This window comes from Phacochoerus africanus, chromosome 2, assembly GCF_016906955.1.
Source record: "Phacochoerus africanus isolate WHEZ1 chromosome 2, ROS_Pafr_v1, whole genome shotgun sequence".
Taxonomy (NCBI): domain Eukaryota; kingdom Metazoa; phylum Chordata; class Mammalia; order Artiodactyla; family Suidae; genus Phacochoerus; species Phacochoerus africanus.
Window position 1 is genome coordinate 63,884,901 of NC_062545.1, and position 121,896 is coordinate 64,006,796.

At 38.1% G+C, this 121,896-nt stretch overlaps 1 protein-coding gene across 1 annotated transcript; it reads right to left on the reverse strand.

Moving 5' to 3' along the window:
- Positions 1-41,695: 41,695 nt before the first annotated feature.
- Positions 41,696-100,098, reverse strand: GPR63 (G protein-coupled receptor 63). Its single transcript, XM_047769356.1, has 2 exons — positions 99,848-100,098; positions 41,696-43,623 (listed from the first exon to the last, which is right to left on the reverse strand). Exon 2 carries the CDS (start codon positions 43,471-43,473, stop codon positions 42,214-42,216), a length of 1,260 nt encoding a protein of 419 aa, XP_047625312.1. The 5' UTR covers positions 43,474-43,623; positions 99,848-100,098; the 3' UTR covers positions 41,696-42,213.
- Positions 100,099-121,896: the final 21,798 nt, after the last annotated feature.

Consider the following 121,896-nt stretch of genomic DNA (forward strand, 5'->3'; position numbering starts at 1 on the left):
GCCAACCCCAACTCTGGATTGTCTTGAGGCAGTTGTAACTACCTCCTATTAGATTTTATTTATGAAAACAATCTAATCTCATGTGAGAATACAGCCTAATTAATGCTTAAAAAGTTTGCAGATAGCTAGCCAGTGGAAAGAAAGAGGTCATAAGAAGGAAAAGCAGAAGGCTCAAACTGAGAAAAAAATAAGAGAAGATGGTTTCACCAGTCTCTGGTCCTAAGGAGAAATTACATAAACATGAGTAGGAGTTGACTACTGAGACCAAGGCTAAGGGCCCCTTGGTTTACCTGCCCAAGAATACTTTTATGTTGGACGAGTTGAAATGCAAACCATCCAATAAGAACACCCTTTCTACAGTGCTATATATTTTAGAAGGCATGTCAGCCAGGATGACTAGTTCTTGCTGTGTGGGGAATATAGAGCCCTTGGCGCTCACTCAGACTTCATGAGTTGCAACCTAATCACTAGGATGATGGACAGTGGCTGGACAAAGAGAAAGAGGCCTTGCCAGTGAAATTAGTTCTATATTTGGACTCTGAGCTAGAAGCCTGCCTTCCCACGGAGGCCAGACTGACAGGTGGACTATGAGTACTTGGCATGGTGGAAACTGGATCCTAGAAATGAAGGGAACTTGTCAACGGTGTAAATGTGCCTTCTAGATTGTGGGCAAAGCCTTTACTCAGGGGAAAGATCCTAGACTTCTTGGAAATAAATCAAATGTTGAATTTCTCCAGAATTTGACTTCTCGTCTTGCCACAGCTGCCCCCTAGGTCATCCCACCCTCTTCTCCATCTCCACTAACATTCTTATCTTCCTACATTCACGTTTGCCTTCTGTCATTGCTACTTCACATGGAAGCCAAAGTCATTCTTTTAAAATATGAAACAGATGATGTTACTCTTCTGCTGAAAGCACTCCAAAAGCATTCTATCACATCCAGATAAAATCCAAACTTCCAAAATAATCAGATTTTAAGCAAAATCCTGAGAATGGATTGAGGCCTTTCTTGTTCTTCACTGTCTCCCAGGTGATAAATCCTCCACTTTCTTATATAGGAAACAAAGTGAAACAACACTGGTCATATGAGGATCATTTCCTCTCTTCTTCTCAGTTGTTGTCCCCTACAAATGACCTCATTACTCTCCTTCATTTGGCAAATACAGTGGCCTCTGGAGTGTAGTCTTTTCCACCCCAAGCCTTAGCATCATCCTGAGGGACTTCAGTGTTCATTTGGTTTTTTGGCCACACCTGCAGCATGTGGAAATTCCCAGGCCAGGGTTCAAACCCATGCCACAGCAGTGACCTGAGCCACAGCAGTGACAACACTGGATATTTAACCCACTGAGACACCATGAAACTCCATTCATTTTAAACCCTGCTCTCTGAGGTTCTAGTCCAATTATGCTCTAGAAACTTTCTCTAATTCCACTAGGTCCAAAATTAATTATTCAAATATCTCGCAAACTTCTTTCCTTCCAGCCGGCTGGCTGAAGTATTTCTACTTCAACCTCTCTGAGATCTCTATTTAATTAACCAATCTTCTTGCTTTCAATCTAAGGCTCCTTTCTTTCTTATTTATCTTTGATTTCGTGATCCATAATTTGAATTATAACCTTATAATACTCAGATTTTCTTATCCTCTTGTACTTTTTTGCTGCTGTCAGAAGAAATCTCCAACTTGGTTGACTATAACTAGTATATTCTTTGTGTTGGCTGAAGGAAATCATAGAATAAGGTGGAGTGTCCTTTAAACTCATGTCCACCAACCCAGATAGGCTCCCAACCCTACCTGCCATTCCAGTTATGATGCACTATTCAACTCATCCTCTCTGCCTCACAGTGGATTAAATTTTATTCCAGTCTCCTTGCAAGTCTAATGGTCTTCTTCCCACCTTAATATCACCAGATGACTCCTACTTACTGAGAAAATTAAATATTCTAATTAAATGTTAAAATGTAAATGTTAATGGAATGTTAAAAATATAAAGTTCACAATTAAAAAAATAGGAATTAAGTTATTAATCACAAACCAGTAGAGAAAAAAAATAAATAGTAAGGAATCTAGTTAAACCTGATAGAAGGGAAAAATGCAAAGAAAATGCATAGTAAATAGAAAGTACTATATGATATGGCATCATAAATAAATCCAAAGGTACTAGCAACTATAGGAATAAAATGGAAAAAAATTCCATTTAAATGGAAGATTCTTCAAATTGGATTTTAAACACTATATGTAGTTTATAAGGAATATACTTAAACCATAATTATATATAAATATTGAAATTAAAATGGTAAAAAAACGGCATCAGACAAATAATAACCAAAAAAGGTGGCAGACTTATTTTAAGGTCATTTGAAACTGAGTTTAAAGCAAAAACCATCATGAGGAATAAAGAATCCAGTATACGATAAAAAAACAACTCACCAGAATCACACAATAGTTCTAAGCTTGTAAAAACCTAACTTCAAGAATATTTTTGAAAATATGCAGTTATAGTGAGGATACTTCTCTTGTAATAACAACAATAATAATAATTAACACATAATAGCATTTAGCAGCATTAATATTTTGGACATTATTCTGTAAATGTATTTTTCTGCAATGTATATTATTTCATCTGTTACACCTCAGCATGTTCACTTAGATGACTAATAGACTAGATCTTCTTCTTTTTTTTTTTTTTTTTTTGTCTTTTTAGGACTGTGGCATATGGAAGTTCCCAGGCTAGGGATCAAATCAGAGCTGCAGCTGCCGGCCTATACCACAGCAACAGCAACGTGGGGTCTGAGCTGCATCTGCAAACTATACCACAGCTCATGGCATCACCAGATCCTCAATCCACTGAGTAAGACCAGGGATTCAACCCACATCCTCATGGTTACTAGTCAAGTACGGTATTGCTGAGCCACAATGGGAACTCCGATATTTTTTGTTTTAACAAATTTTATTGGAGTATAGGTGACTTACAATGTGTTAGTTTCCGGTATATGCCAAAATGAATCAGCCATTTTCATTCATTCTTTCAGATCCTTTCTCCATATAGCTTATCACAGAGTATCGAATAGATTTCCCAGAGCTATATAGTAGGTCCTTGTTACCAGTTGACTTTGGGTAATAGACTTCATCTTAACACACTCAAAACTGAACTCCTAATTTTTACCCCAAAATGTGCCCCACCCATATCTTCCCCATTGTAATATTGATGCTCCATTGTTCCAATCCCCCAGCCCCAAACCTTGGAGTGATTTTTTATTCTTCACTTTCTATTACACCACATATTCAAAAGGTCAGGAAGTCCTGTTGATTCTGCCTTCAGAATATATCCAACCACCTCTCACCCCCTTGTCTACTACTCTCTAGTATAGTAGCCTTGTAACTGGTCTTCCTGATTCCATACTTTCCCCCATACCATACTGTTATCAACACAGTAGCTAGGGTCATTCATTTAAAATATATGTCAGGTCATGTTACTTCTCTGCTCAAAATCTTCTGACTTTTCATTTTACTTACAGTGAATATCAAAAGCCGCTTATAATGGTTTACAAGACTGCACAAATGTGGCCACTTTTACCTTCCAGACCATTAATTCTACCATGCTCTTCTTTGCTCACAACTCTGCACAAAACCATGGAATCCCACACCATGCCAAGCATACTCTGGTCCTGGGCCTTTTACACTTTCTTCTTCCTGGGACACTTTTGCCCAGGTATCAGCATGGCAAACCTTCTCACATCTTCCAAGTCTCTGTTCAGATGCCAACAACTTGATGAGGCTTAGCCTGCTCTCCCTATTTAAAATAGAAATCTACCTCCCACTAAACTCTCCTCCGCTCCATTATTTCCTTGGCACTTATCTTCTAAGATACTATATCACTTACTTATTATATTTATTTTCTGTTTCTTCCTCAAGGGACTATAAACTATAGTGCAGGGGAAGGGATTTTTGTATATTTTATTCACTTGTATATTACATATGATAAGAGCATAGCTAGCATGTAATGGAGTCAATAACTATTTGCTGAATGAATAAATGAATGAGTGCTCAAACAAATTACTAGAAGTAGATGGCATTATTTATCACTCCAATATTACAGAGGAAAAAAACCAAAGTATAAATAAGTAATTTAGTCATGTTCTCACAGCTAGAGAATGACAGAATAAGGATTTGCTTCTGTTTTTCGCTACATGTTTTTTAAACTTCTATGCTATAGGACATCCAACCATTACTCCTGGGCAATTGAGAAGTCAAACCACAACAACAACAAAACATGAGTGAGTCTGAAAAATTTGAATCACAAAGTAAACAAACTTGACATGTATACAATTTCATTCCCAACAGAGAAATCATTTCTTTTTCAAGCATGTTAATATATTTACAAAAACAAACCATGTTAAACAGCAAAATAAAATACAACATAAAAGATTTAATATAATACAGATGCTATTTTACTTCAAATGCAATAAAACTAGAAATAAATAAACTAAAATAGCTTTTCAAAAGATAATGTATAGATGGAACCTAAAAACTGTAATTCATGGATTAAAAATCAGAATAGGAATTTATATTGGAATGAAATGTAAAAAGCATTACATAACTGAATTTCTGAAGTAGTTGCATTTGCTCTTTTTAATGCATATATTTAAATGTATGTTGGAAAACAAGAAAGGCCACAAATATGCATGCTAACAATTTGTTTTCAAGAAGATAGAAACAGAATTTACAACAAATACACACCCAAAAAAACTATAAAATATGAATTAAAGATTAGATAGAAAGTAATAAGAAAATAAAGAAAATGTGATTCACAAAAACTGGAGCTAATTCTTTGAAAAGACGGTAAAATAGACAAGTTGCTGGTAAGACTGACAAAATTAAAATGATAAAAAACAAACAGTATCAGGAATAAAGCAGGGGGAATAAAAGAATATAGATTCTAATAATTCTATAAGTTTTAACATATGGGCAGAGTTGATAAAATTTATGGGGAAATACAAATTATCAAAACTAACACAAGAAGAAATAGAAAACTTAAATAGATTTATAAACATTAACAAATTGAGGTTGGTGGTTTAAAATCTACTTAGAAAATCAAAAGGGGGAAAAAACTTGCTGTGGCAAAAAAAAATATTATATGTATATACTTCAAAACTATCAATAATCATATTATCTCTAATATCTACAATTCCAAAGAACAGAAAATGAGGAAAATTTCTCTAACTCATTCTACGAGGCTGGTATGATCCTGATGTCAAGATTGGGCGAGAATAGTACAAAAAAAAAAAAACTAGTAGCCAATCTTACTTAACAAAAATACAAATATTCTAAATAAAATATTAGCAATCAAAAGCAAGGATTATGTATATGAAATATATGAATAATCTATGTAGGGATTTTGCAGAGGTCATGGAGGTTTGCCATTAGAAGATGGATTGGGAGGATATTCTGACAAGATGGTGAAGTTGGAAGAACCAAGAATCTGTCCTTATGCTTAGACAAAAATTGCAATGGCAGAATCTGATGCAACTATTTTGGAACCCTGTGGTCTACTGAAGACTTGCAACTTCCAGGGGAAGGTTTGGATGGAAAATTGCAGTTAATTTTTGGTTAACTTCAGCTCTCAGAATAGTAACAGCTACCTATATCCCACCCCTAAGCTACATGGCAGGAAGCTATACATGAACTCCTGGAACAGCTTGTAGCCACTTATGGAAGCCAAAGTGAGCAAAAATGATCCTACCCTCCAACTATCAGAAATCTTTTCACTTATTCCTGATTGTTGCTTCTGATCACAGAGGTGCAGATGAGAGGTGGATAGCCACTGTTGTAAAACCACTCTCCCTTTGTGCAAGCCCCTCTCCCCTAGCTGAAGTGCCTTCCAAGAGGTTTAAAGAGCCAGTGTCCTCACCTCTTTAATTTTTTCTTTTTCCTTTTTGAGAGCCAAAGACATTAAAGATTAGGATATTCAAAACAACAGTATATATAGGAAATATTAAAAGGTGAACAGGCATGTCCAGGGATAAGCTAAGAAAAGACCCAAGAAGACCTTAGGTTTACACCTTAGGATGACCCTCAGCAGAAAGATAGCTTAAAAAAACAAGAAAATCCCTTGGGAAATCCCTTGAAAACCAATATGATCATTTTCTCTATCACAACCCCTTCTTCTCATAAACCATGGTGGGGTGGGGGGATGGTGCCTTCACATAAACTTCTTCTAACCCTGCAGAGAGAATGGCCATCAGCACACTACTTTCAGAAACTTCCTATCCAGCTTGCCCAACTAATAATTTGGCCTATTCCCAACCTACCCTAGATTCATAGGCTTACAAATTCCTTTGTGCACAGACTGTTGACACAAAAATTCATGTAAGGTGAAAAGCCCACACTGTAAAAGAGAGTGTGCCCTTTGACTTTCTCATACTACACCAGGTCTACAGAATATAAACATACATAATACATTCATTTAATAATGCATTTTCATTAAAAATGCTTATTTTTGTGGCCTACTCCATACCCCTAAGTAAATTAATAACCTAATCATCCATATAAGTGTTTATAGCCTTTTTGACCTCCTCAGGAATGTGTTCTCTGGAGTTTCCACTGTGGCTGAGCAGGTTAAGAACCGACACAATGCCCATGAGGATGCAGGTTTGATTCTTGGCATTACTCAGTGGGTTAAGGATCAGGTGTTGCTGCAAATGCAAAGTAGGTCACAGTTGCAGATCAGATCCAGTGTTGCTATGGCTGTGGCATAAGCTGGCAGCTGCAGCTCCAGTTCAACCTAACGCAGGAACTTCCACGTGCCATAGGTATGGCCCTAAAAAAAAGAAAGTGTTTTCCTCCAAACAAATGAATCTTAGAATAAAAAGGCAGTATACTTTCTATCTAGATAGCACCAAAGGTAGTGATTTTATTTTATTTAAAAGAAGTCTTTATTTTGGTCAAGGCCACAGCTATTATTTAAAGGCCACTGGGGGGGAAGGGCAGTGGGAATAAATAAATGGATATTTTTACAATTGTGTTTTTAGAAACATACCAAAGCACAACTATGTTTAGTTTATTCGGTTTTTTTTCCACTTTTAAATTTAAGATTATTAAAATTAAATTATGCTTACTGAAGAAAAGTAGTTATTCTACATATACAAGAAGATATTCATCTCCATTACGATTTAAGTCAGCAGAAGATTTCACTTAACAACAAAAATTATCACGGTATTTGTTCTTTCAAAAATACTTGCCGGGAGTTCCCATTGTGGCTCAACGGTAACAAATCTGACTAGTATCCATGAGGATGCAGGTTCAATTCCTGGCCTCGCTCAGTAGGTTAAGCATCCAGCATTGCCGTGAGCTGTGGTATAGGTCACAGGCACGGCTCAGATCCCACATTGCTGTGGCTGTGGCATAGCCGGCATCTACTGCTCTGATTCACCCCTAGCCTAGGAACTTCCACATGCTGCAGGTGCGGTCCAAAAAAGACTATATATATATATATATATATATATATATATATATATATATATGAAAATGAATTATTTCTGTTATACTTCAGTAATTAAGAAAAGCTGTCCTGATGAGCACCATTTCGACAGTAACTAGCGATAGTAACTAATTGCCATTTGCCCACAATAAGAACTCAAGTCTATTAACTACGTAAATGATCTTTTGTGATAAACAAATAATATTAAACAAATTTGTGAACAATTCCTCTGATAATTAGTATTGTTTTCTACATATTCAAAGGTCTTTGAAGTGGTGATGGCCACATTAATCCTAGGTTAGAAAATCCTCTCTACAGAGAGCAAGAACTTTAAAATGCTTATTGTCAAGGGATGCTGCTTTGGATTTAGAAAGGCTTCAGAAAGAGTAAATTTTGACTATGTTAACTTCAGATTTCCACCCTAACTATAGAACACTATCTTTTATAACTCATAGCTTCTCTTAGAAGAGAAAAAGGAGTTTTCAAGGGTAGGCTCTAAGTCTTAAGTTAATTTCCTTCTGTACTTTTCTATCAATAATTTAAGCTAACCATCTTCTTGTCCTCCCCCATTATCACTACAAATCTTTACCAAGTGCTACTACTCCTGAGAAAGATATTTCAAAAGCATGCTAAACCTGTAGCTGCAAGGATCCCTCAACATAGTAAAGAAAGGTTACACCTATATAGTTCCTCTGCATGAAATCAGCAACTCCCAATATAAAAGTGCTTGTTTCCTATTGTTTGTGGTCATTTTTTATCCTGTTTGTTTTAATGAAAAATGCTAAAATTTCTTTTGTAGAATTTAGGGAGCTGGGAAAGTAAGAGCTCAATTTAATTCTTAACCTGACTCTCCAGCTTTGAAATTGCAGCAGACCAAAACTGAGCCTTCCCATACCCACACACAAACCCCACCATAATATCTCGCTACCCTAAACTCTACCTAGGGAACAAACTTAGGAATTAGTAAAAACTGGATAGGTTTTCCTTTAAGCCAATTAACATCAATCACAGTGTTAGACAGGACAAAGTCCAAGTATAAGAATATCAAAGTTTATTCCTCTTCAAGAAATAATTTTTGCGAGTGGTAGGAGCTATGTGAATCCCTCAAGCAACCCAAAGCTCTCCTAAGAAAGACATTAAACCTGAAAAATTAGGGAAAATATTTAATTCTATATACTTTAGAAGGATTCCAACTACCTGAGGAGGTAACTCCAATTCCACTCCCCCCCCAAACACACACACACACACTCCATTTCCACTCTCCATGCCATTAGATTTGAATGTAATCCCCTTCTCTTTAAAGATGCAGGACCCTAGCGGAAGAAAAAAAAAGTTACTTACATTCAGAATATCTTTGAATTTCTTTAACATTAAGAAGACCTGGGATGTTATAATATCTATAGAGAAACATAAAATACAGAAAAATAGAGAATTAGAACAGAGGGAATAAATGATAAAGAGAGATGATAAGAAAGAGGGAGCAGTTCTGGCCCTTCTGGGGAGGCCAAGGTATTTATTCTCATCCCTTGTAAAGGACCAGGGAATGAAGTTGTTACCCTAAAACCACAATGTCCCATCTGTCCCTGCATGCCCTCTCACCAACACCTTGGGCACACTGACCTATGATTGCAATAAGAAACTATATACACTTTTCATTGGTCCTTTGTGTACTGAGTTCCAAAGTCCTTCATATGTGTCTTCAATATAATGGCTTCCTTCATTGTGCACCATCAGACAGCAAGAAGTACTTCCCAATAAAAACATTAAAAATGGAAGGTAATGATTTTTGTCAGTTTTGTTCTTGCCATATAACAGGTCCTGGAACATACTGACACTCAATAAACTTTGTTGGGTAAAGGTTGAAGTACTCCATCCACAGACAATCCACTAAGATAATCAGCTCCTCGGCATCAGATTCCAGATTAAAAACTCAGTCTCTTAGTGTTCAAGTCAATTTTTTTTTTTTTTGCCCAATATCAAGTAGTATCCTGGTTTGAAAATAATGGAAATTAGGAGTTCCCATCGTGGCTCAGTGGTTAACGAATCTGACTAGGAACCATGATGTTCGATCCCTGGCCTTGCTTGGTGGATTAAGGATCCGGTGTTGCCGTGAGCTGTGGTGTAGGTCACAGATGCAGCTCAGATCTGGCACTGCTGTGGCTCCAGCATAGGCTGGAGGCTACAGCTCTGATTAGACCCCTAGCCTGGGAACCTCCATATGCCATGGGTGCAGCCCTGGAAAAGACAGAAAGACAAAAAAAAAAAGAGAGAGAGAGAGAAAGAAAGAAAGAAGAAAATAATGGAAACTTAGGAGATTTTGTTTGTAATTAAGTAAACATTTAGTCCCTTAAAACTTCAAATGCCAAGGAACAAGCAAGCAACCTGGGAACACAAACAAGGAGAAGGATAAAAATTTTACTTTTATTTTTAAAAAAAGTATTTAAATTTTTGTTTAATTTATATAAATCCTAATTGAATTGTTCCAAAGTCAAGGCCGGTTATAAAAAAAAGTAAAATCTAGACATAGGAAGATATGTGGCACCTCTTGTTTTTACAGAATATTCATTTTAAGCCAAGTTTTCCTGGAGAAAAAGACATAAACTTACATGGCAGAGGGCTTGCTACTTTACAGCTAATATTTATACATAATATTTTATAAATATGTAATGGTTTTACAAGTTTCAAAAATCAAAACGATATTTTCAAAGTAATGAAAACCAGTACCAACTAATGACTAAAAACTCTCAGTAAACAGGGAATAGAATTTCAACTTGATGAAGAATACCTACCAAAAAAAAAAAATTAGAGCTAACATCATGCTTAATAGTGAGAATCTAGAAACTTTCCCACTAAGGTGAGAAACAAGAATAGGATGTCCCCTTGACCACTGATTTTCAATATTACACTGAACAAAATCCTAGCTAATAAAATAACACAAGAAAAGGATATTAAAAATATATGTGGTGAGAAGACATAAAACTGTCTTTAATCACAGATGATATGACCATCTATGTAGAAATCTAAAAGAATTGACCAAAAAATTTATGAACCTAATAACCAGGTATAACAAGGTTGCAGAATAACTAAATTAATAGAGATATTCCATGTTTTATAGATAGGAAGACTCAAAAAAGATATACAGGTGGCAAAGAAGCATATGAAAATATGCTTCACTTCATATATCAACAGGGAAATGCAAACTGAAACAACAGTGAGATACAATTACACACCCTCTAGAATGGCCAAAATCCATAATACTGACAAAATCAAATACCATCAGATAAGTGGAGCAATAGGAACTCTCATTCATCACTGGAGGCGGGTGAGGGAGATACAAAATGGTACAGCAAAAGATTTGGTAATTTCTTACAAAACAAAATATGCAATTTTGATACAACTCGGTAATCTTACTCCTCGATATCTCTTAGTCCAAAAAGCTAGAAATTTATGTCCACATAAAAAGCTTCACACAGGAGTTCCCGTCGTGGTGCAGTGGTTAACGAATCCGACTAGGAACCATGAGGTTGAGGGTTCGATCCCTGCCTTGCTCAGTGGGTTAATGATCCGGGCCGTGACCTGTGGTGTAGGTCGCAGACGCGGCTCGGATCCTGCGTTGCTGTGGCTCAGGCGTAGGCTGGCAGCTACAGCTCCGATTCGACCCCTAGCCTGGGAACCTCCATATGCCGTGGGAGCGGCCCAAGAAATGGCAAAAAAAAAAAAAAGATTCACACAGATGTTTGTAGCAGCTTTATTCATAATTGCCAAAACTTGAAAGCAATCAAGAAGTCCTTTAGTAGGTAAGTGTTTAATACACTATGGTACATTAAGACAATGGAGTGTTATTCAGTGGTAAAGAGAAATGAGCTATCAAGCCATGAAAATACATGGAGGAACCTTAAATGTATATTACTAAGTGAAAGAAACAATCTAAAAGGGCTACATACTCTATGGCTCTAACTAGGTAACATTTTTTTGAAAAGATGAAATTATGGAGATAGTAAACATATCAATGGTTTCCAGCAGTTAGGGGGAAGGAAGGAATAGGTAGCACATAGAGAATTTTTGAGGCAGTAAAAGTATTCTGTTCTAAAATGGTGAATATAGGTCATGATGGATTTGCCCAAACCCATAGAATGTACAATATAAAGAGTAAACCATAATGTAAGCTATGGACTCTAGGTGATAATGATGTGTCAATGTAAGTACATCAATTATAACAAGTGTATCATTCTGTTGGGGAATGTTGGTAATGAGGGAGACAGTGCATGTGTGGGGACGGTTAGTATATGGGAAATTGTGCCCTCCACTCCATTTTGCTATGAAACAGAAATGGTACTAAAAAGTAAGGCATTAAATTTTTTAAAATTTATTGAGAAATAATTCCATCCCCATTCCTGTCCACCTTGTCCCCTCATCCATTGCAAATAGCCATTTATATTAGTTTCTTGATTAGCATTCTGAAATATTTTCATTCAGGTATAAACAAATACAAACATATATTCTTCTTTCATCTTTGTTAGATAAATGGTAACTCACACGCACAAGGTTGCTCCTTGCTTTTTCAGTAAACGGAAGGTAAATTGGAGATCTCACATCAGCACAATATGGATGTCATCATTCTTTTCACAACTGCATAATGAGTCATCGTGTGATGAATAAGTCACAACTGCATAATAAGTCCCCATTGTTAGGCACGTGTGATATTTCTGATTTTTGCTACTGAAGACCAAGCCATAATGACTAGGTTTATAGTGCCATTTTGTGTGGTGCATATATAATTATAGAACAGATTCTCAGAAGTGAGATTCCTGGGGCAAAGAGTAAAATGCATCTATAATTTTGGTAGCTATTCCTTGATAATATTTCACAGGTGTTGTACCACTTTGCTACATTTGCCACCAGCCATGTAGTGTATGAGTGCGTTGTCAAACTTTTGCCATTCTGATAGGTGAGAAATGGTATTTCACAGATTTCATTTTTCTTTCTTATATTTGGAATGGAAAAATTAAGCATTTTTTATATGCTTATGGGCATTCCTATTCTTTTTATGTAATCTACCGGTTCCTGCCTTTTAATAGTTTTTCTATGGGGTTTCTGATCTTTACAATTTTAGGAACTCTTTTCATATTAGATAAGTTAATATGAAATGTGTTTAGCATATGATCATATCATCCTTTCCAAACTTCACGCAACCCCAGATGGCAGCACAATTTCCCCATTTTTAAAGAAGAGGACACTAAGCTATAGGAATATTAAGTAAATTATCGAAGAACACACAAGACCCACCATGTATCTGACTTAGAAGATGCTGTTATATACATTATACCACACTGCTGTCTTGCCACAAAGATAAAAAAATAAGGAAAGCAATAATTTTTAACACTTTACATTAACTATCCTCACAACTCTATGAAGTTGATATTATTGTTATTATTATTATTATTGCCATTTACTGATTAAAAAAATCAAGATTTTGAAAGGGTAAATAAGTTTCCCAGGGAGCATGAAGCCTTTCATCAAGGATTGAGTTTCCAGAGTCTGAGTCCAAAGTGGAGTGCATCATCTCCAAGCTCTACTGTCCTTGTCCTCAAGGAACTTACACAGTCCAGTAGCAGAGAGAGAAAAGCAACCAGCTACAATAACAGAGATAAGCTATAATACACCACATTAACAAAAGAAACCACACGATCATCTCAATAGATACAGAGAAAGCATCTGACAAAATCCAACATCCATTCATGATAAAAACTCTTATCAAAGTGGATACACAGAGAATATATATCCACATAATAAAATTCATTTATGACAAACCCACAGCAATATAATACTCAACAAAGAAAAGCTGAAAGCCTTCCCACTAAGATGTGGAACAAGACAAGGATGCCCACTCCTACCACTTTTTTTCAACATAGTATTGGAAGTCCTAGCCACAGCAATCAGACAAACAAAAGAGATAAAATGTATCCAAACTAGAAAAGGAGAGGTAAAATTGTCAGCATATGCAGATGACATAATTTTATAGTTTCTTTATATAGAAAGAACTTATAAATACTCCACACAAAACTACTCAAACTGATCAATGAATCCAGCAAAGTAGCAGGATATAAGATTAAAATTCAGAAATCAGTTGTATTTATGTATGCTAAAAATTAAATATTAGAAAATGAATATAAGGAAGTTTCTGTTGTAGTTCCACACATTAAGAACATGACATAGTGTCCCTGAGGATGCAGGTTTGTTCCCTGACCTTGTTTAGTGGATCCATCATTGCCGCAAGCTGCAACACAGGTTGCAGATGCAGCTTGGATCATGTTGCCATGGTCATGGCATAGGCCTGCAGCTGCAGCTCTGATTTGACCCTTAATCTGGGAACTTCCATATACCACAGGTGTGGCCATAAAATTTTTTTAAAAAAGAGTAATATAAGAAAACAATGCCTTTTAAAATCACAACCCCAAAAATTAAGTAGCTAGGAATAAACCCGACCAAAGAGGTGAACGACTTATACACTGAAAACTATAACATATCAATCAAGGAAATTTAAATAGATCTAAATTTAAAGGAGATTTAAATAGAAAGATATTCCATGCTCCTAGATTGGAAGAATTAATATTGTTAAAATGGCCATACTACCCAAAGCAATCTAAACATTTAACGTAATCCCTATCAAATTACCCATGACATTCTTCACAGAACTAGAATAAATAATCCAAAAATTTGTATGGAACCATCAAAGACCCAGAATTGTCAAAGCAATACTAGGCAAAAAAAAAAAAAAAAAAAAAAAACAGGAGGCATAACTCTCCCAAACTTTGGGCAATATTACAAAGCTACCATAATTAAGATAGGGTGGTACTTGTACAAAAACAGACATACAGACTAATGGAACAGAATAGAGAACCCAGAAATAAACCCAGACAAATATGGTCAGTTAATCTTCGACAAAAAGGAAAGAATATAAAAAGTCTCTTCAGCAAGTAGTACTGGAAAAACTGGACAGCTGCACATAAATCAGTGAAATTAGAACACAACTTCACACCATGCACAAAAATAAACTCAAAATGGCTTAAGACTTAAATATAAGACATGGCACCATAAAACTCCTAGAAAAGAACATTAACGCAAAACATTCTCTGACATAAACCATCCAAATGTTTCCTTAGGTCAGTTTCCCAAGGCAATAGAAATAAAAATAAATAAATAAACAAATAGGACCTAATTAAACTTACAAGTTTTTTCATGACAAAGGAAACCTTAAGAAAAAACAAAAAGACAATGTATGGAATGGGAGAAAAATAGTTGCAAACGAGCAACTGACAAGAGTTGCTTGTCATACAAATATACAATAATCTCATACTACTCAACAACAACAAAAAACAAAGAACCCAATCAAGAAAAATGGGCAGAAGACCTAAATAAATATTTCTCCAAAGAAGACAAACGGATCACCAGCAGGCACATGAAAAAAATCAACATCAACATCACTAATTATCAGAGAAAAGCAAATCAAAACTACAATGAGATACCAACTCACACCAGTCAGAATGGTCATCATTAATCAGTCTACAAATGACAAATGCTGAAGAGGGTGTAGGGAAAAAAGAACCCTCCCTCACTGTTGGAGGGAATGTAAATTGGTACAACCACTATAGAAAGCAGTATGGAGGTTCCTCAGAAAACTAAATATAGAATAACCATATACCCAGCAATCCCACACCTGGGCATATATCTGCACAAAACTATAACTCAAAAGATACATACCCCTATGTTCATAGCAGCACTATTCACAATAGCAAATACATGGAAGCAAACTAAATGTGCACTGACAGATAAATGGATTAAGAATATATGGTACATTTATTCACAAAGGAATACTAATCAGCCATTAAAAAGAACAAAATAACGCCATTTGCAGCAACATGGATGGAATTAGAGAGCCTCTTACTAAGTGAAGTAAGTCAGAAAGAGAAAGACAAATACAATATATGACTTATATATGGCACAAATGGAGTTCCTGTTATGGCTCTGCAGGTTAAGAACCTGACATAGTCTCTGTGAGGATTGGGGTTCAATCCCTGGCCTCATTCAGTGGGTTAAGGATTCGGCATTGCTGCAAGTTGCAGGTATAGGTCACATATGTGGCTCAGAGCCGGCACTGGTGTGGCTGTGGCAAAGACCAGCAGCTGCAGCTCCAATTTTACCCACAGCCCAGGAACTTCCATGTGCTGCAGTTGTAGCCCTAAAAAAATTAAAAAATAAAAATAAATAAAAATACGGCACAAATGAACCTATTTACAAAACAGAAACAGACATAGAGAAGAGATTTGTGGTTGTCAAGGGGAAGGGGGGAGGGAGTGGGATGGACTGGAAGTTTGGGGTTAGTATATGCAAACTACATTTGGAATGGATGGGCAATGAGGTCCTACTGTATAGGACAGGGAACTGTGTCCAGTCTCTTGGGATGGACCATGATGGAAGATAATATAAGAAAGGGTATGTATGTATATGTATGATGGGGTCACTTTGCTGTACAGCAGAATTTGGCACAACACTGTGAATCAACTACAATTTTTAAAAATACAAAAAAAAAAAAAGAATAGACCCACACATATGGTCAGTTGATTTTCAACAAAGGTGCAAAAGACAAATGATCAGGAAAGAAGAGTTTTTTCCAAATGGTACTCAAACAAATAAATAACCACTTGCCAAAAAAAAAAATAGAAGTAAGCTAAAAAATAAAATAGAGCTGCATACAAGGACAGTTGCTATCATTCCATTTGCTGGAACTCTTAAGCTTAGTCTCATTTGTGTTAGAGATAATGATAAATTGTCAGGCCAGTGTTCAAGCAGCCTGGCAGTTTCACCAGATGTTGTCACTACACCGAGCAACAGTCACAACCATGGCTCCTAGCTGTGCATTTAATGAAACACAAATTGCCACAGTCCAGCTTCTTGTCAGGGACTATCACCTCAAATTCACAATGTTCAGAAGCTCATTGCAGAGGAGGAGTCTTTATGAAGGACTTTCTACAGGGTCAGTACTCTATCAATTCCCCTCAACAAGATCTAGCTCCAGTATAAGCCAGGCTGACAGAGAGGAAAGCACCTGTCCTGATTTGTAGTTCTCTCTCCTGGGCAACTGTTCTTACTGAAATCTGATCTTAAGTGATGCTCTCAATCTATAGTGAGAAAGTTTTAGAAATGTCTAGAAAACTATGTTTTCTGGCTAAGGTGATTTTCAGGATGCTATGCAACATGATCCTCAGTGTCTTCTCTTTGAAAAAAAAACTGAAAGTGGTTTCTGGTCTTAGTGTCAGGAATAGTTTTATTCCTACTGAGTCTGAGTTTTGTTTACCTTGTGGATGCAGAGACTCTTCTAAATGATATTTCCCTCTTTGAATTGGCTATAGGGAAGCTCAGATTAGAATCTGTGCTACACACATGCACTTTGTGTGGTCACTTAAGTGCAAATTCTATCTTACAACCTTACCCTTCTTGTCTTTGTACTTCTTTAAATTAATGTATCTTATGAATTGTGTGGATCATATTGTCACCTAAATTAATTTTAAAGAAGATAAACATATGTTCAAGCTAAATGTTTTAATCTCAATTTCCATTCTTTAGAACACTGCAAAAACACCATGATTAGGACTCTACTGAATCTAAACCATGACCCAAAATAAATGACTAAGTAATGAAAGATTACTCCAGGAGTTCCCGTTGTGGTGCAGTGGGTTAAGAACCCAACATAGTGTCTATGAGGATATGAGTGTGATCCCTGGCTTTTCTCATTGGGTTAAGGATCTGGTGCTGCCATAATCAGCGGCACAGGTCACAGATGAGGCTAGGATCCCACATTACTGTTGCATAGGCTGGCAGCTGAAACTCAGATTCAACCTCTAGCCTGGGAACTTCCATATGCTGCATATATGGCCATTAAAAAGAAAATAAAAGATTACTCCATCTAAACCAGAATTTCACTAAATTATTCTCACCTTGTGCTGGCTATGAAACTTGCCTAGAAACTCTTGATAATTTGTATGTCTGGTGAGAGAAGAGTCAAGGAATGCCAGAATTCTTTTAAGATTGCGCCAATTGCCTGACATGCTATTTGCTACCTGGTTAAATCAAGCTTAAATCATTAAAGAAAAGTTTTCTGCTGCTAACTGCTTTGAAGCAAACAAACATGAAGCCTTGAAATTCAAGTAGAAATTGGTGCTCAAAATGTAATCTTCTTAGAAATAGGCCCCTGTATGTTACAATGGAATCACTCAAAGAGCAAACTAAAATTACCTGGAATATCATTTTAAAATATTATTTGCTGCAGAATAGAAATCTATGATTATGTCAGAAAGGATCCAAATGTACCCTAGAGTACTTATTTAGTAACTTGTTTCCATTAATCTTCAGTAAATTACAAATTCCAGACTATTAGTTCAATTGAGAGAATTTCCCTGTTTTCAAGCTTCTCTCTGTATCACTCTACCCACAGAAGTCTACTGACGCATTCAACCCAGGCAAAAATGTATTTCACAAAATAAAACCATAGCTCATTGTGATAAAAAAATCAAAACTAAGAAAATCAAATATCTTTATATCTAACCAAAGAATGAAAGCAAAAGGATTTTTGGTTTTTGCTTTGCTCATCTATCTGTTCATTTGTTTTGTTTCTGTTTTCATTTTCAATGACTTCATGAACCTCTTAGGATTTATTCTCCTTAAGCCTTGGCTCATTTTATACTTGGACAAGCTGAGTCCAGTTATCTCTGGAAAAATCATGCTTTTAGACTTTTGCAATATTTCTAACCTCAGAAAATTACGTGTGTTCCTGGAGTCTAAAATGACTATACCCAGAGGAGCTAATTTTCATCTGTGCTTTGAACTTATACAGAAGACACAGCTGCCTTTGTCTATCTGGCTTATAGGTTAATTTACCACAGGGTGTTCTATTTGGCTCTCCTTGGTGTTTAGCCGATAAAAATTGCTTGGAAATATTGTGACTCCCTGTGTCTCAACCTTATTATATTGTCCAATTTAGTTCATATCATCCTACCTCTCTCTCCCTTCTCTCTCTTTCACTTTTTTTCTCCCTCTGAAATTAGGTTGTGCTGTTGTCAAGAATGAATTTTTCCTTAGGGAAACCAGGAAAAATCTTGATTATATGTCACCTTGCACATAACCGCTGGGTAATTTAAGTTTTCCTTCAGTTTAAAATCACCGTTTTCTCTTCTTCCATATCTTCTAAGGGAGGTGGGGAGAACTGACATATAATTGACATCATAAAGTCATTTACACTCACACTTTCAACTACAGCATATCTACTAACAAGGAATTAAACTACCAATTTAATTAAATACAGCAAGAATTACTAATAAAATTTATGTCTCCCAATGGTGATAAATAAATTAATATATAGGAGAGTTAAATCTTCAATTCAAAAGAACCTAGTCCTTATTTGCTGGGCTTGGGGTAAAATCTTAGATCTTTCTGGTTTTCTTCTAATTTCTAGATTCCTTGTGAAACCATTGCCTTATTAGTGGCAGTTTTTTGAGGCTATTCTTCAGGTGTGTTTTTGTTTTTGTTTTTTGCTTTTTAGGTCCACACCCATGACATATGGAGGTTCCCAGACTAGGGGTCTAATTGGAGCTACAGCTGCCAGCCTATACCACAGCCATAGCAACATCACATCTGAGCCACATCTGCGACCTACACCACAAACCATGGCAACGCCAGATCCTTAACCCACTGAGCAAGGCCAGGGATCAAACCCGCAACCTCATGTTTCCTAGTTGGATTCGTTTCTGCCGCTCCATGACGGGAACTCCAACAATCTGCTTTTTTAAGATAGATAGATAGATAGATAGATAGATAGATAGATAGATAGACAGACAGACGATAGACAGATAAAATTTCAAAATGGTAAGCAATATGCCTAATGCTTATGAAGTTTACATACACTTCCCAATATCTAAGTGACTCCATCAGCCACTGTTTTCTTCCAATCGTCCACATTTGGAGACATAAAGCAGAATAAAAGAGGAAACAGTTAAAGGCTCAGGCTTATGGTTAAAGAAAATAATCTGAATAAATCTCTATGAGATACATTTAAGCAGAGCAAAGATGCAAAGAGATATAGCTGTGGTGCGCAGTTATGAAGAGGATTGAGTTATACGTATGTAGACTGAGCTGTAAAAGCAACTATGATCTATTTTTTAAAAAGATATTATACAATAATGTATGCAGTATGACCACATTTTTATAAAATGAATCAACACAACTAAACACAATAGACTGAGCATAATCTTTTTATGCTTATAACTTTCTATAAGCATAGAGGAAAATAGGTAAACACATATAACCAGTGGTTAACATTGGTACTTCAGATATAATTAGAAAACGTTTTTTTTTTTTTCCCACATGTCTATATTGCTTTGACTATCGAAAATGAATATTTATTATAAGCAAACAAAACAAAAAACATATGGAGAAAAAAAAGACAAACTATATACCAAGGAAGACACATATATATGGGAGAGAGTTTTCTATTCAATTCAGCATTCGTTGAGCACTAGGAATTGGTCATATAGCTTAGATATGGTGCATTTGGCTATAACTAGTAGAAAACCCAACTCAAACTGGCTTAAGTAAAGGCATTTATTGACACACAAGTCCAAAATCTAGCAGTGATATGTGTTTCAGGAGTGATATAATCTATGGACACTAGCTCCATTTCTCTGAGATTCTCTTGGCTTTCCCTTCCTCTGTGCATTGACTTTGTCCTCCGTCTGATAGGAAGGATCTGATTTCCACGTATCACTTGTCCAGAAGAGAAAACTGCATTTTGGAAGCTTCCCCAAAAGACAAAGTAAATATTTCCATCAAATCTCTCCTGGTGCTTCACTCGCCTAAATAGTGACAAATTTCCAATCTTGAAAATTTTTATTGGCAAGGGAGATGGCCATTAGATCAATCAGAGTTACTCTTACAGTGGGGTGTGATCATGGTCCACTAAGGAAGATAGGCTGAGTTTGGGGGACAGAATAGATACCAGAATAAGTTTCCATTAGCAAAGAGAGCAGAGAAATGATGACTCTGGTCAAACAGCAATGGGCAACGTTGACACAGTCCTTACCCTAATGGAGTTTACATTGTTGCAGAAGATAAATAATAAACAAGCAATTATGACTGTGAACAGCATTAGGAAAAGGAAGTATACAGTGTCATGGCTTGGGAACAGATAGCAAAGGATTTATCACTGACAAATGAAGTTGGAGAAGTTTACCGAAGACTACCCTAAGGAATGCTCATGACCTGAAGAAAGGGGAGAGAAGACAGAACATGGAAAGATAGGAAGGTCAGCAAGTGGTTTAAACAACCAAAAGCAGATGGCCAGGGCCAAGAGAAATCGATGCAAAGGCTATGTCTTCTGAATGTGAGAAAAAACTCTTATAAGTTGCCAAGGCAAAGATGAATGCCCAGAACGGAAAAAAATAGGCAAAGTAGATCCTACATAATTGGAATAGGCAAATGAAGATACGAAATATTTGATCCACTAAAAATCAAAGAAATACACTTTGAAAAAATATATTCCATTTTTCATTTAGCAAAATACAAACTGAAATTAATTCTAGAGTCAAATCTTAGGTTAGGACATAGGTTCTCACTAGAATAAATATAAAATCATACAACTTTTCTAGAAGGCAACTTAACAAGAAATGGCCCCCTCAAAAATTTAAAGGAAACTTGCCTTCTGAAACTTGCAATTCCACTTCTTAGAATTTATCTAAAACAAACAAAACCCATGAAAGTGAGTAGATACATTTGGGGATATTCATCACAGCATTATATGTAAGAGCAAAAAAAGTTAAAAGCAAATTAAGTGTCCAACACACGTTAAATAAATGATGGCCTGTCTCACTGGTAGATTATTATAAAGTCACTTTAAAGCATATCTTAAGTATTGAATGACATTTTATTAAATGAAAAAAATTATAACAGCATCACTATCTGATTTCTGCTTTATATAGCAATAATGTACATGCACAAAAGAGACAAGAAATATCTATGTGTGTTGTCAGTTGATACTTCTTAATTTAGGGGGATTTTGTAGCATCTTTCAAATTTTCTATAATAAACATGTTTTTATTTTATAATAAAAGGATGTATTTTTAAAAGTCATATATGTATGTGTGTATATATTTATATATACAGATTATATATTAATATATATAGAAATATATGTATTTCTGGCCTAAATCTCAGTCCTGAGCACTGAAACAATCTGATACTTTACTGTACCTTCATCTGAATAACTCAAAACTACTTAGAAAAAAAAGAACTCATCCTTACCTCACATGCCCAGCTCCTACCCCAACTCACACCTGCTCTTTCCCTTTATCCCCCCTTTCTTTGTATGACATAATCACTCAACCAGTTTAACAAGCCAGAAAGCTGTGTTTCATCCTTGATATTTTGTCATTTCTCTGCCATCCAGTTGGTCCCCAAGTTTTGTTAATTCTTTTTTTCATTTCTTAAGTTCATCCATTTCTTTCCATTCTCATCCACGCTAGACCAGTCACTCATTCTCTTGTCACTCTGAATAGGCTTCAGGCTTGTCTCCTGTAAATCCACCCTCCACACTTAGCTTAAGTGATCAACTTTAAAAAGAAATTTAATCTGATAAATATATGTACACATATATGTACACATACATATATATATATACACATACACACATATTTGGGCATTATCAGCATACTGGTGAGAGTTGAACCAAAAAGACTAGATGAGATTTTAAAATGAGAATGTAGGAGTTCCCACTGTGGCTTGGTGGTAACAAGCCTGGCTAGTATCTACGAGGATGTGGGTTAGATCACTGGCCCCACTCAGTGGGTTAAGGATCCAGTGTTGTTATGAGCTGTGGTGTAGGTTGGAGATGTAACTTGGATCTGGCATTGCTGTGGCTGTGACATAGGCCAGAATCTGCAGCTCTAATTCAACCCTATAGCCTGGGAAATTCAGTATGTCATGGGCATGGCCCAAAAATAAATAAATAAATAAATAAGAGCATGTATAGCAAAAGAAGATGTCTTGGTCCATTTGGGCTGCTGTAACAAATACCACAGATTAAGAGGCTTATAAGCAACAGAAATGTATTTATCACAGTCTGAAGGATAGAAGTTCAAGATCATGGTGCCAGCATAGTTGGGCAATGACTCTCCTCCAGCTTGAAGGCTTTTCATTGTATCCTCATGTGGTATACAATGAGCTTAGAGCTCACTGGGCTTAGAGCTTGCATTGTGCTTAGAGCTCACTGGGCTTAGAGCTTGCATTGTACTTAGAGCTCTGTGGGCTTTCTTTTATAAGGCACTAATTGCATTCATAAGGGCTCTACCTTCATGACCTAATAACTTCCCAATGTCCACCATCCCACCACAACCTATACCATCACCAATGCAAGTTAGGATTTCAACCTATGAATTTGTGGGGGGTGCAAACATTCAGACCATAGCAGAAGAAAACCAAAGAAGTAACAATGGACATAGCAAGCAGAATAATGAACCCCTTAAATATGGCCTAATTTACAGAACATGTATATACACTACCTTAAAAGGAACTTTTAGAAGTAATGAAGTTAAGAATCATGTGTTAGAGAGATTATCCTGGACTATTTCAGGTGGACCCTATGTAAGCACCTTTAAAAGTAAAAAAGGAAGGCAAAAGGGTCAGAGAAAGATGTAAAGACACTTGACTGCTGGCTTTGAAGGTGGAAGAAGGAGCCACAAGCCAAGGTGGCCTCTAGAAGCTAGAAAGGCAAGGAAATTCTCCTTAGACCCTCAGACAAAATGTCCCCTACTGATACCTTGATGTTAGGACAATGAGATTCATTTCAGTCTTCCGACCTCCAGAACTCTAAGATAATAAATTTGGGTTATTTAAAGCCACTAAATAAAGGGGTAATTTCTTACACTAAAGGGCAATTTGTTATGATAGTTATCTCTATTACTATACAATGAAGTAATCAAGATTTAAGATCTAAACCAAAGACTGGACAAGATGAGAAGTAGCCAGCGAGGTTGAAAGAAAATGAAGAGAAAGTGATGTCCCAGAAAGCAAGGAAAGAAGTAAACTTTGAGGAGGGAAAATAGTGAACCATGTCAAATGCTGAAGGTGATCAAGTTTTAAAAGGACTAAACAGTGTCCTGTATATTTAGCAACAAAGGAAATACTAATTTTAGTTTTGCACGTCTCAGTGAGGTGACCGCTGTGGAAGCTAGATACAGATAAGTTGAGAAACGATTGGAAAGTAAGAAAGCATTACAGAAAGTTCAAACCAATCTTTCCAGAAACTAGGCCATGATTGGGAGAATGAATGGCTTGTACTTAGCAAGCAAACACACAAGCACATGTGCACATTCACACTGAGAGAAGCCAAGAATCCAGGTTCTATGAGAACCTGAAGCTTGTATGATCGAGTGGGTAATAGACCTTTATTAAAAATAATATTAAGAATTCAAAATAATATATAAAATGAGTATCATGAGAAATCACTCATTTTCAGATCTGGCACACACCATCACAAAATCAAAAAAAATATGTTTATTAACTTTATCATCATACATTTTTCTCCATCTTTCAGATGTGTACTCTCTCTTTGTATGACAAAAATTGTCTAATATAACTTTCTATAACAGTAACATGATGATTTGGTCATGTTGATATCATTGCCCAAAACTTATTTTTTAATAGTCACATTTGGAATGCATGAAACATAAAATTTCAACACTTACACTTAAACTTTGTAATACTTCCAAAGGTTTCTACTTTGCAAGCATAGGAATTCTGATAAATTTTACTTTGCATTATTCCCATTGCAAAAGAACCTTATATTTAAGCAGAATTTTTATGATATTATTTTATATGATCCCAACAGAAAGAGAACTTTTGTTTTTAGTGAGCTTCAGTGAGGTGAATTCTCTACTTGTAATTTTACATATTTTTGTGAAGAGTGGAAGACCTTTCCACAGATGAGTTTCTGGCTCCAAATGCTTCAAATGCTGTTTCTCCTCCACTATCCTCATGCTTCCCGTGCCAGGCACCAAAAGATGCATCCGTGTAGCACCTCCACGTCACAGGCAGTGTGAGTCAGCACAGTGAGGAGTGGGAGTATTTCTGGAAGACATTCCTATCCTGGGTTTGCAGGCAACAACTTAACTGTATATGAGTTCCACTAAATCTAAGTTAAAATGTGTCCCCAGTTCAATTTGGATCCCAAAATGCCTACTTACTTCCCAGACACAAAGGAAATGTGACAGAAGGTAAGTCAAAGTGGAGACAGTGGTCCTCGAGTGAGTCAGAAAGCATAGTCAGAAATATACCATTAGTATATATTACTCTTGCAGATTGTACAAATACATATTATCACATGAATATACCATTAAATTCCCACCCAGAGCCTTGAAAGTCTCAGGCAAGTGAGAAGCCCTGAAGATTATTTAAGCCTCATTGGCTTTCTGGTAGATTCACCTCTGGCCGTGAGAGAGATGCATGTAGAGAAGTCTTTGCAAATATAGGACAGAGGGCACGATAGTAACTGGGGGCTTCTTTTATAAGCCAGGAGGCTAAAGTATAGGGCACAGGCACAGGAAAGGAGGTGAAAGTGGTTTCAATACAAACAAATTTGTAAATGTAGAAACAGGGAGTTGAGAGAAATCTCACCTTTTATCCACAATTTTCTGTAAAAAGTAAAAGGCTGAAGGTGAATGGAGAGTTGGGTCTAAGGAATAATGATGAGGTTAGGAATAATTATATTTGGAAACTATAAAGGCATGGCCAGGGCAATGTGAAGTTTGCTGAGTGGGATGGAAGTCAAAATAAAGTTGAAGAACCTGAACTTGAAATGTTACCAGTCTTTAGGGTTGTGTGATAGTCTCCAGCAGCATTCAGCTGCCCAGCTAAGAAAACAAGTATAATGGGAAATTTGTTGATTTTGACCACTCACAATGCATAGACCATCATTTTATTTATTGTACCCCACTGCTTCCTCAGTTTTAGCCTATACACTTCTGGGTTCCAGATTATACATGTTCCCTAGGCCCAAACCAGACTCTTTGGGTTTCTGCCACTTACAATGTAAAGAGTCCTCACTGAATCTGTTTAAAAATGGAAGTGTGGGGGTTCCTATTGTGCCCCAGAAAGTTAAGTATCCATGAGGATGTGAGTTTGATCCCTGGCCTTACTCAGTGGGTTAAGGATCAGGCATTGCTACAAGCTGTAGCATAAGTCTCAGATGCGGCTTGGATCTGGCATTGCTGTAGCTGAGGCGTAGGCCAGCAGCTGCATCTCTGATTCGATCCCTAGCCTGGGAAACTCCATATACTGCATGTGCAGCCCTGTAAAGGAAAAAAGAAAAATCGAAGTGGAAGTAGGACTGTGGAAGTGATGGAAAAGAAAAGATGGAATAGGCAAAGGTAGGTCAGAAAGAAACCTTTCTATTTTGGGCAGGGAAGTTGATAATCCCTGACGTGGAGTAATAAAATATTTAAACTTGTATTTTGGGATTGACACCACATGCCTCTTGAAGTTTCCCAATAAAAGACTTGATAAGAAAAGAGTTAAAGATTGTTACTTATTGTGGCCTTCTGTAAGGTCCTATAATGAAAAGATTCATGTAGGCTGAGCTGAAGTTGGCCCATCTGAAAGCAGAAAAGAATAAAAATCATGACTATGCTGATGGAAATCATTTCTGCCTGTGGCCTGCAGTCTGAGTTTGCTAAAAACCCAATGAAATGAAACCAGGGGTTGGAAGAGATAGAATCCTTTCAGTTAAGGTTCCTGCCAGAAAAGTCAGGAAGGAGTCATTTCAGAAGACAATATAGGGATGTGTTCCCACTCAACTATCAGCTGTCCTGTGTTCTAGGAGTGACTGACAAAGGGGAAAACTAACTTAACTGCAAAGAAGCTGGGATGGAGCCTAGGATCAAAAGACAAACTACTGGTGACTCATACCACAGCTATTGCTTAATGTTATCCTTGGGCAGAGAGAAAATGAAAGCCATTCAGTTGAGAGTCAAGTACATAGCCGATGTCTGAGACTAAGACAACACCAGCTGCTGAGATTGAAATTCCCATGCCCACTTTCATATTTCAAAAACTATGCCTTGATATGATGTCTGACTTTGCGTTGCTAGCTTATAGAATCCAGGGAATGAAAGGGAGGTGGTGGGAAACCTCATAAGTTGTTGAGGAGGTTGCTTTGCTTCACCTCTAAATCAACTAATTCCTAGGACCCTGAAATTTTACTAGCCCAAAGTAGAATGCTCCAAGCTGATACTAATAGATAGCTTATTCTCCCCAATAACCATCTAAAATGTAGCCGTGGAAAGCAATGGGCAAGAGAGTACCTCCTAGAAAACAGAAAACTATTTGTTAAACATTCTGCTTCAGTAGGTCTTGGGGCTCTGTACTTTTAATAAGCTAAAAGGGCTTATCCCGCATACACACAAATATTTGGTATATAGTAATTTAGGGGCAAAAGTATCTGAGATACTGGCAACGCAGGGCATTGACTTTCATTAAGGACTTGTCCTATCTGTTCAAATGGTCTCTTCTACCCATCTCCAGTTCCTGAGGCCCAGAAAGCCCCAACAGGAGAGCTGTGGATTAAGGCTTAGGTGATCTATAGGAATCTGCAACTAGGTGAAACGTCTTCCCAAGGAAGCATACAGCCATGATTCCAGGGGCACAATATGAATCATAATCAAGGAAAAACAACAGGAATTTATAGCCAAGCATCTGATCCTAAAAGTACAATGAATTCATAAATGGGAGAATCAAGAAATATGCTCAGAAGGTAAGAGAATCTCATTCATGAGTTTTCATAAATGCTAGAGTCATAGGCACAGGAGGATGTTTAAGGTCCACTTTTATGTGTTATACCTGTGTGTCACATGGCGGAAGTCCAGCACCAGGGATTACACATGATCTTCCACCCAGACATTCATGGGTCCTGAGCCCTCCCCCATTGTCCATCCATTAGTGGGAACCAGTGGTATTTACTCAGACTTGCACAAAGCTGGGGCAGCTCAGCAGCTGGGCCTATGCATTGGGGTCCAGAAAACAGATTGTCTGCAATGACCACTCTATGGATTTATGCCCAGCCCATCTCAGTTCCACGGGACCCAGTGTCCATCAGCTTATTAAATAAGAAGAGAGAAGAGAACAATCTGGAGGAAGAGAAAGAAAAAACAGCAGCTGTACTTACTAGAGCAGACTGCACATTTCCCATCATTGAGTAAAGGGCACTTTGAATAGAGGGAGGGGAATATTTACAGAAGTAGCTGGTTTCTCTAGGATGTAACTATAAACACACCCACTGATTGCACTTTCATCAGCACCAACATGCTTCCTCCACTCACACAGCTTATCTCCAGTTCTCAGCCAATGAGATCATACAGCTGGCTTGCCCCCTGACTTTTCATGCATGAACAACTGACTTTGTGGCCTAGACTAATAAGTCATGTAAGTGTCCAGAAAGCCTTTCTGAGACACTCAGGTTCTCCTTGCTCTTAAATAAAACCTTTACCAGCAACCAGAACTCCTTCCTATACATAGCTACACATTGTCTGATGCCCCTGTAAAGGTGACAGATAATGGAGACACTTGTTGCCAGGTCAGATGACTTGACATGGCCTGAGATACTTCCAGAAATCCTGCATGGTGCTCCAAGAGTCTGGCTGGTCATGAGTGTGGGATCATTCATCTGTTTGTCTCTCTTCTTGACCAGGATATCAAGATTGTCACTCATTCTGGCTCACGCATAAATTTTTGCTGAGAGTCAATGGGAAGTTGGGCCTGTAGGTGGGGTAACTGTTCTGGGCCACTGCCATTGAGGGAAGCCCATGGTCTCAGATAGTTTCTTCTCTTTGGGATACTCCAGTCAGAAACAAAGAGGTCACTCCCGGTTCTACTATGGCAGAAAACATTGTTTCTTCTGCATTGGGGCTGCATAGCTAGACCACATATCTCAATCTCAAAAATTGCAAGTTGTACCCATGTGGCTAAATTCTATCCTACAGAATAGGGGGGAGAAGTGATGAATGCCATCTCCAGGCTTGGCGCATAAAAGTCTCCAGGTATCTGGGCTAGATATTGGCACACTGGAATCCACATGCTAAAGGTAGTAGAGCTTCTATCATCCTGGATTCCTGAATGATTACTAGGAGCCAACCACAAACATGTAAATTGAATTGTTACATGAAAAAGAAATAAATTACTATTGTGTTAAGCTACTGACTTGAGAAGTTTGTTGTGAAAAAGAGCTGGCACTACTTTAATGAAAGCACACACAGACTGATGTTCAAGTCACATTTAGGGGCCAGGGTAAAAACACCCAGAGTTATAGTTGGCCCAGGGGAGATGATTACCTAGGGTGGCTTGAGGAAGCATAGCTCAATAATTTTAATTGTAGTATAAGGAAGCAAAACTAACTGCTAGGAACATATTCACAAAAGCCATTCACAACACAGTAAGTAATAAAGGCCTGCAAATAAATTGGGTTGACAGAGCATGTGGTGTAGGATTTGGGCAGAGATACAAAAGCAGCAAAGGTACAGCTTCTTCAAATGCCAATAGAGGCAGACCTAAAGATGTAAAAGAACTATGCAAATTCAGACAATTTCAGGCCCCATCTTTTATAACCAGCTCTTTATCCTTTAGCTTACTAAAGCCTCTACTCACTTGTCTCATTCCTACAAACCCCATTTCTCAGGGTTCAGTCATTTCCCAAATTCTTATTTTTTTAATTTTTTTGAAATTTTTTTTTCTTTTAGTTGATTTACAATGTTCTGTCAATTTCTGCTGTACAGCGAAGTGACCCAGTCATACATATATATGTACATTCTCTCACATTATCCTCCATCATGTTCCATCACAAGTGATTAGATATATTTCCCTGTGCAAATCCTCCACGAAGCATTAGTAAATTAAATCCAGAGATATAAAATAAAATAATGCACATAATGAAGTGGAGTTTGTCCCAAATGTAACATTTCCCAAATTCTTTTATTTAGCTCTGGACTGCACCTGCCACACACTGTCAGAGTCCACGCTCTACTTTCTCACCATATCCACGTAAGCTAGTGATTGATTGATGAGTAGGTTACTGGGGGTAACTGGCCCCTTTCTGGAAGAGAAAGGAACCGCTCTTTGCACTCTCATGTTGTTATTCCTAGCCCTTTAACTACATAAGTATGACTATGTGTCAGCCCCAATCTGGGATTAAGTCAAAAGCACCCCGATGAGCACTCAGGCTGCAGAAGCAGGTAAATGCTCATGAAACTCTGCTTCTGACATCAGGACCTCATGCCTCTTAGGCATTCCATGATCTTGGCTAACCTAAACTTTCTGAGGAAGGAGATATCTGGATTTGGGTTAAGGGTCTGAGTTGGAACTTAAAAAGCCTGAGTCCCTCCCCACTACTAAAATCTCGCCTGCCTTTCTAGCAGTCGCCACGTCTGAATCTTTTCCCAAGAAGAACCCCAACACAAGGAATCATTGTTTGTTTATTGTTTTGATTATTTAGATCTCAAAAGACTCCTGCTGGTCCTGGCCTCCAGGAGCTGTGTGCCTGCCTAGATTTCTGTTCTATATCGGGAAGTTATCTGACAATATAAGGGTCAATAATGCTTAATAAGGGTTTTTGGTTTTCTGTGCTTATTGTTTATGAAAAAGAAAGACATGACTTCAGGCCTTAATAATATATTCATTTTTTGGGGTGGCATCTGTGAAAACTGTCAGCACAATGGAGTTTTTAGCCTTAGAAACAATGAACCTAGTATATACCAAAATGAAGATGTGATGAATAATGTAGACAGATGACCAAAGCTTAGGGCCAGGAGATCATAGCAGAGTTGAGGAAAAGCTGAGAGCTGGTCCAGAGGCAACAGGATGAATCAGGACGTCCAAGCTAGGTTAAGTGGAAAAATCCTTCGTAAGTGAAGGAAAAATAAGGTGAAGGAAACAAGAATGCATAGGCAAGAGGGATAATACGATGAGAAAAAAAAAAGCCTGAATTTTGGTGTTGACACAGATGTGGGGTTGAATTCTTATATTTCTACCTTAAAAGTCCTATAGACAGCTGCATGCAAAGCAATGAAATTAGAACACACCCTCACACCATGCACAAAAATACACTAAATGGCTGAAAGACTTAAATATACGACAGGACACCATCAAACTCCTAGAAGAAAACATAGGCAAAACACTCTCTGACATCAACATCATGAATATTTTCTCAGGTCAGTCTCCCAAAGCAATAGAAATTAGAGCAAAAATAAACCCATGGGACCTCATCAAACTGAAAAGCTTTTGCACAGCAAAGGAAACCAAAAAGAAAACAAAAAGACAACTGACAGAATGGGAGAAAATAGTTTCAAATGATGCAACTGACAAGGGCTTAATCTCTAGAATATATAAACAACTTATACAACCCAACAGCAAAAAAACCAATCAAGCAATGGAAAAATGGGCAAAAGACCTGAATAGACATTTCTTCAAGGAAGATATACAGATGGCCAGCAAACACATGAAAAAATGCTCAGCATCGTTGATTATAAGAGAAATGCAAATCAAAACTACCATGAGATACCACCTCACACCAGTCAGAATGGCCATCATTAATAAGTCCACAAATAACAAGTGCTGGAGGGGGTGTGGAGAAAAGGGAACCCTCCTGCACTGTTGGTGGGAATGTAAACTGGTACAGCCACTATGGAGAACAGTTTGGAGATACCTTAGAAATCTGTCCATAGAACTTCCATATGACCCCACAATCCCACTCTTGGGCATATATCCGGACAAAACTCTACTTAAAAGAGACACATGCACCCATATGTTCATCGCAGCACTATTCACAATAGCCAGGACATGGAAACAACCCAAATGTCCATCAACAGGTAATTGGATTAGGAAGATGTGGTGTATATACACAATAGAATACTACTCAGCCATAAAAAAGAACGACATAATGCCATTTGCAGCAACATGGATGGAACTAGAAACTCTCATACTGAGTGAAATGAGTCAGAAAGACAAAGACAAAAACCATATGATATCACCTATAACTGGAATCTAATATACAGCACAAATGAACATCTCCACAGAAAAGAAAATCATGGACTTGGAGAATAGACCTATGGCCGCCCAACGGGAGAGGGAGGGAGTGGGAGGGATTGGGAGCTTGGGGTTATCAGAAACAATTTAGAATAGATTTACAAGGAGATCCTGCTGAGTAGCATTGAGAACTATGTCTAGATACTCATATTGCAACAGAACAAAGGGTGGGGAAAAAAATGTATACATGTAAGAGTAACTTGATCCCCATGCTCTACAGTGGGGAATAAAATAAAGTAAAAAAAATAAATAAAAAGTCCTATAGCCTCTTAAAATTCACTTAACTGCTTAGAACCTTGAAGGATTTGTAAAATAGAATGATAACATCTACCTCCTAGAATTATTATAAGAATTAGATTATTTATATAGATACAGTACTTGCCTCATTTAGCAGGAATCAAACAAATGATGGATGTCAATATGATTACTTGGTTGTGTACTTTCTATAGGCTTTAAACAGCAGTAACAGTCTTAGCCAGAAGCCAATGACTGAAATCATTATCTATAACGCTCACCTTGCTTCAGCCAAAAATGAATCTTTAGTACTTAAATCTTTTAGTATTTACTCACTGAACAGATTAAGCAAATTCCTTTTATATATAAAAGGGCAAGCCAGCTGCCAAAAACAGTATTACCCATGCATATATCATACTGTTACCTGTTTTTATGTGGCTATGCATCTCTGTTTTAAATTCTCAGTATTTTAAAGGTATGTTACTAAATATAAGTTTCTTTAACTTCTATATAACACTGCACTGAACTGGCTGCCTTTTTGTTCCCTTAAATTTTCCTTTTTATTGAATCCACCCTTTGTTCTGGCACCACGTTAATATACCTTTTGGTCTATTTATATACATCACATCTTGAATTGACTTTTTATTCCAAGTTTCTTCCTGGAAAAGACAATGAGCACAGTGAGCATACTTAATAAATGTTACATAATAATAACTATTAAATGTTCCTTTGAAATCTCAAGCAGCTTTTTATCTTTAGCTTCTACTTCGAGATAATTATATACTTCCCCAAAGCTATTTATAACTCTATCAGGAAGAACAGCTGAAAAAAAAAATGTGTTCCCAGTCCTGCCAAAATTATGGTGAAAGTGATTTAAACTCCGAATTTCTGTTGCAAGTGCTCAAATGGCATTCAACATATGGATATCTAATTCTAGCGATAGAAAACTTTTCCCAACCATAATCCCCCTGATGGAGGTGGTTATTGAATACATCTTGTCCTTATCACCATCATGATTCGTGTACCAACAAACTGAGATTACACAAAACCGTTAGAAAACACACCTTTTAACTTCTTTTCTTGGCCCATCTGTATCTGCTCCTCAGCTGCACCACGCATCATGTCCTCCTCTGCTCTTCGAAGCCTGAATCCCAACATGTTTAGTCAAGACCACACGATGTGGTCACAGCCTAGCCTCACAAATAAGAGGGGGAAGAGGATCTCCTCCATGCCATGTCTTGCACAATATAGGGTCAAAAATTATATACATATGTACATTACTCTTAGGGTTACTAGGTTTAGCAAACAAACATTTAGCAGCCCTAGGCACTCCACGCAGTCTCCCAAGCATGCCTAAAAAGTGTCCAAAAGCCCTCTGACCACTTTCTCCCCTAAGTTAAGGAAGCAGGTTTATGTGAGTAAATCACCAGACTTGGAGACTAAAGCTGTGTGCTGATCTTAGCCCTTGCTACTTAAGAACTTGTTTGTTTTGGGTTAAGTACATAAATATTTTAACCATCCAGGTTCTGTTATCAAGGGGTTCCTGATGTGGGGCAGTGAGTTAAGGATCCAGCATTGCTGAAGCTGTGGCTCAGATTTGATCTTTGGTCTGGGAACTTCCATATGCCTTAGGTAAGTAAAAAAAAAAAGATTCTAATATCAAAAGGTCCACTTCCAGATTTGGGGGAACCACCCCTCTCTCTGAGCCACCATGTTAGGTTCTCTATGTCTCTACTTCCCTTCAGTATGCATCTTATTTTACTGTAAATTTGTTTTCATGAGAAGGATTTTGCCCTGGAGAGAGATCTAATAGAACCTGTTGCTTAGCAATAATAGACTTCACACAGATGAACATAAAATATTGTGATGTCATGCAATCCAAGTTAATCATAGCATTTGAGATTATAAATACCTTTGGAGACATCATATAGGAAAACTTCATCGTTCTTCCTGTCAGAGAGAAAGGTCTTCTGTGCCATTTGCAGTTACTTTGCTCATGAGATGAATCTTGCAAGAGGAGGTGAGAGCAGAAATTCCCTGGGCACTGACTGTTTCCCAAGGAGTCCTAGCACCCCTGAAGAAAAATTTCTTCCAGTATGAGTTCATAAAAGCAAAAGAAGTATTGATAGTAATGCTTACCAGAGAAGTTTGGGGTTTGTAGACCCAGCTTAGGCCCCCTCAGAGGCTTAGTCCAGATTGGGAACAAACTGCTCACCCCCACACTGAGAAGCGGCCTCTCTGGCCTCCTCACTTTGATCTGCCCCTGTTCCTTTGTCCACAAGCTCAGCTCTTTTTTAGTGGTAAATCTTGGGTGATTAACTAAAAAAAAAATTTTCATAAAAATGTAAACATTCTATGATTCTTTGTTCTACTAATAAAAAATGTACCTACTCGATTAAGAGACTTTCCAGGATCATTTATCTGACTTTCCAGAATCATTTATCTGATCTTACTTAGTTGCTAGTCTTTCCAAATCTCACAAGTCACTCTCCAGCCCTTCTCTCTCTGACGGCAAAATCCCACTGACTCGAGGTGAAGTGGTTACGAGCTCTAAAGTTGGGAGCTGTCAAGCTGGGTTTGAATCGCAGCTCTTCCTCCTAATTGCTGCGAGAATTTAGGAAAGTCATTTAATTGTTTAAACCTGTTTCTTCATCCACTTGCGAATCCAGCTAACCCTTAAACAAGGGGTTAGGGAATTACACCCTCCAGGAGCTGGAAATCCACCTACAACTTATACTCTGCTCTCCAGCCCCAAGTTTATCAGCCCCTGCCATTCTTCCCGCCGGGATTCAACCAACCACGGATCCTGTAGTTCTGCAGTATTTACTACTGAAAATTTTTGCTTGTAAGAGGACCTGTGCAGTTCAAACCCCAGTTATTCAAGGTCAGCTGTAATGCATTAGAAACCTTCTTAACCCGAGGTACTGTTATAGAACAGAAGGTCAATAAGATAAATTACAGAATTTTTCCATCACTTGCAAAAATACATAAACTACAGTAACCGTTTGGTTTTGTTTTTCTTTTACAAATGATTCCATCAACTAAGGAATTCTAATTACTATACCAATCATGAGTTAATAGGTATCTTAAAACACTGCCACTTTATGTCAGGCTGAAGGAGTCCTGCTGGGGACACAGAAAGTCTCAAAGCTGGCAGGAGGACCCAAGCGCTCTTGACTTCATCACCTCCACCTTTTCCTCCAGTCTTAACTACTGTAGATAAACCCAGACAAAATAGGTACCTGAGCTCCAATTGCGCATAAGATGAAACTCTTTTTTTTTTTGCTTTCTAGGGCCACACTTGTGGCATATGGACATTCCCAGGCATCAAAATGGAGCTGTAGCTGCCAGCCTTCACCACAGCCACAGCAACAGGGATCCGAGCCAGGTCTGTGACCTATACCACAGCTCACAGCACCACAGCTGGATCCTTAACCCACTGAGCAAGGCCAGGGATCAAACCCGCATCTTCATGGGTCCTAGTTTGGTTCGTTAACCACTGAGCCAGGAAGGGAACTCCCCAAAGTGTGAAACCCTTTCCAAAAGAGGTTATGGGAGCTACACATTCTAAGGAAATTTTTTTTTTTTCGACTGCCCCGAGGCATATGGAGTGCATAAGCAAGAGATCAGATCTGAGCCACAGGATGTGATCTGACACCAGATCCTTAACGCTGTCCCTGGGATCGAACCTGCATCCCAGAACTCCAGAGATGCCACCGATCCCATTGTGCCACAGCAAGAATGCCATGTCTGGGTATCTAAACATTTCCCAAACCTGTGCCACACACAGCAAGTTCCTGAAGTTTCTCTGACATAAGATATGGTGTACCTAGTGCACCCAGGGCCCCAAACAGCTTGATGGGTTCAATTCTGCTTTAATCAAACCTAGGTAATGAAATAACATCAAAAATAAACCAGCTTAGGTTTTGTGTTTAATATCCACAACTTTATGCACAGGTTTTTCTGCTATAATTATTTATCTCATGCACGGAGAGGAATAATCATCTAGTATGATGCTGAGTAAGCTGGACTCACTAGAAACTTGGTTCCATTACCAGGGAACAGGAGCCAGGAGGTCTCGAAAACTGTGCACTTTGGCATTAGGCTCATATTTGAATCCAAGGTATTACCTGAAAAAGTTACCTAATCTCTTGTATACACAGTTGCCTCAGAAGGAGAAAAGGCTGTGGATTAAAATAAAGTGCATTTTGACTACAGTAAGTGGCCAAAAATGGCACCCCTCATCATTATTATTACTTTAGGCATATTTATATGCTAAGACTTAATACTGTTTTATCTATTTATGCTTTCAACTTTCTTAGAAGGCATCATCCTTGGCAAGTATCATAAATAATTAAAATTCAGAGTTGATTTACAAATTATCTGATCAACTGATTACTCCCTTTTGAGAAGTTTCAAAAGATACAGTGAAACCCAAAGAAATATTGTGCCCTGTACTTATGCAAGTTTGAATATAATCAGTCAGAATACGTTCTCATCCTCTTCAACAAAATTCTCAGTCATTATATTAATCTCAACATTGAGATTTATGTGATTAAGTTTTTAATACTATCACTACGGCATCACAGATGGATATTATTATATATTTGGATGTCATCACTGTTTTGGTTTTTTGATGTGTCACTTTGTGACTAGGGTGCAGTCCCTAGTTATTTCATTAAACACTAGTCTAGGAGTTGCAGTGCAGCATTTTGTAGATGTGATTTTAATCTATAATCAGTCCATATTAACTAAGATTATCCTAGATCATCTGGATGGGTCTGATTCAATCAGTTGAAAAAGACCAAAAGCTGAACTGAAGCTTTTCTGAGGAAGAAGTTCCACCTGTGGCAGCAGCTTTGGTTTGGGCCTGTGACCTCCAGCCGGTCCTCCACAACAGCCTGCCCTTTGGATTTCAGATCTCCTAGCCAGCCCCCTAATCATGAAAGCCAATTCTTGCAATACATATCTTAATAAATATCTTCTACTAGTTCTGCTCCCCTGGGTTAAATACTAAAAAACATGATTTTTTTTTTTCATTTTGCATGAAATCTGACTGCACCGTGACATATAAGGTAGAAACTTCTCCTTAAGTTTCTCTTTATATTGAATGAATGAGGCTAATTGTTTTCATGGTAGATGTGAAAATGCTTTTAATTCAACATGTTCCTCTGTTTTGCTATATCTTTCTTACCTTTCCCTTTAGAAGGAACTATCAAAGAGCCTTCTTTGGTAAATCAACCTTCTTTTGTAACTTAAAATAAATACACTTAGCTGGAGTTCCCACTGTGGTACAGTGGAAATGAATCCGACTAGTACCATGAGGATGTAGGTTCAATCCCTGGCCTCGCTCAATGGGTCAGGAATTCTGCATTGCTGTGAGCTATGGTGTAGGTCACAGATGCAGCTCGGATCCTGAGTTGCTGTGGCTTTGGTGTAGGCTAGCAGATATAGCTGATTCAACCCCTAGCCTGGGACCTTAAACATGCTATGGGTGCAGCCCTAAAAAAAAAAGAAAGAAAAGAAAAGAAAAAAGAAATACATTTAGCTATTCCACATGAGTGAAAAAGAAAACTCTCATGTCTAATTGGCAAAAAATTGAAACTCATATAAAAATGAATATTTTCTAAAGATTTAAAAGTAGATTTTAGAAAGGCCTTAGACTTTAGAAAAGGAAGTGCAATATGAGATCATTTTGTCAAAATGGAAGCCAACATTTTCATTACTTTGCCAGTGACAATCCAATATCAAATACTTAACAGGAAAATTTTTATAGCTTTCCTAGACAGAATTTCTCAAAACTGTTTCTTAATACTAATGGTCTTTTGCCAAATTTCTTCAGCCCTCTGAGTAAAATTAGAATATAGGAGTTCCCGTCGTGGCACAGTGGTTAACGAATCCAACTAGGAACCATGAGGTTGCGGGTTCGATCCCTGCCCTTGCTCAGTGGGTTAACGATCCGGCGTTGCTGTGAGCTGTGGTGTAGGTTGCAGACGCGTCTCGGATCCCGCGTTGCTGTGGCTCTGGCGTAGGCTGGCAGCTACAGCTCCGATTCGACCCCTAGCCTGGGAACCTCCATATGCCGTGGGAGCGGCGCAAGAAATGGCAAAAAAAAAAAAAAAAAAAGAATATAGTTATACATATACTGGCTTTGAAACCTAATTAGAAAATAAAAACCCAAAGGAAGTAGGATTTGAAACTATACTCAGATTTTTAATTTAACAGAAAGTACTATTCCTGACAAATATTTCTAAGATAAATGAAACAGTCCTTTAAAAAAAAAAAAAAACCCACTTTCAGAAATGTTAGGCATTTATTCATTATCTTATTGGGAGCTCTTACCTGGTTGTAATCAGAATATCCACAAATAATCATACTTTTTGATGTTTGAATACTACAACCCAAATGCAGAGTAATTTTTATATATGTTAGGAGCTATTGTAAAATAAATTCATTTTAATTACAAAGGACTAGTACCAATATATAAGAAATGTATTACCATTTACTTGTAATAACAAACATGTGCTTTGATGTCTTCATTTATTATTATAAAAATTGAATTTTCAATGAAGATAGTGGTTGTGAAAATAAATTTGAATTGAACAGTCCTGTAAACTTAAAATTATGGAAGAATCAAATGTCAAGCAAGTGAACATTTTTTTCTGTGATATATACATAAATATTTTCATGTAAACAAAAGCAAAGATCAAGATTAAGTTAAATATCCTTGTCAGCATCTGAAATACATAGATTAAAATGGTTATTTTATTTTCTCCATGCTTCCATTGAACACAACTGGCATAAGCAAGGCAACAGGAATTACATGAATCTTTACATTCCCCTCATACTCTTCCAGAGGTTACATACAATAAAGACACCTCTCTATGAGAAAGGAAAATATTAGAGGAATCAAAATCCCAAAAGTCATGACTTTCATATATTAAGTCACCTTTTTTTTGCTCTACTGTTTGGTTTGCCAAAATTTTGTCAGTTGAAAGACACTGAAGCTGACACTGGCTCGATCCAGCACTAACACAAGTGGCAGCGAATTAGGCACAATGATACACAGATTTTCCTCTCAATGTGGATTATCCATGCACTCGGAGATAATGACTTCCAACACAAAACAAATATTTTTTGGATAAAACGGACAATATTTAAGTGGATGTATTTTCCACAGGAGTGTTTCTTGAAGTTTGGCCCAGAGACCATGTGGATCAGAATCAGGCTGAATTCTGAACCAAACAAAAGTGTGCATTCCTGGCCCCAATCTCAGACCCTCTCAGGGTGCTGGGGGTCTGTACTGTTTACAACCCCACCTGGGAACACTGGAACACAAATTCACATGAAAGTCTGAAGATCACCTTTCCAGACTATTGGGGATTTCTTTTGAACACAAATAGTTTATTACCTCTTTCATGCTTCTTACTCATTAGCCAGAAGGAAAAACAAAAACATTTCTGATTATGTCAGCCAGCAGTGACAACCAGTGGTGGTATTATTTTTCCCCTCAAGAAAATATAGGAGAATAGGCAACATATGATTCTGCACCTAAATTTTTCAAAGGTACACCACAGTACTTTTTTTTTTTAAAGCTTTCAAAATGTATACATAATAAAAATGTTCAAAATGGTTTGTAAACCATCCTCTGATCGAGATGATCCAGTGTAAAGAGAACTGCTGTTCAGCGTTGGTGATTTCTCACAAAGGCCCTCTCATGGTCTTTCACAAACACCTAGCCTCTTAGCAGAACTCTCACCAAACGATGCACAATGCCTACCAGGGAGCACGAAAGTACCTAAGGATTGTTCATAAAAAAATCAGACAAAGAAAACAAAGCTCAGTTTCAACTCCAACCATAAAAGGAATCTCAAGACCTACTGCAAATAGATAAGATGAGAACAGATCATGTTGACTTTCCTCAGAGAAAGTCTAATTTCAAATATACTTACTAACATCTGCTTGAAATCTAGTTTATATTGCATGATACACTTCAATGTACTACTACTATCTACTACAGTGTTTATGTTCTCTAAGATCCCTATGGAGAAAAGCAATTTTACCTGTGAATAATATACATTAGAAACCAAAGAGGTAGGTGACTATCATCAGAAGATGATCCCAAAGCAACATGTCCATCATCATAATATGAATAATCCCATTAAGAGAAGTTAACTGGAAAATGAGTTCCAATACCACGGCAATTGCCTCAAGAGCAGGATTTCCCAGGTCTCTCATGATGACGCCCATCTTCCAAAGTCCTAATTTCTGATATGGTGCCATGTGCTCCTCAGACATTCAACGTTAAGAAACATCTAATGAAGTAAAATGTAAAGAAATAATACTGGAGACCAAATATTGATGCTGACATCAACTGGGCTCTTTAACAATCTCTATTATCACATTAGAGCTGGATAAGACCTTAAAGATTCATCTAAGTTCAACTCTGGTTGTATAACTGAAGAAACCAAGGCTCTTTTCCCGCTGGTCACAAAGCACTAAAACTCTGAAAAGATGCTATAAATCCAAGAAGTGTTCATGGTTAATGAGCCTATTTATAAAGCCTATGATGTAGTCAAAAGGCTACACTTCCAGCACTTATGGCCTCAGTCTGAAGCCACATCCCTGTGGACTGTTTTATAAAGTGTTCCAGGGGTTGATAAGAGAAGTTCACCAAGGGCCCTGGATGCACCTGAGCTGGAGAAGGGGCAGATCTTCATTGAGAGAAAAAGAATCTGAAACTCCAGACTTGCCTTAAATGAAAACTCGCTCTAGGTGCAGAGCTGTATCTTCACCTCTTCGTAAGAGACACATCTCTAAGCATGTTCATAAACACCAGCTCTGCTCCAGCCAAGCACTTGATCAAAAATGCTGTTCTACTGAGAACACTGGGAAATATAGCTAGACAACTGGCAACATCCAAACCTACAAGGCAAAGCCTTATATAGAGCTGTATTGAACCTCCCAATGATGGTCACTTGTTTTGCACACCAAAAACATCACTTATTTCCTTATAACCTTACTGATCTAGGATTTTAAGTTCCACTTTTGAAAGGTGGTTATGGGTGATTTCTTTTTTATTTTTCAGATTTTCTGCAATAGTTTGACACTTCATTTGGTAATACAAAAAATGATACTCCTTTTAAAAACAAATTTTTAGCCTAAAAAAAAAAAAAAGAAAGGATACATATAGTTCCCTCTTGACTGTGAAACATCCAAACCTGAATGAGGTGTCTGTGTGGTACGGTGGAACTAGTCTCAGGACTCTGACAGATTTTTAGATTTCAGCTCTACCACTAACTCCACTTAGGTGGAGTTTTAGTCTCTCTGAGATTTGCCTTCTTCACCTATAAAAAAGGAAGAAATAATACCTGCTTCACAGGGTGCTGTGAGGATAAAATGATGCACAGTGCCTGGCATATGGTAAGGTCTAATAACTGGTTCTCCTTCTCCCTGGTGGACTCAGAGAAAGAATCCTTGAGTAAAAGGAATCACTACAGCCCACACCAGCCGCAGCCTCTCTGCATCCCATTTAAACTTGCAAGGGTGCTCCATCTCCTCAGCTTTGCCTTACTGGTTTAAAGATTCACTACAGTGCTTAGGAAAAGTTCCACATTTTTATGTTCTCTCCTTTAAAACCGCACATGCAGATAAAACATTGAAAAAAACTATCTTACTAGAAATAATACAATTTTCTAAAGCACAACATGTCATGTATAAAAACAATTCTGAAAAACAAAACCGAATGTTTTTACATTATTTCTTAAAGTGCACCAAAGTAAATATTAATGATCTTTAAAATGTCACTAACCCCTTTGGATTATTTTTCTTTAGTAAAACTAAATATTTATCTACTGAAATGTATGTGGTTTTTGGCTCCAATGTGATGGCAAAAAGCAGCAGTGTCTTCCAGAAAAAAAAAGAACCAATAAACTCAACTCAGCATATCAGCAGCATACAAAATACCTACAATCCAAGGTAACTGCAGGCTCAATAAAGCACAATCCTGATTCCTGCTATAAAAACAAAATCAATCAAAGGAACAGAAAACCATCACCTCATCATAAATCAAGGATTTCTCTTGAACCCTGGAGGTAACACTTGTGATCACTTCCCCCTTGAATATCCTTGGTAACAGTATGTAACTAATCACCATTCTTTCTTTACACTGCATATGCATGCACACGCACATATGTGTGGGCACACACACACGCACACACACACACGCTCTATGAAAATCAACATAGTTTAAGTGGAGAAGCCATGAGAAAGAAAATTCAAAGTCAGATAAAGAACCACCATCACCCCAAATGTCAGGCAATTCCACTATTCACACCACCGTCCGATGTTCCCCACACACATAGACAGCACTGGGGCGTATCCGCCGCCTTGTGTGACCAGGGAGCCGCGGCAAAAACTTGAAGGACTTGGGCATCATGTCCAGGCAGGCATCGTGGAATTTCTTAATCCTCCAGTAGTAAATCAGCGGGTTCAATGCAGACTTGAGGTAGCAGAGCCAGAGTAGCCAGGTGCTAATCTCAAAAAAGTTGTGCTGATAGTAAAAGTGCTTGCTGAACGTGGCCACAAGGCTGTATGTGGTGAATGGGGCCCAGCAGACAATGAAGACAGCAAAGAGAATCAAAATGGTTGTGAAGGCACGCGTTTTAAAGCCCATGTCAATGCTCATCTGGAAGGGCCTCTGGAGACTCATGAGACCCAGTTTGCTGGCCTGGCTGAGGCATATGCCTTCAGGGTAACTATGGATCCTCAAGGCATTGTGCCGAAGAGTATTGAGTATGCCCATAAAGGAATACAGTATCACCAGGAAGGGTAGGAAGAAAGAAATGAGAGAAATCAAAATTACATAAGCCTGGTAACCCGGGTCGGTTGTGTACCCAAACACGCACTGGGGGGCGCGGGAAGGTATCTGCAGGTCAGGGTTTCCTACTGCCAAAGGAAAAGCTACACAAAAGGAAAATACCCAAGAAACTGCGATGAGAACCTTAGCCCTGTATGGATTTAGCTTATCCTGCCTCTGGACTATAATAAGAAACCTATCAATGCTAATGATGAGCAGGATGGCTACTCCCTCTATCACAAACATCCAGAAAAACATAGCAGATACCCTACAAAAGAATCTGCCAAAAATCCATCTGGTAGTAAGGATAGTGACCAAGGCAAAGGGCATGTTTAGCACTGCAAGCAACATGTCTGCAAAAGCCAGGCTGGCCAGGAGGATGTTAATGGCAGATCGCATGGCAGCTTTTTGGTAAACCATGAGGCAAACAACCAAGTTCCCAAGAAAAGACACAAACAGAATAAATATCATTAGAGCAGAAAGGATGATCTGGAGAGGCAAATTTAGACTCTTAAAGACTGCTGGTGTTGGGGGCACAGCGGTGCTATTCACTGTCAAGGAACTCATTCCAGTGGGAGCCATGGTTTCAAAACTGTATTTCAGCAGTGGACCAATGCCAGGATGCTGGAATGGTGGTGGGACCGTAATATTCATGTAGGTGTTTTCATAAACTACGAATGTTGTGTTGGATGCCCCAGTATGGGACGCAGTCAACACTGCAGAGAAGACCATGGTTTCAGCAGGATGGAAGGTGCCAGCAGAGATGGAGGTGTTCTTCGAGCATTTCAGCACAGAGCAGCAGTATCACGTGTCACTGATGGGCATGGACACACACTCTGGAAAACGGACAAAGAGTTCCATCTTCCACACGTGTCCTTCTGCCTGAAAACAAGTCCAAAACACAAACAGTAAGCGGAATGAGTTTTCTAAATAACATCTGACTTCTTACCTTTCATCACAAAGGACCAGTTTTGCTTTTTTTTAAATCCTTTAAAAATATGTAAGTCAGCACTAAGATGTTGTTCTATGTTTTATTTTTAGTCAACCATAATGGACACTTCATGATATTCATATATAAAGTGAAGGTAAAAAGAATAAAAATGTATTACTGCCTCAAAGGCAAAAATTATAACCTTATGGTTAATTTCCCTTTTAAATTTCCAGGAACAGCATAGCCTTTCCAGTGTCACTATTACCACAGATATTTTTTAACTGTTATTTACCCAATACAATTTTTTTCCTGCTGTACAGCATGGTGACCCAGTTACACATACATGTATAGATATTTCTTCTCCCATTATCATGCTCCATCATTAAGTAACTAGACATAGTTCTCATTGCTACACAGCAGGATCTCATTGCTAATCGATTCCAAAGGAAATAGTCTACATTTATTAGCCCCAAGCTCCCAATCCATCACAGTCCTCCCCCACCCCTTGGCAACCACAAGTTTATTCTCCAAGTCCATGATTTTCTTTTCTATAGAAAGGTTCATCTGTGCTGTATATTAGATTCCAGATATAAATGATAGCATATGGTATTTGTCTGTCTCTTTCTGACTTACTTCACTCAGGATGACAGTCTCTAGTTCCATCCATGTTACTGCAGATGGCATTGTGTCGTTATTTTTTATGGCTGAGTAGTATTCCATTGTGTAAATATACCACATCTTCTGAATCCAATTACCTGTTGATGGACATTTGGGTTGTTTCCACATCTTGGCTATTGTGAATAGTGCTGCAATGAACATGTGGGTGCATGTGTCTTTTTTAAGGAAAGTTTTGTCAGGATATATGCCCAAGAGTGGGATTGCTGAGTCATATGGTATTTCTATGTATAGATTTCTAAGGTACCTTCATACTGTTCTCTGTAGTGGTTGTACCAGCTTCCATTCCCACCAACAGTGCAGGAGGGTTCCCTTTTCTCCACACCCCCTCCAGCACTTGTTATTTGTGGACTTATTAAGGATGGCCATTCTGACTGGTGTGAGGTGGTATCTCATGGTAGTTTTGATTTGCATTTCTCTAATAATCAGAGAAAATAACTTTTTCATGTGCTTGTTGGCCATCTAAATATCTTTCTTGGAAAAATGTCTATTAAGGTCTTTTGCCCTATTTTCCATTGGGTTGAGGGCTTTTTTGCTGTTGAGTTGTATAAGTTGTTTGTATATTCTAGAGATTAAGTCCTTGTCCACTGCATCATTTGAAACTATTTTCTCCCATTCTGTAAGTTGTCTTTTTGTTTTCTTTTTGGTTTCCTTTGCTGTGCAAAAGTTTGTCAGTTTGATTAGGTCCCTCTGGTTTATTTTTGCTTTTATTTCTGTTGCCTTGGGAGACCAACCTGAGAAAACATTTGTAAGATTGATGTCACAGAATATTTTGCCTATGTTCTCTTCCAGGAGTTTGATCTTGTCTTGTCTTGTATTTGGGTCTTTAAGCCATTTTGAGTCTATTTTTGTGCATGGTATGAGGGTGTGTTCTAGTTTCATTGATTTGCATGTAGTTGTCCAGGTTTCCCAGCAATACTTGCTGAAAAGACTGTGTTTTTCCCATGTTATGTTCTTGCCTCCTTTGTCAAAGATTAATTGACCATAGGTGTCTGGGTTTATTTCTGGGTTCTCCATTCTGTTCCATTGGTCTGTCTGTCTGTCTGTTCTGGTACCAGTACCACATTGTCTTGATGACTGTGGCTTCGTAATATTGCCTGAAGTCTGGGAGAGTTATGCCTCCTGCTTGGTCTTTGTTCCTCGGGATTGCTTTGGCAATTCTGGGTCTCCTGAGAGTACTAATACTTTTCTTGATAGATCTTTGGTACAAGTTCATAATCCATTTTCACATTAACACAAAACTAGTTGGCAAAGAACCTGGAAATCAATTTCCTTTTTAACATATGATAATCACACACTTTTGCTTTAATGTCCTCACAAGTAGGCACTAGGTATTTTCAAGGAAGGGTCTGAAACAGTTTCCTGGCTTTCTATTATTTTTGTGTTTCTTCCCAGAAATCCCACCACAATACTACTGTCAAAGTTATTCAAGAAGAGAAGAAAAATTATCTGGAAGACGTCTTGGTCATATTTTCAAGACCTCTTTTCTGTTTCTGAAGCTTTCTTTGCTGCTCATGTTCTCTCTTCTTTCCCATGTACACCCATTTCCATCCCTGTTTTCCGACTCAAGTACTTCTATCTTCTCAATTTCTTCTCCCTACAACAGACCTCACTGTATGTCAACAACTTGACAGAAGACGTCAACCAAGTTATAAAGATGGGGACGCTAAAGAAGATGACTAGAAAAATATTCAGGTGTGAAAAATACATTCTAGAAAACTTACAAAGATGTTTCATTACCTTGTTCCAAAATGTTTCTTATCACTTTTCTCTTATCCTTACGCTCAACTTCTTAACAACTTTCATAACCCTTGAGTTTTCCATAAAGGACTTTCTTAATCTACGTTCCTAACCCTCTTTTGTGATGTGGCTTCTTCCTTCTTTATTGGAGAAGTAACTTTAGTCTCTATAATTAGAAAGAACTCTTTTTGGATTTCTGAGTAGATTCCTTTAATAAATCCCAAAGATTGGGGGTGGGGGCTGCACAGAAATTTAAAACAATGCTGTAATTTTCTTATTATTTGAACTATAATCAACCCTTGATTTTAGGGAAAAATGTCAAAAGTTCACTTCTTCACATCCCGTAGTAGAGAGGATAGAAGCATCCCATTTACAAGACCCAAGATCCAGCACTGTAGCCAAATTGTGGACTGTCTACCATACTCACATCTCTCTATAACCTTCTCTTGGTTGTGCAGGGCTACCTTAATAAATAAGGAGAACACTCATCTGTTTGTTCAAAATACTAATTTTACTATATAATTCTACTTTTATAGCTTAATTTCTTTGTCTCTACAGGGTATTATTCATTCTCATATATGGTCTTTGAAGCAAAATATACCTGGATAAGATGCCCCACTAAGCTAGTGACTCTCAAACTTTATTAACCACAAAAAAAAAATGGGAAAAGGGGCAGTGGTAGCTTTACATCATGATCATCATATGTCTCTATAACTACTTAGATATACATACAAATAAGAATAAAGAATGTGCTCACTACATAAATCAGCTTCAATATGATTCTAATCTAGAGAAAAATAAGTGTACATCTTAGGCAAATGCGTGTCTTTAGCCAAAATAAACAGTTATACCAAGTAAATATCCGGGTTTAGAAGTTCCCTGGTGGTGCAGCGGGTTGAGGATCTGGTGTTGTCACTGCGTGTTCAATCCCTGGCCCCAAAGCTTCCATATGCTGAGTGCAGCCCCCCAAAAAAAGCATTTAGTTTTCTTGACCATGTTGAGAAATGCAAAAACAAAAGATCAAATGGAGCCAAAACAAAACCATAATTTAAAGATGCCTTTTAGGTTGTTATATGTACATATACATTCACAATATTTTTCTACCATTATTGTAAAAACTTCTAACTCAATTCACTCAATTATTCAAACTTCAAATATTTATTTCAGAGCCTACTATGTGTCAGGCACTGGAGAGAAAGTGATAAACAAATGTTTCCAGGATTTCTTGTTAAACAGGACAAACAGACCATCGACTCTGTCTCTCAAAAGTACGCTGAAATGATTTTTTTTAACAAAATGTACAACCCAAAAGGACAAGAGGTATGAATGAAAGATACATCAATAGATAAGAGGTTTTTTAAAATAAATGTTTTAAGGCAAAAGGCAAATGGTGGTGTAGCAACTGAACAGAGCAGAACAGAGAATTTTTTCATCCTCAATACTTTCAGAGAAACATGCTCAGAAGAAGCTGACACACTCTGCAGGTCCCCAGAGAGGCTCTGGATTAGGAGTTAGCAGAACAAGTGTGGATGGGGCTGAAAACTGGAAAACTGACTGAAAAATCTATACACAGAGCCACTGGAACCCCACTCCAGGCTTGGGTAACCACATGAAAGCACACATCCCCATGCCAGTAGCCCAAGTCTCTGGCACAACTGAACCTGATAAGCACCAAACCTTATAGCGTATCAGTGCAAGGCTGAACACAGCAGGACTGGGTGAATGTCTACACACTCAGCATGAGAACCCAGCCCTCTTTGCCACCCTGTTCCTAATGGCCAGCAGCCAGGCATATGCTACATGCAGTACTGAAGGACTCATCGTTTCCAATAACTAACAAGGCCTAGGAGAAAAAAATTCTAGATACTAACATTTGATGATGTGCCAAGAAAAATGCCAGCTTCATGGCCAGTCACCCTGTATAGTGAAGCCCATCCACTATCAAGCCCAACTCCCCCACACGGAGCTTCCAATCAGCTTTCTAGTGCCCATTAAATATAAATGGCGAATTTCCCAAATATACAGTCTATGAAAAATTAGACAAAAACAATTTTAAAGGCAAACATCAAAGAAAAGAACTTGAATTTCTAAAATCAGGAAACATAGCACACATGAATTTAGCAATTCCTTTTGCCGCTGTACCTATCTATGCATGCTCTCCATTCATTGTACTCCTGGCTACCAGGATGTAAACATCCTCTGGCCTTCCTTTTCTCACTGCGAAGTGTAATAACCAAAGCAGGGCTTCTGAATGCTCCTTGTAACTATGTTGAAAGAGTCTTTCCTCTTAGGGCTTCTCATCAAATACCAAAATGACCTCAAGTTTCTTTGAATTTTATAGAAGACCAAATAAACGCTATATAGTTAAAATTTGTATTTCCAGGAGTTCCCAGTGTGGTGCAATGGGATGGGCAGTGTCTCTTCAGCACCAGAACATAGGTTCAATCTCCAGCCTGGCAGAGTGGGTTAAAGGCTCTGGCATTGCTGCAGCTGTGGCATAGGATGCAACTGTGGCTTGGATCTGATCCCTGGCTCCATAAGCCAAGGGGCGGCCAAAACAGAAAAATAAAATTTGTATTTCCAGAGGAAAAGGGACAGTAGCAACATGAGAAGAGTGGAAAATTAACTTGGTATTTGCTTAAGGGTACTAATGTTTAATCTAGGCTAGTCTTTATTCGCCATTTGTCGGAAACTCTTACTACATATTCCAAGTAAGGAAAAATTAAAATTACACATGAAGGTGTATACATGTGTATATATTCATACATATATACTTATATACACATACCTCACATGGATGTGCACATGTAAAACTTACACATGGCAAAGTGATTGAATTTATGATTCTTTCTCTCATCTTACAGCATCTACAAAAACAACATTGGGACAATCAGATTAATGATAAAAGTAAGTGTTTGATGTTTGGGGTATGCCAGAATGTCACGATTACTGGGGTTTCAGAGGCTGGAATGGGCAGTGGAGCTTATAGTATTCTCTTGGTCTTTGTCTTTTAGTGTTATCCACTATTCCAGCGCTTTAGATATTTATTTCATTCTCTGAAAATAGTATATTCTCCTAGAAGGCAGAGATTAATTTTATAAATCTCATCATCCTCTGGGACTACTATGCTTTGCACACAGCCCAGTACCCATGTCGTAACTTAAATTTACTTGTATTATATTCAGCCAGATCAAAAAATTTCTTTATACTCATTTTAACATTTATTTGTTATATGCACATAATTTTTTTGAAAAAAAAATCACCAAATGAGTCTTAAAATAACAGTCGAATCCTGAACTACCCTTCACCATTCCATTTGTTTTTAGAGGTAGTCATTTTTAACTATTTTAAAGGTTTTTTTCTAAAGTACTTACTCTTTATATAACTAAATAGGGTAAATAAATTGCTACTTTTTGATCTGTCAGTATTACATATTTAAATTAACTTCTGATTTGGAGTTCCCATCGTGGTGCAGTGGAAACAAATCCAACTAGGAACCATGAGGCTGCGGGTTCGATCCCTGGCCTTGCTCAGTGGGTTAAGGATCTGGCATTGCTGTGAGCTGTGGTGTAGGTTGCAAATGTGGCTGGGATCCAGCATTGCTGTGCCTCTAGCATAGGCCGGCAGCTACAAGCTCCAATTCAACCCATAGCCTGGGAAAGACAAGAAAACAACAACAAAAAAATTAACTTCTGATTTCCTATTAGAATAGGTAAGGGTTCAGCTGCCATAGCGTCTCCCAACTTATCTCTTTATACAACTAAATCTTTATTTGAAAATGTTGAATTACAGTAGAAGTTAGTGTTTATGTCAATGTATTTATGCAGATAGTATATTTACTGATAAGCCAAAAGAATGTTTTCCTTTCTTATATCAATTTTGGATTTCCTAGAATCATTTACTTCCTTTTTATTTTCAATTTTTTAAGTAACTATCAACTTTTTTTTTTAACCTGCTCTACCAAGAAGATTTTATACCTAGAAGTAATATATTTTGGAAGGTCAGATTTATCAACTACATTTTTATCATGGAGTCATTCCTTTGGCCTCATGTCCCTCCCTGATGTGATACTGGGTCTGTCATACAGAAGCCAGTGGGAACGTCCCCTTTACTACCATATTGGAAATCCTCCTTTCTGCTTCAGCTCTCGGTTTCCATATTTCCTATGTCCTTTGTCTTCTACTTCATTTCTTCCTTCAAGTACTTCCTTCTTCTCCAGGAACCAACTGCTTTTGAAGGAAGAGAAAGCAGGTAAATTTTCAGTCCCTGAATGCTTGAACAAGTCTTTATTTTGTCTGAATTAATTGCCTTGGTTTAGAATTCTCAGTTACAAACCATTTTCTCTGAGAATTCTGAAGGTGTTGTTCCCCTTCAGTGGTTCTCAAAGTTGAAGGGACATAAGAATCCCACGGAGCATCTGTTAAACTACAGACTGCTGGGCCTCACCCACTGCCTCAGTCTCTGAGTCCGTAGTCTGGGGTGGGGCCCAAAATGTGAATTTCTGGAGGAAAGAAAAAATTAAATTGAGACCTTTAAATTCCAAGATCAAGGAGTTCCCGACATGGAGCAGTGGAAATGAATCCATCTAGGAACAATGAGGTTGCGGATTCAATCCCTGGCCTCGCTCAGCAGGTCAAGGATCTGGCGTTGCCATGAGCTGTGGTGTAGGTCACAGACACAGCTCAATTCTGGCGTTGCTGGGGCGTAGGCCAGCGGCTACAGCTCCGATTTGACCCCTAGCCTGGGAACCTCTATATGCCATGGGTGTGGCCCAAAAAAGACAATTAATTAATTAATTAATTAATTAATTCCAAGCTCAAGGATTAGATGAAGAACCAGAAAGCTTCTTTAACCACAGTGAAAGAAAACTTTTACCTCCTATTGCCCCAGAGATGGGATTTCTCAAAACTAAATCAAAGTGTAATTATATGGGGGTAATATTACAATGCAAATTGAATTCCCAATCTTATAGAGTCTCTTCTGTTAAAATTAGGGTATGAGTGGGAAGAAGCAAGAGCCTGAAATTTGGGATGAGGGATATATGGGGATTTCAATGAAGCTAAGGCTGAGGACCTCATACTGCAGTCTTTGCCAGCAGTAATAGCCTTTCCTCCCTTGTCTAATGAGGTTAGTCTCTCTTTACCTGAAGAATAAATCAGGGCCTCATCTAAGACAGCATCCTGGAAGGTACTTTTGCCCCTCCTAAGGACCCTGTCCCACTGTCCCAACTACCTCTCTCTCTCTCTCTTTTTTTTTAATGGCTGCCCTGGGCATATGAAAATTCCCAGGCCAGAGACTGAAATATCCAGGCTGCAGATGTGACCTATGCTGCAGCTGTAGCAACTCCAGATTCTTTAACCCACTGCACCAGGCCAGGGATCTAACCTGCACCTCTGCAGTGACCCAAGCCACTGCAGGTGGATTATTAATCGGCCGCACCAGAGTGGGATCTCCCAACCACCTCTCTTGTTTCCAGACCTATGATCAGAATCAAGCCCCAGCAGAATCCAGTGTGAGGTGTAAATTGTGACCTAGAAATTAGCAGCATTTACATCAAAATATATGTATGGTATTTCCAATTTATATAGACAGAAACCAGGCAATATGTATGGAAATGGATGCTGAGGGTATTGAGTCAGCAGGTATTAGAAGGAACAGAATGTTAGATCAGACCAAATTTATTGACATGGGCATACTGAACAGATATTCTGTGTTCTCTATGTTAGCTTAAATGGCTAAAAATGTTTCTAATAGTTTGTTCAGTTTGTTGACAGAAGCCTGGTCCCAAAAGTAACCTACACTACATGAAACTGAGATGCCATAACCTCCCTGGTAGAGAGGGAGCTACTCAAAGACTTTGGCAGATAGGAATGCTGAACTGGACTTATCATGTAAGACCTGCTCATCCACCTATAACTACATCACTTGGTAGGATGCCTTTACCAAGTCTATGAGAGATACACTGGTTGAAAGTACTTCTAACATCCTTGACAATCTCTAGAATAGCCATTCTCTGCAGACCAGGAATGACAACAGGCAATGCTGCCATCCAAGAAATGGGTTCCTAAATTGAATGGGGATGACAGTATCCCAGAGTGGCAGGAGCTGAGTGACAGTACTTAACCAGAGATGAGGAGGGCATGGTTACCAAAATGGGCAGCAAGCAATGTCTGAAATCAGAATAGTCTAGCATGCAGAGATCATTGATGTTTGTTCATGGTGTTTCTAAGAGAGAAATGGTTAGAAATCTACCAACTCCTACTTGATCTGTACAAGCAGCAAAGCTATAAAATAGAAAAACACAACCCTTCAATCAATTCCCACACTTGAGCCAGAACAAAGACCTAGAACTTTTTGAATCAAAGGAGGCCAGGACCCCTTGAAAAAGGGCCTTGCTACACAGCCATAAATTTATACTGTAAATCTTCCTCCCAGTTTTCCCCCTAAAACCTGTTACAAATTATAAGGGTATACATTAAGGAAAGGGAAATAATCACAATTTGTAGGATTGCTGGATATAACTCTGAACTAATATTCATTTCTCAACACCAAAAATGGTAGTGTTCCACCATTCAGAGTGGGGGCTTATAAACCTCAAATGATTAATGGAGTTTGGGCTCAGTTCCAACTCCCACTCATCACAGAACTCATGCCATCATTATTTTCCCAGTTCTGAAATGCAGAGTTGGTACAGACACACTTGGCAACTGGCAGATTCCCTCATAAGCTCCCTGAAATGTGGAGTTAAGGCTATAATGCTAAGAAAGGTCAAGTGCAAACTACTTTTACCCATGAACCTAAAGAACCACAAGCAACACTTTGCTCCTATAGAGTCTGCAAAGATTAGGCTCACCATTAAGGACTTAAAGGATGAAGGTGATCATTCCTAACACATCTGTATTCAACTTGCCTATTTGGCCTTACAGAAAACAGATGGATCTTGCAGAGTACAGATTCTGTGTGAGATGTGATTTCATTGCTGGAGAAAATCAACACATTCCCTGGCATGTGGTCCACAGCTACTGAGAGAAAATTATTTTTTTTTTTCTTCATATGTGTTAGCAAAGAAATCTGAGCAGTTTGGCTCCAGCTGGTACCCTACTATCCTACCTCAGGGCTGTATCAGCTCTCCAGTATACTCTTATAATATAGTCCATAGGGACCCTGACTGCCTCTCCATTCTGCAGAATGCCACGCTTTGCATTACATGCTTCCTGAGCAATAGGTAGTAACTACTCTATACTTGGTAAAACACAGATTTCCCAAATGGTGGGGAAAGATTACTACAAAAGTTTGAAGACCTGCCATCTTTGTGAATCTACAGGTGAATCACAACCTTTATAGGTGAACAGAGACCTCCAAGATTTTGGGGAAAAGGCAGAGAGCATGCCACATGAACTTGGGGTTATCTGACCTTCCGAAGCCATCAAGTTGGGTGTGCGCAGAGTTCTTCAACCTTAAACAGAGTGGTATATATGAAATCAGGCCTGGGGGATCCTATGAGCAGAGTTAATAAGCAAGCAGCTCATATTTCTAAAGCTCTTAATCTTGCTACACTGATCGTCTCTTCAAAATTCACCTGTGGCCTCACCAAGAGGAGTTCCTTATGACCAGCTGACTAAAGAAAATCCAGGCATGATTTGGAAATGGTTCTATACAATATATTGGTGCCACAAGTGAAGAGTTGTAACACAACAGCCCCACTCAGGAGCCCTTAGAGACACGACAAAGGGAAGACCTCCCAGTGGACAAAACTTTGAACAGTATATAGTCATTCTTCAGCACCCCCAGGGGATTGGTTCTAGGATTCCCATGGATATCAAAATCCAATGATGCTCAAGTCCTTTATATCAAATGGCATAAGGCTTGCATATAACCTACATATCCTCCTGTATACCTTAAATCATCTCTAGAGTACTTATAACAGCTAATACAATGTAAGTTCTACATAAGTAGTTTTTAACACAATGTAAGTGCTATGTAAATAGTTGCTAGTGTACAGCAAACTCAAGTTCTGCTTTTTGGAAAATACTGGGTATTTTTTTCAAATATTTTCAATTGGCATTTGGTTGAATCTGTGGATGTGGAACCAACAGATACAGAAGGCTGGCTGTACCTGGTTGTTCATTTTGAAAGAGATATGCTAAATGTACAGATCTATACTCATTCAGGGATAGCAACTTTACAAAACAGTTAACCTCAAAGATAAGGAGCTAAATAATCCAGTAGATAAGATGACCCATTCTACAGAGGTCAACCTTTTTCTCTACTCTTACTCTTCTACAAAGGGATGATATACAAAGTGGCATGTAGGTAGAGTTTGAGATTGTACATGAGCTAAGCAATATGGATTTCCACTCACCAAAACCAATCTGGCTATAGCCACTGAGTGCTCAATCTGAGAACACAGAGACCAAAACTTGACTTACTGACTATGGTATCATTCCCTGGGGCACTACCCAGCCATCTGGTGGCAGGCTGATTACATGGACTACTTCCATCATGAAACATTCTGTTCTTACTGGAATACACTCATATCCTGGACAATTTTATAAAATCAAACTGTCAATCATAAGATCAATGTGTTTAGTATATATGCTTCCTTTCTTTCACATAATATCCTGTATGTATCAGAGAAAATAATCAGAAAGCTAAAAATTTCTACCTCTGTAGTTACACTTTAGGAATAAAAGCAGTGAAAATTCAAAAATAAAAAAAAATCAGTAATTTTTGTTTTTAAGTACTTAGAAACATATCAAGATATTTAGTTAGATTCTATGAAGCCACCATCACCCTGATACCAAACAAAGATACCACCAAAAAAGAAAACCACAGGCCAATACCTTAGATGAATAACATGCAAAAATTCTCAACAAAATGTCACGAAACCAAATCTGACAACACATAAAAATGACCATACAACATGACCACGCTGGATTCATCCCGGGGTCACTAGGATAGTTTAATATACTCAGATCAATCAATGTGACATACCACATCAACAAAAGAAAAGACAAAAACCACATGATCATCTCGATAGCTTCAGAAAAAGGACTTGATAAAATTCAATGTCCATTCATAATATAAACTCTTAACAAAATGGGTAAAGAGGGAACATATCCCAACATAATAAAAGCTATTTACGACAAACCCACAGCCAATATAATACTCAATGGTGAGAAGTCGAAAGCCTCCCACTAAAATCTGGAACAAGACAAACATGCCCACTCTCACCACTTCTATTCAACATAGATTGTAAGCCCTAGCCATAGCAAATAAGCAAGAAAAAAAAAAAGGGCATCCAAATTGGAAAGAAAGAAGTAAAACTACCTATGTTTACAGATGACGCAATTTTAGACAGAAAATTCTAAAGACTTAGTTTATTAGAATCAATAAATAAGTTCAGTAAAGTTACAGGATACCTAACCAACATAAAAAAGTCAGATGTAGCAGTTCCCGTCATGGCGCAGAGGTTAACAAATCCGACTAGGAACCATGAGGTTGCGGGTTCGATCCCTGCCCTTGCTCAGTGGGTTAACGATCCAGCGTTGCCATGGGCTGTGGTGTAGGTTGCAGACGTGGCTCGGATCCTGCATTGCTGTGGCTCTGGCGTAGGCCGGCAGCTACAGCTCCGATTGGACCCCTAGCCTGGGAACCTCCATATGCCACGGGAGTGGCCCAAGAAATGGCAAAAAAAAAAAAAAGACAATAAATAAATAAATAAAAGTCACTGTGCTTCCAGACACTAACAAACTATCTGAAAGACAGATTAAGAAGGCAATCCCATTTATAACTACATCATGTTGAATCAAGGGGGTGAAATACCTGTACACTGAGAATCATAAGCCTTTGATGACAGAAACTGAAGAAGACACAAATAAACGGGAAGACAACCTGTAGCCATGGATGGAAGAATTTATATTGTTAAAATGTCCACACTACCCCAAACAATCTACAGATTCAATACAATCCCTACAAACGCAGACATAAAACCACACCATAGGGTAGTTACGAGAATAAATAAGATAGATGGAAGTAGATTATAAACTACAAAGTGCCATCAAAATACAACATATTACAACCATAATCTTTCTTCAACACTTCAACTATTTTATGCAATCATGGTATTTACTCTAGACCATTGGTGGGAGTATAAACTAGTTCAACTTTCTGAAGTTAACCAGGAAGTATTTTTCAACATTAAAAATAAACAATTTGGAGTTCCTGTCGTGGCGCAGTGGTTAACGAATCCGACTAGGAACCATGAGGTTGTGGGTTCGGTCCCTGCCCTTGCTCAGTGGGTTAACGATCCGGCATTGCCATGAGCTGTGGTGTAGGTTGCAGACGCGGCTCAGATCCCGCGTTGCTGTGGCTCTGGCGTAGGCCGGCGGCTACAGCTCCGATTGGACCCCTAGCCTGGGAACCTCCATATGCCACACGGGAGTGGCCCTAGAAATAGCAAAAAGACAAAAAATAAATAAATAAATAAAATAAACAATTTAAACATTGTCTGGACTCGGTATTATACAAATAACAAAAAAATGTAGATAAGGATATTTATTACAGCATTATTAAGAGTGAAAAATTAGACCCCTTCCAAATGATCCTTAATAAAATAATAGTTAAATGAATTAGAGTACACACATGCTAGAGAAAGAACACCATTGAGCTATCACACACAATAAATTAATCTCTAATATAGAATAGATTACAGACTATCATTAGATGATGATAATGGCAGACAAAGCACACCAGGATGGATGCAAATATACTGAGTCTACTCTTGAGTTCTCTGATGAGGCAGGTAGAACCAGAGAATATTCTTCTTACACTGAGTAAAAAAAATTAACCTGCAGAATGAAATATAACATAGTTCCATTGTTGTGTAAGTATGTAGATGTGAGTACACCTGTGTATGTGTATATGTATATGTTCAGACAAACAGATGGAAGAACAGACAACAAACTGACAAAGAGAATTTCTTCTACAGTATGAAAATAAGGGTACAAAATGTATCTTCTTTATTTACTTCTGGCTTTGTAAAAATTTTTTTCACATTCAACCAATATTGATCTTTATTATTCTGTTGAACTTCACTGTTTCCTATAAAAAAACAAACAAAACAAAACAAAAACAACAACAAAAAACACAGGACACAGGCTACAGCCTATCTTCTTTATATCCTATCAGCCCTAACACAAAGCTGTCTATGCTAGTGAGGGTAAAAGGCCAATAATCATTTAGAGCGCCCTTTAACCATGGAGAAGAAAAGCAGGCCATCCAGTTTTGGGATCCTCCTGACAACTGGGCCCAGTAAAAGCCCTGAGCTCAGTCTTCTCAGGGTTCCCAACAGAACCCTCCCAGCACCCCAGGTTCTAACTCACCGTGGATGCTCCAAAGGGTGCCCTTTAGCCCACTGAGACCAGGCTGCTGGGAAGGACAGGCAGCACCACTTTGAAACAATGGCTGCTCTAGAACTCTCCTGTCTTAAGGAACAAAGTAAACACATATTTGGCTGCTAGTGAAAACCACCAGAGGACAAATGGGATAACCCAAGTGTACTAGCAAATTTGTAACTGATATAAAGAAAAAAAAAAAAAAACAGGAAAAAATTTGCCTTAGTCTGCCTGCTTTTGTCTTAGGCAAAGTAAAAATCTAAAAGAAAGGAAAATGTCTAAGAGAAGGGAATGCTTTTGTCCTGGTTACTGACCATCTCTCTCTTACTCTGGGCTACAGGTGATTCTGGAGGAGGAGGAGAAAAGGCATCACCCCTCTATCCTTCTCTGATACTCACCACACTCTTAGCCAAGAATTTTACTTGGTCCCAAAGGCCTCCTCCCTCCACCGCTATCTCTACACTCATTCAGGAAAGAAATAAAACTGAAAAAAATAAAACTGAAAACTAAGAGAGGAAAGAGACCATACAGCAGCAAACATAAATCCATATGCTTTGCCTAAAGTAGGCCCTTGATACTTGTCTAGAGATTCTAATTAGAAAAGGAGAGCAGGCAGACAAAGAACACACCAGGATGGATGCAGATATACTGTGAGTCTGCTCCTCAGCTCTCTGAGGTAGGTAGAACCAGAAATAAAGAAGCAGGCACTTCACCTCAGAAGTATCCCAAATTTCAGCTCAATTTCACTTTTTAAAAAGCAATCACCTTCATTGAGCCTCCTGTTTTAAAATTTATATCACTATAGTAATGTCTACCTTTTTTGGCTAAATTGTACTTTTTTGGTTTATCTGTACATGGAGTAAAAGGAAGCTGTGAACAAACTAACCACAAGAGAATATTTAACAACCAAGTGGAGTGGACCGGGTAGGAGAGGGCTTATTTGAAGTCATTGTTATGAAGAGAAAACAATCAATGCATCAAAATTTCATTTATTTTCAAGGTATATCTAACTTAAAACCTATATGCAATCAAGTTAAAGGGAAAAATGCTGTATGTACATTTTAAGTATGAACCATAGGCAATGTTTGTTCTATTTATAATACTGTTTCGTTCCAAATAGGTTTCTAATTCCAACCAGAATATTCACCACAAAAAAAGAATTTTTCTCATGAATGCTCAAAGGAACATTTAGTTCTTCCATGGACATTTTTAAAATTAGATTATTAAACAGGAGGATTTATTTGCATTCATGTTACTTTTCCTCACAATCACCAAGGCAAAATTAAACTAAATGTCAGCAAGGGCTCTGTTTCAGAGGAGACTATTCTAAGTGACTTCTGATGACAATTAAAACTGAAACCCAAGCGGCAAGATGTCAGCATTTAATAGAAAAGTAAATTAATTAGAATTAAAAACTAGGAAAATGTATTTTTTTAAGTGGCTAATAGAAAATTAACCTTTTGGAACCCTTCTAGGAATACAAAAAGCAACAGAAATGATGAGCCCCATGGGTGATGGGGTTTGTTCATCTTTTTTTTGTCTCCTGTTTCTAATTCTTATTCTTTGGTTTACATTCTTTAGGTCGTTGCTCTGCTGAGAATCTCTACCTGCCTTGAAACAACTATTGGGGAAAATGCAAGCCAATTTAATTTTATCAGCCTTTTTTTTGGAGAGTTCACAGATACTTATCTGCCACAGCTGTGTGGCAATTCAAGGAAATGCCAAGTCTTATTAGGTAATGAAGTTGGTATCTTATATCAGAGCTCTGCCTGGAACTATAACCATGAAAGCTTGAATATCTCCTTTTTTAGCCTATAAACTACTTGCATAGAGCAAAGGGTAAAAACACATTTTGTTTTGTTTTTTTACAGCTAAGGGAGTACATGGGCACTCAGGCTGAAATGCACATGCTAATTAAAAGCAAAATAATTTAGTCTGATTTTGAGAAACATAAAAAAGAAAAAAAGAGGAGTTCCCTGGTAGTTCAATGGGTTACGGGTCCAGTGTTGTCACTACTGTGGTGCGGGTCACTGCCGTGGCGTGGGTTTCATCCCTGGCCCAGAACTTTCACATGCCACAGGAACAGCCAAAACAAAAGAAAAAGAAAAAAGGTTCAAACTTAGTTCTTCTCTTCTCATGCCATAAGCAATCTCCTCCCTACCTATTCCTTCAGTTACTACCTATATGCAGATACCTGACAAATTTATTTCAATGGCCCAAACCTTACTTCTGATTTCCAGGCTCACATACCCAACTGCTCATTTAACATCTGCACTTGGTACCTCAAACCCCAAATGTCCAAATTAAATTTAGGGGAATGGTCCCCTCCCCCTTATTAAGTGACCCCACACCAGAGTTCCCATTGGTTATACAAGCCAGAAACCTAAGAGTCACCTTGGCAGCTTCCCCCTTCAGCTATAACACATTCCTTCCCCTAAGAACTGTCAGTTTCAACTCCTAAATATTCTTCCTATCAGGCCACTTCTCATCTACTATTATCATGATGCAAATTACCAAGTCTCATGAGGCAGGAATGTTTGCCTGGGTTATTCACAACTGATACCCAACACTGATGACTGTGCCTGCCATAGAGGTCATGTCTGGTAAATATTTGCTAAATGAATCTTGCTAACTATTCACGTTTCCTCACTCCCCATTTGCTTCGTGAGTGGGGAGTCTTTACTATGGGAGTCTTCTCTGGCCAAAACCATTCTATGGTCTCATTTCAACATGTAGTTCTCTGTGATAACACTTCATCAGCAGTCATTTTACAGTTGCTTATGGCATCCTTAGACCATACCTGTGCCTAGGGCTGCCCTGCCCTTGCCCCTAACCCAGCTTCAGAGCAAGCTCTAGGAAGGCAAAGATGTGACATACTTTTTGCTCAGCAGTATATCCTTAAACCCAGTGAAGATCTGACATAAGAGTACACACCCAATAAAATCCAGTGAGTCATTAATTTTAAAAAATTCTGTCATTGGAGTTCCTGTTGTGGTGCAACAGAAACGAATCCAACTAGTATCCATGAAGACGCAGGTTTGATCCCCGACCTCGCTCAGTGGGTTAAAGGATCTGGCATTGCTGTGAGCTACGGTGTAGGTCACAGATACAGCTTGGACCCCCAGTTGCTCTGGCTGTGGTGTAGGCAGGCAGCTGTAGCTCCAATTCCACCCCTAGCCTGGGAACTTTCATATGCTGCGGGTGCGGCTCTAAAAAGCAATTTTAAAAAAAAGAGAGAAAAAAAATTCTGTCCTCACATTTATAACCTAAAGCCTCCTTCTATTCTGTTTGTGAAACCCTTACAAAAGAGAAATCACAGTCTATTCTATAGCATTTCCTTCACACTTCTTTATTAAAACAATTTGGTGCATTGTGTGTATTTGAGAAGCAAGCCACAGAGATTAGCATAGTAATACTCAGGGAACAGATGAACTCAAGTACCCAGCAGGATCTAACCCTCAGGGCAGTTTTCTGTTCTCTAAGTAATGAGCCAGAGAGTTGCTATGGTCTGATGTTTGTGTCCTGGCCAAATTCCTATTCTGAAAACCTTATAGACCAATGTGATTAGGAGGTGGGACCTTAGGGAAATAATTAGATCATAAGGGCAAAGCACTCATGAATGGGATTAGTGCCCTGATAATAAAGGTCTTAGAACGCTCTCTTGCCCCTTCTGCCATGCAAGGACACAGCAAGAAGTCAGCCATCTGCAACCTGGAGGATGTTTATAGGCCCATGTTATCATGCTAGCACCCTGATCTCAGACTTGCGGGTTCCAGAACTGTGAGAAATTTCTGTTGTTTACAAGCCACCCCAATCTGTGGATTTTTCTTTTTCTTTTTTTTTTTTGGCATCCAGAACAGACTAAGACAAGAATAAGTAGAGGAACATAATTATATTAAACCTATGGTCTTATTCCTTAAAAAACTAAATATGGAACTACCATATGACCCAGCAGTTGCACTCCTGGGCATATATCTGGAGAAAAGAATAATGTAAAAAGACAGGTGCACCCCAATGTTCACTGAAGCACTATTCACAACAGCCAAGACATGGAAACAACATAAAGGTCCACTGACAGAGGAATGGATAAAAAAAATGTGGTATATATATACAATGGAATACTACTCAGCCATAAGAGAACAAAATAATGCCATTTGCAACAACACGGACGGACCTGGAGATTTTATAAAATGAAGTACACCAGACAAAGTTAAATATCATATGATATCACTTAGATGTGGAATATAAAAACTATACAAAAGAAATTATTTATACAGAAAAAAAAAAGATTTTGAAATCAAATTTAGGCTTCCCAAAGGGGAAACCGTGGAGGGGGAGGGATAAATTGGGAGGATGGGATTAACTCATGCACACTACTACATATAAAATAGATAACTAAAAGAACCTACTGTATAGCACAGGGAGGCCTACTCAGTGTTCTATAATAACTTACATAGGAAAAAAGAATAGATATATGTATATATAAAACTGATTTACTTTGCTGTAAATCTGAATACCCCCAATTAAATAAATAAACTGCCAATTAGAAAAAGGTAAAAAAGGGAGTTCTCATTGTGGCTCAGCAGGTTAAGAACCCAACTAGTATCCATAAGGATGCAGGTCTGAACCCTGGCCTTGCTCAGTGAATAAAGGATCCAACATTGCAATGAGATGTGCTGTGGGCTACAGACATGGCTTGGATCCCATGTTGCTATGGCTGTGGCTGTGGCCAGCAGCTGCAGCTCCGATTTGTCCCCTAGCTTGAGAACTTTCATATGCCACAGGAGCGACCCTAAAAAGCAAAAAAAAAGAAAAAAAGGTTAAAAAAAATCCATAGTCTAGAAATTATGTGAATGGAGGCAACAGATTCATAGAAACTAGAGGAATATGAATTTCATCCAGAATTAACACTTGAGCAGTACTAAATTAAAACAGTATAATAAAAATCAGAGCATTATATGACTCTTTCCAACTATAAATGGGAAACTAGGAGATGAGAACGGGTTGAGAAAAGTTAGGAAGTGATTTAACCTTGTTTATGAGCCTCTCTCTAGTCACTGTGCACACCTGCCACCTGGGCCTCCCTACATCCCTGGACCTCAGCTGTCTGCCCAAAGGTGACCCTACACAACCCACAAAGGGGCCACCTCCTCCAACCGCTTCTCAGATCATATTACTCACCACACTGGGGAGCATGGAATCTGCTTCCCTCCAGCTTTCCAGAGTGGCTCTTTCACCTAATCCAATAGTGAAGGCCAAACAATGCTTCTCAGGGTGAATTCTCAACTGGGAGACACAGGAGACTAAGGATGTCCCTGCCTTCCATCCCTGACTGGCCACCAGGCCCATGCAGTACCTCAAAGCCTGACTAGAGGACAACCCACCTGAAGACTCTGTGGCCAGATCAGTAACACACCACCTTGCATCTGCTTTTCTCCCTCCCTACCTCACTTCTCCTTCCCCCCAACTCCTGCTGCCCTGGGACTGCAATGCCCAATTCTGCCATCCATTAGGTTAGCTTTGCCTCAGGCTGTGGTATCTGGAAAATCCCACCTAAGAAACACAAAAGCACTGAAAAAGAGATACCAATCAGAGTTCTCTTGCAGCACAGTGGTTTAAGGATCCTGCATTGTCACTGCAGCAGTTCCGGTTGCTACTGTTGTATGGGTTTGATCCCTGGCCCAGGAACTTCCACAAGCCACAGGCACAGCCAAAAAAGAGAGAGAGATACTAATCTAAAATGATAAATACTAATACTGCTGCTGCTGCTGCTACTACTACTACTACTGTCTTCTCTACTCAAACTGCAGTTAATGACCTCACCTCTGGGTTACTTCAACCCAGAACCTGGGGGGTCATGCACCATTTCTTCTCACCCCTCTACCAGCACACCAAACCAGGCGCTCCTGTCCATTTTACTTCCTAAGAAGTTAACTGTTTGCCCTCCACCACGTCCCTATGACCATATCCAGGCATGAGCCTCCTACACAGAGGCCTTCCTCAGTCTTGTCCTCCCCTTTTAAATTCACCCACCAAACTGTACCCAGGTGAACTGTATTTTTAAATCACAATCCTAATCACTTAAATACCTAGTGGATTCCTATCAACTACATCAGTGATGATCAATCATTTGCTTCTCCTCAATAAACTTGAGGGATCCATCATACTGATAAATGATAAGAATTCAAAGGCTGAGAGTGATATGGAAGGATGGTCATCCAAAAAACGCTATTAGAATTTCTGATGGATGCATGCATAGCTGGGGAAAGCTCTCCTCTCTGCTCTCCCAGATGATAATATATCTACATGGTTTGTCACTGTTCTTGTTTTCTTCCGACTGTCTGGGAGGGACAGGGTCCCTGAGCCATGGAGGTAGCCAACTGACTGCCAAGCATTTCACCTCCATGCAGTGACAGCTCTAGGGATGGAGGCCCACGACACCTGCTTGTCCCTCTACCTGGGGAGCCTTCCACATTTCTATGTCAGGTCACACTCACACACTCTCACAGTTCCTCTAAGATCTCATTCCTCTCCAGGAATCCTTCTCAAGGCTGCAAGAGGACTAAGGCTCTTGTCTCTGTGCTCCAAGTGCACTGTCTGCACACCCCCAGGGCAACACTGCGTTACAATGACATTCTCTCCCCAAGAACAAGGCACTGGCTATAAGTTTTTTTAGGTCGCTAAGGCCAGATGGTGAGAGAAAGGCTGATTTTTAAAAAAATAATTGGGGATTCCCTTAGATTAAATATATTCTGTTAAATATAAGTACTCACCAAGTAAAATACCCATCTTTGTGAATTTCTGAAATAAAGTAACAGAACTGTCTCACACCTTAAGATTTAGAGATAATTCTAAACTTAGAGGAAAAATGCTACCAAAAAGAAAGAACATTTTCCTTTCCCTAATCATCTGCTTCTAGTTCCCATTCCCACATATACTCCAAATGCTGACAGCTCTTTAAGAATCTTTCAATCCAAATGACCAATATTTAGATGCTTACTACTCAATAAGACATGATTCAGCCATTTCAAGTATTACTTAAGGCTGAAAAAATACGAAGAAATGCTTATAAAGTCATAAAGAACAGGAGAGAATATTGCATTTTTATATATTTATAACTGTTTTACACACATGCATGCACTCAACACACACACACACTCAAAGGAAATAATCACCCAGATGCTGAAAAGAATGTGGGCTTTTCCTTTTCTTTCTACAATTTAATGTGCTTAAATATTTTTATGAGAAAAAAATTAACCTGAAACCTAAAGAATATTTTCAATATATTTGAAAGAAAACAAAATCCTAATAAAATTCTAATATAATAAAACCTCAGTCTTTAAGAATTATTCATTATAGCTGAGTGACCCAGCTAACACTGAGAAGAATGAGTGAATGAGTTTCACCACCTTGATGACAGACATATTTTGACAAGTACTCTTCAGTTTCCTAGCCTTGCTAGATACAGACCAGATGTGCAGGACAAAGGGCTCAGATTCATGGCTGGTCTACTACCTGAACGTCTTGAGAGTTTCCAAGACTGCAGAAAGACAGGATCTGAATGGTGGCTCTCCTTAGTGCAACACATGGTTGTGCCTGGGGGTGACTAAACCAACTGCATGTGAAGCCCGCACAGAAGCACACATTTCAAGTAGATTTCCAATGCCTGTAACTTTCAGCTAAAGCAGAGAAGGGCAGTAGATGTTCTGTCCTACCCTCTACCACCACCCCAACAGAGCTATTCCCACACCTCCTTTCTTTTAAAAATTGAAGTATAGTTGATTTACAGTGTTGGGCAGTTTCAGGCATAGAGCAAAGTGATTCAGTTATATGTGTGAGTGTATACATATATGTATACATATATGAACATGTATATTTTACCTATATTCATATATGTATACATACGTGTTCATATACACATATATGTATACATATATGAATATATATATTCTTTTTCAGATTCTTTTCCACTATAGGTTATTACGAGATATTGAATACAGTTCCCCATGCTATACAGTAGGTCTTTTATGTTTATTCATTTTATATATTATGTATCTGTTAATCCCAAACTCACAATCTATCCCTCCCTCCCATCTCTTTTCTCTTTGGTAACCACAGTTTTGTTCTCTATGTCTGTGAGTCTATTTCTGCTTCATAGATAAGTTCATCTGTGTCATATTTAGATTCTGCATATAAGTGATATCAGATAGTATTGTCTTTGTCTGACTTACTTCATTTAGTATAATCTCTAGGTTCTCCATGTTGCTGCAAATGGAATTATTTCATTCCCTTTTATGGCTGAGTCATAACACATTTTATATATGTACCACATCTTCTTTATCCATTCCCCTCCTGTGTCGTCTTCTATCTCCCATTTTACTCACACTCTTTTGATCTGAATGAAAGTGTAAGCCTTTAATATAAGCTAGTTGCTATCTTATTGTCTTTGGAATGTCAAATGAAAAGTAGCAAATCTGCAATATCATCCAGGTACCTGCTACTCAAAGGGTGGTCAGTCCATGGACCAGCAGCATCTACATCCCCTGGGAACTTGTTAGAAATGCATAATATCAGGCTCTAGGGCTACAGAATCAGAATCTGCATTTTTACAAGATCCTGAGGTGATTCCTAGGCTCATTAAATAGAAGTACCAATTTGGGGTCCCTGGCTAGACTGTTCTCAGTTGCCAAACCTTTGTAGCTCTACTTACACATTTAATGCTGTTCTAACCTAAAGCCAAGTGGACAAACTAGCCTTCACTTTATCAATAAATCAGAAAGTACACTCATTATTTATAGCCTAGCAGTAGCGATAGAGCCATGAGGATGTGTGAACTGCCCCATCTGTGCTCCAGGAACAGGGCTTTTTCCAGGGGCTGCTGAAGTTTCAGGTGACGTTAAATCAGCTCAACTCCACACTGGCCTGGACTTGTGGAAACGTACCAATAGTTAGCAATTACTAAAATGCTAGCTGCTTTAACACGTTTTCCAAAATCCACTAAAACCAAACTCTGTGCTATATTCCATCCTATATTTCTGAAGTGCTTAAAATATATATACCAAACATTCAGAAATTAGAGAAATATAAGGGAAAGAATGAAAGAAAAAATACTTTCTCACTGACTTGTTCATGGTCTCACTAGTTTAAAGTGAGGTAAACACTGAGCAAATGCAAACAGCCTCTAATTCATGTTTTGATATGAATTAATTCTTTTCCAATCAAAAATTTACAGTGAACATATACATTTTTAAATCAATTATGGAATGTTTTGTTCCCATTAAAAAGTAATCCTCTCTAGCATTTAGAATCACATCTATATTTATATTTAAATCTTAACCCAACACCAAAAAACCAAGCAACACTTACTTTTTTAATTAAACTTTTTTTTACTTTGAGATAATTGTGGATTCATATACAGTTGTATGAAATAACACAGAGGTCACCTCAACTATCCAGTTTCCCTAAGTTTCTTGCAAAACTATGGTACAATGCCACAAACAAGATATTGGAAACAATACGGTCAAGTTACAGAACAGTTCCATCACAAGGCTCGCTCTTGTTGCCCTTTTATAATTACACCTCCTCCCTGTCAACACACACTCCCACTGTGGTCCCTGCCCTTAGCAACCACTAATCTATGGTCCATGTCTATAATGACACAATTTCAAGGATGTTGTATGAATAGGATCATATAGTAGATCATCTCTGCAGACCGGCTTTTTTCACTCAGCATATGTCTCTAGAGACTCATCAAAGTCCTTTCCTACAGCAATAGTTTGCTCCTTTGCTCCTATTTTTTGCTGTGTGACTTCCCATCAACCTCCAAATCTGCTTACCACTCACCCCCTGATAGATGCGTGGGTTGTTTCCAGACTTTGTATACAACATACAAAGTTCCTATAAATATTTATTATACAGTTTTTGTGTGAATATGTTTTCATTTCTCTAGCGCAACAGCCCAAGAGTAGAATTACTACATCATATGTAGTTACATGTTTAATTTTATAAGAAATTGCTAGTCTTCCAAAGTGCCACTGTACCACCTTATATTCCCATTGACAATGTATAGGTGAGCCAGTTGCCCTGCATCCTCCCTAGCATTTAGTGTTGTCACTGTTTTGTTTTGTTTTTTTTATTTTAGCCATCCTAGTAGATGGGTAGTAATACCTCATTATAGTCTTAGCTTGCATTTCCCTAATGACTAATGATGCTGACATTTTTTCATGGGCTTCTTTGCCATTTGTGTATTATCTTCAGTGAAATGTCTCTTGCCCATTTTTCTAGCTGAATTTCTCTGTTACTCTTTTAAGAATTCTTTTTATATCTACATACTATTTGTGGGATATGTAGTTTCCAACTATTTTCTTCTAGTCTATAGTTTCTTGTCAACCTCTTAACAGTCTTGTGCAGTGCAGAAATTCTTAATTTTGGTGCAGTCCTGTTTACCAGTTTTTCTTTTTATGGGTGGTGCTTTTGGTGTCAAGTTTAAGAAATCTTTCCCTAGCCCTAGATACTCAAGATTTCCTTCTATTTTCTTCCCTAAAACGTTTATATTTTTTTTTTAATGGCCACGCTTGCAGCACATGGAAGTTCCCAGGCAAGGAACTGGATCTGAGCCACAGATGTGACCTATGCACAGCTGCCACAATGCCAGATCATTTAACCCCCTGCACCTGGCCAGGGAATAAATCCCGTTGTGCTATATTCAAGAGGACTTGGAAAGGATGGGGCTACTCACTATTGATGGAAGCATAAATTCTAATGTATAAAAATATTATTTCTGGGGTAAAGAGAAGGAAGACAGAAAATAATCATGAGAATATCCAGAATATGCAGAAATGAACTCCCAGACACCTTCCACTATTTATAAATGCTACTTTGTGGTCACCTAATGACCACAGAGGATTAGTTAGAAGCAAAAAAAAACCAAAAAAACAAAAAAAGGGGCTTGTCATTCTGTTTGCCCACGTCCCAGCACATGGACAGGCATACAGCACAGAAAGTGCTCAATGAATACTTGCTAATGTACTGATTAATTTACTGATTCTCCTCATTTATGACATTTTTGAAATGTCCTAGGTTCTCTTGGGAAATGAAGTCCTTATTCCTAGAACACATGGGAGAACCAGAATAATGACAAAAGTTTTGCTCAAAGAAGAATGTGGCATTGATTCAATTATTTACTATTTGTCAACATCACTGTTTACTGCAAAAGTTTACTAGGCCCCTGAATCTTTCCATTGTATCTGCCATTAATAAGAGTAACTGAAGAGAATAGACAGACCCATACATACATACACTGTCACCTGATTTACAACAAAGACATCTCTACCATTCAATAATGGAAGGAAGAGTGTTTCAATAAATGGTGCTGAATTGATTAGATATCCATAAAGAAAGAAATAAGCCTTATTCCCTAGTATACATAAATCTACTTCACATGGATTTTTAGGCCTAAATATGGAAGCTAGGAGATAATGTTGGAGAATAATACCAGGACCTTAGGTAAGCAAAAATGTATTAAATAGACACAAAACATATTATCTTCAAGTAAAATATGGTTAAATAATATTTCATTAAAATTAACCTCTGGTCATCAAAAATCATCACTGAAAGTAAAAAGGCATGCCACTAACAGGGAGAAGATAACTATAAAGGACTCATACCCAGAATTGACAGAGAACTTCTGGAATCAGCAAATAAAAAAAAAGACACACTAGGTTTCTTTTTAAAAATGAGCCAAGTATTTCATGGGCTTTTCATAAAATGGGACATACAAATATACAGTTAGCATATGAAAAAGTGATCAATATTATTATTTATTAGGCAAATGCAAGTTAAAACTATAATAAAATAATACTGCACACCCACTTAAATGGCTATAATTAAGGAGAAAATGACAATCTAAATGTAACTGAGGATTTGGAGCAGCTAGAACCCTCACAGAGTGCTGGTAGTATGCAGCTTGGTACAGCCCCTTCTCCATGGTTGTCCTACTAACCTGAAATACACATAATCCTGAGTACATAAATACACCAAAACATATGCACAAGAGTATTTCCAGAGCCAAAAACTAGAAATGACCCAAAGGTCCATTAATAGTAGAATGATTAAGTTTGGCGTATTCACACAACAAAATATATACATCAATCATAATAGTTTAAAATAACTACTACTACATACGACAACACAAAATATTATGTTTAACAGAGGCAGTAACCAGATATACTTTTTGGTTCCATTTCATAGTAAGTTCCAAAGCATGAAAAACTAACCCACGATAATAAAAGTCAGAAGAGTGGATACTTTTGCTGCAGGGAGAGGTGAGGATGAGAAGAGGCTGAGGGAGCTTCTGGGATCTGGTGATGATCTCTCTCTTTCCCTGCTAATAGCTACGACTTAAAAATGCATTGAGGTAGACACAATATTTGTGTACTTAATTGTATGAGAATGTCACATATCAGTAAGAAATTTTATTAAAGTAGTGCCTACATAAGTCAAGGAAAAAAAGAAAAAGAAAACGAGCAAGAGACATGGGCAGTTCACAAGGAAAGACACAAATGGCTCTCAAACACAAGAAAAGATGCTCAACTTCATTCTCACTAAAAGAAAAGCAAATAATTAACTCTCAGACATACTATTACTCACATATAAGACTGGCAAAAATATTTAAATACCCAATGTTGGCAAACCTGTTAGGCAATTCCACATATTTCTGACAGGAATGCCAAATGTTATAACCTATTTGAAGAAGAGCTCAGCAAACAAAACCATTTATGCATTTACCTTTTGTCCCAGCAAGCTCAGTTCCAAGGATTTATCTTAAAGAAAAGCCTCCACAGTATACAGCCATACCACCCTGAACGCACCCGATCTCGTCAGAAAAGCCTCCACAAATACAAAACAACAAATGTACAAAATTACTCACCGCAATAGTAAAAGCAAAATACTGCCAACAGCCAAACTTTTCATCTGGGAGACTGGGTGAATAAATTTTACTCATCCACTTAATGGAATACTATAATGTTGTCAAAAAGATTGACGCTTTCAGTAAACTAATAGTGACTTCCAAACATTTTGTAAAGTGAATAAGGCAAAGTACAAAAGAGTATATATTATGCGCTCGTTGTGAAATAAAGGTCAAACATAAATATATGCAGGTATTCACTTACTTTTAGAAAAAAAGGATAGACCAAAAAAGGGAGTGAGGAAGTATTTAAATGGAAAAGATAGAGATACTAGTGAAGCTTCTCTGAGTATAATTTTAATATAGTTTTGACATTTGAACCATTTAAAAACTTTACTCAAAAATTAATATTAAAGGGATAAAAATATGAGCCCTCAAAATTTAATTAATAACAATAAATGAACCTAAACCTATTATCAAATTGACATCACACTGAAGAAAGAATTTACCTTCTGAACATAGCACTCTAATTGTATGCCCTTAGAACACCCTACATCCTAAGGACAAGAAAAAAAACTTGCAAAGAAACTCTGAACTTTAATGTATTTGCTATTAGTAGTGATACTGATATTTGGTAAAACTACTTTGCATGTATCATGAAATAAAAGTGTATATAAATTTATCCCCTCCCCACTCAGCTCTATCCACTGAAAGGGTCTAGAAACTACAATATCCAGATACAATGAATGTCCAGCCTGTCTTGGTTTCTAAACACATTTACCATTAAAAGAAATCAAAGCTCCTTGCAAAAGTGGCTGATTTGAGATCTGGGATAGGAAAAGTATGGGCTGAGGCTTATTTTACCAGAGAGCAAAGAAGTGTTCAAAGATGAATGGGGACTTGAAAACCTCACTTTCCTCTCTACAAGTTTTGAGGATCTTTTTTTATACTTAGTGTTCTTAAATTTCTCAGGAATTAGTCTCAATTTAAAGCTGCCCTCATCCATTTTGCTGGGCTCTCAGAACTTGTCAGTCTGAATATCTGGATTATTTCCCAGAGCACAAGAGAAGCTTCTATTATTTATTTGATATTTTCAAATCTTCACTTACTCCATCATATCTTCTGGAATTCCAAGCATTTAGATATTAGACCAACTTAACTTAGCCTGTCTCTTTGTCTTTAAGTTTTCTGTCTCTCTTTTTGCACTGTGTTCTAGGAGATTTCTAACACTCATCTTTCAAATTTTCCATTGAATTATTTTAATTTTGACAAACAAATGCCTAATTTTCAAGACTTCTTATTCTTTGATGTTGCTATTTTACTGCATCTGGTTATTTTCCAGATGTCATCTTCTTGAAACTTCCCTAAAGTTTTCACTTATAGTCTCTTCTATTCTTTAATTAGCCTGTTTCTTCTAGGGACATTTGTTCTGTTTGTTTTATCACTCTTTTGTTTCTGGTCATAAATCTGGAGACTATTTCTGAGTAAAGGAGAGAGTGACTTTCCCCCCATGGCTAATGTGGATTTCCTCTGCTTTTATTATAGTCTCTTCTATAAAGCATCTGGCATGGAGTTCTGTGTTATCATAAAAATTCAACAAAAAAGATGACAATGGAAATGCTGAACTTAACAAAAGACAGCCTTTATTTTAGGGTGAGTAGGGGATGGGTTTTCAAATAGAAAGAAGACCAGGGCTTTACTGAGACACATGCAGCAGACCCCTTATCAGCTCCAATTCTGCCCCAGCAGTCCTTTTGAGTTTTTGAGAAAAGAAGTCTCTAGTTTGCAACTCAAGGGTAAAATACTGGGCTGCTCTATCCTACAAAATAGGTTTCCAGGTAGCAGGAAAACAGTGCAAGAGTGGGGCACAGCTTAGCTATTCATTCTACCTCTTCCATTTATTGCAATTAGACAGCTCTGTGAATCTTTACTTAAAATACCTACTATGGGCAGTGAAAATCTGCAGAAAACTGTGGAAACTTTCCAAAAATCCTCACTCATTAATATATTCTCAGTGTCCATGCTAAGAAATTACTGAACCTATCTGTTTTTATTCTATTAAAAAAAAAAAAAAAAAAAAAAAAAACAAGAGTTCCCGTCGTGGCTCAGTGGTTGAGGAATCCAACTAGGAACCATGGGGTTGTGGGTTTGATCCTTGGCCTCGCTCAGTGGGTTAAGGATCCGGTGTTGCCATGGGCTGTGCTGTAGGTCGCAGACACAGCTCAGATCCCAAGTTGCTGTGGCTGTGGTGTACGCTGGCAGCTACAGCTCCGATTAGACCCCTAGCCTGGGAATCTCCATGTGCCAAGGGTGTGGCCCTAGAAAAGGAAAAAAGACAAATAAAATAAAATAAAATAAAATAAAATAAAATAAAATAAAATAAAAAGAACTGTAATACTTGAGATGGAGAGAAAATCACTCTGCCATAAAAAGCATTTCATTTATCATTTTATAGTCAAGGACACTTTCTTGAGTCTCCCCTCCAAGTCTGTTTTACCTTTAATATGTCTTCTATCCTTCGACGTATCTCTGAGCAGTAGCTATGACTACAACATATAAACATCAGCGTGTGTCTACTAGATATTCAATTTGTACTAAAACAAAGGTGAAGATAAGCACTCCCTGAAATGTAGGATATAAAACAAAGTTATCATAAAAATCCAACAAAAAGATGACAACTCTGGTATTGCTTATGCTAATTTGAAGCAAATGAAAAAAAAATAAAAATAAAACATTTTATGCGCCATAACATTCAGTGGTACTCAGAAAATAATCGATAGACTGGTTCAATCTCCAACTTCATATGTGGAACATACTATTTACATACAGATAAATATATATATTTACCTGCCAAACGAGACAGTGTACGGAGCACCAGTGCCAGCTGAGTGCTGCATGGAAGTATTTACTGCTCAAGCTCCTGTTTCCTTTAGGTCTCTTTCCTGACAGTGGTGAACGCAGCAGAAACCATTCTTGTGAGAACATCTCTCTGCAGGTTCTCATAAGAATAAGCTACAAGAAAAGACCTCTACCACTCTGATGTCCCTACTGATCAACAGCAGCCATCTGAATCTGTGACAGCTTCTGAGGTGCCAATTGTTATCTCACTAAACTTCTTTGAGTCTGTTTCTCTTACCTGAGGGTTACCCCTTTCATACAGCAATGGTGCCTAGTCCCATACCTAATCTCATTTCCTCTATTCATAACGATAACCAATTAATGTTTGCTTTGAGTATTTATTTTTAAATATCAAACACTTACTTTGTGCTTACATATTAGCCAGACACAATACTGGTACTTTACAAACATTAACATTTTGTAACAACTTTAGGAGGTAGGTATCATAACTATCCTCATTTACAGATGCAGCTGAGCTACAAAGAAAGCAGGTAACTTGCCCAAGCTCACCCAGCGAATAAAAAGCAGGGCTAGGATCAGCACCTAGGAAACCTGGCTCCAGTCTGTGAATCATTAGACGTTAGGGAGGAAAAAGACGTCTTGTGCCAGAATAAGAGAAAAAATGTAAGACATGCAATTAAGCTACCATTTCGTAGAAACCCACCATGGACCAGACGTTCACATATATTATTGCTATTCCTGACAAGCCACTCCAAAGAGAGAAGTTATTTTCCCCATTTTGAAGACAAGTAAACTGAGACTCAGAGAGTAAAATGTCTCTAATCACACAGCTGGTGGGAGAGCTGGAATTGGAACCTGGAGCAACCTGGATACAAAGTCCCTCTTCTTTCCAAAATCACTCGAAAAAAGAGAAAGGCTCTTTTATTCCATTTAATATAGCAATGTGCAATGTTAAAAATGCTGTCCCTAGATCTGGCCCACATCCTTGGTCTGACACCTTGAGGATTTTATTTTTAGACCAGTCTTCCCCAAAGACTTCATTTTTTCTTCAGAACACCATTCCCTGAGGGCCAGAGGCAGCAGCATGAGCGCAAATATTATATTTTATGAAGAGCTGATGAAATGACCAGGAAAAAAAAAAAAGGTAGGGCAGTGACTAAAACAAGGACATTTCTGGGAGTAAAATTATATTTCTACAATTAAAAGAGGCAAAGTATGCCTAACATGATAAGGAAAATTCCACTCTCCCTCATCCTCAGACACTACTTTCATAATGTGACTAAAAATTAAACTGTCTAGATGATTTCCTGAAATCCAAACACTTGTTTAGAGTGTGAACGAAGTGAATGAAGAATGCTTTCAATTTTTTTAAATTTCATAGGCATGTTTTAGAACTCTGAAGTCAGTCTAAAACTGTCTTAGCCTTAAACTCCTTCCAAATGCAACTGGCAAGGTTGCCATTCAACACTGAGATGATGTTTCCAGGAACAACATTAATTCAATTTCATGTAAGGAAGGTAAGGCACAGAATTCCATTTTACATTTGCAGAGATTTCTGAAGCAGATACTTGTCCCCAGTGGATGTGGGACATCACAAAGGAGAATCTGATCCCTCATTAGTGATCTGAATGGATGTGAGAAAGAAGATAATGACTCAAAAATGGGATGAGACTTGCGATTATGCTACTAAGTGAAATAATATAAATCAATAACTGTAGCCATTTTTCTCAGTGACCACAGGAAACAATCTTCAAGAACTTCTTGCTCCTATCCCTGAATTATTTTTTAATGCAATCTGCATCATTGTAACCTGGATATACCATTTGCCAGATACCAATAAAGAACACAAAAGAAGAGGTGATACAATCCTTGCCTTCAAAAGTCTTAAAACATTATAAAGATTAATGGAAATTCCAATTATGTTTAAATTCATTAAGGTAATAATCCTTTATCTTCATATGCACAAGTTCTTAACTATTAATACAAGTATATTATCTAGTTCTTAAAAATCAGTGAAAAATCTTGGAGATTGATAAATCACAAGTGGAAGATGCAAAGGACCAACCATTATCTGAAACAGTGTTTAGTCTCATTAGAATGAAAATTAAAAGAAAAAGAGAAAGTACAGGCTTATTTTTTGCTTAGCAAATTTTCAAAAGTTTTGAATGAAAACAATTCTGGCAAACTAATACTCCATCAATGGAAATGCAATCTTATAATAATAATTCAACAAGCTTCATCAACAGCCTCAAAAAACATTCCTAGGGACTTGCAATCCCAGCAAAGAAAGGCAAGCTTCTGGCAGACCAATGCACCAACCAAAAGCAACCCGAAAAACCTGATTTTTTTTTTCAAAACCTCTTTGAAAACATCTAAGAGCTACCAAAGCAGGGAAAACTTGAGAAGCCAAGATCTCAGAAAAAAAGGAAGTATGGGAAAGTGAGGTTGCTCTGTCTTCAATGATACCTTCCCCCTGGAGTTATGGGCCAATTCTAAAACGCCAGCTCAGAGGTTTTTCTCAAGGCAGCAAAGAAGCTGAAAGCCTGAAAACTGGCAGCTGAAAGGCTTAAAGGCAGCTGAGAAGCTTAAAGTTGAGTAAGAGAGGCAGCTGGAAGGCTGAGAAACTGAGCCGAGTCGAGTCTGTATCAGTCTCAAGGGGCTGATGCTGTGTTCAGGGCCATGGAAGAGTGGAGAAACAACTTCTGAAGGATTACACCCTTGGAACAGGCATGGACAGGAAACTGAAGAGCCCTCATAACAAACCAGCTTCTAATTAGCTCAAGTTTACATTTCGTAATCTTAATGAAGTCTCCAAATCCAGCTTATTTTTATGACACAAATAAGACATTAAAAGCACTAGCTAAAAAGGAAAGACTGAAAAGCTGACCTAAAGGCATCATTTTAAGAAAAGCCAAGCCAAACAATAGAAGATACCTGCAATAACTGGCAAAGAACTCATACCTATAAATTTATCTCCTCCCCCGAAAAAACCATCAACAAACCCAGCTGAAAGAGGAGCAAAAGAATTAAACAAAAACTTCACAAAAGAAGATATCTAAATAGTCACCCCCCCTCTACACATACACACAAATGTAAATATGCTCTCCCTCATTACTCGTTAGGAAAATGCAAATAAAAACCACAGTAAGACACAAATCCAACAGAATGGCAAAAATTCAAAAGAAAGTCAGCAAGTGTTGATCAGGATATGGTACAAACAAAACTTTCATACACTGCCGCTGAGAATGGAAAATAGCTTGCCTTTATGGTAAACTTGTAGTTATGCCTGCTCTGTAACCCAGCAGTCCCACTCTTGAGGATACATTAAACAGAAATGCTCACAGTTGGAGTTCCTGTTGCAGCTCAGCGAAAATGAATCTGACTTGTATCCATGAGGATACAGGTTCCATCCCTGGCCTCACTCAATGGGTCAGGGACCCGGCACTGCTGTGAGCTGTGCTGTAGGTCGCAGATGCAGCTCAGATCCCACGTTGTTGTGGCTGTGGTGTAGGCCTGCAGCTGTAGCTCTGATTCAATCGTCTAGCCTGGGAACGTCCATATGACACAGGTGCAGCCCTAAAACAAACAAATAAATAAATAAGCAGAAATGCTCACAGTTGTGCACCAAAAATCATGTACAAGTATTTTGGTATTTGGATATTTTAGTGCTGGCAAGCACTATTAAAAATAGCCAAAAAACAGAATAAAAATATCCATCAAAGGTAGAATTGATAAATAAATGTGATGTATTCATAAAATAAAACACTATATAGCCATGCCAGGGAACAAACTACTGCAATACACCACATGGAAGAATCTCATAAATATAATATTGAGCAAAAGACAGACACAAAAATGTATATACAATATTATTCCATTTATATAAAGGTCAAAAACAGGCTAAATTAATTTATGGTGTTAGTAATGACTGATTAACTTTTGGGAAGAGTAGGAGTAATAACTGGGAAGGGGTTTCTGGAAGGTTCTGGGAAGTTTCTGGGATGCTGGTAACATTCACTATCTGTGTGGTAGTTCTACACATGTATTCATTTTTTCAAATTTCATTGAGTTTTGCCTTTAGGATTTGTACAACTTCCTATTGTATGTAATATTTCAAAAAAAGCTTTATTAAAAATATAGTCATCCCTTAGTATCTGTGGGGGTTTGGTTCTAGGATCCCCCATGGATATCAAAAATGTGCAAATGCTCGAAGTTCCCATTGTGGCGCAGCAGAAACGAATCTGACTAGGAGCCATGAGGTTTCAGGTTCAATCCCTGGCCTCACTCAATGGGTTAAGGATCCAGCATTGCTGTGAGCTGTGGTGTGGGTCACAAACACGGCTCAGAACCTGTGTTGCTGTGGCTGTGGTGTAGGCCGGCAGCTGTAGCACCAATTGGACCCCTAGCCTGGGAACCTCCATATGCCATGGGTGTGGCCATAAAAAACAAACAAACAAACAAAAAGAACGAAAGAAAAAAATGTGCAAATACTCAAGTCCTTTATATAAAATGGCACAGTATTTTCATAAAAAAATATGCATATCCTCCATATACTTTAAATCACCTCTAGACCACTTATAACACCTAATATAATGTAAATACTATATAAATAGTTGGTAGTGTATGGAAATTCAAGTTTTGCTTTTCGAAACTTTCTGAAATTTTTGTCAAATATTTTCAATCCACAGATCATTGAATCATGGATGCAGAAGCTGTGGATATGAAAGACTAACTATATTACAAGTTTATAGAGCTTTTACTTCTCAAAATCCATCTTACAGAAATATTTTTAAATGTCCTTTAAAATTTCAAGTAATTAAAATATATATAAAATCCTCCAGACCTTGAGTTAGGCAAAAAAATTCATAGACAAGACACTAAAAGAACAGTCCATGAAGGAAAAAATTAACAACCAAGACTTCAGATGACATAATTAAGAAAATTAAAAACCAAGTAACAGCCACAAAGTATTTGCAAAATACATATCAAACAAAAGACATGTACCTGGAATTTGCAAAGAATACTTATAACTTAATAACATTCAAACTAAAGTGAAAAGTGGACAAAAGATATGAATAGACATTTCAAAAAAAGGATATACAAATGCCTAATAAGCACATGAAAAGATGTTCAACATTATTGCCATTAGGAAAATGCATATTAAAACCATAAAGAGACATTTCATGTTGACTACAACAGCTGTAATAGATAAGACAAACAACAAATGTTGGTTAGGATATGAAGAAATTAGGAACCCTCATATATTGCTGGGAATGGAAAATAGGAGAACCACCTTGTAAAACAGTTTGGCAGTTTCTCAAATAGTTAAAAGTAAGACTCCTACAGAACTCAACAATTCTGCTTTTAGATATTGACCCAAGAGAAACAAAAATGTATGTCTACACAAACACTTGCACATGAATGTTCATAGCATCATTATTCTTTATAGCACAGAGCTGGAAACAACCTAAATGTCCATCAGCTGGTGAATGGATAGACAAAATGGACTTCAGACATCCTTTGGAGGTATTGCATGCTTGGTTCCAGACCACCACAATAAATTTTAATGAGTATCACAGTAAAGAGAATCACAAAGACTTTTTAGTTTCCTAGTGCATATAAAAGTTATGTTTACCTTATCCTGTAGTCTATTAAGTGTGAAAGAGGGTTACATCTAAAAAACAATGTACATGCATTAACTAAAAAATACTTTATTGCTAAAAGAATGCTAACGATCATCTGACAATGAAGGGTTGCCACAAAACTTCGATTTGTAAAAAACACAATATTTACGAAGCTCAATAAAGTGAGTGAAACAGAACAAGGTATGTCTGTATATCCCTACAATGAAATACTGTTTGGCTGTAAAAAAGTAATAATATACTGATACATGCTATGTCATGGATGAACCTCAAAATGTTATGGTAAGCAAAAGAAATCAGTCACAAGAAATCACATGTTATGTAATTCCACTTATATGAAATGCACAAAAAAGGCAATAATAGAGGGGCAGAAACTAGATCACTAGATGCCTGGGACTAGGGATGAGATGGGGAATTAACTATAAATTGGCATAACGGATCTTACTGGGGGAGAGAAAATGTTCTAAAACTCACTGTGGTGACAGTTGTGTCACTCGGTAAAATTACCAAACTGTACACTTGAAATGGCTGAATTTTATGATATGTTAAATATATCTCCTACTAGAGCTGTTAAGAAAATGGAACCAACCTAAAGGTTCGTGTTAAGTAAACAGAATAACTATGCTCTTTATGTAATACAATGCTGTGTAGCCATTAAAATTGCATTCAAAGAGTATTTAATAATGACACAATATGATATGAGCATTTTGAGTGAAGAAAATAGACTACAGAGCTATATATACAACATGCTCTTGATGTTCTTTTTCAAGTTCTTAAAAGGGATTGGAAGGAAACACATCAAAATATTAACAAAGGTTTCTGACCAGTAGGACTATCAGTGATACATTTTTTTTTACTTTTCTGTAATTTCCAAATATTCTAAAACAAGTGGTTTTCTTATATTCAAAAAAAATCTTCTTGAAGAATATTTTCATATATTATAAATAATACATTAACATTTGTTTTCAATGATAAGACATATTCCTTTAAAAAAAATCTATTCCTTATGAGGAAGCAAAATAAGCATTCTCTTGCCTATCTCAACATACCTATTGTCCATGGGTAGAACAGAAGACAGATTTTAAAAATTTGGAAAATGGTGTCAAGAGTTACTCAAATGTCTCTTATCCTTTAGGAACCCTCCAAACCTTCCCACACTGTTGGTGGGAATGTAAATTGGTACATCCACCATGGAAAACAGTATGGAAGATCCTCATAAAACTAAAAATAGAGTTGCTCTAAGTCCAGCAATCCCACTTCTGGGCATAGTATCTGGACAAAACTATAATTCAAAAAGATACATGCACCCCTATGTACACTGCAGTACTATTTACAACAGTCAAAACATAGAAACAACCTAAATGTCCATCAACAGATGACTGGATAAGATACACATAATGGAAAACTAGTCATTAAAAAAAGTATGAAATAAGGCCATTTGCAGCAACATGGATGGACCTAGAAATTATACTAAATGAAGTAGATCAGAAAGAGAAAGACAAATACCATATGATATCACTTATATGTGAAATCTAAAATATAACACAAATAAACGTAGCTACAAAACAGAAACAGACTCACAGATACAGAGAACAGACTTGTGGTTGCCAATGGGTGGGAGGTAGGGGAGAGATGGACTGGGAGTTTAGGATTGGTAGAAACACGTTATTATATACAGAAGGGATGAACATCAAGGTCCCTATAGCACAGGGAACTACATTCAATAGCTAATGATAAGCCAAAATAGAAAAGAATATTTTAAAAGCAATGTATATGTATGTATAACTGAATCACTTTGCTGAACAGCAGAAATTATCACAATGTAAATCAACTATACTTCCATTAAATTTTTTTTAATGTCCCTTATCCTTTAGGCAAGTGTTATTGTTATTATGCAAGAAATGTACTCTCATTGGTAAAGGGCATAAGAGACTTATGAGTAGAGTAGAATTTTGTTATCTCTCAAAGCACAAAATTTAAATATGGTAATTTATCCGTCACTACATTTTAAAGTACCCCATATTTCCTCCATTTATCTACTAATCTAAAAAAACAGTGCCTAGGAGTTCCTGCCATAGCACAGTGGGTTAGTCCCACTGCAGCGGCTTGGGTCACTGCAGAGGCACAGGTTCAATCCCCTGGCCCAGTGCAGTGGGTTAAAAGGATCTGGCAATTTATGCTGCAGCTGTGGCTCAGATTCAATCTCTGACCCAGGAACTTCAATATCTCATGGGTGGGCCATAAAATTTAAAAAATAAAAAAATAAACAGTGTCTTCTTTTTCACATTTCTCTCTAGATCACCTTTCTGTTTCCCCACAAACATCCCTTGGGAATCTGCAATTTTAAAGAAAAAAAAACAAAAAAAAAAACCTTTATTTTTGTTTGCTTTCATGCTATTCTACAAATGTTTTGGGTTTTTGCTTTTTTAATCCATCTTTAGAGTTATCTGAATTTCTGAGTACAGCTCAGCTTTCCACTCCACTTTTTAAAACTGTTCCCTGAATAAACTCTGTAACTCATCTGACTCATACACCTTTCAATGTCAGGGTTAGACATTTAATTTTTCTTTAATTAGCACAAGGTTAGCACAACAAAATTTCCACGGCCTTAAAATAAGTTTACCTAATCAACACTAAATGTTTCCACCATCATACTGTATTTCTTCTAAAAATGTTGCCACACTCTTCTCCCCTGCCTCTTGTTGAGAAATGATTTTGGCATGTTCCTTGGAGGGAATCGAAAGGCATTCAAGGGCAAAATAAACATCTTATTGAGCACTTCCATGCCCTTCCTCCAGGCAGCCACTGTGTCCACTTCATAGTGGTTATCATTTACTTACTATGTGTCATTGGGCAGGTTACTTAATTTCTCAGTTCCTCAGGTTCCTCCTCAGAAAAATGAAGATGACCATGGTGCACCTTAGTTCCTGAAGCTGTGGTGGGGCCTTGTTAAATGAGACAGCATGTGTGAGGTACTAGCACATAGTCAGTGCACCATCCTTATGAGCCTGCAGTTCTACTTAGGCCAGAAAAGAAAACCATGTTCTCCCAACACCAGCACTTCAGTGACATTGACTATTCTACTCCATCACCATTGCAAATAACTATTTTCCATATCTCATCCAAACTCAATTTAAACCCTCACATAGAAATTCTGTTAAGGAACTACTGACCAAAACCACCTGTCCTGGCTGGGTAGGATAACCACTTGCATAAGTCATCTCACAACAGGAGGTCACAATAAGGAACATGGAACTGACAAGCTGCTGCCAAAGTGGAAGAATCTGGGAGGGGCCAAAAGGAGGGAGGACGTCAGCCTCATAATACATTCTGCCAACCTCCCAGAAAGCCTTACGCTGGAAACCATCTTGCCTGAGAGATGCATGCCATCAGGAAGGGCCCCAAATTGGACCAAATATGGCCATGAGCAAGATGATTGGCCAGACACAACCCAAAAGGCTAACTCCACAAATATAAAACCTAAGACTGCATGCCATGAGACACAGCAGTTCTCCTGGGTTCCCTTACTCTGCTGTTCTCCACCTGAGCATCCCTTTCCAATAAATTTTTTTGCTTTGTCAGTATGCATGTCTCCTTTGACAATTCATTTGTATGTGCTGGACAAGAAAGAGCCCACTCTTAGGCCCCGGAAGGGGTCCCCTCTGGAAACAACTATGCACTGTGATTTTTACGTGACACCTTTGTTTTTCTTCCTCTGACCTTCCCTACTCCAGCGTCTACCACTTTTATTTAAGAAAAGTGACTTCTAACAGTCTCTTCAAAACAAAACAGACGCGGCTACTCTTTGTTCCGTCATTGCTTCAAACATGATTAAGTCTATATAGTCCTTCCTTGACCTAGAAACTGTCTATTACAACTGTGCCCAGTTTATTCCTCTATCTCCAGGTACAACTGTTGTATAGCTTCCTTGTTTTTCAGAACAACACTTTTTGTTGCTGACTGTTACTGTGCCTGTGAGCTCCAGCCAAGTCAATTCGACAGAAATGTTCAGGGTATCATCCATGTGCCAGGTAGTGTGCTAGCTGTTGTAGATTTATGTGACATGCTATTAAAAACAAATAGAATACACACACACACACACATATGTACGTATGTATATACACACACATATATGTATGTATGTATGTATATATACACACACATATATGCTTATACCATGGCCTCCTCTTTCTTCCTACACACTGGGCAATGACACTGCCTGAGATGATTCAAGCACCTCTTGGTATAAGACGGTCTGTAAGATTCCCTACCTCACCACCTTACTACCCCACCCCACCAGCATCAACTGGACACATCTTCTTCTATGGTATAATAGAAATGTCACAGAACGTGGTTTGGAAGACCTTAATGATATCACCAGAGACTTCAAATAACCTCTTGAGTGTGTATTTGTATATACAAGAGTCAAATATATACACATCTTTAAAAATATATATCTTCATATATCTTTAAAAATATATATCTTAATTTTATATGTATCTTTTTAAAAGATGTTCAAATCCTTGCCCCCTGGCTCCTGTAAATATAATTCATTACCATAGCAAATTCCAATAATGAACATAAGGGAAAACATGGAATTACTAAATATTTTCATAAGTGGGAAACTAGAAAATAATGCAAGAGAAAGAGCACAGAATTAAAAATCATTATGCTCTTGGCTTGCCATTTCAAACTAGCATTGCAGAAGAGCAGCAATGACTAATCTGCAGAAATACTGGCAATTCTGTTTTGACCTTGATTCACTGCCATGATCAAAATAATTCTGTTTAACTTGAGAAGATTCCGAAAAATCTAAAGGTCATACTTAAAATACTCAGAGTTTAAAAATTTATGAAAACTTTAGCTTTAATATTCAAAGTGGCCACCAAATAAAGACAAAGGGAATGTCAACAGAATCACATGTCAACTAGGAGTTCACATCGTGGCTCAGCAGTTAACAAACCCGACTAGCAACCATGAGGACGTGGGTTTAATCCCTGGCCTCGCTAAGTGGGTTAAGGATCTGGCATTGCCATGAGCTGTGGTACAGGTCACAGACATGGCCCAGATCTGGCGATGCTGTGGCTGTGGCATTGGCTGGCAGCTCCAGCTCCGATTAGACCCTTAGCCTGGGAACCTCCATATGCTGTGGGTATGGCCCTAAAAAGACAAAAGAACAAAAAAAAAAATCATATCCTAACTAAAATTACCTTCACTTGCATATCTTGCCCGGATACTCAGTCTTTCACCGTGCTATCCATGTTATAAATCTCTGACAAATATTTTTCAACTTAAACACTTCATTCATTTCCTTCCTCTAAAAAAATAGCTATTAGTAGTTCCCAGTGTGGTTCAGTCGGTTAGTGTCCATCACGATGCAGGTTTGATCCCCAGCCTCACTCAGTGGGTTAAGGATCCAGTGTTGCCGCAAGCTGCAGCATAGGTTGCAGATGCCACTGGGATCCGGTGTGGCTATAGCTGTGGGTAGCCTGGGAACTGCAGCTCCAATTCGACCCTAGTCCATGAACTTCCATATGCCACAGGTTTAGCTGTAAAAAGAAAAAAAAAATAGTTTTTAAGCATGTGCTCTAAGCTGGTTTCTGATTAAGCATGGCATACAACAAAAACAGAAGTTTATCTCCTGATCTTATGTAACTCTCAAGTCTAATGGGGAGACCCACTGTGAGGGTTAATTTTACATGTCAACTTCACTAAGACATAGGGTGCTTGGATTAAACATTATTTCTTGGTGTGTCTGTGGTGGTGTTTCTAGATGAGATCAGCATTTGAATTAGTAGACTGAGTAACACAGACTGCCCTCCCCAAAGTGAGTGGATATCAACCAATCTACTGAATATCTAAATAAATCAAAAAGGTGGAAGAAGGAGGAATTCCCTGTTTGAGATGGGACTTCAATCCTCTACCCTCAAATGGTTCTCACACCAAAGGCCTTTCACTTCTCAGAACTACATCCTCAGCTTTCTTGGGTCTCCAGCGCAAATGGCCCACTGGGAGACTTTGCAGCCTCCATAATCACATGAGCCAATTCATTATAATAAACCAAATGTATTTCCTATTGGTTCCCTTTCTCTGGAGAACACTGACTCATACCTAACATACATACAAAGTAACCACTGGATTGTACCTTGTTGCACATGCTGTGAAGAAAAACTCAGGATGCCCTAAGAGTAGAAAACAGAAAATAAGATTCCTCATTTATTGTCCATATTTTCTTACAGCATTGTCTAAATGTCATGCTCTATAGTAGTATGAAATTACCCACTAAGAAAATCCAAAAGTACTAAGCTGAAGACTAGTACAGTCATACCTTGTTTTATCATGCTTTGCTTTTTTTTAAAATTTTTTTTTTACAGTTGATTTAATGTTCTGTCAATTGGAAGTTCCCATTGTGGTTCAGTGGTAATGAGACCAACTAGTATCCATATGGATGCGTGTTAGATCCCTAGCCTTGCTCAGTGGGTTAAGGATCTGGTATTGCCATGAACTGTGTTGTATGCAGGTCGCAGATGCAGCCTTGATCCTGTGTGGCTATGGCTGTGGCCGTGGTGTAGGCTGGCAGCTGTAGCTCTGATTCGACCTCTAGCCAGGGAACTTCCATATGCTGCAGGTGCAGCCCTAAAAAGCAAAAAAAAAAAAGTTCTGTCAATTATTTTTTGCACATATTGCATTTTTTACAAGTTAAAGGTTTGTGGCAACCCTGCATCTAGGAAGTCTATCGGCACAGTTTTTCCAACAGCATTCACTCACTTTGTGTCTTTGAGTCACATTTTGGTAATTCTGGTAATATCTCAGACTTTTAAATTATTATATATAATTAAATTATACATATTATATACAAAACATGATATTTGCTATGGTGATCTGCAATCAGTCATCTTTTTTATTTTTGGCATCATCTATGGCATATGGAAGTTCCCAAGTCAGGGACTGAATCCAAGCTGCAGCTGCAACATACGCCACAGCTGCAGCAATGTGGGATCCTCAACACACTGCACCACAGCAGAAACTCCTTGAAATCAGTGATCTCTGATGTTACTTGCTATGACTTGGTCAAGGCTCAAATGATAATTAGCATTTTTTAGTAATAAAGTATTTTTTAAGTTACGTATGTTGTTTTTCAAGACTGATGTTGCATACTTAATAGACTACAGTATAGTGTAAACATAACTTTTATATGCACTGGGAAACCAAAAATTCCATGACTTGATTTATTTTAGTATTCACTTAATTGCAGTGATCTAGAACTGAACCTACAATATTTCTAAGGTATGCCTGTATATTTTGATTTTGAGGTTATAGTTTATTTTGCACTTTTATTTTTTTAATGGGAGAAAGTAGATCAGAGGGAATAAGAGGTAAAATAAAATAAGTAAATAAATGGCTAAAAGCAGGATGCTTTCACTGTAGGAATAAATATAATTTTATAAAAAAGCATGTGATCCTACAAAGGTCTTCTAAAACCACATTGTTGAGAAATATTTTCAAATTCAAGAAAATGTTTCTTGAAATCTCACCAGCTGAAGGACTCTCTACTAAATCCTGCCATAAAGCAGAGTTCATGAATAAAAATTATTATCTCCCTTAATATAACATTATTTCCATTTCTATCATGTCTACATTTTAATTTTCAATCTAGTTTTCTGTGCATCCAATAATTGCAAAGGATTGCCCTAAGTAAAAAGGGTTACATAACTATCATTCTAAATTCAAAGTACTACATGTCACCTCCTAACACCCACCCTACTCCCCACCTACAAATCATGCCTTAGCAAAGAAATTTTTATAGAAAATCTGCAATATTCACTTTGAACCTTTATAAATGAAAAAAAAAAAAACCTCAAGTTGATAAAATGGCTATATTCTAAACACCAAAGAACAATTCCTCACTATGCATCATAAAATCACAAGGGAGAAGGAATTTGGGGTGAAGTTGTGATGTTGTTTGTTACTAGGTTTCCCCCTGACAGTGCCCAATGATGCTGCCATTCAGTCCTCTGGTCCTCTGCTCAAAGATCAAAGCATCAGTAAAGCTTTGCAAATTCATGAAATGCTGATTCAACTGACAAGTGGGTGGTAAGACCAAGGACCCATAGGGAATTCACTTGCCCACTGTCAACTGTACACATAATAGTCAGAATTGCAATTCCTAGATTTCCTCCTGCACCAAAAAAAAGAGGAAGGAAGAACACTAAATATTGCTGTATAAACATTACTGCTTATACATATGTGGAGTTCTTCCAGTTTTATTATACTTCGTCCACGCCTAGTACTCATTTGATTTCCCCTAGCAAACAGAGCTTATGAAAGAGTGATAACCAGAAAGTGGTGAAAGTGTGTATACATGTGGGTGTACGCAATATAGATTCCATATGGCAAGAACCACTGTACCAGAATGGCTCAAATGCAGACTCTGCCTAACGGCTGATAAAACAAATATGAAAATTCTTCTTATATGCAGATTATTTACTACGCTGGAATCGAGCAGACTAAGAATTTAACATAGATTTGGGAGGGAGTATTTAGTAAAGTGTTCATTCCAAGTCTCAAGTTGTATCAAACAAAAAGAAAATGTCCTTCCTACAAGGGCCACAAAACAAATGGATGCTTTATATTATGTAATGTGGCTTTTCATATGAGCCTTCCCTGCCTATCCACTAAAAAACAAATTACCAGAAAGATCTTTTCCTGGAACTTAATTCCAACCTAGAATGTAGATATTAGCAAAGACTTTATCAGAATGAGATTCTATTATATAAGCCTCGTTCATTTCTATTCTGGTGATTCCTTATGCATGATGAGAAAAATTAGTATGACAAAAAGACTTTAAAACTAAGAATGCAAAAGAAAAATTATTTAGTGAAAAGCACAGAAAATACTCAGGGCTTAGTTTTATGACCTGATGAATGAAATAATTACCCAAAGGTAATCAAATTAATTGCTTTAGTCTTTTTTTGTATTTGAGTTCATTTTACCTCTAAGTTTTTTTTAATAGCTAATCCACAGTAACTGAGTATAAAAATATAAATGCTGAGGTTCTCAAACTCTTTGCATTTTAGCTGTTCATCAAACCAAGGCTGTATCCACATAGGTATACCATATATGGTTAAAGGGGAAAAAATTAAGTATACTGTAATAACAAAGAGAAAAACTGAACATTTCTTGAAATGTTTACCAAGACATATATAACCATTTGAAATAAGCATAGAATAATTACTCCTTTTCAAAGGCGAACTACCCTGCAATCTGCCATCTTTAACTTGCTTTGGAGATTATAAATAAGGGCAATGAAGACCAAAGGTAACTTTCCTCACTACCATTTTAAAGGCAAAGCACAGAAACCTGATGCAATAGAAAAATAAATGTAACTGACAGTGCCTTTCAAGCTTAAAGATATAACCAGATGTAACTGAATAGTTTAAAATAAGATGCCTGGGAGTTACTGTTGTGGCACAGCAGAAATCCAACTAGTATCCAGTTTGATCCCTGGCCTTGCTCAGTGAGTTAAGGATCTGGCATTGCCCTGAGCTGTGGTGTAGGTTGCAGATGTGGCTTGGATCCTGAATTGCTGTGGCTGTGGTGTGGGCCAGCAGCCATAGCTCTGATTAGACCCCTATCCTGGAGACTTCCATATGCCACAGGTGCAGCCCTAAAAAGCAAAAATTAAAAAAATAAATAAATAAGATGCGTGTACTAACTCCCTGAAGAACAAAATATAAAACTAAATACTAAATGTGTAAACAAGATGAAGTTTAGGGCCTAGGAAGAGAAAGTGCTGATACAATATACCATATAGAAATTCAAAATGTATCAGCAGAGGAAAATGATAAATTATAAAATTGGAATTAAAAGATAAAAAAGAAAAGTAAGTATTTTGCTCTCTTAGCTTGACGTTTTAGTGTCTGCATTTTCAGAAGATCCCAAGAGCAAGCAGAACTTCAGAGGGTTAATTTGCTATATGAAAGGTGAACAAAGAAACTCCAAAACCTTCTTTTGTCTCCATGCCAAAAGAGACAGCAAATCGAAAACTGTGGGTCTTGAATCTAGTGCTAGATAGATAAGGGAAAATAACTGCCCCAAGAGATTTGTAACCAAAAACTAGCCCTGAGATAAAAAGTAAAAATTAAAAAAAACCCTCAAGCAGAAATCTGATTTAAACGTGCCTGAGTCAATAGAGTGCCCAAGCTAGCAGTAAAAAAAGCAAAACAGATCTCCCCTATGGAGGAACTCAACTCCAACCTAGGCCTGAAAGAATTACCACCCATAATGTTCTAAGGAAAGTGAACAGCTCATAGACAAAAAAAAAAAAATCACAAAACCTTGGTGAGTCATTAAGAGCATCTTCTCACTGTGCCCTCACATGGCCTTTCCTCTCTACATGTGTAAAAGGAAGAAAGGTATCTCTGTGTCTCTTCCTCTTCCTATATGGACACCAGTCTTATGAGATTAAGGCCTCACTTCTATGACCTCATTTAACTTTAATGACCTCCTTATAAACTCTCTCTCCAAATACAATCATATTGGTGGTTAGGGCTTCAACATACAAATTTGGAGGGACACAATTCAGCCTAAAGCAGAAGGCAAAGATACTGATTAACTTTAGACTAGATTAAGATTAATATGCTTAGTAGAACTGTCTCTGCAGCCACTAAAAGAACAGATATAAGGCTTATAGCCAGTCTACTAACCCTCAAAATAAAAAGAACAGTAAAAAAGGGGGAAAGAGAATCAATCAATCAAAAAGAAGGCAACAAAGGAGAGTAGAAAGAGAAAAAGTAGAATAGAAAATACTTCATAATTCGATAATAAATAAATCTGAATATATCAGTCTTCATTCTTAACATAAAAAGAGTAAAGCCTCCAGTTAAAAGCAAAGAGGCAGCTGTATGCATTTACAAAAGACACATGTTAAAACATAAGAACATAAATCCAACTTGAAAGTCAGAGCAGAGAAAGATATATCAAGCCAATCAAAACCTATAGAGAACCCTGTATTGCTTTATTAATATCAAAGAAAAAAAACATTAAGTCAGCACTATTAGAGATTTAGAAGGGAATTACACATAATAAGAGGTTCAATTTGCCATAGTATATTTAATAATTTAATCTAAAGCACCTAATAACAAATCTCAAATATGTAAAGTGAAAGGTTGAATATCAAGATGAAATTGAGAAATCCATTATTATAATTTCTCAGTAACTGAACGATCAAGCAGACAAAATCATTAAAGATAAAAAAGATTTTAAAAGTACAATTAAGTTTCATCTTATGAAAACACATTGAACACTGCACCCAGAACTGTAGAATACACATATTCAAGCTACACGTGGAACTTCTATTAAAAAGAAAATATTTGCCCCAGCACATGACGCTAAACTCAAAAAGCATTAAAGGCTGGTATGTCAGAGACCATGTATTTCAACCATATTACAAGTAGGCTGAAAATCAGCAACAACAGCAAACTCTGTTTGGAAATTAAGTTCTCGGAGTTCCCATCATGGTGCAGTGGAAACGAACCTGACTAGGTACCATGAGGATGTGGTTCTATCCCTGCCCTCACTCAGTGGGTTAAGTAAGGATCTGACATTGCCGTGAGCTGTGGTGTAGGTCACAGACGATGCCACTCAGAACCCATGTTGCTATGGCACAGGGCTGTGGCTATAGCTCTGACAGCTCTGATTCAACCCCTAGCCTGGGAACCTCCATATGCCGCGGGTAGGGCCCTGAAAAGAAAAAAAAAAAAAAAGAAAAGAAAGAAAACACCATTCTCAAGATGGATCTTGGATCCATGAATCAAAGAAACCATAGCAAATATTTAGAACTGTATAACAAAAGCACACTACATAAAAAAATTCTGATAAGCGGCTAATGTGATGATTCAAGGGAAAGTCACTGTCCTCTGATGAGGCAAGATCACAATTAATAAGCTAAGCACCAAACCTAAGAAATTAGAATAATGGCAGAATAAACCCAAAAAAAAGGAAACAAAAGAAGAGCAAAAATGAAATAATCACAAAATAAACATGGAATAGTGACAATCAGCAAAGCCAAAAGTGAAAAGATTGATTGAAAAGATTAAGAGAAATGATACATCTTTCAAGATTGAAGAAGGAAAGAGAGACAAGGAGATAGAGACGGAGCAACAGAGTAAGAGAAATTAGCAGCATCAGGAGTAAAAAAAGAAAAAAAAAGGGGGAATATTAAAGATATGGCAATGATTAAACACATAAAAGAATATCATGGAAAACTTTATGCTTATACTTTATGCTTTTGATATGTCCTTTAACATTAGAATGAATAAATTAAAGAATTCATACAATAAAACACTAAATAGAAATAAAAACTAATTATAGCTATAAACATTGCTGAATTTCAAAAACAGTGAGCAAATGAAGCAAACCTAAAAGCACATATATAAAATAATTAAATAAAATTTTACGTAAAGTCCAAAAGTAAACAAAACTAAAGAACATGTTGCTTTAGGTGGGGAACGGATAAACTGAGGGATTCTCAGCAGATTACACTTTTCAATCTTGATATAGGTCCAAAGTATTCTATTTCTTTTACCTTACAAATATACTTTATGCACTTCTACATGTACAATGTACTTCACAACCAATATTCTTTAAAAAATATGTAGTAAAATCAAGGAGTTTCTTTTGCGGCTCAGCGGGTCCAGAACCCAACACAATATCCATGAGGATATGGGTTTGATCCCTGGCCTCGCTCAGTGGGTTAAGGATTCTGCATTGCTGCAAGCTGCAGTGCAGACCACAGAGGCAGCTCGGAACCTACATTGCTGTGGCTGTGTCATTGGCTGGCAGCTGCAGCTCAGATTCGACCCCTAGCCTGGGAACTTCCATATGCCACAGATGTGAACCTAAAAAGAAAATTTTAAAATAAAAAAAAAATTAAATGTAGTAAAATTAGGTTCAAAAGCATATTCTGAATCTTCCCATGTAAACAGTGAATATCCACAAAATCTCATGAAAAAATGTACCTATTCAGTCTTTACATGCCTGTTATATTCCATGCCAAAATACAAAGATATAGTTCCAGCTGTTTGAGATATTAAAGTGGGAAATGATACCTATCTAAACAAAAAATTCATTCTGAAGTGCTAAAACAGAGGTAAGCACCAGGTACAAAGGAAACAGAGAAACAGAGCATGACTTAAAGAAAGGAGGTTTCACAGAGAAGGCAGTGTCTGAAAGAATAACTGGCCCAGAAAATAAGTTGTGTGTGTGTGTGTGTTACTTTCTCTTTCCTTTTTATGGCCAGCATAAAATTCTAAAAATGAAAAATGTATAGGAAAATATCAATGCTATTCTGCAGTCATTAATGTCATGTTTGACAGCTAAAGATAACTTTAGCCATAAAAATGAAGGAGAAAATTTCTCTCTACATTAAACCTTTAATCCTTAAGTTTTCACTCATGTCCTTTTCCTGGGTTTTGCCGGTTTTATATCCCTAGATTTGTTCCTGGGAGAGACTATATTTTTGTGGTAGCTAGAGAGATACTTATCTGGTTTCAAAAGGTAATTTCTGGCTATGGTGGAGTTTTATATTATAGAGAGAGAGGAGGAAAGTTAAAGATATATAAAATATAGATATATAGATATATAGATATAGACATATACACACACAAAGGACATTAAGAGTCCAGATGTTGGCAGAAAAGGGTAGAAACAGACCATCTTTAAATCCCAGAAATGACGATACAGGAAAAAATATTTATTCACTCTGCCACACAGCAGTTATGTACGCATCGGTACATGTGGCTAGTAGGTCCAATGGTATATAATAAGGAGACTGAAAGTGAAAAAGAGAATTCTCAGGCATACTATCAACTGTTATACTTGTTTAGGTGGAAACAGCATTTATAGCTATGACTGGGCACTACTGGATGGTTTAGTGTTGAGACTGGATCTCATAGCTGAGTCTTTATAAGCATCTAGAGTTATTTCATTTGGATAAAGCCCTAGTCACTCAGGTATGGGTTCAAATGCTATCTGACTTGAGTCTTTCATATTATGCTGCCCCAAAAAACTGCAGAAGGGATTCAAGGAAAGCTACAGATTTTACATTGGGACTAATAAAATGCCTTGAGGTCAATGAAAGATATTAAGGCCCTTTGTCCTTATCCCAAAATTCTACTTCTCAGGTTTTAAAGGGAATAACCATAGATGTGTTAAAAACTGAGCTTTAAGATATTTACTGCTATATACTAGCAATTATTTTATTAAAGTATAGTTGATTTACAATGTTTCTTCAATTTCTGTTGTACAGCAAAGTGACCCAATCACACACAGTTCCCTGTGCAATTTCTTTAAAAAGGCCTGTCTGGGAGTTCCCCGTCGTGGCGCAGTGGTTAATGAATCCGACTAGGAACCATGAAGTTGCGGGTTCGGTCCCTGCCCTTGCTCAGTGGGTTAAGGATCCGGCGTTGCCGTGAGCTGTGGTGTAGGTTGCAGACGCGGCTCGGATCCCGCGTTGCTGTGGCTCTGGCGTAGGCTGGTGGCTATGGCTCCGATTCGACCCCTAGCCTAGGAACCTCCATATGCTGAGGGAGTGGCCCCAGAAAAGGCAAAAAGACAAAAAAAAAAAAAAAAAGGCCTGTCTGATATTATGGCATATCCCCAATGAAATATGACATACCCACAGAACAAAACACTATCTACTATAAAATATGTTATAGAAAATCATTCCATGATACAGAATGTGGTTCATCTTTGTATGAAAATTAAAAAGAAATACATATAGGAAGCACCCTTTTTAGAAAATGAAATATGATATTTTTCTATATGTATATAAAAACATTTATCAAAATGTTAGCAATAGTTACCTCTAGGAGTAATTATCTTTTCCTTTTTTTGTGTGTGGCTTGTATGGATTTTCTAAATTTTCTATACATATGAATAAAGAATAAAGATTTGAAACCTTACAATAGCAACTATACATGAAATATAGACACAAAAATGAGAAGTTCCCAACATCATCACAACCTTTAAGTAGAAACAAATTTAACCAAGGCCTATTAAGGAAAATGAGGGAACCTTAAATTCAAAACCTATGATGTATCATTAAAGAACTCATTAATTCAAAAGAAGGGGAAATGTTTGAAAAGTACTGCTGAGAACAGCGGAAAGGCTTAAAGAACAGACTTTCTGCTAGTGCTAAAGAGTGTCTAAGAAACCTTAGAAGACATCACAGTTTGTGCAAAGTTAATCAAAATGGAGCAGGAAGACACCATACTTCACTTATATCCTGGAGGAATTGGAAAAAATAAGCTAAAATGATGAAAAGTAGATTTTACTAGAAGTACACACTTAGGCAAACATTTCTACCTCTGGGAGGCAATGGCTACCATGCCTGGAATTAGCCCCCTTCCACCCCAAATCCCTTTGAATCTTTATCCCAGGACTAGCTAAAACCAGGAAGCAGACACCCTCAGCCCGAACTGTACTGAACACCTGGCACAGACAATAACTGATTCTCAGGTAACTTTGAGCTGAAACACTTATTTTGATCCAAACTTCAAGTGTCTTTAAATGCCTGCAAGTATTCTTTCTCTAAAATTACCTATGCATTTGTTTTTGTTTACAAAAGATAGGAAGAAGTGAACTCATCTTCCTTTAAGAGGTAACAGATACAATAATCATGCCACTTCTGCACTCCCTCCCCAAGACAAATCCTTAGAAATTCCCACATTAAAAAAAAATTGGGAGTTCCCGTCATGGCACAACGGAAACAAATCCAACTAGGAAGCATAAGGTTGCAGGTTCAATTCTTGCCCTCACTCAGTGGGTTAAGGATCTGGCATTGCGGTGAGCTGTGGTGTAGTATTCGCAGCTGCTGGTGAGCTGTGGTGTAGCAGACACAGCTCGGATCTGATGTTGCTGTGGCTGTGGCATAGGCCAAGCAGCTATATCAATGATTCAAAAAACAAAAAAATAAAATAAAATAAAATATTAAATAAAAAAATTTTAATGCCTTAATGATATAGACTGTGCTTCATCAATTGAAAGAAAATAAGTTAACCAAGAAACTTTGGCCAAAAAATCTCAAAGGGGAGTTTGCAGCAGGTTAAGGATGCAGTGTTGTCACTGAAGCAGCTTGGGTCACTTCTGTGGTGTGGGTTCGATCTCTGGCTCGGGAACTTCCACATGCTGCAGGCATGGCCAAATAAAACAAAACAAAGGTATGTAAAGCTTATAACTACAATAACACATAGCGTTTCAATTAAAAATTAAAGTTGATTAACATATATGCTACGTGATTCGGATGTATATACGCTGGCTGGAATATTTCTTTTCTTTTTTGCTTTCTAGGGCTGCACCCACAGCATATGAAAGCTCTCAGGCTAGGGGTCAAATCTGAGCTACAGCTGCCAGCCACAACTACAGCAATGCGGGATCCCCAACCCACTGAGAGAGGCCAGGGATTGAACCCTCATCCTCACAGATACTATTTGGATTAGTTTCCCCTGAGCCACAGTGGGAACTCTGGCTGGGATGTTTTTGAATCAAAGTTGGGCCTGGGAAGATTATCACTTAAAGGAAATATTGTTAATAACAGTGTTATTGTTTTCTTTTTGCTTTTTTTTTTTTTTTTTTTTTTTTAGGCACCCACAGCATATGGAGGTTCCCAGGCTAGGAGAGCTGCTGGCCTACACCACAGCCACAGCAACTTCAGATCTGAGCCGTGTCCGAGACCTATACCACAACTCACAGCAATGCCAGATCCTTAACCCGCTGAGCAAGGGCAGGGATCTAACCTGTCTCCTCAAGGATGCTAGTCAGATTCATTTCCACTGAGCCATGACGGGAACGTCAATACAGTGTTATTATTAATTTCAATAAATAACAACTAGATTTCCTCATTATCAATTTCAATAGGTGACCATTAAATTACCCTCCTAAATGCTAAATACACTCTTTTGCCCAAGACCTGAAAGCCTATGTTAAAATTCAACCTTCTCAACTCTTCATTACATTTTTAATGAATAAAAATGAGCTTTCCAGTATATTAAGCTAGTTTCATGCTTGAGTTTTCTGAATCTTCTGTCATACAGAAACAAGAACAAATTACTTTTACCAATCCTGTCCATATTTACTGGCACAGAGGCTAAAAGGCACTTTATCCTATGTGTCAAACTCAAAGACTGAAACAGCTTGCTGTCAGCTTCAAAACCATTTTTCACAAGCATGGCATACTGCCTCAAGCCAACTAAACACTAAAGCATGTTGGGCTGCCCACACTGCAAATTATTTGGAATGTACTCCATGTTTTGTGGTTGCAAAAGTACCTATTTTGTGGATTATCCAGTTCAAATCAGGGCCACATCTGACCTTAAAGAGAAAATTCCCAGGAAACCGAAACTATAATTGACCAAGATCCCATCAGTTCTGAAAGTCTGTGATCTCATGCTCACAGTCAAACATTTCAAATGTTATTTTTTTTAAATTGAAGAGACACAATATAAACTCTGTGAAGCATTTACTGTCTGTTTCCAGTAAACACTAAGAACTCATCCTAAATATACACATTATGGTTGGAAAAAAAAGAAAAAGAATTGCTACCTGTAACAAAATAAAGGGCATTTGTAGCAAATACAAACATATTTCTGGTAAATGCCTAGCAGAGGGAAGAAAAACTCAGTCTAAAAAAAAAATCATTCCACTTCTAATTTTCATATACATGCTGAAATATAGCAGCTTCAGCTATGGAACATAAGAAATATTCCAAAGCTTCTCTGTAGTAAATGGAACATTGCATCATAGGTATTATTTTTCCAAGTATTAACAAGTACCTCTCTCAAATCAAATACTCATGGTATCATTTCACAAATCGGAGTACCAAAACTTCCCCAAGATTTGCCTGCCATGCCTTTGAGGTCCACTCTCTTTAAGTCCCAGACCTATGGGGAATGCTCTAAAGGTCATTTTTGAAATGTTAAAAGAGGGAGTTTTCCCTCATGGCTCAGCAGAAACAAATCCAACTACTATCCATGAGGATGTGGGTTCGATCCCTAGCCTCCTTTAGTGGGTCAGGGATCCAGTGTTGCAGTGAGCTGTGATGTAGGCCGCAGATGTGGCTCAGATCCCGCGTGGCTGTAGCACAGGCCAGCAGCTGTAGTTCCCTAGTCTGGGAACTTCCGGATGCCTCAAGTGTGGCCCTAAAAAGCAAAATAAATAAATATATAAATAAATGAAGTGTTAAAAGAAAACTGGAAAAGAAAAAAAAAGAAAGGAGTTCCCATCATGGCTCAGTGGTTAACGAATCCAACTAGGAACCATGAGGTTGCGGGTTTGATACCTGGCCTCCCTCAGTGGGTTGAGGATCTGGCGTTGCCGTGAGCTGTGGTGTAGGTAGAAGACGCAGCTCGTATCCCGCGTTGCTGTGGCTCTGGCGTAGGCTGGTGGCTACAGCTCCGATAAGACCCCTAGCCTGGGAACCTCCATATGCTGCGGGTGCAGCCCTAGAAAAGACTAAAAAAAAAAAACAGAAAAGAAAACTCGGGAGTTCCTGTCGTGGCACAGTGGTTAACGAATCCGACTAGGAACCATAAGGTTGCGGGTTCGGTCCCTGCCCTTGCTCAGTGGGTTAACGATCCAGCGTTGCCGTGAGCTGTGGTGTAGGCCGCAGACGTGGCTCGGATCCTGCGTTGCTGTGGCTCAGGCGTAGGCCAGCAGCGACAGCTCCGATTCGACCCCTAGCCTGGGAACCTCCATATGCCGCTGGAGCAGCCCCAGAAAAGGCAAAAAGACAGAAAAAAAAAAGAAAACTCTATATTGACAAGCTAAATTTTACCTAGGGAATCTTCTATTAGAGAAGATAAATACTGGAGCTTAAGAAATGTCTGATTCAATCATCTGTTAGTGGAATAATTCAGTCCATTTGAATAAACATGTAGTTAGGATCACTGGCATGTGGCTCTCTGGTCCAAGCCTTGTGTGAGAATAAAAACATGCTAGAAAACACAGTATTTTTTAACTTAACTGATACTGATGAAATTGCTGAAGAAATGACAAGCCCTAACAAGAACTATTTTTAGCTTTTGATCTTTCAGACCTGCTGTTCTTAGTGCAGGAGTATTATTGAGTCCCTGAACAGTTTTCCCTTTTACAGACATATAAAGATACATAAACCTATGTATACCCATATCTATAGCTAGATACGGATTTTATACATTTATATATATGTATATGTGACATACATTCATATATATGATACACATATATTCAGTTTCAAAAGAATCATTCACAAAATAATCTCAAATCAAATAAATCACATATCAAAAATCAAGGTACTCATTCTAATCCACACAATTCTAGGAACTAAGTCACATCCTCCTTAGAACCCCAAATTCTTACTGAATGCAGTACTTGTTGCCTGGAGTTCAACAAACTTAAGGTAAAATAGTAACTGCAGTTATTTAAGCAGATGACTTCTTCGAAGCAAGTTTTTTCCAAGAATGTTCAGTTTGCTGCAAATTTTCAGAAAATGCTTGAGATGGTGAGTTCTTTTATTTATTTATTCCAGAGTAAATATTAAACCTATACCCCAAACAAAATGTTATCATATTAATATTTACTCTGGAATAATTTTCTTTCAAAATTTCCCCACTGAACATAAATTGTCTCCTACCATATTCTCTGTCTATTTTGATAGTACATTTTTCCACACTCAGATTATATGACAATTTAAATACTTTCTAACACTTTTTTCTTTTAACAAGCTCCCACTTTTTTTTTTTTCAAAATAATCTGGATGATATATAATCAATTTCATCACTACAATTCTGACTATGTAACACTTCACAAAATATAGGGACTTGTCATCAGCACCTCTGATTTGTCAGCATCAGATAATACAATGTGAATGGAGAAGACAGAAACAGGAATAGACAGGTGTGGTGGAGACCTGGGGGTGTGAGAAAATGAGCTTCCTTCACCCACGGAACACATGAAAAAAGAAAACTTAGCCATTTTGTGCAATAAATGTACTTACATATTAGGTTCCATCAAATAATTACACCCACTACATACCTCACCCAGGAGTAAAACTATCTGAAGCAATGTCAGATTATGCAAGAAACATCAGATTTTATTTATGATTCTTAGAAGTATGCCTTTCATAAGTATGAATATGAAGACCAAGACTAAATGTTTCTTGGGGACTAAAAGATCACTTGGATCTTTAGGTCAGCCCCAGGGGGTAAATTTCAGTAAAAATAAATAAATAAATAAACTGTTGGATTTTGCTGTTGTTTATTTTAGCACCCTCATCCTCCAGGATTGTTCTTTCCTTTAAAAAAAAAAAAAAAAATGTTTCCCAAAAGGGGAGGAGGGAGGACTAAAATCAGTGCAAGGCTGAACACCGACCAAGGCTGAAAGATCCACAGCGCCAAAAGCTTACCCACATGTAAGGCAACCCCTCGTAACTGCTGGAATCGGAAGGAGCCTTCCGACTTGGGCAGATTTCACCCCTTAAAAGTGAGGAGCCCACCATGTAAAAGTTCAGGATTCCATCCCCTTCCTCTCACTCCCAATACTTAGCATCTCTAGGGGAGAACCCGGCAGAGAAAAGCCCGGCACTGGGTGCCGACCTGCAGCCGACCAGTTTCCTCGAAGGCCTCGGCGCCCGGGCAGGCAGGGGACAAGGCAGGGGGCGGCAGGAGGCCAGGCGAAGCGGCACCTGGGGGACACCGAGTCCCGGCCGGACCCCACTGTGCGGTGCTGGCTGCTGAAAGCCCTCTAGTCCGGCTGCACAAATCCTTCCGAAAACCCGAGCTTCTTCAGCACAACTTCGGTCTAACCAGCCTCTTCCTCCGCCACCCACTCCGCCCAACCGCACACCCTTCCCAGCGCGGCGAATCAAAGCGCTCCCCGCGGGCGGCTACCTGTCCCGAGGGCCGGGGACCCCAACTCTCACCTCATACAAAGGGCTGCGCGCGGGCGCCTGCGGGAGAGCCCAGGGAGCATGGCCCCAGCCAGTGCCTCCCGGAACTTTCCTGACATAGCACTTCTCTCCTCCGCTGCAAAAAACGACGCTTCCAGGCAGAGGGGGAGGAGGCGGAGGTGGCGGTGGCGGTCCAGGCGGCGGCGGCGGTGGCGGCTGGAGCTGGAGCAGAAAGTGAGGAGCATCGCGGACGAGCGCCGCTACCTCCCGATCTGCCGAGGGGTTCCCGCCCCTAGGGTAATCGAGCTCCCTCTTAAAGGCGCCCGCCGCGTTTTAGGACGCGCGGCAAGGGGGAGGTGACAAGGAAGGAGGGAGGGGCCAGCAGAGGCGGAGAGCGTCCAGGGGCCACCACCCAGGCTGCCGCTCTTTCTCTGCCGGGTCTGGTGACCCACCGCCTGGGCAAAAAAAAAAAAGACAAGTGCTGGGATCTGGCACCGGGGGGCCGCCTTCGCCGCGGGCTTGCACCCCATGACGGTCTGAGAACGTCTCCCCTTATGCTCACTGCCCCAGCCCTCCCCCTCCTTTAAGGTCCGTCTCCCCGGCCCTCCGTTGGCAGCGCCTTCGCCGACGCCCCCTAAGCCGGTGCGCGCCGCTGGCGACTGCCCAGTGGAATTGCGTTTCCTCCCGTGTTTCCAGGTTTTTCTTCCTCCATTTCCAACGCAGCGATGAGAGACTCCCCCCAGGTGCGCTGGTGGCGGAGATAACTAAAGACCAGAGGGGGCCCCAGGACTGACCGCTGAAGGTCTCACTTCTGTGTGACACAGGAGACTTACCAAATACCCTGCCTTTTTTTTTTTTTTTTTTTTAACTATATACGCTGTTCTCTTCCAGTGGCCAATGGCCAGGTGACCTCCAACTGGACTTCTTGAACCATTGACTTTCATCAACAAAGACCAGCTGTAAAGATCGCCAAGCTGAATTCAGGAAGGCCCCCCACAAAAGATACCACCTTATGATCCTTAAGATCAAATGATCTTGGGAAATGCAGCTTTCAACGGACAAGCGAGATTGTTTTTACAGCTTTCATCAACCTTTGTGATCACTGCTGAGGGCACAGTGGGGTATGGCCAGCGTCAGAATGCCCAAGACACACAGCATCAGCAGCTATCAACACTCTGGGAAGAGACCATAATAACCATGGGATGTGGGCAGCAGAGGACTGTTTTTCTACCTCATGGCTCCAACTTTTGCTTCTTAGTACTGTGGGACCTCAGCACAATATTGTGTCATCTGTACCCTACAGTGTATTCTGGCTGAGATAGAGCTGGACAAGATTAAGCTCCAGCCTGGGCTCCCAAGAAGGGGGAGTGGGGCATTTGAGGAAGAGGTATTTTCTAATTCACATAGAGGCACTTGCATCAATTGCCTGAGACAACCTCATTTCTTCCTCCCCTGCTACCTGCAACTATGAAACAAGCCAATGTTGACTTGTGGAAGAAGAGGGCAGGGAGACAATATGTAAAAGGTGGGAGAAACTTTTCTTACCAGACAGAGAGGAAATATGTATTGGGATCTATAAAAGCAGGAGACATGGCCCTGTCTGACCAAACATAAGATGAGAGAGAAGTTTAGCAGTGAGCAAGAGGGAAGATATCTTGGTTTTATGATAAACTCCTGTACAGTCATGATAGTTGGATGTAATAGGTACCTAACCCAAACTGACTTTTTAAAGCCTACAGTGAAGGAGGTTAGAATATATTGGCTCACATGCTTATAAATCCCAAGAGTAGAACTGGCAAATAAATAAATAAATAATAAACCCGCCAGTGTTCCCACTGTGACTTAGCAGGTTAAGGACCTGAAATTGTCTCTGTGAGGATGTGAGTTCAATCCCTGGCCTTGCTCAGTGGGTTAAGGATCCCGTGTTGTTGTGAGCTTTGGTGTAGGTCGCAGGCACATCTTGGATCTGGCATTGCCTCAAGCTGCAGCTTCAATTCAACCCCTGGCCTGAGAACTTCCATATGCTGCAGATGTGGCCTTTTAAAAAAAAAAAACAGTGCTTTTTAAAATCCTTTTTATCCTTCAGGGGCTCAAAGAGTGTAGGACTCAGTTTCTCTTTAAACAGTAGTTGTGCTTTTATTGCACTGGTTTTATTTTCTCTAATCAGGGCCTAGGGCTTTCTTCCACTTCCAGCCTCCTTAACAATTGGTCTTATGAACAAGAAAGCAGGCCAGGGAATGAGTCTCATTGGACTCACTTAGATCCTGTGCCCATCTCTGAATTAACCATTACAACCATGGATTGAAATACCACTGACAGGTCACATTTGCCTATGTCTGAGAAAGTTCAAGGAAGGTAGATTTCATGCCCACCACCCAATACCCACCCAAACCACATGGGCTGAGCAGGAAAGAGGAGGTTCTCCAGAGGAAAACTATTGTTGTTGACAAACAAGAAATTAATGTTAAGCAGCTAAAGACCATAGATGACCTATTCCCCACACCTCCCATTCTCCAGCATGAGCGCGCACGCACACACACACACACAGCACCTACCTCTCTGGTTCCTCTGCCACCAGATCCTGTCAAGTTGAGACGAATGGAAGTAATTGAACCAGGCAGCCACATCCTTTGGCCTCAGAAGCCCCTCGGAAAGTCCACAGTAATGTTAACAAACCACTTGCAAACCAACAATATCTAAAATATAATTGTATTCAATAATTTTTTCCTAAGTCATGCTACCCCTGCCTCCACACACCCGCACCCCCACATTCATTGTTAAACCTTGTATTGTTATGTTATTGATTCAGCTTGATAAGAGTTCATGGATATTTCTTGCTACTTTTATCTTCACTTAAATTGAAAAAGAAATACAGCCTCTGAATAATCACATTTCAGCATCCAGAGGACAGAGGACTCAATTCCATTTCCAAACTCCAGTAAGTTCTTCTTTATCTTTTCAGAGATAGTGTGGGGGAGTTTATATTTTGCCTACCAAAAATGCCAAATAATCTCAGCCTTTTTTCTTCCCACACAAGAACTTTTCTTTGGTTGCTCATAAAAATGTTTTATGTAGTCTGCCTTCATCTCTGTATTTGTAGAAATTCACAGATATTATAGACAAATAGACTTAAAAATTTGGAGAAGACTTTATAATTAACCTAAAACTCTTCATTTTAAGGAGGAAGAAATAAAAGCTTAGAGATCTAATTGTCTAGGGTCACAGGCCTGTTTTTAGCATTCGTGATATGCCGTGCTCTGTGCTAGACATTTCAAAAAGTAGAGAAGTGAAAACATACAACATGATCACTGCCCTCAGAGAGGTTAAATTTAGTCAAGGAGACATAACCATCCAAGATATAGGACAATTCCAGAGCATCACAATATATCGCACAACAGAGTGTTAAAATATGTGTGATGAGTTCTATGTGTTAACTACAGGCCTTGAAGTAAGAAAAACAATGAACTGGAATAATTTGGGAAATGCTTTTCAGCCAGGAACCAGCTAGATGGCTTTTAAAAAATTCAGAGAAAAAAATAATGGGCTTTCCAGGTGAGAGAAGATAGGTAAGAAGGCATTGATGGAAAAAAGATCTTGCCATCCATTTGGAACTGAAAGGAAATGTGTTCTATTATGATTTAGAAGAGTGTTTCAAACTGAAAGTCATGAAATCATTTTAGTAGGTTTTCACCAGTGTTTTTATTTTATTTCATTTTATTTATTTTTTTAGGGCCGTACCCATGGCATATGGAAGTTTTCAGGCTAGGGATTGAATAGGAGTTGCAGCTGCTGGCTGACACCACAGTCACAGCAAGGAGGGATCCGAGCCTTGTCTGTGACCTACAGTGCAGCTCACAGCAACACTAGGTCCTTAATCCACTGAGCGGAGCTAGGGATCAAACCTGCATCCTTATGGATACTAGTCAGGTTCATTACTGCTGAGCTACAGTGGGAACTCCTGACCAGTATTTTTAAAATTAAACAAAATAAAGATATCAGAGTATATTATACTTAATAAGATTATTTGTTAAAGTTGTGTTTCCTTATCTTCTGTGTTCTAAGTTATCATGTAAATTTCATGTCTTACTTTGGGTCATATTCCAAAAAGTTTCAAAACCCATTGTTCTAAATCCAGACTGGGTGTGAAACTCCTTGTAGCAAAACAGTAAGTGAGAATCATCTCTCCAAACATCAGTTTCCTAATGTGCAAGAGATATCCAACACAGTCTTTTGTACAGAGTTAGACCTATTAGTGGTACCTCTTATTTGCTGGCTAGATTGGATATTTTCATCCCTGACTGCATCTTAGAATGACCTTAAGAGCTCTTTCAAAATACTAATGCCTGGGACCACCCTCAGAAACCCAGACTCAGTTTTGTCATAGAGTCTGGGCATCAGTTAGGTTAAAAGTTGCCCAGGTGCAGTATGTCTGCAACCTCATGAGCTGGACCCATAGCCAAACCATCTAGCACACATCTGAGACCACATCTGAGAAGCATGGTGATACACTTTTTCTTCAGTGGGTACATCAACCTTCATGATTTATGTTTCTATTTCTTTACCAAGCAATAGATAGCATACTAGGTAGTCAGCAGAATTCTAATTTCTGCTCTGAAAATCTTCAACTATGGTGCAATCTGCTCATGGTTTATCCCATTCAATAACACAGCATGGATCCTGAGTCATAATCTCTTATATGTCTCTCCACATGTACAATTTATGGTTGGTTATCAGCATACAGTAGTTTCCGGAGGTTTTAAAAAGCAGTAAAATGCCACCAAAAATTCCCTAAGGAGAAGGAAAAGGGCTAAAAACAAATGGTATTGGAAATCCATAAGCTAAATAATTAGCAAATGACTCATTACATTTCAGCTATTTTCATCCTGACTTAAAATAGTTTAGCTTCTAAACATAGTAATTAGTGATGTGCTTTTTGTAATTTTACATTCAGTAATTCCCAAGTGTTCATATTTTATACATTTTCCCTTGTAGAGTCAATCTCTTTGTATACAAAGCAGACTTTCTTCAAATACAGATGTCCAAGAGACTCAGAATCACTGGTATTCTGCCTAGTCATTTTGTCTATGTAAATCGTGACTTTCTTTTGTTGGATAAAGATAATCAATGTAGCATAATTTTGAGTCTTGCCACATAGACCCAGCAACTAAATAAAAAAGAAAAAAACCAAAATACAAAAATCCAGCACACAGGTATTATGTGCATCATATGACAAAATCAGTACCCAGAACAAATATAAGGTCTTCTTGCTTGAACCTGAATCTTATCAAGACTCTAGACCTAATAGGAAATACAAAGGACAAAAGATCAAGTTTAAAAACCACCTCAAAGAATTCCTGTTGTGGCTCACTGGAAATGAATCCGTCTAGGAACCATGAGGTTTCGGGTTCAATCCCTGACCTTGCTCAGTGGGTTAAGGATCCTGCGCTGCTGTGAGCTATGGATGTAGCAACTGTAGCTCTGATTTGACCCCTAGCCTGGGGACCTCCTTATGCCACGGGTGTGGCCTTATAAAGCAAAATGAATAAATAAATAAATACCACCTCAAGGAAGCAATCAGTCAAATCTAGAATGTTGAAGAGTCAATAAGAAAAATGACCTGGCTTCTATACCAAATCAATAGCATGAAAAAACAGGGGGCCAGTTTATAAAGAAGTAAAAGAGATTTGAGATCATAATCATGAAATGCAATGTGTGGACTTTGTGTTCTGTTTTGACCAAATCATCTATGAAAAGAACACTTGAGACAGTCAAGAAAATCAGATTATAGACTAAATAAAGAACTATAAATGCACTGTTGTTAATTTTGTTAGATGTGATAATGGCATGACAATTATATATAAAACTGTCATCAGAGGTACATACTGAAAAATTGTATAATCCTGGAAAAAAATGGCAGGAGGAATAGATGAAAAATGATTTATCATTTGTGAAGCTGCTGGATGGGTACATGGAGGTTTATTATCTGATACTTCCTATTACTGTATATATTTGGAAAGTCTCTTAATAAAGTTATTTTTTTAAAAAAACTTTCTGTTTGATGAATTTAATATTGAGTTAACCTTTTATTAAAATCTTTCTCTTAGTTCTGCCAATAAGATAGTGATAAATAGGAGTTCCCGTCGTGGCGCAGTGGTTAACGAATCCAAGTAGGAACCATGAGGTTGCGGGTTCGGTCCCTGCCCTTGCTCAGTGGGTTAACAATCCAGCGTTGCCATGAGCTGTGGTGTAGGTTGCAGATGCGGCTCGGATCCCATGTTGCTGTGGCTCTGGCGTAGGCCGGTGGCTACAGCTCCGATTAGACCCCTAGCCTGGGAACCTCCATATGCCACAGGAGTGGCCCAAAGAAATAGCGAAAAAAAAAAAAAAAAAGATAGTGATAAATATATATAAGTGTGGGGCTTGGTGCATCTTGAGTATCTTTAGAAACAAGTTTTAGGCTCAGGAGTCTTTTGTTATAATATTTTTGGCCAGCAATTACTGGTCACATTCAAGCCATTGTTCAACTCATTGCACAGAGAAAACAAAGCTCTAAAGACAATCTTTTTTGCTACAGGATCCTCAGTAGCATAGGATTGGACAAAAAGAGTATCAGTGAGGCCCTCTGTGGTAAGAATACTTGACCACCCTACCCAGTTTTCCCTCTCTATTGCAAATGCCAGCTCTATAAGGGTCTCTGTGCCCCAGTGACTATCTCCAATGACTATTTTGTCTGCCTCCATCTTGGAATATCCATGATGAATTCTACAGGTGAGTCCATAGAGACTAGCTGTCTGGATGCTCCTCTCTTTTTTGTAAGCCTTAGAGGAGACATCATCTCTTGGCCTTTTCCTTTCCCACACCTTCCCCCATCACACTGTTTCCCACTCTCCAGAGCAAGTGCACACTCACACATGAACAAACACACACACACACACCCCAAATAAATATTGTGGTAGTAAGATGCAGCCCAGTGAGAGGAGATGGAGAGAAGCCATTCCGCCTGCTATCAGCCTACGTCTTAGTACAGTGTTTCTCCAACACTGTATCTGGACCTCTATTGGCACCTCATTCAATTTTAGGAGACGTTAACTTTTACAATGTGTATTTAATTTATTATGAATTAGAAAGTATAACTAGTACATCAGTCTCATGGCTATTACTTCTTTAGATGAAGCTAAGTTTAAAAAAATTAGTCAACTAAAAAAACCGTAAATGAATACAGTACAGCTACTGGTGTTCCCTTGTGGCACAGTGGGTTAAGGATCCAGCATTGTTATTATAGCAGCTCGGGTCACCACGGTGGCATGGGTTTGACCCCTGGCCCAGAAACTTCCATATGTCACAGGCGAGCCCCCCTCCCCCCCAAAAGGGTCAGCTATTATCAAGATATGACAAAATTCACAAAAGTGTTTCATAAACAACTAAGAATTTTAAAATTCTGCATCTAACTACAGAAGCGGAAAGAAGCTTGGTAGCTCCCACACAGATAGCCCAATTGAGCAGGAGATTCACTAGAAATGCAGGGTAAGTGTAGTAGATAAATAAATCCTTTGGCGTTTGATGATCAAAAGCTCTACTTCTAGTGCTACATGATGGAGGGAAATGAGGTGGTTAATTAACCTCTTCAACCCTCACTTTCTTCATCTGTAAATTGAAAATAAGAAGGAAGTGTTATGAGGATTGAGATATTCATCTAAAACTATTAACAGTCTCTGATACAAAGTTAAGGTCAATGCGGGTTGGAGCCATCACAGTGTTTGTATTTTATCTCTTTCCTATTTAGAAAGTCATGGAATAATGGGCAGCTGATTTGAAAATTTTCCATTCAGAAACATAACTAAAAATATTCAATATCAGTGAGGAATTTTTTTTCCAGCATGATTTTTTAGCAAGTGAAGTAGTTCCTACCCTGCTGATGGTGGGCTTTTTGTTTTGTTTTGTTTATCAGCTATGTGCATTTTTATTTAACTTAATGAATTTTATTATATAGTTGTACAACAATCATCACAACCCAATTTTATAGCATTTCCATCCCAAACCCCTAGCACAATTCCTCCTACCACCAACCAGTCTCCTTTGTAAACCATAAGTTTTTCAAAGTCTATGAGTCAGTATCTGTTCTACAAAGACATTAATTGTGTCTTTTTAGATTCCACATGTAAGTGATAACATATGACATTGCTGTCTTACTGTCTGACTAACTTCACTTAGCATGATCATTTCTAGGTCCATCCATGTTGCTATAAATGCCATTATTTCTTTCCTTTTAATGGCTGAGTAATATTCCACTGCATATATATACCACTCTTCTTTATCCACTCCTCTGTCCATAGACATTTAGGTTGTTTCCATGTCTTGGCTATTGAATATGACACTGCAATGAACATTGGAGTAGATGTATCTTTTTGAGTCATAGTTTTCTCTGGATAGATGCCCAGGGGTGGGATTGCTGGATCAAATGGTAATTTTATTTTTGGTTTTTTGAGGAATCTCCATACTGTTTTCCACAATGGTTGCACCAGTTTACATTCCCACAAACAGTGTAATAGGGTTCCCTTTTCTCCACACCCTCTCCAGCATTTATTGTTTGTAGACTTTTTCATGATGGTCATTCTGGCTGGTATAAGGTGGTACCTCATAGTAGTTTTGATTTGCATTTCTCTAATAATTAGTGATGTTGAACATATTTTCATGGTTTTTTTGGCCATCTGCATGTCTTCGGAGAATTGTCTGTTTAGATCTTCTGCCCGTTTTTTGATGGGATTGTTTGGGTTTTTTCGGAGGGGGGGGTTGTTTTGTTTATTTGGGGTTTTTTTTTTGGTATTGAGGTGCAGGAGGTGTTTATAAACTCTGAGATTAATACCTTGTCAGTCGCTTCATTTACCAATATTTTCTCCCATTCTGTGGGTTGTCTTTTCATTTTGTTTAGGGTTTCCTTTGCTGTGCAAAAACTTTTAAGATTAATTATGTCCCATTTGTTTATTTTTGTTTTTATTGTCATTATTCTAGGAGGTGGATCTGAGAAGATAATGCTGTTGTTTATGTCAGAGTGTTCAGCCTGTGTTTTCCTCTAGGAGTTTTATAGTATCCAGTCTTATATTTAGGTCTTTAATCCATTTGAATTTCTTTTTGGTATGGTGGTAGGAAGTGTTCTAATTTCATTATTTTATGTGTAGCTGTCCAGTTTTCCCAGCAACACTTATTGAAGAGACTGTCTTTTCTCCACTATATTTTTGTCTCCTTTGTCATATACTATACTACAAAGCTACAGTAGTCAAAACAGTATGACACTGGCACCAAAACAGACACAGAAATCAATGGAACAGAATAGAGAGCCCAAAAATACATCTACGCACTTATGGTCAATAAGATGAAGGAGACCAAAAAAAGTGGAGAAAAGAGAGTACTGTCAATAAGTGATGCTAGGAAAACTGGACAGCTACATGTAAAAGAAAAAATTAGAATATTTTCCCATATCATATACAAAAATAAACTCAAAATAGATTATAGATCTAAACATAAGACCTGAAACCATAAAACTCCTAGGAAAGAACATACACAGAATACTCTTTGACATAAATCGTAGCAATATTTTTTGGATCTGTCTCCTAAGGCAAGAGAAGGAAAAGCAAAAATAAACAAATAGGACCTAATTAAACTAAAAAGCTTTTGCACAGCAAAGGAAATTATTGACAAAATGAAAAGAAAACTTATGGAATAGTAGAAAAGATTTGCAAACAATATGACTGACAAGGTGTTAATATCCAAAACATATAAACAACTCATACAACTCAATACCAAATAAACAAACAATGCAGTCAAAAATTGGGCAGGAGATCTCAATAGACATTTTCCTAAGGAAGATATATAGATGGCTAACAGGCACAGGAAAAGATGTTTAACATTGTGAATAATTAGAGAAATGCAAGTCAAAACCACAATGAGCTATTACCTCTCACCTGTCAGAATGTTGGAGAGGATGTGGAGAAAAGGGAACCCTTATACACTGCTGATGGGAGTGTAATTTGGTGCAGCCACTATGGAAAACAGCAAGGAGTTTCCTCAAAAAACTAAAAATGGAATTATTATATGATCCATTATTCCACTCCTGGGTATATATCCAGAAAAAATGAAAACACTAATTTTAAAATATACATGCACCCAAATATTCATAGTAGGACCATTCACAATGGCCAAGATATGGAAGCAACCCAAATATCGCCCAACAGGCATGAATGGATAAAGGAAACATATATAGATAATTTATATAAGACATAATGTTATATATAAAATATATATAATATTATTCAGCCATTAAAAAAAGAATGAAATTTTGCCATTTGTAGCAACTTAGAGATAGATGGACCTGGAGAATATTATGCTTAGGAAAATGTCAGAGAAAGACAAATACTGTATGCTATCCCTTAGAGGTGGACTCTAAAAAATAATACAAATTAACATATATACAAAACAGAAACAGAGTCGCAGACATATAAAACAAACTAGTGGTTGTAAATGGAGAGAGGGAAGGAGGGAGGGGCAAATTAGGAGTATGGGGATAGCAGATACTAACTACTATACATAAAATAGATAAGCAACAAGGATACATTGTACTGCACAGGGAATTATAGGCATTATTGTATAACAACGTTTAATGAGGCATAATTTGTAAGAATACTAAATCACTATGCTTTACACCTGAAACTAATAAAACATTGTAAATCAACTGCAACTTCAATTAAAAAAAGAATATGAAACAGAAAGTGAAAACTAATATAGGATTCCTGCTTTGCTGAGGCGAGGTGATAACAGCAGTGCCCACTAGAGGAAGAGAAAGAGAAGAATTTTTTTCTAACTCCTACGGGACAGGGTTGGGAGAATGGGAATTGATGCTTCACCGAACCAGGAATCTCCCTAAGTAGAAAGGTGGCATTATTTGGGAGAATAACTTGGTAATTCCAGTTGATATAAACAAGACTGTTAAGACTTAGATGACAAACATGTCTGAATACTCCAGAAGGGAAAAGCTGAATTGCCTGAATGGGGGTGGGATGTTATTGCTCCTGAGAGTAACAGAGAAAGAGAGACAGTAAGGAGTCAGAGAGGAGGAAGAACCAGAAGGAAAAGACTGAAACCAAATTAGGGAAGGATCAGTGAAACCCCCCGAATGGGATTCTCAAAGGACCTTGTGAGATTTATGCTAAGAGCTGGAGCATTTGAGGCTATTCGTGTTTCTAGAATCTAGACCACTCCTTCATTGTCTCTCCAGAAATTCATTACGGTCTAAGTTACAAATGCTTTTAGGATAATTGCTTTTGTTTGTTGTTTGTTTGCTTTAAGATAATTCACAGTGAAATCCCTACGTAGGTTTACATGGTACAGGCTAGAGTACCTAAAAAAGCAGAAGCCCAGGAAGTAGATATGAATATAGAGCTTTCAAGAATTCTCAGAACACTTGAGAAGGCTTTGGACTTCCAAGACCATGACTTTGGGGTTGATGTTGTTGAGCTCATTTCATCTGTTCCATAAGAGCCAAGAAAACTCCATTTGATTTCTGACATATTTTCAATCTACAATAGAATTATAGAATTCAAATTGACTTAATACAACACTTTCACACTTTACTTTTAAGGAACTTGAAGCATATGCGTCTTAGCTGCTGTAGATGCATATTCTGACAATGATTTGAGTTCAAGAATTGAAGAGGTAGGAAAATGAGACGGAGGGGGAAAAAATAGTTAAGGGCTGTGTTCATGCTGCATGCAACTAGAATTGAATACTGCTGAGAAACTGTGGAGCCGAACAGAGCTAGCCATTCAGAGTCAGCAGGCTGCGAATGAGAAAGCTAGGATACTCAGCATCCGTCAATCACTAGGTGAGAAGGGAGTGGCAACTCCCTGGAACGTCCAGCCTATCTATCCGGTGCTGGAACAAATGGCAAAAAGCCTTCCTGCAGAGATGCAGGTTCTGACAGTGAGAAGCGTGGCTCAATTGCAGGCAGGTATTACATGCCAAGGAGGTTGAGCAAGGCAGTGATAGCATCTTTTGTGTGAAAGTAAAGAGATTTGCAGGGAGTCTCAAAGAGTCAGGACTAGGGACAGCATAGCCTGGGGGTGGGTGTGGAGAGTGGTGTGTATCTAATTAAGAGTTTGTCAGACCTAAATTTGAATCCCAGCCCTGTTCTCTAGATTCTGTGTGACCTTAGAAACTTACTTGGTCATTCTGATTTTCAATAGCCTCATCTGTAAAATGGGGATAAATAGCTTGTAGGGTTGGTGAAAACTGAATGAAGAAATATTTGTAAAGGAAAAAGTAAATTGGCTAGAATAGAGAAGAGAAGACAACACAAGAAATGGTAACTAATATTAACAATAGTTCTTATTTTATTAAGTGGGATAAACTCAATAGGAGCACAAACAGTAAACAAAAGGAAAAAGCTATTTTCCCTCCCACCATTGCCTTCAGCTGTGCTGTAAGGAATCTCCCCCTCTTAGTCCTGGACCATAGGTCAAAGCAGAGACCTTTACTCTCTGGTCAAATTCAGTTATTAACATTTTCCATTGATTCTAAGATAGATTGTGAAATCTATGTGAAATCAAGATAATCTTACAATCTTATAAATCTTGGACTTGATGTAGTACTGAAAACAAGATTCCTTTGAGAATGAAGACTCATTTTTATATATTTAAAGTCTAGCCCAAGGATGATATAATGCTGACAGATATTGAAGCTAGAGAAGAGGTATGTAGGATTATTGTATTATTCTCTCAACATTTGGGTATGCTTGAAAACTTTCATAACACAAAAACTTATTAAAGTTTATTCCAGTTCAATTAAAGCATTGACAATTCAATTAAGCATTGACACCCAATGCTCCTTAAAAATTAGATCAGAAAAGTTAGATTTTCATGAGTTTATTTTTCAAAGGGAGATGAAGCTAAAATAACTTGTATTAATTTCTTCTTTCTTATTTTTGTTAGTTTTTAATCTTTCTTCTTTCTTATTTTTGTTAGTTTTTAATCCAATAAATCTTGAAAGTCTTGTTGTGGCATACAGGGATATAAGCTTAAATGAACACAATTTAATTTAATTACATTTGATGAAAATTCAATAAACAAGCGTTTAACATAGGATGGAGGAGTGGTCTGTTTTTTTTTTTTCAGGTTCACAGGTCCCTATTTAAGGATATATTTCCGTTATATCTTACTACTAAGAGAGACAATGGTGAGGATAGAATGAACTTAAGGTCAAAATTAGAAATTCTTTTCGGAGTTCCTGTTGTGGCTTAGTGGGTCAAAACCCAAAGCAGGATCTGCAGGGATGTGGGTTTAATCCCTGGTCTCACTCAGTGGGTTAAAGATTTGGCTTGGATCTGGTGTTGCCATGGCTGTGGTGCAGGTCTACAGCTGCAGCTCTAATTCGACCCCTAGCCCAATTCTTCTTAGGCTTTGCTCTAGATACATCCTATGGATCTTGTCTTTTTGGATCAGTACTCCATAAGATTTGAAAAGTAACTTTAAAGTCAGATCTACTTCTTTTTCATCAACACCAACCTCTCCATTATAGCAAGTGGAATCTGGGTAGAGCAAGTTTTAGAATTAAATAGTAGTTTTTCTTTTTTAAATTGTCATAAACAGGAGTTCCCGTCGTGGCGCAGTGGTTAACGAATCCAAGTAGGAACCATGAGGTTGTGGGTTCGGTCCTGCCCTTGCTCAGTGGGTTAACGATCCGGCATTGCCGTGAGCTGTGCTGTAGGTTGCAGACGCGGCTCGGATCCCACGTTGCTGTGGCTCTGGCGTAGGCCGGTGGCTACAGCTCCGACTGGACCCCTAGCCTGGGAACCTCCATATGCCGCGGGAGTGGCCCAAGAAATAGCAAAAAGACCAAAAAAATTAAAAATTAAATAAATAAATAAATTGTCATAAACAAATTATTGACATTAAAGGCTTAGGTCCCTGAAAACCAAGGAGGAAGGATAATCTAGAATATTTACAGATGAGAATAATATAATCATTTATAATTTTAAAGTTATTGCACAATATATCTCTCACTCACTCATAGCAATTCTCCCTCTAGAGCAGTTCTTCCTTCAGTCATATATACAGTTCCTAAGGTTATTGGAAGTTAGTGAACAAAACAGAACTCCTAGGTCCATCCATGTCACTGCAAATGGCAATATTTCATTCTTTTTGTGGCTGAGTAATATTCCTCTGTGTGTGTGTGTGTGTGTGTGTGTGTGTAAAATAGATAAACAAGGATTTACTGGATAGCACAGGGAACTATATTCAATATCTTATAATAATCTGTAATGGAAAATAATCTGAAAAAATATAAAAAATTAAATCACTTTGCTTATACCTGAAATTAACACAATATTATAAATCAGTATATTTCATTAAAAAAGAAACTCCAGTATTCAGGAGCTTATATTTTCTTGGGGAGAGACAGACAATAAATATATAAAGTATGAAGTATGTTAGAAGGTGATATTTACTATGGAGAAAAAGAAAGGGAAGAGAGAACAAGAGGGTTGGAGGAGCAATTAATAAAATTACAGCAGAGTGGTCAGGGCAGTGACTATCTGGGGAAAAGTGCCCCCACCACAGAAGAACATCAAAGCCATGCCTGTGCCTGCGGCTGGGAGTCTAGAAGAGTCAAAAAACAGCCAGGAGACTGGTGGGCCTGGAGAAAAGGAGAGAAGAATAGATGAGTTCAGTGTCTCTTTACATGGTTCCAATGGGACATTAGAGGCTTAGTCCATTTGGGAAACACTATAGTCTCTGTTCCTTGTGGAGAACCACAATGTCCTCTGCATATTACGTACTCTAAGAGGATCTGCAAAAATAAGCCTGTTTAATGTTTATAACCCATGAAATGGGCGGAATATTTGTGACCTGCCCTAAAAGTCATATGTTGAAATCCTAATACCCAGTGTGATGGTATTAGGAGGTAGGCCTTTGAGAGGTGATTAGGTCATAAGGGTGACAGTGGCATGAAGAGGATTAGTGCCTTTATGAAAGGATCCCAGAGGGCTCTCTCACTCTCTTTTTGCCTTGTGAAGACACAGCAAGAAGACAGTCAGATATGAGCAAGGAAGCAGGTTCTCACCAGACACCCAATCTGCTGGCGCCTTCATCTTAGATTTCCCAGCCTCCAAAACTGTGAGAAATAACTGTTTGTTGTTTAAGTCACCTAGTCTCTGGGATTTTTGTTACAGCAGCCCAAGCAGACATCAACAATTCAGCATTTCTCAAATCTTCCTGAACACAAATGTCTTCTATGTGGAGAACCTGTTTTAGAATTCACATTTTTAAAAAGATTTTTCTAGCTTGTGAACTCTTAGAATAAGGATAAAATGTGTTCTTCTTTGTATCTGGTTATATACATTTTAAGTAAATATTTGGTGAGCAGATCAACCCTCATTAGGCCATAAACATCTAATGTACAAGGCTATTGTGTCTTAAAGGAAGAAACCAAACCAAGCATTTCCTTTAGGTCCTATTCCTGTGTGCAGTGGGTAATCTTTTAGCTTCCTCAGACAGTCTCCCCATCAGACCTGGACATCCTCTCCTGCCCTTTCCTGGGTGAGTAAGTATCCAGGTCTAGCAGCCGGGTACACTTAATTCAAGTGCATAGCAGATAGCTTTCTGGCTTAGCCAATGCTGTTTTTTCCTATAGTCTTAACCTGAAGTATTAGATATATTCCCAGTTATTAATAAACTACCCTATTTATTGTTTCCCCAGTTGGCTTAGTCCAAGTATGTACCACTGTGTCAGCAAGGGAACCCTGAGGGGAAGAAAGGGTGTGGTGGAATTTGAGGAAACCTCACACTAACAATAGTCACTCCTCATTCTTCTACTTCAAACATGGGTAATAGGGAGTTAACTTATATGGGCAAAATATCACAGTTTAAATAATACATAATAAACTAGACATCCTTTTAAGAGGTCTATGGAGTATATATACTGTTGTTATTTATAAAGACATTATAACAACATTTGCCTCTGAATAGTTAGGAAATTCACAAATAACAGATACCAATACAAATCCTGAAGAATGACCTGTTGTAAAGACAGCAATTAACTCCATAAATATTCTTAAAGCACTTAGTGCTAACCCATGCCTCCTTCACTGACAACTGGTTATATATTTACTAAGACTATGCTATTACCAACCATCAGGGAATTCATATTCCCACAGGGAGATGCACTCTTCAGCTGGTTTCATGTGTACATGGTTTATAAGAAAAGCATCAATTATTATAGACTTCAGTAGAAAATATCATAACTATTAACATGTTACTTGTATAAGTTTTTTGTTTGTTTCAACACAAAAACCAAGATTATGGAGTATGTATATACACATATATCTATACGTGTATGCATTTATCTATACATATGTACTTATACACATATGTCTATACATATACATACAACATATATACAAATGTAATATAACTCCATATTATCGGTTTTTAGGTTGAAACAAAATGGAAGTACATTCCATGCTCCTGGGTTGGAAAAATTAATATTGTAAAGTAGCCATACTACCCAAAGCAATCTACAGGTTCAATGCAGTCCCTATCAAATTACCCAGGACATTTTTTACAGAACTAGAACAAACAATCCAAAAATGAATATGGAACCGTAAGAGACTCAGAATTGCTTTGGCAATTCTGAGAAACAAAAACCAAGCAGGAGGCATAACTCTCCCAGACTTCAGGCAATATTACGAAGCCACAGTCATCAAGATAGTGTGGTACTGGTATCAAAACAGACAGACAGACCAATGGAACAGAATAGAGAATCCGGAAATAAACCCTGACACCTATGGTCAATTAATCTTTGACAAGGGAGGCAAGAACATAACATGGGAAAAAGAAAGTCTATTCAGCAAGCATTGCTGGGAAACCTGGACAGCTGCATGCACAGCAATGAAACTAGAACATACCCTCACACCATGCACAAAAATAGACTCAAAATGGCTTAAAGACCCAAATTTAAGACAAGACACCATCAAACTCCTTGAAGAGAACATAGGCAAAACATTCTCTGACATCAGCCTTACAAATGTTTTCTCAGGTCAGTCTCCCAAGGCAACAGAAATAAAAGCAAAAATAAACCCATGGGACCTCATCAAACTGTCAAGCTTTTGCACAGCAAAGGAAACCAAAAAGAAATCAAAAAGACAACTTACAGAATGAGAGAAAATAGTTTCAAATGATGTAACTGACAAGGGCTTAATGTCTAAAATATACAAACAACTTATACAACTCAACAACAAAAAAACCAACAACCCAATGGAAAAGTGGGCGAAAGACCTGAATAGATATTTTTCCAAAGAAGATGTACAGATGTACAACAAGCACATGAAAAAATGCTCAACATCCCTGATTATTAGAGAAATGCAAATCAAAACTACTACAAGATACCACCTCACACCAGTCAGAATGGCCATCATCAATAAGTCCACAAATAACAAATGCTGTGGGGTGTGAAGAAAAGGGAACCCTCCTGCACTCTTGGTGGGAATGGAAGCTGGTACAACCACTACAGAGATCAGTAGGGAGGTACCTTAGAAAACTATACATAGAACTCACATATGACCCAGCAATCCCACTCTTGGGCATATATCCAGACAAAATTCGCCTTAAAAAGACACATGCACCTGCATGTTCATTGCAGCATTATTCACAATAGCTAAGACGTGGAAACAACCCAAATGTCCATTGACAGGTGACTGGATTAGGAAGACATGGTCTATGTACACAATGGAATACTACTCAGGCATAAAAAAAGAAGAAAATAATGCCATTTGCAGCAACATGGATGGAAGTAGAAGCTCTCATACTGAGTAAAGTAAGTCAGAAAGAGACAGACAAATACCATATGATATCACTTATATCTGGAATCTAATATATGGCAGAAATGAACCTTTCCACAGAAAAGAAAATCATGGACTTGGAGAATAGACTTGTGGTTGCCAAGGGGGAGGGGGAGGGAGTGTGGTGCATTGGGAGTTTGGGGTTAATAGATGTAGACTATTTCCTTTGGAATGGATTAGCAATGAGATCCTGCTGTGTAGCACAGGGAACAATGTCTAGATATTTACAACGGAGCATGACAATGGGAGAAAAAATATCTATACATGTATGTGTAACTGGGTCCCCATGCTGCATGGTGGGGGAAAAATGTGTTGGGGAAATAACAATAAAAAATAAAATTAAAAAAGGACACAATGAACGTTGCAGAACAGATACTGATTCGCAGACTTTTAAAAACTTATGGTCTCCAAATGAGACAGGTTGGGGATGGGGGTGATGGGCTGGGGGTTTGGGATGGAAATGCTGTAAAACTGGATTGTGATGATCATTGAACAACTACAAATGTAATAAAATTCATTTAAAAATAAACTAAAATATGACCTCTAGAAATTAAAAATATATTTGTTGAAATAACCACCCTATTTATTATTAAATAGTAGATTATATAAACTGAAAAGAATCTAAGAGCTAGATAGTGGCTGAAATAGATGCAAAGAAATTATTCAGAATGCATAATAGAATAACAGGAGAGAAAACATGAAAGGGGCTATGATGGTTAATTTTATATATCAACTTGGCTGGGCTAAAGTTCCCTGATATTTATTTAACATTATTCTAGATATTTCTGTGAAGGTATTTTTTAGATGAGATTAACATTTAGATCAGTAGGTTTTTTTGTTTTGGTTTGGTTTGGCTTTTGGTTTTGGGTTTTTTGTTTTGTTTTGTTTTGTTTTTGTCTTTTTGCCATTTCTTAGGCTGCTCCTGCAGCATACGGAGGTTCCCAGACTAGGGGTCGAATCAGAGCTGTAGCCACCACCCTACACCACAGCCACAGCAACGCAGGATCCAAGCCATCTGCAACCTACACCACAGCTCAGAGCAACGCTAGATCCTTAACCCACTGAGCAAGGCCAGGGATCAAACCTGCAACCTCATGGTTCCTAGTTGGATTCGTTAACCCCTGAGCCAAGACAGGAATGCCTAGATCAGTAGGTTTTTAATAAAGTAGATTATCTTCTATAAAATGAGTGAGTCTCATCCAACCAGTTGAAGAAGTTCTTAGTAAAAAACAGATGGACCTCCTTGACAAAGAGAATTCTGCCAGTAGACTGCCTTTGGAATTCAACCACAGCTCCTTCCTGGACATCCAGCCTGCTAGCTCACCTTACAAATTTCGGATTACACCAAGCCTCCACAATCATGAAAGCCAATTCTATTCTCTCTCTCTCTTCAAACCCCCAAGATATGTGTGTATGTGTGTGCACACACATCCTGCATTGTTTTGTTTCTCTAGAGAAACTTCACTAATACAAGAACACAAGGAATTAACATACAAAATGACTCTTAGAAGGAGAAAGAACAGTTATAATAAAGAACAGGTAATTTTTAGAAAGCTAGTAATGGAAACATTTCCAGAATTGATTAAAATTGTGACTCTACAGATTCAAGAACTGTACACAAGCAGTGTAAAGAGAAAGAAAGCCACACCTCAAAACATGGTAGTAGAGTGTAGAACACCAAAAACAAGGAGAAGGTCTTAAAAACAGACAGAATAAAAGACTGTTAACCCACATAGGAATCCGAATTAGAATGACACACACTTCTCAAGGGCAGCAATGGATTCAGAAGGCAGTGAAATAAAATCACCGAAGTGCTGAGAGAAAATAATCAACCTAGAAATGGGTAGCCAGCAAAACTGTTTCCTTATTAATGCAAGTGAGGAGTTCCTTTGTGGCTCAGTGGTAATGAACCCAACTAGTATCCATGAGGACTCGGGGTTCAATTCCTGGCCCCACTCAGTGGGTTAAGGATCCAGCGTTGCCATGAGTTGCAGTGTAAGTTGCAGACAAGGCTCGGATCCTGTGTTGCTGTGGCTGTTGTTGTAGGTTGGCGGCTGCAGCTTGGATTAGACTCCCAGCCTAGGAACTTCCATATGCCACAGGTACACCCCTAAAAAAAAAAAAAAAAAAATGCAAGTGAAATAAAGACACTTGCAGATAAGCATAATCTGAGAGTTTTTTTTTTACTTTAATCATCATTAAAGTAGCTGCTAGAAGATGTAATTTGGAAGAAAGGAAAATGATCCTAGAGGAAGTAAAATGATCCTAGAGGAAGAGTCTAAGATGGTGGAAAGAATGAAAAATTAATAAAATATTAAACAGAAACATAAATCCCAACAAAAATTTCTAAATAAAATAATAATTATGATATACACTTGAAACTTATATCAACTATATCTCAATTTAAGATTTTTACTTTTATTTTATTTATTTAGGGCCACACTCATGGCATATGGAAGTTCCCAGGCTAGGTGTCAAATATGAGTGGCAGCTGCAGGCCTACACCACAGCCACAGCAACACCAGATCTGAACCATGTGTGTGACCTACACAATGCTGGATCCTTAACCCAATAAGCAGGAGCAGGGATCGAACCTGCATCCTTGTGGATACTAGTCAGGTTTGTTACCACTGAGCCACAATGGAAGCTTCAACTATATCTCTATTTAAAATAATAAAATAATAAAACAATTTTTCATTTAAAATGCTTTTAAAAATCTTCCCCCCCCCAAATAGAACCAAAAATAGAATCAAAATAGCATTCAAAGCTGGAGGGTAACTACTTAGTGTTCTAAGGTCTTTGTGTGTACAGGTGAGAGCTACAGATTTTTTTATCTTGAGACTTGGAAAGCTAAATATAAATAATAATTTTTCAAAGACAAACACTAAATGAATGAAAATAATTTATAAATTTAGATTATGTGAAGGGGGAAAAAGGAATAAGGAAAAATAAAAAGTAAATGAACACTAACAACTAAATTTAATTTCACCAGAAGAAACAAACTCAAAACCAGAATCGCAGAAAAAAAAAAATGGAACAAAAATGGATGTCAAAAAGTAAGAATGTGAATATAAGTCCAAGTATATCAATAATCATAACCAAAAATGTAAATACATTAAACTCAATACTTGAAAGATCTCTTTCTCTTTGTGCTCTTTGTATCACTATAGACTTAAGAATTTTGTTTATTGAGTACATTATAATTAATTATAGTATGATTCTTTTGGGTGCTCAAATTTGGCATGAAATCTTCTTCTGGCTGACTTCTATAGCTTTTTAACACTATTTATCGGTCTTTGGGTGTTTGCTTACTTGCTGTCATCAGAAAAAGGGAAAAATCAAAAGAAAGTACTTCTTTACGGAAGAATGCAGGTTAATAAATGCAAGCAGCACTAAAGATTTGGAATGATCACCACTGCAATTCCCAATGTATTATTTGATCAAGGTAAAAATGATTTTTAAAATTACATGAAATGTTGTCAAGGAAAAGTATATTCTCAGAGTACAAAATTTCATCCCACAGATCATCTTATAGCAAAGACGGAAATGTAGGTTTATCATGGAGAGTTCTAGGAGATAGCAAGAACTAACTTACCAGAAGCTGCTTGGTAAGGTCCAATAGCACAATATTGCCTATGAAGTAGTCTTGCCAACAGTGTTCAATCTGAATCTAATCAAACCTTAGGACACAACTTCTGTCCATCCCTGAGTCATCACATCATCTGCAATGGCTGTTGGCTCTACCGGCCAACTCTCACCCACCTATGCCCTCCAGTAATGAAGAGCTGCTTTAAGAGGTCACACTCAGCTCACCCACACCTTCTAGACTGGCAAGTCTTTCTAATAGAATAGCTATGGCCACACACTCTAAAAACTTTCTTCACCACTGTAACTGATCAGGACCCCGTGAGGCCTTCCCAGAGTGGACCGCACTCATGTCCTCTGCCTGCCTTTTTGTCTGTAGAAAAACTTTAGTCAAAGAACCAATTTAGTCAGGGAAGTGAGAATATTCAGAGAAAAAGGAAAACAGTCAAGGAGTTCCCTTCATGGCTCAGTGAAAATGAATCTGACTAGCATCCATGAGGACGCAGGTTCAATCCTTGGTCTTGCTCAGTGGGTTAAGGATCCCGTGTTGCCATGAGCTGTGGTGTAGGTCTCAGATGCGGCTCAGATCCTGAGTTGCTGTGGCTGTGGTGTA

Coding starts and splice junctions, on each gene's coding strand:
- GPR63 (XM_047769356.1), bottom strand. CDS start 43,473: ATGGTCTTCTCTGCAGTGTTGACTGCGTCCCATACTGGGGCATCCAAC.